The sequence below is a fragment of the Dreissena polymorpha genome, chromosome 8, assembly GCF_020536995.1.
Source record: "Dreissena polymorpha isolate Duluth1 chromosome 8, UMN_Dpol_1.0, whole genome shotgun sequence".
NCBI lineage: Eukaryota > Metazoa > Mollusca > Bivalvia > Myida > Dreissenidae > Dreissena > Dreissena polymorpha.
Genome location: NC_068362.1, coordinates 56,621,327 through 56,765,505, shown reverse-complemented (window position 1 = coordinate 56,765,505; position 144,179 = coordinate 56,621,327). Strand labels below are relative to the sequence as shown.

The 144,179-nt window shown below is 36.6% G+C and overlaps 4 protein-coding genes across 5 annotated transcripts in view; 3 read left to right on the top strand and 1 right to left on the bottom strand.

The window, feature by feature from the left end:
* LOC127841499 (uncharacterized) overlaps window positions 1-41,277 on the bottom strand; it is a 53,774-nt gene extending 12,497 nt beyond the window's left edge. Inside the window, exons 1-6 of the mRNA XM_052370367.1 lie at window positions 41,200-41,277; window positions 26,237-26,538; window positions 22,579-23,810; window positions 18,927-19,099; window positions 1,345-1,431; window positions 339-506 (exon numbers count right to left, since the gene is read on the bottom strand). Of these exons, the coding sequence (XP_052226327.1) occupies window positions 339-506; window positions 1,345-1,431; window positions 18,927-19,099; window positions 22,579-23,810; window positions 26,237-26,437 (1,861 nt within the window). The 5' untranslated portion in view covers window positions 26,438-26,538; window positions 41,200-41,277. The remainder of the gene's footprint in view (window positions 1-338; window positions 507-1,344; window positions 1,432-18,926; window positions 19,100-22,578; window positions 23,811-26,236; window positions 26,539-41,199) is intronic.
* Window positions 41,278-43,914: 2,637 nt separating this feature from the next.
* Window positions 43,915-105,886, top strand: LOC127841759 (kinesin-like protein KIF11). Of its 2 annotated transcripts, none has more exons than XM_052370809.1 (23): window positions 43,915-44,063; window positions 58,852-59,079; window positions 59,651-59,786; window positions 67,210-67,335; window positions 73,727-73,851; window positions 75,452-75,542; window positions 75,817-75,962; window positions 78,419-78,515; window positions 79,426-79,521; window positions 79,887-79,975; window positions 81,432-81,519; window positions 82,343-82,552; window positions 83,611-83,818; window positions 84,335-84,507; window positions 85,509-85,634; window positions 87,874-88,041; window positions 88,327-88,404; window positions 88,799-88,960; window positions 89,798-89,977; window positions 90,636-90,858; window positions 92,893-93,050; window positions 101,405-101,521; window positions 102,177-105,886. In XM_052370809.1, the coding sequence occupies exons 1-23, from the start codon at window positions 43,990-43,992 to the stop codon at window positions 102,324-102,326; spliced, it is 3,249 nt and encodes a 1,082-aa protein (XP_052226769.1). In that variant the 5' UTR covers window positions 43,915-43,989; the 3' UTR covers window positions 102,327-105,886. The 2 variants fall into 2 exon arrangements, with proteins under 2 accessions (XP_052226769.1, XP_052226768.1); XM_052370808.1 differs by having other exon boundaries at window positions 101,381-101,521.
* Window positions 105,887-111,693: 5,807 nt separating this feature from the next.
* Window positions 111,694-113,210, top strand: LOC127841884 (heavy metal-binding protein HIP-like). Its single transcript, XM_052371002.1, has 2 exons — window positions 111,694-111,955; window positions 112,758-113,210. Exons 1-2 carry the CDS (start codon window positions 111,802-111,804, stop codon window positions 113,159-113,161), a joined length of 558 nt encoding a protein of 185 aa, XP_052226962.1. The 5' UTR covers window positions 111,694-111,801; the 3' UTR covers window positions 113,162-113,210.
* Window positions 113,211-126,786: 13,576 nt separating this feature from the next.
* On the top strand, window positions 126,787-128,242 carry LOC127841779 (complement C1q-like protein 4). Its single transcript, XM_052370851.1, has 2 exons — window positions 126,787-127,010; window positions 127,790-128,242. Exons 1-2 carry the CDS (start codon window positions 126,857-126,859, stop codon window positions 128,191-128,193), a joined length of 558 nt encoding a protein of 185 aa, XP_052226811.1. The 5' UTR covers window positions 126,787-126,856; the 3' UTR covers window positions 128,194-128,242.
* Window positions 128,243-144,179: the final 15,937 nt, after the last annotated feature.

Below are 144,179 nucleotides of genomic sequence, written 5' to 3'. Positions count from 1 at the left end.
AACAATATTCAGACTCTGTTGTATTTAAAACTTCTAATAAGTTCCTTAATATGATTCTTGTTCTGGGAAAACTGGGATAAATGAAAGTGCATAAAGGGTCCTCATAGAAAAACCTCAGCAGTCTGCACAGGCTTATCAGGGACAGCACTTTCAGCCTTTGTGGATTTTTCTCATTTAAAGTCTCTTCTACACAAAAATCCAGCCTAAGCAGAAAAAGTTGTCCCTGATTAGCCTGTGCAAACTTCATAGGCTAATCTTGGACATACATTATGAAGATGCATTTAGCCCAGTATTCCCTGAGCCCAGCTCATATGAAGTCTCAGACCCCAAGTACCGACCTCCATGTGACGGCTCTATGGTCTCGGCCAGGTGCTCTCTCAGGAGGTGTAGCGCAGGCTGGAACGTATCCCTCAGCAACATGCCTGTGCGCGTGCTGTAGTCCCCACCAACCAGGGGGCATGGGTAGCACTTGTCTGACCTCTGAGACGCCAGAGCCTCAGACATGCCTGCAAACAAGGGGGTATCAGATTTAATAAAATACTGAAAAATCATTCCTATTCTTGGTACATTAACCCTTTACTACTTTAATATGTATTTTTTACACTTATGTATTCACTTAGAAAGTTTAATTTAATTAAAGACCTTTCTTACAAGATTAAAGTTTTAAAGGCTTCATTTCCAGCCCTTTGATACTGATAAGGAGCAAACAGCATTAAACCTAAACAGACTGGGAGTTACTCGCAGGCTGTTCTGGTTTTATGCTGTTTGCACATAGCCATTTTCACTTTGCCTCTTCCCCAACCTGAGACCCCACTCTACCCCAACCAGTCTTACGGGTACTGAGACCCCACTCTACCACAAACAGTCTTACGGGTACTGAGACCCCACTCTACCCCACCCAGTCTTACAGTTAATGAGACCCCACTTTATCCAGGGTTTTTTTTGGCCCAATTTTATAGCTGAAATTCGGCTATGTTCCCTATCCCAAAAAGTATACTTTTTTCCCAAAATGTTGCAAAAAATCCCAATTTCCAAAAAAAAAAAAATTTTTTTTTTTTTTTTTTTTTTTAGAAAGAAGTGTCTAATGCATATTTTATCTCAATTGTAATTCAATTACATCTAACAAAGTATTATATGATTTTGTTCTTTTAATTGGATTGATTATAAAGAGTTATATCAAATTAAGTATTTCCATAATCAGTGGACTTTTCGTTTGGAATAAAAAGGCTAATGAATTTATTTTCCCAATTTCATGAAAATGTCGACAAAATTCCCAATTCCAAAGCCATGGGCTATCTTCCCAAAAAGTGGAAAAAAACAACTGATATCTCAACCAGCACTTACAGGTATCCCAGGCACCAAATGCTGCTACATGGAGACATTTCTTGGCGGCCATTAACATGGGTGTAACACTGGCCGGTGGAAAGAGATCTGAAACAAATGAGACAGGAGATGCTAATGACAAAGTACTCTAACACCATAGAAATACCAACAATACCGGGTACTTTAGCCAATTATTCACTTGGCTACACAACTTGAATAACTTGGTTATACATGTACAATTTAGAAGGTACAATTATTTGTTTGTAACAGCTTATTAACTGGATAGTTATTTGAACAATAAAACAGGTCAAATTATACTTATATAAACAAAACTTATGCAAAACAGGGAATAAAAGTAAAATTTGAGCATAAAATCATAAACATGTTAAGCTGAAAGAGTTATAATGCATTGAGTTCATTAACAAAATTACATCACACACTTATTAATACAAACCAAGCATAAAACTTATTGTTAAACCAAGTTTGTATGCTTTCTGCAATACATACATATACTTTATTATTAAAAATATATACAGGTTATTCACAAAAAGTTACATGCCATAAGTGAAATATTTCTTTCAACACATCATATACAATTTAGCAAGCTGAAATCACAAGAGCTACGCGGTGAGAGACAGATGCCCCCCAAACAGGGCCTTGACACCCATCACTCAATCCTTCCATGACATAACAAACGGAAACAAATTTAATGCTATATGTCACAGTGCCCTTGACCTTTGAAGTAGTGACCCCTATTTCAAATGAGGCCATCTACTGTCCAATGCCAATGTACATGTTAAGTATCGAGCCAATTGGTCAATTAGTTGACGAGTTATTGATAGGAAACGATTTTCACATGTATTGTGACAGTGACCATGACTTATGATTTAATGACCCCAATTTCAATAAGGGTCACCTACTGGCCAAGGCCAATGCACATAAAAAGTATCAATCCAATTGGTTAATTCATTGACAAGTTATTGATTGGAACAGATGTTCACACTTATTGTGACAGTGACCTTGACCTATAACATAGTGACCCCTATTTCAATAGCCTTCATCTACTGTCCAAGGCCAATGCCCATGTGAAGTATCAAGCCAATTGGTCAATTTGTTTAAGAGACATTGATCAGAAACAATTTTCACACTTATTGTGACATTGTCCTTGACCTTTGACCTAGTGAGCTAAGTTTCAATAGGGCTCATTTACTGTCCAATGCCAATGCATATGTTAAGTATCAAGCCAATCAGTCAATTCAATAAGAGTTATTGATCAGGAACGATTTTCACACTAATTGTGACAGTGACCTTGAACTTTGACCTTGTGACCCAAATTTCAATTTGGGCCATCTACTTTCAAGGCTAATGCACATGTGAAGTATCAAGCAAATCGGTCAATAAGTTGAGGAGTTATTGATCGGAAACTATTTTCACACTTACAATGACATTAACCTTGACCTTTGACCTTGTGAACCTAATTTCAATCAAGGTCATCTACCATCCAAGGCCAATACACATGTAAAGCATCAAGCCAATCAGTCAATTTGTTGATTAGTCATTGATCCGAAACGAACTGGTCTACCAACAGACAGACATCCACCAAAACAAAGTACCCCCTATTCTTCGAAGGGGGACATTTAAGCATTGCAATGTAAAAGCCATGCCAAAAAGGTCATTTAAATTATCTATACTAACACATAGCTGTAAAAGCACACTGCCTCAGTTGGTACCATCAGTAAGTGTTGTACATATTCTAAAAAACCTAAATATATATTCCAGTATATGGCAAGAACAGATCTGTTTGTCTGGCCTTGTCATCCTGCTAATAGCATTAGTACAAATATATTGCACTCACTAAAACATCATTCCCAATAGAAAACACATGTTAACAGCGCTATCTACACCAACTCAAACATAAACACTGCTGACAAACATAAACACTGTTAACACAAGCATCATGACATTTATTGCTGGAATGCAGGTACGCCTAGGGAATGCAGGTATGCCTAGCTAAGGACTACACAAGCTGCTCTGGAAGGACACTTTATACGTCGGCCATTCTCAATTAGAATGAACACCCCCTTAAAATGCTTGTCGCTGCTTATTTTTTCGCAAATGCAATTGGATGGTTATCACTCATTAACATTTTTAGGTAAGACCATACGTATCCTTCATCACAGCACATATACAATAAAAATTCCAATCATCGTTTTTGAAAAAATTATTATAAAATATGTCAAAATGACAGGTTCGCTACTGTCGCCACCCAAATTTTACAATATAAATACAAATCCAGATGCATTAAACACAGTAAACTTGGCTTCTTTTGACACTACATTATCATTTAAACACAGATGTTTCGGAAAATGCGAAATAAGTACGTAATATGATAATTTAAATTTTAATTTCTATGCAATAATATTTGTCGTCGAAGCTGCATACAAAAGGACTTGCGTTAAAAACCTGGCTACATCATCACCTGAAATTCTCTTATTCTTTAAAGTTGAAGTGTTCTAAAGCATGTATTAATACCATATAATGAATAAATAATGTGGGTAAGTATGTATGCTTCCGAAATTTTGAAATTAAATTACTAATTTCACATATTTTTGCGAGACGATTTTAAGTGAAAAGGTTCGCTACCGCGATTAATTTTATTACACACTAAGTTTACGAAATATACATCCGCTAACACCGTGAATGCTGTGGATGGAACCTGTAAGAAAAAAGTTCACCTATTCTAGTAACCTTTCATACGTGTAAAGAACAAGAAAATGTGTTGAAAACAGGTTCGTGACAAAAGGTTCGTGCAGGTGCAGCATTAAATATATTTATTTATCAATCACGCGTGAAACACAGCTTGTACTTTAATGACGTCATGCGGTTATTACATCACCATTCTTTCCAAAATGGTTGCTTCTGTGACACAGCGCATCGTGTAAAAAACACCGGGAAATTTACCAGAAACCTTTGATACGTAGTTGTGATTTATTGTGTGTGTGAAAAAAAATTCAGAGTATTTTATGACATGGCATTGATTAAAGAGGGTGCTGTGTTCAATTGCCATTGCTTTATTTAAGGGATTTCATGTTATATATCCTGAATATGTGTAGTTATATATGAGGGAAGGTTCGTTACATTTAATCACGAACTTTTCTATTAGAGTTTTTCTGTACAACTTATGCTTCACACATAAAATAAAGGTTCAATATCGTCTCTAGTATTGTCTAGTGTATAATATATTTATTTAGAGGGAGAAAAAGTATCTATATTATAATTCGAGATATTATAACGAAGAGGCTGAAGTTTATTGGATAATAAATTCTACAAATGCGATAATTTTGAGGTTTAAAAAAAAACGTATGTCAATATATATTAACAGGGAAACATGTTTTGGTAAAAAATGAATTATTTAAATGAATCAACAAACTTTTATACTTAAAATACGTGCTGAACAAATCTAAACAGCACTTTTTCAAATGAAAGGCTCGTTACCAATGGTCACGAACCTTTCAATGAGAAAAAACGCTCAAATTCACGTTGTTAATAAAAAGAACGGTTTACAAATTATTTATTTTTACATTGTAGGTATACATGATGGCCGAGTCAAGGGCAGAGATTATGCGGGACTACCGCAAGCGAATGAAAGAGGATCCAGCAAGGTATCGGGAATACCTTGCACAGGCAAGGAACAGGAAGAGAAAAAACTATGTTGCTGTAGAAAAGTAAACCAAAAAGGAAAAGGAAAAGCGTAGTGAAAAAAATAAAGAATACCTTAGTCGACATCGGCAGAAGAAGAAACTTGAAAGAGAGTTAGAAACAGCTAGAAGAGACCTTGACCAACCGACACCAGAGTCAAGTGGTTACGACACAGGCCGATCAGAAAGCACACAGCTTGTTGTCGACTTTCAATTTCCAAGTAGAAGAAATGGACCAAGAAGGAGAGTATCAAACGCACTTGCTAAGAAGCAGAAAGAATTACGCAGACTGAAAGCTGAAAATGAAGAAATGCGCTTGAAATACCAGAGAACACTTAGAAGATTACAGAGATATAAAAAAGCAGAGAAAAAAACTGACGAAAGTGATCGAATGTTCTATTCAACAGGAAAATGAAAAGTCACTGAATATAAATAAAACTTTAACACCAAAATAGCAAAACAAAACGTATGATGAAAATGGCAAATTATCCCAAGAACAAAGGTCAAAGGTACACAAGTAACTCCTGTTTAGTTTTGCCGTACAAAATCTAATGAAAACGAAGAAGTGTGGCATAAAGCCAACAGAGAAAGGCTCTCTCAGAACACACACTGGTTCAATTTTGAAGAAGTACGGATTGAAGAAGACTGTTAGCAAGAACACAGGGATTATCTAGAAACTGCTTGAACGGTTTGAGCATACGTGACATAACAAGAAGAAGAGAGACCAGGAAGTATAAGCAGAAAGTCATAGATTTTCTATCACGAGATGATAACTCAAGATCGAACCCTGGGAAGAAAGATAAAGTTAAGACACCTAATGGCCAAGAGCAAACACATACATTGACCGATTACATGAAGATTCTTTATCAAAAGTTTATGAGTGAAAATCCAACTGTAAAACTCTCTCTTTCCTCATTTTGCAAATTACGACCTTCCAGCTTTAAACTTTCGGCATTCATCACACAGAGTTAATGCCTTTGCACTTAACATCAAAATATGTTGTTATCTGCACGTGCTTTGAGGGGTTGTGGACTCAATCTACCTATCAACCCAGAGGAGTTTGTTAAAGATGAAAGGGTGAATCATGTACTTGAAAATGACATTCCAGATTCAATAAAAGTTGGACAGTGGAAGCGTGTCCCTGTGGAAGAGAAAGGTAAAAAGAAAATGATTATGAAGATAGTCGAAAGTGAGTTCAAACGAGAAGATTTCTTGAAATTTGTCAAGGAACAAATGCAGTCGTTCAGTGAACACGTTTACCAAGTGAAGAGACAGTACGAGGAAATAAAGCAGCTGAAAGAAAACCTGAAAGCTACAGATGCCATTCTACACATGGATTTCGCAGAGAACTACACGTGCGAATCGGTCGAAGAGATACAAACAGCGTATTGGAACAAAAGAGGGGTCTCCTTACACTCAATAGTAGTTTATTACAAGGGAGACGAAGACACGCTTTCACATAAAAGTATGGTTATGGTTTCCGATGAGCAGGGACATAATTCGTCAACCATTCTTGCTTTCTTGGACAAAGCAATACCACAAGTGAAAACATCGGATTCATTATTGGACGGATTGTCCGACGAGTCAATACCGGAACAAACCATCTTTGACGCAGTGGAAAGGCATGAAGAGTTATTCGGAGCATCCTGGAATTTCGAATCAGGGCATGGGAAGGGCCCATGTGATGGGTTGGGCGGGCTAACTAAGAGACTTGCTGATGAAGCTGTTAACATGGGAAAAGTCACAATACAGGACCCAGCCGAATTTCATGCCTTGACTCAGTCTACCCATTGCACAATGAAAAACGTTGATTTCATATTTGTATCCAGTGAGGAGTGTACAAGGAAGGCTGAAGAACTTGTCAGAGTTGTGATTAAACCGGTTCCAGGAACGATGAAGCTTCATGCAATAGTAGGTGGACTGGAGCTTACGAATGTGTATGTAGCCAATGTAAGCTGTTATTGCTCACAGTTTAGAACAGGAGACATGTGTGAACATTGGAAGAAAGTGACAATAAGTAGGTGTGAACGAAAAGCGGATGAACCATCTGTTCAAGTACAAGAACCTGATGAGCAGACTACGGCAGCAACCGACCTTGAAAAGGACAGCAACGAACCAAATGGTGAGAAGTCTAAAAGTGATAATGGAAGATTCAATGAGCTGACACAAGTGAACCATCTGTTCAAGTACAAGAACCTGATGAGCAGACTACGGCACCAAACGACCTTGAAATGGACTGCAACGAACCAAATGGTGAGAAGTCGTAAAGTGATAATGGATCGAAGATTCAATGAGCTGACACAAGTGAACCATCTGTTCAAGTTCAAGAACCTGATAAGCAGACTACGGCACCAAATGACCTTGAAATGGACTGCAACGAACCAAAGGGTGAGAAGTCTACAAGTGATAATGTAAGATTCAATGAGCTAGAAACAAGTGAACAAACCTCTACAAAAGATGAAAGTTAAAATATTGATGAGTATAGCAAGGGAGACTTTGTGGCCGCAGTATACTTGAATAAGTGGTATGTTGGTAAAATCGTCGACAGACGAAAGTGAACTAGAAATCAGTTTCATGAAATCTAATTAGTGCATGACTTTTCAGTGGCACGCGTCCAGAGACAAAATATGGTTAAAATGTGAAGACATACGTACTAAGATCGGAAAGCCAAAGCCAACAGGTAGGACCAAGAGAGCGTTCAAGTTTGAAGAACAAGAATTTCAACTAATTCAAACTTTCTTTGACGCCAATAATGGTAGCGTCAAAGCGTAACAAGCCTTTCTTCCGAGATTGTACCAATGGATGCATTGTTTTGTTGGTCTGCTTTGTCAGTCTTTTACAGTAACTGTGTGAATAGTTTGTGTTTGTAAAACAATGATTAAAAATACAGAGTTATAAGTGTTTTGATTTTGTTATATTCGAATTGTTTTAAACGTTGTATATTCTATGTACTGCACTTGTTCATAAGGTTCCAAAATACTATACTCTATAGTCAAAATTTAAGCTAGATGGATTTGACAGTTTGCTGTCTTATAGTACTTTCGTCATTAAATCATCAAAATAGTGACAGTTTAATAACACATTGTAGAGATTACGAGTTTATTTGAACAGTATGTGCGATAAAAGTATGTGCGAGAAAAATATTTGTGAAAGGTTCGTGATTAACAAAAACATATTTTACGCAATTACACCATATTATTTATAATTGTGGGAGTGTACTGGTTCATATAAACATATAATTCTTTATGTACATAATGAAGTTAGTAACATAGTTTCTTCTTGTTTGTGGTTCACTACCAGAGTTAGTTAATATGTTCTAACATTTAGCAATAGCTCACAAATTAAAAAAAAAGACAGGATATTTTCAGAATATTTTTTTCTTCAAATGTGTTTTACAAGTTTGGTTGAATAAAATTGTTAAAAATAATACATATATTTTACATTTCTGTCCATCAGAAACAAGTATAAATCTAAAACAAATAGTTATATTGTTCTTAGAATGTACTAAAAGGTTCGTGATTTTACACATACAATGTCTTACTTAAATTGGTTCCCTGAAGATAAATATTGTAGTACAGTTTTCGCTACTCTTTAAATAACAAGTAATAGAATAAAGTTTGGTGTAGAACAGCATAATATGCGTTTTTATTGTTCCGATATGGGATGATATTGTCTTTAACAAAATTGATTTAATAGTTTGATATTTATATAGTTGTTCGATGATATTTTGCCAAAGATTCAGACCAAGTTTAAACTTTATGAAGCTGACTTATCAGATAAGTTTTTTTTTTAAGTATAAAGTTCAACAACTGTTTTATCCAAAGGAATGTGTTTCAATTTCGTTAAATTTATCATATATTACTGAATGGTGCCTTAAATTGTATGGTAACCATTTTCACGAACATTTTTAGCACTTCTTAGTAACAGTCAGGGTCATCTCGAATTAACAACCATTGCAAGATAACGAGTACACTGATGAAAATTACACAACTCATAAATAAGTCATCTAGGATTCTAAAAACGTCATTCAATTGACAATATAGCATAGTTCATATTTTTTTACTCTTTTCTGTGGGTGTTCATTCTAATTGAGAATGCACGACATGTGCACAGAGGACTGCGATGGCTAATCTGGGACGACACCTTAGGACTAAACTTGATTTTTGCTACGAAGATACTTTCTCTAAAAGAAAAAGAATAAAGTTGCATCCGTGATTAGCCTGTGCAGACTGCACTGACTAATCTGGGACGACACATTACGCACAGGCATTTAGCCCAGTGTTCTCCAGAAAGCGGCTCATTTTACAAACAAAACTGCACACTTAGTTTTCCCACATCAAGCATATGAGCTGGGGACAAGTACAAACAAGTAAAGCATATCATTGCTAGCAGCCTATCTTTTAACTCTGCTGGAACCGAATTTTGAAGGCCTTTGCAAACAGTTTGGATCCAGACGAAACCTCACAGAACGTGGCGTCTCATCAGGATCCAAACTGTTTGCTATTCTGATAGTATTCTTTGAATTTTTTTTAAAGAAAATGCTAATTTAAGAAATTCAGCAGGCAACATTTTAGCAGACGACAAATTTCCCAGCATGCAAAGGGTATGCAATTAGATTAAAAGTAATGAAAAACATACAGAAACTTTAACCATCACTTAAAAATAAAAATATCAGATTTTAAGGTTCACATCATTACATTTATTTATGGCAAAGCAATCTTTAAATTTATACAATTTTGATACATCTACATTTCAAAATTATGCTGAATCATTTACATATATAAATAATGATAACCGTGTAAACAAGCTTGTGATTATGTGCAGTTCAACAAAATTCTGAACAAGAGCTCTGTGAAAAGGGGGTTTAATGCATATGCATAAAGTGTTGTCCCAGATTAGCCTGTCTGCACAAGCTAATCAGGCACGACACTTTCAGCTTTTATTTTTCGTTTACAGAAAGTCTCTTCTTAGTGAAAATCCACTTTAGGCGGAAAGTGTCGTCCCTGATTTGCCTGTGCGGACTACACAGGCTAATGTGGGATGACACTTTATGCACATGCATTAAACCCCCTTTTCAAAGAGCACTGCTCAAATATATTATAAGTATGTTTTTTCCACTAAGCTGTGGATATAATGCCTAATGACTTAAACAGGGTAATGACTTTAGGCTAATAAAAGGTAAAATGAACACATCTGGAGAGAAAATATTTTTCTCACAAATTGGTTGCCATGGTGAATGCATGTCACACAGCATGCATACAAACCTGGTTGGGGGAAGGGCAAGAACATGGGGATACCACAATCAGGAGCTCCATGGTAAACAGGGTAACACGGGGTCGTGCCCCAACCTACAATAATAACATGGGGCTATCCGTGGCTATTAGTTATTAAAGCTTTATGTTCTGTCATAACAAGGGATGACATTATATATATTATATACATTTAAGGAATATGCAAAAACATTAAGTCTCCATTGTGACCTTGACATTGAAGCATGTGTTATGGTTGTTGTGTGTCACATCATCTTGAAATGATGATTATGTGTGCTAATTTATTTTGAAACCCCTTCTGCATGACATGTATTTGGCAGGAAACAAAATGACCCACATCAACACACAAACAAATGGACAGAGGTAGTTAACACTATATGCTATGGCTATAAAAAAATGCACACAATTGTGTGCAAAAGCTGGTTAAACTCCTCTATGCCTGATTGATGCAAAATAAATGTCTGTGATTTGATTGGAAACAGTAAGAAATGTTTACAAATACACAGCATGATTTAGTCAATAATGCTGGTCAAGGATCACTTCTAATTACATGATAGGGGACTTGATGAAAAAACTTCCTTATAAGCACAACTTGATCAATAATGGTGTCAATGTTATTGGAAATACTGGAGGCATTTGATTTTTCAGATTTCTTAACAAATGACTCAATCCAACCAACCATTGAACTCTCCAAGTAGCCTTTGTTAAGTACAGCAAAAATCAATCACCGACATATCAATAGTAGTTTAAGTACACAATCCATGAACAAGAAGCAAATATAAACTGAGGTCAAACTTATTAAAATGTTCTGTAGATCTTAAATCCAAAAATATATTCTATTTGTCATGTAAATATTTTATTAACATACTTGAATGTAAGTATTTTATTAACATACACATCTGCATGAAAAGAAAGTATTTCTCAAGGTGAAGCATTTTTGTTCCACGGGATACTTAGTGATAAAATAAACAAGAGGGCCAAGATGGTCCTAGTTCGCTCACCTGAGAGGAGTCGGTTCATTCAATGTTTATCTAATGCCAAACTTGACCTAGATATTGACCAGACAAACATCCTGGTCAAGTTTCATCATTATTGAATCAAAACTCTGGCGTATGGAGTGTTTTTGTTTCTGTAATATTTAAAATGGTGACCTTTATTTTGAGTTGACCCCCCTTACCAAACATCAAACTTTGCTTACAAAAATAAATATTATGACCAAGATTAATAAAATCTGAAACAAAATTGTGACCTCTAGAGTGTTTACAAGGATTTTGATTAATATAATGAAAATTAGGACAATCTAAGGTAAATAATTATGGCATTCATTATGTGATTTTGCTCATCATCAAACTTGACTGAGAACTTTCAGCAACTTTGATAAAGAATGCTTGAGAAATGTGAATGCTAGAGTGTTTACAAACCAAATGTGGATGGACAGACAGCGGACAAAGACCAATACTAAAACCTCACCTGAGCAATCAGGTGAGCTAAAAAATGTGTTTCACCGATCTGAGCCATTTTCAAACTTGTCCAAGAAATCAATAAAAGCAATGTATTGATTAAGTTTCATGATGATAAGGCAAAATATGTGACTTCTATAGTGTTCAATCACAAGGTTTCTCTCTATTTATAGTCACATAAGGAAAACTGCCCCACCCCCCTGGCAGCCATGTTTTTTGACCGATCGGGACCATTTGCAGACTCATCTGAGATATATATAAAACCAATCTTTTCACCAAGCTTCATGAAGATTGGGCAAAAAATGTGACTTCTAGAGTGTTAACAAGCTTTTTTTACTATATAAATACAAGAAAACTGCCCCCCCCCCCCCCGGCAGCCATGTTATTCAACTGACCGGAACCATTTTCGAACTCAACTCTTGTATCAAGGAAACAAATGGTCTGACCAAATTTCATGAAAATTAGGCCAAAAATGTGACTTCTAGAGTGTTCACATGTTTTCACTATATAAATGTAGAGAAAAATGCCCGCCCACTGGCGGCCATGTTTTTTCAACGATCTGGACCATTTTCGAACTCGTCCAAGAAATCAATAAAACCACGGTTTTGACCAACTTTTATGATGATTGGGCAAAAATTGTGACTTCTAGAGTGTTTACAAGGTTTCTCTATAGCCAAATAAGGAAAACTGCCCCGCCCACTGGCGGCCATGTTTTTAAACGGACTGGAACCTTTTTGAACTCAACCAACATATCATTAAGACAAACATTTTGACAAAGTTACATTGAGATTGGGCATTAAATGTGACTTCTACAGTGTTTACAAGGTTTTTCTTTTTTTGACCTAGTGACCTAGTTTTTGACCCAGCATGACCCAGTTTCGAACTTGATCAAGATATCATTTGGACAAATCTTCTGACCAAGTTTCATGAAGATAGGACAATATGTGGCCCCTAGAGTGTTTACGAACAAATGTGGACGGACGGACGACGGACAAAGACCGGTCACATCAAGCTCACCTGAGCTAAAAAAAATCAATTCTACAAAAGGTAATGAACACATCTAAGCATGTACACTTTGTATCTAAGTTGCAAGAAAACAGCTCATTCTGTTTTTGATCTTTTTAGCAGAGCCACTTTTTTATTTTAAATAATGAGGAATATACATAAAATGTTTAAATGAAATCCAACAAGCCATTCCTGAGAAACTAGCTCACAAAAAAACTTCAACATAGCTTAGATCTTGGGCTTGTGGAATAGCATGCCTTTAAATAAACAGATGAGATAAAAATGCTCACTAAAATTGCATTTAACTATTCCAGTGCTGGAACCGAATTTTGAAGGCCGTTGCAAACAGTTTGGATCCAGATGAGACGCCACAGAATGTGGCGTCTCATCAGGATCCAAACTGTTTGCTTTTCTGATAGTATTCTTTGAAAAAAAAAAAAAGAAAATGCTAACTTGAGAAATTCAGCAGACGACATTTTAGCAGACGACAAATTTCCCAGCATGCAAAGGGTTAAGGGTCTGAATTTCCTATTGGTCTTTTAGAATATTATTTCAAACTTACAGGACAAAATTGTCGGGTACCAGTCGTGCCTTATCACGTCATAAAGACGTTAGATCATTTAATGCTTTAGGAATTCTAGACATAAAGCTTCCTTGTCACACTAATCTCTTTTAATTTGAACATTCTGATTGGATTATACCAGCAAGAGGTGCAAATACTGCCAACATAAATGTGGGTGCTTGTGTTGGGAGAATTTCTTCTGAAGCAAGTTATAAAACTGGAACGACAACACACAATATTGCAAGCAGTGCATGGTGGAATGTAAAAAGCATGCTGATTGGTAAGGAGGTCATGGGAAAAGCATGTAACAGCCTACCTGTTTGGCTAGATTTCAGGCCTGTGTCTGTTTGGAGGAGAACTGGGATTTAAACAAGAGCACCGCCTTGCGGGTGCAGACCGCTCATCCATTTTTCTTTTTAAAGGTGTAGGGCCCTATCTCGATTTAAATCACAAAGGATGGAGGGGTTGAGTGGAGAGGGGTGTATAGTGTGGGGTTGTGGTCATTTATAACATTATCTTCCAAAAATGCAAAAAAAATGATTTTTTTTTTTTGGGGGGGGGGGGGATTCTTGGGTGGGATGGTTGGACGGTATTTCAAAAATAAAATAATAAAAATAAATATTTGTGTTTTTTAACCATGTTTGAAAAAAACAAGAGATGTGTTAGTCAGAAACACAATGACCCCTATTGCACCGCTTACAAATGATTTTTTATTTTATTTTTTTACATTTGACCTTGAAGGATGTCCTTGACCTTGAGCTTCCACCACTCAAAATGTGCAGCTTTATGAGGAGGCCGCTTTGAAATATTATTTTTTTGACCATTGACCTTGAAGGATGACCTTGACCTTGAAGGATGACATTGAACTTTCACCACTCAAAATGTGAAGCTTCATGATAACGCCGCGTTGAAATTATTTATTTTTTGACCTTTGACCTTGAAGGATGACCTTGACCTTGAAGAATGACCTTGACCTTAAACTTCCACCACTCAAAATGTGCAGCTTCATGAGAACGCTGCTTTGATTTTGATTTTTTTTTACCTTGAAGGATGACCTCGACCTTGAACTTCCACCAATCAAAATGTGCAGCTTCATGAGAACGCCACTTTGAAATTGTTTATTTTTATTTTTTACCTTGAAGGATGACCTTGACCTTGAACTTCCACCACTCAAAATGTGAAGCTTCATGAAAACGCCGCTTTGATTAAAAAAAAATATTGTTTGAACTTTGACCTTGAAGGATGACCTTGACCTTAAAGGATGACATTGACCTTGAACCTTCACCACTCAAAATGTGCAGCTTCATGATAACGCTGCTTTGAATTATTTTTTTGACCTTTGACCTTGAAGGATGACCTTGACCTTGAAGAATGACCTTGACCTTGAACTTCAACCACTCAAAATGTGCAGCTCCATGAAAATGCCGCTTTAAATTTTTTAATTTGTTTTTTTACCTTTGACCTTGAAGGATGACCTTGACCTTGAAGGTTGACCTTGAACTTCCACCACTCAAAATGTGCAGCTTCATGAGAACGCCACTTTGAATTAATTTTTTTGACCTTGAAGGATGACCTTGACCTTAACTTCCACCACTCAAAGTGTTCAGCATCATGAGATACACATGCATGACAAATATCAAGTTGCTATCTTCAATATTGAAAAAGTTATGGCCAATGTTAAAGTTTTCAGACGGACAGACACCATAAATTTGACATTTGACCTTGAAGGATGACCTTGACCTAGACCTTTCACCACTCAAAATGTGCAGCTCCATGAGAAATATCAAGTTGCTATATTAAAAAGTGAAAAAGTTATGGCCAATGTTAAAGTTTTTTTTTCAGACGGACAGACAGACTGACTGACATACTGACAGACAGTTCAACTGCAATATACCATCCTACAGGGGGTATAAAATTTTTTATTTTTTTTTGGGGGTGGGGTGGGGGTTGTATAGTGTGAGGGTGTGGTGGTCATTTATTAGATGATCTTTAATTTAAAAAAAAATAATGGGGGGATTGAGGGGGGATTCGGGGGGAGAGGGGGGAATTCGGAGGGGGGGGGGGGGGGGCGTGGGGGATGGTTTGGAGTCAATTGTGGTATGTCAGGTAAAAGTTGTTTTGTCAAAGTATCAATTAAATCTAATCATAAATAAAGAAGTTATGGCAATTTTAGCAAATTTAATAATTTGACCTCGAGAGTCAAGGTCATTCAAAGGTCAAGGTAAAATTCAACTTGCCAGGTACAGTACCCTCATGATAGCATGAAAGTATTTAAAGTTTAAAAGCAATAGCCTTGATGCTCTAAAAGTAAAGTGAATCTAAACACAAAATGTAACCATATATTCAAAGTTACTAAATCAAAAAAGGGCCATAATTCGGTAAAAATGACAACAAGAGTTATGCAACTTGTCCTTTACTGTCCCCTTATGATAGTTTGAGAGTGTTCCAAGTATGAAAGTAATATCTATGATACTTTAGGGATAAAGTGGACCAAAACATAAAACTTAACCAAATTTTCAAGTATAAAGGGCCCATAATTCCGTCAAAATGCCAATCAGAGTTACATAACTTTGCCTGCACAGTCCCCTTACTGTAGTTAGTAAGTGTTGCAAGTATGAAAGCAATGGCTTTGATACTTTAGGAAAAAAGTGGACCTAAACACAAAACTTAACCAAATTTTCAATTTTCTAAGTATAAAAAGGGCACATAATTCTGTCAAAATGCCAGTCAGAGTTACATAACTTTGCCTGCACAGTCCCCTTACGATAGTTAGTAAGTGTTGCAACTATGAAAGCAATGGCTTTGATACTTTTGGAAAAAAATGGGCCTAAACACAAAACTTATCCAAATTTTCAATTTTCTAAGTATAAAAAGGGCACATAATTCTGTCAAAATGCCAGTCAGAGTTACATAACTTTGCCTGCACAGTCCCCTTATGATAGTTAGTAAGTGTTGCAAGTATGAAAGCAATAGCTTTGATACTTAAGGAATAAAATGGACCTAAACACAAAACTTAACCAAAATTTTCAATTTTCTAAGTATAAAAAGGGCACATAATTCTGTCAAAATGCAAGCCAGAATTATCTGACTTTGCCTGCCAAGTCCCCTCATGATAGTAAGTAAGTGTACCCAGTTTGAATGCAATAGCATTGATACTTTATGAGAAAAGTGTACCTAAACGCAAAACTTAACCGGACGCCAACGCCGACGCTGAAGCAGACGCCGACGCCAAGGTGATGACAATAGCTCTTTTTTTTTTCAAAAAATAGATGAGCTAAAAATCGAATGTACAGGAGAACGGAAGTTAATTAGATAGATAAAGGGTTATAATACTTTTAAATGGTAGAGACAATAAAGATCCAGCACAATGAAATACATGTGCACAAAACACTAACAATTTCTACCAAGAGAAAACAAATCTGATAATTTAACCTCACTTGAGTGCATATATTATTGCATACTAAAAATAATTAAAATTCATATAATCTCTAAAGGAATTTCTACTGTGCTTTGAAAATGTGCAGATATACAACAGTTTTTACAATGACCCCAAATCACCAAGCACAAAAATGTTTTTAACTTGCATTTATTAGTATAATTTAACCCGCTCCTCCAAGAAAAAAACATGAAAATATTTATTATTCGAAGACCTTTATTTAAAACTAGCGATGTTGACTTAATGTTATATGTTCCAAACAAAGTGGCAAAGGAGTCATTGTGCATACTTGTACAATGTACGACATTACTTTATCAAATGAGCCTCGTTCAGGCAAAACTGGGCTTAATGCATGTGCATAAAGTGTTGTCATAGATGAGCCTGTGCAGTCTGCACAGGCTAATCAGGGAAAATACTTTCCTCCATTTTGGTATTATTCCTTTACAGAAAGTCTTTGCAAAAATCCAGATTAGCCGGAAAGTATAGTCCCTGATTGCAGACTGCAAAGGCTAATCTGACATTTACCACACATGCATTAAGCCGTGTTATCCCAGATCAAAGCTCATATAATACCATAACAGGGTCTTCCCCAGGCCATTTAAGCGCCCCTTGCCGGGGCGCTTGAATTTCGAAATCAGAGTCCCCGGGGCGCTTGAAATTTTCCGATCAGTGTATTCTTCAGTAGAAGAAAGTGGAGATTGTCCAAAAAAATCAAGGTTTCCCTATCAGTGTATCAATATTCCCTGTTTTCAAAGAGCACTCGGTACCTACTTTCACAAGTAATCGCCATAAACACCACATGGGGTAATGGATAATCCACTGATAAGAGAATAGCATGACGCGCGTATCGATTATTCTAGCCACATAGTACAGAACATTAAAGACGGTTTCGGGCATCATCATCACACCTTTTTACTGTAACCAAGTGTTACCTATGACTCATAATTAATACGAGAAATTAATTGCAAGTGGTAACAATTAATTATTATAGCGAGTAAGTTGTGCAAATTACTCCCGGTCACAATTATGTGATAACAATTTATTTAATTCCAGTACATGTATATTTCAACATATCTTTATAGAACTGATTCACCTCGTTTTTCTGACATTTATTCGACACGTTATGCGCTTTAACAAATTTTCCTTGAATTAATTACGCACACTTGTAAATGTTTCGTCCGATAATCGATAGTTAGAAGACTGATGATGGCAACCGGCCGTGATCCTCGTGGACAACGTGAATTTCATGCATAATTCCGTTAAAACATTTATTCGACTCGTAAAGTGTTTAAACAAATTATCGTTGAATTTATAACACAACGGTTAATATTTGTTGAAATCTCAAATGGGAATAATTAAATTTGTAATCCGAAACCCATTCCCGTAAGTCGATGTTAACGCGTTTTTAATCCGAAACACACTTCCGAATGTAAATGTTACCGCAACGTTAAATATTTTTGCTTCAAATTAGCAGTGCAAATTTATTTTGTGTCGAATCTTTTTCTCAATTAAAAAGAGCGCGAAAATTATGCAGCATGTACAACGTCGCGTCTATTGCATACAAATGGCGTGTATTGAGCGTTTTAACAAGCACACAACAGGTCAGGGGATTGACGCATATTCAGAGGCAATATTTCATCAAATCTATAAATAGTCACTTAAAAAATGGCAAGGTTTGTGTTAAAGAAATAACTGAAAGCTTTTATCGTTAATATTTACCAGAAAGAGATTGATAAAAACGGAATAAACGGGATTATCGGGTAATAAATAGAAACTTGAAAAATAGTAAGTATACAGTAATAGAGTCGGGTTGAAACGGATGTATTGGGGAATCGTTCGAGTCGGGATTTTACTATCTGTGCGGAAAAGGTTTAAAACAATTAAACAATATAAAAAATATATTTTTTTTAATGACTGGGGGATTTTTTTGAAGAGTCATAGCGCACAAAATGACGTCTTTTGACGCTGTTTTTCTTTGAGTTATAACGCACCAAAGAACGTGAATTGACACGTTAAATGAAAAAAAATCAACGTCGGGAGGGGACACCCATCCCGAACCCACCCCCGATCGGCCCCGGGGCGCCTGAACAAAATCCTGGGGAAGGCACTGCATAATATAAATTGCTAAACTGGTTTTCTAGAAATTCACACAAAAGGGGGACAACTCCTCACCCTTGAGGCAGACGTGCTGCATCATGTGTTTCATGATCGCTATGACGATGGTGTTGAGCACTAGGGTGCTCCCAATCTCTGATGAGTACAGAGAGGTCACTCGTGCCCAGCAAGGCTCGTAGAACATCGTGTACAGGTTGGTGCCGAAATGGTTCCAATAGAGGTCCATGTACCTGAATTCAGAAACTGTTGTTTAATTATCCCTCTACCACTTAGATACGTATTTTCACGCATTTGTAGTCCCTTAAAAGTTACATTTAATTAAATAACTTTCTTACTTAATTCAAGTTTTAAAGGTTTCAATTCCAACCCTCAGATACTGATGAGCAGCAAACATCATAAAACCTGAACAGACTGCTAGTTACTTGTTTTCAAAGTTTTTTACAGAAATACAAAAAAGGTTCTTTTTTTTGTTAAAACAATAGCCCTGAAGTACATTTATGTTAAAAACATTAGGTCATACACGTTTTCACATAACCCTTTGCCTATTATAAATGCCATTTGATGTGTTTGAAGTCCTTTGTAATTCAAATCAAATTCAAAATCTTCTTTACTAGACTCAGGTTTAAAGGCTTCATTTTGAACCTTAAAATACTGATGAGCAGCAAACAGCATAAAACCTGAACAGACTGCAAGTGACTCACACTGGCTGTTCTGGTTTAATGCTGGTTGTAAAAGCTATTTTTACTTTGTTACTGATGGGGAAAGGTTTAAAAGCAGTGTAATACACAATCTATGTAGAGTAAAATGTCAAAATATTCAGAACATATTCAAGTTAAGAAACACTTTGGTTTTTAAATGTAATGTTTTTTCATTCTATTGGTCTGCATGTGTATGGATTTTAAGTTTTAATTCTATAATTAAAATAACCTTGGTTATGTCAAAGCAATTAAGAACAAGATAATTTTGACCCCAATATACACACATATGGTATGAAACTGCGTATTGGGGTATCAGGTTACACCATTCATGACCATTGATATATTGTGCACCCTCAGAAACAATCTCCACGCAGAGTTGTTGTTCCTTGCTCTCACATACAACTCTGCATAAGGCTGACAGCACGCCATTTTGTCTACCAAATAGATAAAACCGAACAAACGCATTCAATGTATAATTGAGTGGATATTTAAGATTGCATGCATTAAATTAAGAAATATGACTTTGAAATTTACGATAAATCGTGTCAAAACTTGTGAGTTTTAATGCAACTCTTTGGAACTATTTTATTGCCCATTTACACAGATGGAATCATTCCACGCACTTCACAAATGTAAACAATTGAACATATTTTTTATTGAGTGACGTTAGGTATTGCTTCGACGTATTTATGTATGGTGGTTTCTAAACATAAAAAAAAACACATCAATTTTATAATAATGCATTAAGACTGATATAAGATATCATGTTATGAGATGGTATTCTTTTTAGCAGTGAATGTAATGTAACCGTCGTGCAAGAGATTGTTTAGTATACTGTAACCTCAATGATGAACGCTTGGAATGATCATGACATGAATGAGACGCTTTCATAACAATAGTCCGTTCTGAGCCCAACACAGAGGTGAATGTAATGTAACCGTCGTGCAAGAGATTGCCTCAGAAAGTTGAACTAGTCTCAAGACATTACCATAAATCCCAAATGTCAATTGCAGATACTTATATTGCCATAATAATAGAGTATCAGCAAAACAATTATGAAATAGAATAGACGGAATCAGTTACTGCTTATTCATTTCAATATTGCCAGAAAACAAACAGTAAATACACAAAATGACAACCATAAAGCTGTATATTCAATTAACAGTGTGCAAAAGATAAAACCAAATTGTTATAAATCTTTTTTTTAAACCTTGACACATTGTAGCAATTTATGTTGACATATCGTATTGGTCCTCTGAGACCAACCCTGTTTGTTTATCCAATAACTAGTACACATGTATGTACAATGATATAGGAGTTAAAGTATCATGACATGCAAACACAATGTGACATTCCATTATTGTTAAATCAATACTTTCATAGCCATTTTGCATGTGATTGTGCTATAAAGACTGCTTTTAAATGAGTTAACTTAGCATTTTAAAGAAATGAATCTACTCACATAATACATGTTATCAACATTTTTACATATTTGAGATAAATCAACAGTCCTTCACCTAAAACTCATCTTAAAAATTAGTTTGTTGATCATTACTTGTCAATGTTTCAATGCAATATATATATATATACATGTACACAAATTTCAAATTGAATAACTTCAACTCAAGTCATATTAACATAAAACACATACATTTACATGGATATAATATAGGTATGAAGCTGCTAGAGATCCAATCATAGAGTTTAATCATCATTTTAATTTTTGGTCTATGTTTAAATCAAGACTCATATGTATACTTTACATGTTATCATACTGGTTTGCGAGTACCTTCAGGATGAAATATGTTTTCCTTATGGGATTTTTTATTATTCTTTTTTATTTAAACAGCAAAACTTAAAAGTAAGCATCATGGGTTCTTGCTTGTTGCAAATGTACAGACAGTTCAAGCAAATACTTTTACACTGTTGGGAAGCTGATTTGGGGAGTTTTTTCCACATGTGCACTTAAGTTCATTTCCACAGGAAGTTACAAACATTTTAGACTATCAACATAACAAAATATTATTTTTTTTGCATTTGCATTTTTCTGAATATGTAAAAAGGTCAACAACATATTTCTTACTCTACAGAAGTACTTGCCAACCAGTAGCAGTAATTTTAACCCTTTCCCACTTATAAGCAAAGTGAAAATAGCTATATGTATGTGCAAACAGCATTAAACCAGAATAGCCTGCAAGTAACTTAATTGCAGTCTGTTCAGGTTTCATGCTGTTTGCTGCTTATCAGTATCTAATGTTGGAGATGAAGCCTTAAAAAACTTGAATCTAGCTAATAAGAAAGATCTTACATTAAATTTAACACTCTTAGGGACTTCAAATGGGTGAAAATATGTATCTAAGTGGTAAAGGGTTAAACAGGACAGAAAGAAGAACCCACCTTAAGGTCAGCTGGGATTTTATTGAGCTGTCAGTTAATAGGACAGAAAGATGTACCCACCTTGAGGTCAGCTGGGATTTTATGGAGCTGTCAGTTAATAGGACAGAAAGATGTACCCACCTTGAGGTTAGCTGGGATTTTATTGAGCTGTCAGTACATTGTAAATAGGACAGAAAGATGTACCCACCTTGAGGTCAGCTGGGATTTTATTGAGCTGTCAGTAAATAAGACAGAAAGATGTACCCACCTTGAGGTCAGCTGGGATTTTATTGAGCTGTCAATAAATAGGACAGAAACTGAAAGATGTACCCACCTTGAGTTCAGCTGGGATTTTATTGAGCTGTCAGTAAATAGGACAGAAAGATTTATCCACCTTGAAGTCAGCTGGGATTTTAATGAGCTGTCAGTAAATAGGACAGAAAGATGTACCCACCTTGAGGTCAGCTGGGATTTTATTGAGCTGTCAGTAAATAGGACAGAAAGATGTACCCACCTTGAGATTAGCTGGGATTTTTTTTGAGCTGTAAGTAAATAGGACAGAAAGATGTACCTACCTTGAGTTCAGCTGGGATTTTATTGAGCTATCATTAAATAGGACATAAAGATGTACCCACCTTGAGGTCAGCTGGGATTTTATTGAGCTGTCAGCCGAGTCTCCCCAGGACACAGACTTTCTCATGGAATCCGCCCTCGACAACACTGGGGTTTCTCCCCGAGGGGGTTTATCTGAACCCGAAAAACTTTGGGAACCTTTCACAACCTTCCTGGGTCTACTGTCGTTTCGCCGCAGTAAGTTTGTGGAATTGCACACAACAAGAAGGAAGTTTTCTGCGAAAGCATGCTCTCGACGTCCGAGTTCAACTAATGGAGAGTCCGAGTCGGATAAATCCGGTGCTCGCACACTGCCAATTTTCAAAATGGCCGCACTCAAAGACGTCATGCTGCCAGTGGCGGTATGATAGTCCGACGTCTCACGTTCTAGCTTGTCATTTGCATGACTAGATTCCTCAGTCCATATGTATTCCGGAAGTTTCCCAGAATTTAACAATTTCACAAACTCTGGACTTGTCGTGAAAAATCTGTGAGTCTCGAGAGCGGCGTACTTTGACCGTTCGTTCGCCAAAATTGATAGCACTCTTGTGAATGGCAAAGATTTAACATACTCGCCTAAACTGGCAAATGAATTAGTTGATTCCGCACTAAGCCCGTGCAGCCTGAGCACATTTGGTGATTGTAAGCCATATTTTGAGGTAGGTGAGGGTGATTGTAAGCTGTTTATTATTTTATTTAAATCTTCAAGGCCTCGTGTTACATTCCAAATCATTTCATGCGTGAACGTGTCCACGCTTCCGTGAGCAAACACCTGTAAACCGACAACGACAAACTTTTCCAGCCACCATATTGCAGACTGTATCAACTGGTCTAACACCAATTTTATCCTATCCAACTGAAAGAACAACGCTCCTTGCACTGGCTGTAGCCACCGGTTAGTATGAAGCTTCTGTTTTATACACTTCCAGTCGCCTACCAGCGTCCGTAGGTCCTCACACAGTGCATTGAGACAGAATATCTTACTTTCGGGAATCTCCGTCACACAGTCGTGACTTATATGATAGAAGACTTTGTACTCGTTTTTCACCAGGTGCTGAAGGTCACGTACAAATATGGCGCCAGTTTTCAGTCGGAACAAACAGTCTCTAAGGAGCTCTTTTCTTGCACGCTCCTCTAGGTGGTGTCGGAGATTCACATAGCGCTTGCCGAGTTGTGACGAGTGACGGCAGTGGATGAACCCAGAGGAGACGTTCTCCGATGGCTTGCGAGCTGCATGGTTCCCAGGTTGTAACACCTATGCATGAAGGAAAACATTGAGCCTGCCTATGGGAAAACAGGGCTATATGCTTGGACTTAAAGTGTCATCCCAGATTAGACTTTGCAGTCTGCACAGGCTAATCAGGGACAACACTTTCCGCCAAACTTAATGCCTAAAAACAGACTTCCTTGACACAACAATAAAAGCCAAAAGTCTCGTCCCTGATTAGCCTGTGCAATCTGCACAGGCTAATCTTGGATGACACTTTACACACACCCATTTAGCCCTGTTTTCCCAGAGCAACACTAATTTAAACGTAGATCAATAAAGGTCCGGTCACTTAGCTCAATAAATAAAGTCCAGGGGGCTGTTTCATAAACGATCGTACGACAATTTTAACTTAAGAGAGAAATTTGTAATCTTTATAAGTACAGGAACTAGTTCTCCAAGCTCATCAAATATATACGGCGCTTGAGATGCCAATACAATTAATTAAGTACTGAAAATGTATAATCATATGATATGGACTTTGGCAATTATGCATCTTCCAAAAATGTATCGTATCGTAAATGTGTACTACGATGTTAATTGAAACGGTCCCCAGGACTACAAATCCAAGGATTGTGGGTTCATATCATGAGTGGGGACTGGGGTTAGGTCATGAAATAATTTCTTTGTCCATACTTCCCCTACCTGTAATTCAAGTAGGACAGTTTCCAGAAACTAAAGTATTTGCACTTAGCACTGATAAATCTGCTAATCTAGACTGACTGCTGTGTAAGACTTAACCCTTTGCATGCTGGGAAATTTGTCGTCTGCTAAAATGTTGTCTGCTAAATTTCTAAAATCAGCATTTTCTTTGATTTTTTTCAAAGAATACTATCAGAATAGCAAACAGTTTGGATCCTGATGTGACGCCACGTTCTGTGGCGTCTCATCTGGATCCAAACTGTTTGCAAAGGCCTTCAAAATCCGGTTCCAGCGCTCAAAGGGTTAAAATACAACAAATCCATATAAACAAAACAAATAAATTCTCATAGCAGTATTTCTGCTATCTTATTTCATGTGTTTTGGTGAGGTTTTTGATGGCATTACGCTATTCTGCTAGAAAGAAATTATTGATAAAGTTTATTCTGCTAACATAATTATTAATAAAACAAAACAAGGCATTTTTTATGTTATGTTATTTATAAATAGCCCCCTTTTAGGCTTACACCTAAAATTTGAAAATGTTGATAGTAACGAAGATTAAACTTGCTCTAAATTCCTCAATCAGCATGAACAACCCATGCGAAAGACTTGGGACATCTCCAATAAAATTTGCTGAGGTCCCGTATTATTACTTAAACTGTCAGTTCTTGTGTCAGAAAAAATAAAAACAATATGTAAAACTTAGTTTTGATTAAACAGGAATATGTAAAAAAAATACGGACTGGTTATTTTACTTCGATAGATTGTTTAGCTTTCAAATAAAATGGATTTTACCATCCAGTAGAATTTGCTATCTTTGATGGTGATGTTACAAACTTCTTAGAACCAGTCAAATATTGCACCTTGTTTTGTGACATAGGATACACCTTTTTTTTTTATTGGTTGAATTGAATTTTACTGATTTCAATCCTTGTGATGATCATAAATCAAAAGCGGGGAACAAAATGACCTTTGTCTGTTCCATTTCAAGATTTGATGCGAAAATCAGACGTACAAGCGGCTGTTTAAATTTAGTTGTTATTTTATTGTATTTAGACTTTTTAACCATTAAGATTGTCATCATGATAAAAATACTAGTAAGCAATAAAAGGTTTTTTCTATGGTTTGGTATAAGAACAAGGTCTGGTAAAATCTGGTGAGGTCCGGTAAGTTATCGGACCTGACATGTTCTGTAAGATTTTTTTGCTTTCGCATGGGTTGCAAAAAAAGTCCTAATTTCACAACCATCTATACCAATTCCAATTCAGAGAAAACAAAAAATGTGTTTGTCAGAAACACTATGTCCCCTACTGCGCCGCTTTGAAGCCATATAATTGACCTTTGACCTTGACCTTTCACCACTCAAAATGTGCAGCTCCATGAGATACACATGTATGCCAAATATCAAGTTGCTATCTTCAATATTGCAAAAGTTATGGCAAATGTTAAAGTTTGACGCAAACACACAAACAAACAAACCAAAAGACAGGGCAGAAACAATATGTCCCCTACTATAGTGGTGGGGGACATAAAAATGTGTTTCACCCCTTCTAGTTCTAACCTGAGAAGTCTTTTGAAGACACCATATTTCTCCCAATTTCACAACCATATATACCAATTTGAATTTGGTGAAAAAATGTATAAAATAAACCCATTTTTCCTAATCGGAGACACCTTTAACAGGCACTTTATTGCTCCCAGTTTCACAACCAAATATACAAACTGAATTCAGTACAAAATATGTGTAAAATACGCCCTTTTCTTTTTCTAACCTGAAATGCCTTTCGCAGACACTTGATTGCCTCCTCCCCATCGGTGCTGGTGAAGACACGGGGCTGTCCGGAAAACTCTTCCGGCTCTCTCTCCGACAGGAAGCCCGACATCCCGGTAATCCCGAACCCTCCATTGTCAAACTCCACCGAACTCTTTGTGAAGGCCAGTTGGCCTTGCAGTGGCGGAAATGACATTTCCATTTTCTCAGATAATTTGCATGTGGTCGATCATCAATAGGGTTGGATTAAAACCACTTGTTGTATACCTCTGTATTGTTATTGATTTCTCCTCTTTAATGAACCTAAAATATATAGAAAAGCTCAGATACAAGACTTGTAAAACAGTTTGATAAGGATAAACTTGCAGTCATTTGTGTACTTACATGTATACTGAGTGTTTGCTGTTATTGTTGTGTGTTATATTCAGTGTTTTTGTTGCATATTGTTATTTGTTGAGTGCTAGTGCACATCACTGTGTTGACTTAGATAATTACATTTTCATTTTACCATTTAAATAACAAACCTTGGGCTTAAGTTAACCTAGGAAATACACCGCTTTTAAAATAACATTAGGACTTTTTATGACTAAACTGTCAGCTTTTTTATATGAGCCGTGCTCTGTGAAAAGGGGGTTTAATGCATGTGCGTAAAGTGTCGTCCCAGATTAGCCTGTCGTCCCTGATTAGCCTCTGCACACTGCACAGGCTAATCAGGGACGACACTTTACGCACATGCATCAAAGCCCATTTTCACAGAGCACAGACATTTACATGTATATAAACTGCTTGACAACATAGTATTTTAATATAGCAACAAATATCAAGTCATATTGATAAAAATTTAAATCCATAACACAATCAATCATCTGTAACCATTTACCTGGAATAATAAACAATACATCAGACTCAATTTCCATAAAACATCTTGCCCATCACTTAATAAATAACCTTTCATCCATCCATTGTCCCTGCATGATTCCAACCCAGCAAATATTGATTAACGGCCATTTTCCCTTTACAGGGGAAATAGGTAAGTGCTATAACATCTGATCATAGAAGTCATAGTTGTGTATCTCACCACCAGCAGGCACATGTTTAATAAAATTTCATATCTGAGTACAAGACACACCTTTGGGTGCTGATTTTTTAATACAGCAGGTTTCTTTTATCTTAGCAGCATCGTTCCTCTATCAGTGAAAACCAGAGAGTATATAGTTCTAGGTACTGTACAATCAATTGTATTCGTCTACATGAAATCTTGTGATAATAAAAAAATTACTACTTTTGTTGGCACATGAACATGTGAATTTATGATTTTGATAAAAAAGATGAATTTGGTTGGTCATTTTTATAAGAATTTATGTTCAATTCGAAGATCGGTCTACCAACAAAATGAACAAAAATTAATGTCCCGTAAATATAATGACTTTGCAGTATATTGACTACAAAACATGGGAAAAATAAAAAAAAACAATAATAACACATTCATACATCAATTCCTGTATCAAAAATTTGACAATCATTGTCACATTCATACATCAATTCCTGTATCAAAAGTTTGACAATCATTGTCACATTCATACATCAATTCCTGTTTCAAAAGTTTGACAATCATTGTCACATTCATACATCAATTCCTGTAACAAAAGTTTGACAATCATTGTCACATTCATACATCAATTCCTGTATCAAAAGTTTGACAATCATTGTTTCCCATAAACATTTCTCTGATAATGAATGATAAGCATATTGATAAAATGAGTTAAATGCCGGACAGACGGACAGACAGACAGTCCTACTGCTTTAATGGCATCCTACCTAAGGCATAAAAAAGCCAATATTTTTATTTTGCATTTACACATTTTTATAAAGTTGCTCAATGTTAAGTTAAATTACAATAAAATATGGTTTTAAAATTTATGAGAACTTTTTTGATTTTTACAGAAATTAATGAAACTAGAAATGGCGCGGCAGAGGCCGACGCGTATCCCCAAGCCGAATGTTTGACCTAGGTGTGCCCCAGGGTTGGTAATGGGGCCATGCATAGCTGAGATTGACCGTATTGTCATAAGAGAAGTTCATCATCAATTAGAAGTGAATTGGTGTAGAAATGAAGAAGTTATAGTAAAAGGCAATTTTGGGTGGGTGTGACATATGTGGGCAGGGCGCCCCAGGGTTGGTAATTGTGCCATGCATAGTTGAGATTGACCGTATTGTCATAAGAGAAGTTCAGTATCAATTTGAAGTGAATCGGTGTAGAAATGAAGAAATTATAGTAAAAGGCAATTTGGGGCGGGTGTGGTCTATGTGGGCGGGGCCCCAGGGTTGGTAATGGGGCCATGCATAGTTGAGATTGACCGTATTGTCATAAGAGAGGTTCAGTATCAATTTGAAGTGAATCGGTGTAGAAATGAAGAAATTATAGTAAAAGGCAATTTTGGGTGGGTGTGGTCTATGTGGGCGGGGCGCCCCAGGGTTGGTAATGGGGCCATGCATAGTTGAGATTGACTGTATTGTCATAAGAGAAGTTCAATATCAATTTGAAGTGAATCGGTGTAGAAATGAAGAAATTATAGTAAAGGCAATTTTGGGTGGGTGTGGTCTATGTGGGCGGGGCCCCAGGGTTGGTTATGGGGCCATGCATAGTTGAGATTGACCCTAATGTCATAAGAGAAGTTCAGAATCAATTTGAAGTGAATCCGTGTAGAAATGAAAAAATTATAGTAAATGGAATTTTTTGGTGGGTGTGGCCTATGTGGGCGGGCACCCCAGGGTTGGGATTGGGGCCATGCATAGTTGAGATTGACCCTAATGTCATAACAAAAGTTCAGTATCAATTTGAAGTGAATCCGTGTAGAAATGAAAAAATTATAGTAAATGGAAATTTTTGGTGGGTGTGGCCTATGTGGGCGGGGCGCCCCAGGGTTGGGAATGGGGCCATGCATGGTTGAGATTGACCGTATTGTCATAAGAGAGGTCCAGTATCAATTTGAAGTGAATCGGTGTAGAAATAAAGAAGTAAATGTAAAATAACCTAAAAAATGAGTGATAATTTCTGACGCGGCCCCACCCCAACCGCTATAACTTTTGACCCAGGGGTCAGATCAAAATTCCGAATAGTGCAGGGTCGCACATATGCTCATAGCTACCATGTGTGTAAGTTTCAAGGTTCTAGTGCTTTTAGTGTAGGAGGAGATAGTGGCCAGGACGGACGGACAGACAGACGGACGGACGGCGGAGATAACCACAATATCCCCACCTTTTTTTCAAAAAGCGTGGGGATAATAAATATCATTAACCTGCTTTAAAGATTTACAGAATCCCCCCCCCCCCCCCCCCCCCCAAAACAAAAGCATCACAGATTTGGAGTATTCTGTAAACTAAATTATTTTGAACATCTGGAAATTATAAACATTTTATAACATATTATCCTATCCATCATCAACCAAATAGCGGTAATAAACCTGCGATGATTACCTATATCCATGATGTTTAAATATACTTTTCCAATTAGACTGGGGTCCTTAAACTTCACTTGTCTGAAAATGTTACATGTACAAACCTTTAATTCTTAATTAAATATAATTTACATATAAACAGAAATAACAGCTACCGGTATTTTTAAACACTTTTAAGTGCAATTGGAGTTAGACATAAAGCTTGGAATAAACTGTGTTTTTCAAAATGCATTATTACAAATTGTAACACTTGTACTGATACATTTTAACAAATAATAAGTAATGTAGACACTTGCATTTATAAATGCATCATATAAATTTCTTTTACTTGAAAACTGAATGTTTAATTTAGATTTTTTATACATTCCTCAATACATGAACCCATCATCCATGTGTGCATGGACACAGTTTTAAAATACAGTCTGAATTATGAAAAAACAAGCAAATTTGTTGAATTGATGTCCCCTGCCAATATGTTTCTGGACACAAAAGTATTGTATTTGACACTCAAAAAAGCATTTTTTCATGATACAAAGGGCCATAACTCCGTTATTAACATATGGTGTACAATGCCATTTGGCGTGAATCATCCTGTTATGCATATATATACTCATACCAAGTTTCAATGAAAGCACTTCCAAGATATGGCTCCGGACACACAAAAAAAGCATTTTTTCAAGATACAAAGGGCCATAACTCTTTTATTAACATATGGTGTACAATGCCATTTAGCGTGCATCATCCTCTTATCCATAAACATACTCATACCAAGTTTCAATGAAATCGGCCAAAGCACTTCCAAGATATAGTTCCGGACACACAAAAAAGCATTTTTTCAAGATACAAAGGGCCATAACTCTGTTATTAACTGATGGTGTACAATGCCATTTGGCGTGCATCATCCTCTTATCCATATACATACTCATACCAAGTTTCAATGAAATCTGCCAAAGCGCTTCCAAGATATGGCTCCGATGGACAGACGGACGGAAAGACGGACGGACAACGCCAAAACAATATCCCTCCGCCTATGGCGGGGGATAATAAAATCTTGGCTATTGATAATGAGCAGAGTTAAGGAAAAGTGCTTATTATACTATTGGTATAGACAGAATATTACAACAGAACAATACATCCAGAATTTGCTAATAAACACTTTTTGATGAGAAAATCACCAAAATTATATTCATGTCAAGTTTGATGTCTTATTCTCAATTCACATAATGCAGTGATTTTAATATATTATTGAGAAAGCAAATACAGAACTAGATAATGCCTACAGATATTACCTGTCATATAAAAATGAAATTAATTTGTTACCCAACCAAACTTAAGGCCTTTTATGTAGTTATTCCATGTGTTATAGAAAAATTAATGAAGTCATATTAACTATGATAAAAAGGGGCATATATGTTGATTTTTGTAATGCATTACATAACTTCAGGGTAAAATTGAGAGTGTTTAGGTAATCATGACTATAATTCTGAATGCTTGCTGATGGTCAGAAGTAAATATGTCATTTTTCATAGGAGTGAAAACTTTGTAAATATTTTATGGGACAATACTGCCTCTGCTTGTTATGAATCTACCTATGGCAAATGATTGTTATTTTGAGCCATGTCATGCTAAAATGGGTCTTAGTTGTGCCATATGTGAAGGCCAGTGAATCTTCAGACCAGCCTGCGCATCGCTGCAGTCTTGTTAAAAGATAGCCTGCGCGTTTAAGATATCACAATAACTTGCGTACCTTTACAGCTGTCTGTCTTACACCTCTCTAATAACAAGCATTTTCAAATTCATTGAAAATCTGGCTAATTAACTTAAAAGGCTTAAATTAGGAAAAAAATGGCCTTTCTTTTACAGAATAATGTTAACAATTTTAGCTTCATGGATAGTAAGAAAATATTTTTATATTGTATATTTTTTTATTAGTTTTAAATGCAAACAATTAAATTTCTTTTAAAGGCATTACCTTTTTTAAAATTCCAATGTACAGTTCAATGACCAAATAAGTCCTTTTATACAATTTTTATAAAGAAAATGGTTTGGTTTGTGGTTTATTACATTAAAGTAGATAATTCACACTAAATTTCATAATTTATTCCATGTACTCTTTTTAATTCTGATTTTCTAACAGATATATACCCCAATGACATAAAAACTCCAGGCAACCCACACCTTACTTCATGTCATACCTTTAAATAGCTTTACGTTTTGCTAAATCAGCTAGTCAAGTCTTTTTTTAATTCTTTACTGTGTATCGTTGAATATTGATTAGACGTTTTCAATAAAAGGTTTTCACTATTAATAATGAATATTGACCATATAATTATAGAAGCAAGTTTAATGAAAGGTTGCCATGATATTAGCGTGGGAAGTGTGTTATTTATAAAGGCGTATTCTTATGCTTGAAGGAACGGGTCAGGGCCCTTGAGAGTTGCATTTTTTATGAGGAATTTCTACAAAGGAAAATATTAAAATACGTTCAATTTACTTAAATATTGAATATTTACTTACTTTAAAAAGATATCGTTACTGAAAATAATTACAGGCATTTATATGGTAAGCTACAATTAAACTTTAAGAAATACTTCTGTTTCTGTTTCATCAAACACTTACTATATTTTAGCAACATCATAACAGCTGCATCATGCAAAAATTGCGCAGGCTTGCTGCATATAAAATAAGACCCATTTTCGCATTATGCAGCTCATATTACACATGACAGAAAATTATGTAGTAGGCTTGTTGCAATACAAGAAATGTTGCAATACATAGAATATTAAAGACATCAAATACGATTTCACAAAATTAACACTTACCATAGTCCTGACCATGAATGAATATTTGAACTTAATTACCTTATCAACCGTCTTCATGATCAATATGTTAATACTAAAATCAAACATCTCAATCAATAAATACAAATATAGGGATGAGTTTTCATCCAAATATACACTTAATGTTCGCATACCAAGGCCGTTTAAATTCCAAAACATTGATCAATCCTTTCAAATTGAAACCAAAAATGGCAACTTTTAAATACTGGAATATTGCTCGTTCATAAACATACCTTTCAACATCACAGAACTTCAAATTCATAATTCATTTCAACCAGACATCACTTGAATTTGTTAATTCATTTCGTTAACATTAAATTTCAATGTGATCTTTTTACAGCTTAATTAACTACAGACCAGAGGTTGAACTCATTCTTAAGAACTTGTCTTTCAGTAAATTATTCTATACATTTCAAAATGAATAAATTTATGGCTCTTTCTCATACAGTCTACTTATTTAAAGAGATGTTTTATTTAATTTTGGTCTCAATAATTAAAAGATATTTAATTGCAGTAAAAAAAAAATACTATAAAAAAAATTGTTCAACAAATCTCTCAGTCTTTTACTTTGCTTTAAAGATTGCTCAACAAATCTATCACAGCCTTTAACTTTGCTATTTTGTTTTTCATAATTATAAAAAAACTGTTCAATTTAATGGAAACCTCTTTTACAGTAGTAGATTTTTTTTATAGTATTCTATCAATAATTTACAGCATATGAGATACTGACACCATGAGTACTTTTAATAAATGGACTGTACTTTTGTAAAATTCTCATCTAAGGAAGAAGTTAGCAATCTATGGATTTATAGATTTAGAATCTCCCTGGAATAGTGTTACGAGTGTATTTGAATTATTTATATTTTATCAGAAGTCTACATGATTTCATTAACATATCATTTCTACTAGACAAATACATCTGTGGCAAGTGGGAATATGCATTATTTTAATACTAGACGTATAATATGTAAAAGGGAATTTAGACAGCTAATTTATATTTTATCTAAAATTATATTTTTCTTTTTAAGTATTAATTAAATTAATTTAAGTATAGGTGTTTATTTGTTTTCATTAACTCTCAGTCACGTTATAATTATATCTTTCATTAATTTTTTAATATTGAAATTAAAGTGACATGTGGATATTCACACATGACTTATTCACATCCGTTCGCATGATCTTAAGTGCCTCAGGGCCATATTTCAGGAAAATTGTAAAGTAAAATCTTTAAAAAAAAAATCAGATGACTTATTTTGTATTTAATTGTTCATATTATGTTTTTTTATTAAATTTAACAATAACGTAAGTTGCAGTACAAGTACATAGTCTGTACATCAAGATCTCTAATACTAGACATAAAACAGGCAGTTCTGAATGCTTGGCTAAAACTTTGGCTTCAGTTTCTAAAATTTCTAAAAAGTAGACTTCAGAAATGTTTCAGTGAGGGAGAGCACTATTGTACATAAGTCACATAGTATTCACAAGTTATTTTGAAAACAAAATATCAAATAGTTTATAAACTCAGATAAATCTATGAACATCATAAATCAAAATTTATCAATTATTTTCTTACTGTATCTCTCAATAATAAAATTAATCCAGGTACCATAATTGTGAATCACAACAATGCTATAGCACATATAGTTAACATATGTTTCCAAGCAAGTCATCTGCACCAGCAGGCACCATGTGTGCTGGTAATTGGTAGCAAGTGATGAGAGGTATCATACTTGTTATCCTTGGCAAAGTCACTTAGTCACATAGATCTAAGAACTAGCAAAATAGAAACTGGTTTCTTTGTTAATCATTCCACATTCTCACAGTTACCCGAAATGGTTGTTACGAAGATATTAACCCATTACCACTTAGAAACGTATTTCGACGCATTTGTAGTCTCTTAGAAAGTTAAATTTAATTAAAGACCTTTCCTACTAGATTTAAGTTTTTAAGGTTTCATTTCCAACCCTTAGATACTGATGAGCAGCAAACAGCATAAAACCTGAACAGACTGCGAGTTACTCGCAGGCTGTTCTGGTTTTATGCTGTTTGCACGTAAACATGTTCACTTTGCTTCTGAGTGGGAAGCAATAATATATGTAGCTCTTTGTTGTTTATTCCCTTAACTAAGAATTATCCCAAAACAGTTATACTTTAGTTTGATCTCCCAGTATACTAGATTATGAAACACATGGAACAATGTGGCATTAAAAAATAATATTCTTTTGTGAGACATCATAATGGAATATGTTCATAGAATTAATACTCACATGGAATTGGTGAATCACTCATAGATGTAACAGACAGTGTAACAGATGCATGATCACAACAGGAAAACAAGTTGCATTAAAACATTTTACATCATTTTGAACGCTTAAAACATTTTATATCATTTTGAACGCTCAGTAAAGATTATATAATATCAGAGTTTAGTTGTTATTGTTTTGAACACATTTCCTTGACACAACCGTTCAGACAGGCTTCAATCTCCTCACATACATCCCAATGATAGCAGAACAGGACTTGATATGCAAGAAGCTTAGTTCCTGATTATCTACCAAAAGCATGGATCCTTATCAAAGATGCCAGCCAAGTGCTTTTACTACATCATCAACACAGAGCAGTCTAGCATGTTATTGTTTACACTTGTAATGGATCTCTGCGATGGCATTCCATTGGATATGTTGAATGATTAGCATTAAGAAAAAAACAACTTGCCCACACAGATTAGACAATACCTGATATCTGATATACTCAATACCACCTTCAATGAAAGCAATCAATAATCCCTTTACCACTTAGATACGTAGTTTTACGCACTTGTAGTCCCTCAGAAAGTTAAATTTTATTAAACGCCTTCCTAACTAAATCTAAGTTTTAAAGGTTTCAGTTCCAACCCTTAGACACTGATAAGCAGCAAACAGCAAAAAGCCTGAACAGACTGTGCATGCTGTTCTGGTTTTAAGCTGTTTGCAAAAGCTATTTTCACTTTGCTTCTTATGGGGAAAGGGTTATTGACTTGAAAAAAGTATTCAGAGGCTGTATCACCATGCAGTCTCTGCAGTCCCAAAACCATTCTCCTGGCAAGTCAATAGATTTTGAAAAGTCAAAAGAATGCTAGAAATTTTCAGAGATAAAATGAAATTTCCAGGTGTCAACATTCTGAAATCCAAACTGTAGTTGTTTTTTTTTCTTTGTTCAATAGTCTGCAAACGTTATTTTGAAAAAAGATTAGTAAAATACAATGCAAAACCAGAAATTGTATGATATAAAATATATTTTAGAGTTCGATTTTTGGTAACATTTTTGTCCAATACCGGGTAATGCAAGGCAGATTATTTGCAGGAGTCAATAGTGTGAAAATGTCAAAATGCTAGCATCAAAAAGCAGGATTCCTCTTAAATCAAAATCCCTGGTAAATGCCCTCTTTAAACTAAAGAGGGAGGAACTGTGGGTAAATAATATACCTCGTTCTCTTCCTTTCAATTGTCTTCTCATTGGATTCGTGCTCAATTTAATACATCATTTCGCTGTCATCAAATACTGCACTTGTCCGGATTCTATTCAAGTAGATCGAGCTTTCGCAACTGCTTACTATTTTGCCGTGTAAATGCGATTTAAACAAGAAATGCCCCACAAATATAAAGAAATTGCTTAAATTGTGGTTAAAATGATCATTGTATCGAGTATTTTTTTTTGCATTATAAATCACCAGCACTTAAAACAAATGAGTTTAAAATTCATTTCGGAGCACTGAAAAATACCTGACGGGGTATTGTTCCTCGCTTAAACTTATTTCAAAATGTCACTTAAAAAATTACTTCCCAACTGGGAGCCCCATTTAGAACGCGGTCATACAAAGAGAACAAATCCAATGAGAAAAATCATATGGATGATGCAGATCATTGACCTTAACCTTCACAAATTAAATGTTTTGTAAATATGTATACAAAGACGGTTTTCAGAGGGTTTAATACTAAAATAGTATTTTATTGGTGATATGAAAGTTATACAATTCTAAAAAATACTAGTCATTGGATGCGCATGCGCAAAATACATATGTGAGGGAAACCAATGTACGAGAACATTATAGCATAATGCAGGGCTTTTTTGGGGCTGATTCTATAGCCGAAACTCGTCTATATTCCCAATCGCAAAAAGTATGCTTTTTTTCCATTATTTGCTAAAAAATTCCTAATTGGGAAAAAAACGCTAATGAAATCGACTGTTTCGCTTTATAACAAAGCGTAGTCCAATCCGGTCTTGTACGGGTTTAAGACTATACCTTGATTTGGATAACGTCGGCATTATTCGTGTACACGATATTCTCCGTGTTGTTCAGATGCTTATTGTCCTCTACCAGTTTCAACGGACGGGACTTATTATGCAGGTTGGCTCTCTGTGTGTCCGTCAGTCCGTGAGTTTGTCACACTTTTCTGGATCATGCGATAACTTTTAAAGTTCTAAATATTTTTTTCATGAAACTTGAAACATGGATAGATGGCAATTTGGACACTATGCATGTCATTTCATTTTGTTCCTATGTCAAAAATTCTGGTTGCTATGGCAACAAATAAAATATTAGAAAAAAAAAATCTGACAATGGTGGAGCCGGTAGGGGACATATATTGCTTGGCAATAGTTTTGCTATACATGTATTTGCGATGAAATTCAAGCGTTTCGTGATTCGGCTGAATGGAAACAAAAATGTCGCGCAATTCGAAATATATTACGTGAAAGAGATTCCTATTAAGCAAAAACATGGCGGAAAAACAAAAACTGTTGATTTTTTTTAATTAAGTAAGCGTCATACAAAAAAAACATGATCAAGAAGTACAAGTCTTCTCATCGAAACCTCTTCCATTGTCAATAATAGTAATTTAATAACAAGTGACTCTTTGCATCGTCATCGTTGATTTCTGAAAGCAAAGTGCTGACTGATATTCAACATGTTGATAGCAGTAGTTCTTCAGAAGAAGATGAAGCGCCTCCTAATAAAATGGTGCCGGATGTGACTCAAGACTTTGTGTGAGCTTATTATGTGGAAAACTGTTGATCATAATGGTGTTTGTGGTGTTTGTGATTAAAGATGCTGAACTCATTCATGTAGTTTGAAATCCCGATTTATTTTCCCAATTTCTTGAAAATGCCAATAATATTCCCAATTTCAAAGCCATGGGCTATCTTCCCAAAAAGCTGAAAAAAAGCCCTGTAATACTTATTTAAATTATTTTGATGTTATGGGGAGGAGGTAGTTGCAATTATCTTACTCCCAGTTATTGACCCTCCTGGTCGCTGGCAGTTGCAACTGGTTACAACATTTTCTATGTCAAGTCCCGGCCACCCAAAATCTGGGCAGTACTTTAATTGGTTATATTAGAAACATAAACTATTTTCTGGCATAAATAAACACAAACAGATCATATATATATATACAGTAAAACTGCGATAACTCGAGGCAGCACGGGACCGACATTGATGCTCGAGTAATCGCAGGTTTCGAGTAATCCATGGTATTATTTGTTTTTAATGTCTCGGTTGATAATGCCAAATTCTGAACGCAAACGCTTTATTTACATTTAAGACGGTGCTAGAGAAAGAAAAGGCTTTGTAAAAATCGCTTAAGGTTACAGTATAAAAAACAAAACAATTAAGATGATCGTAAATTCATTTTATTATTTCAACATACACACAAAACATATATATAATCAAAAATATCTCATCAATATTCACTGTACATGTAGAATAATTATTTTTAAAAAGCGCATGAACAAAAACACACACTAAAAACAACATAATCACTACACACTTTGCATTTTATGTACATTAGTCAGACTTGTGTTGCGCAAAGTCAAGGATTGAAGATTGTCGCAACCCATTAGCTTCCCGGAACTGATGCTGGTAATTATTTAATTATCCTTAAAACTATGTAGCTTTGATCTGCTTCTCAAAGGATGACCATTTGCAGTGTTTCTCAAACTACCTTCACACCTAATCGAGCGTCTTTTGTCTGCTTTATTGCGCTGTTTTCACAACTCGAATATTTTTAGCACCGACCAGGCGAGAAAGCGTCCTCGAATAATTGCCAGTTAATTAGGTGTGAAATGCCTTTCAGGGACCGGCACACGACCTCGAGTTATCGAAAATCGCACGTTTGAGTTATCGCGGGTATTTTTATATAGACATTAAAGGAAAATGCTAGGGACTTTTTTTAATGCTCGAGTAATCGCCAGTTTTCGAGAAATCGCCAGCTCGAGTTATTGCAATTCTACTGTATATATATATATATATATATATATATATATATATATATATATATACACAGGGATCATATTATTTTCGGTTTTGTCAGTCCTAGACCGATTGGGGTCATGAAAGACCGATTGAAAATTCCAAACAGTCGGTCCGATTCTGTTTGCTATTAAAATTCCCATGTCATGAAATCGATTACACAGTGTACATACTAAAACACCCTAATGACATTCTTATCTCGATTAGGTGTGATAAACCATTAGCTGCAGTCTCTAAACCGGTCAGGACCGGTTTATTGCACGTCACTCTGACCAAGAATCAAAAACTTGTGAACAGCGGATTAAAGACGCATCCGAAAAGACGCGTCTGAATGCACGCGCTGTAACTAAACAAAACATACCGATACATTTTCCACCAGCGTAATAATCGGGTAATATAATTATGAATGAAAGTTGCGGATCTGATCGACAGAACAGCCGAAAGTTATTTTTATGGGCGGAACTTGATATACATTGAATAAATCTTTAGTAAAACCGTGTTAGAATAAAAATAATTTGTGTACTTTATACTTTGTTGTTGAATAACTCACGACCGGAAAAATAGATGCGTGGTTTCAAACGCTTCACTCTCGTGATAAAATCCCTACGCATCTAAACTATCCACCGTGGGTTATTTGACAACAAATTATTTCTTAATTATTTGGTTTGTTGTTGTCAGTAGCCAACCTATGCACAGACATTTGTTTGGTTCAGTGCATGCTTGTAAGCTATTATCGAGTCGACAACAATTTAAAACATCGGTATAGACTTACACAGATAAATAATATTGACAACGATGAAAAAAGTCTGATAAAACAGCACACGAAACAACAATGAAATACCAAATGATAAAACCAGTTGAGAAATCTCGTTCCGTTTAAAATAAATGCCTAAGGGAATTTTACTTGTACATGTATTATACCACCTTCATGAATGGCAAAATCAATGGTATATATTTTAACGTAATTTGTCATGATTTCGGATATACATTTTCGGATACTTTTCCCCATTTATATCCGGATCGATTGATGTTGCGTGAAAATATGATCCCTGTATATATATATATATATATAACTAATGTGCAAATTAAAACAAATTACGTGATGTGGTGTGCTTGCATAATAATGATATTAATCCAAAGTTTCAAACACGTCAACGGTTCATGAAAATGTGTACGTTTTTGCAATTGAAAAAGCCCAGTATTCCTAACATTCCGAATTAGAAAATACTCTAGTATGGATTATCTCCGGAATCACCCGCGAGATAGAATTCTATCTAATCAACCAATCGTGATACACCAACTTTCTACGCCGGAACCTTTGTAAGATAGATCGAATTGTCAATTTAAAACTTAGACTTTCCGTTTGATAAAGTTTTTTTTATAAACTTTTAGTTTTGAGCATTTATACACAAACAACATGCAAATTGATATGGATGGTAACAGGTATTGTGTTTTTAAGCTTTTTTAGGTTGACTGAATTCGAATTTATTGACAAACTTGATATATATTTTTTTTATATTAAATTATGTTTAATCAATATACTTGGTCATGTAAGGGGAGAAACTTGTGCGGCCAGTCCGGGACTCGAACCAGGGACACCTCGCTTACAGGGCGAGTGCTCTCCCGACTGAGCTAACCTGGTCGCCACACAACTTCTCCCCTTACGTGACCAAGTTCAGACCGTGACACAAGAACGATGAGCTGTACTTATGTACCCTCAAAAGCTCAGAGAATTCAAGAAGAACTTCTAAAATCTAAGTGGAGGCACAAGCAGCAGTATCATAAATTTGCCCCCCCCCCCCTGCCTATTGCTGAAAGATTGTGGAACACTGGACGTGACCTTTTTCATAGAAAACACACATGTTCCCATGCAGTTGCCGACAAAATCCAACTGGATTGGTTAAAAGACAGTAAAAGCAACGATATTACACTACTAACCGATCTCCTGTTCGGCTAATAACTTTAATATTCACTTAAATTCGACTTTCTCGCTACATGTCTGTGTTTTGCTGTCATATTTTGTCGATCGGGGTCCCGGGGAGGGGGGCAAATTTTTGCTGCCTGTGAGTGGAGGAGGATATATCACAGAATGGTAATCTTCCATGATTACACAATGCAGTGCTTCTCATACAATTTTCAGTTTGTTCTGAGTCGTGGTCATTAAAGTGTGATAAAAATCATAACGAAGATTACAATTTAAATTTAGCTTGAATGGGGATTTATAAGTTGTTTTTAACCTATTCTTCAATAAAGTTTAATTCAATAATAATAACAGTGCAAATGATTTGTGGATGTTGTTTATACTAAATATTTTTGTATATGTCAAGCGTGAATGCAATACGCCATGTCACTGTTTACTTTGAAGTGGTTAAACTTACCTTTTGTGGAGAAGTAGTAGAGCTACATATCCATTTGTAGTCATGTTTGCATGTAAACATTTTGTCACGTGATCTCTCGCATGTGAACATACCCTACTATATGAAAGGGCGATATTACAATAAACAAAAAAAGTTAAGTTATAAAGGGCGGAAGCTTTATCACGTGGGGTATGTATGGTTTTATCTGTTTGCACGTGGAAATGATGAAACGCAATATAATTCCAAATGATTTCAATTTCATCATTTTAGATGGGTTCTTACATCAGGATAACATAAAACTAGATCTAGTCTTTAATCATGTATGGCTCATATGAATATTTAAAGCGAGATTGTACGATTTTTATATGTGTTGAATTGTAATATATTGATAAAATATGTTACAATAACACAAAATGGGCAAGAAAAAGTATGCATTGAAGACGAATTTCATAAAATGCAGCAAAGACAAATATACGCACCGAGCCGATTTTGACGAAGATATTTCGTACATAGTTTCCTACGATAACCGAAGCATTCGTCTTTTTAGTAAGTGTTCGTGTGTCGTATGAATAGATATCGTTGCAAAAATTTAAAACGAACCGTTAAACTAAATTTGGATTCACATTGTACATGCATGATCTACATGCTGGCGAATTCGACTGTACAGACATTTTCGATTTCAGAATTAAATATATTGCTTATTTCGCATTTTTCGACACATGTTCTTCTTAACTTTTATTTTAATTTATATTGAAATATATATTTAATAAGTTTTTTTACACATTTTATATAAATTTATATATATTTGACAAAATCATATAATCTCGCTTTAAGAACCACGCATTTTGGCAAATTGCATGTTACGTGCACGTGTATTGGGGACTTTTCTATCGCAACACGTTTCAAGTAAAGATGTTCATTCAAAATTGTAGATGTGGTCTTTTGACTCCATTCCCTACAAGCTAGATAAAATCATTCATCCGTGAATATCGGATACTTTATCCCGTGGGGTAGGTAGCATACAATTTACGGTTGCGCTTCTGAATATTCATATGAGCCATACATTTTTATGTAATTGTATGTTTTCCATGTGTAAGAATCCACCTGAAATGTAGAAGCTGAAATAAGTTTACAATAGTATTTTGCTTCACCATTTCCACGTGCAAAAAGACGAAACTACACATACCGCGCGTCCTAAAGCGTCAAATCGTCACGGATGAATGACTTAATCGTAAGCTTGCTCACAATGTTGTCAAATGATCACATTTTATTTTAAATAAAAATCTAAACTCATTACAGAGATCTTCATGTTTGAAAAGGGTTGCGTTGGAAAAGTCTCCAAGTGTACACTTGGAGACTTTTCTAACGCATCACTTTATTATATCAATATAGCTCCCTTATTTTTAAAAGGATTGTGTTGAAATTTGGAACAAGAATAATTCAACACATATCTGATAATTCCTGAACATTTAATTGAAATTGAAAAAACAACAACATATAAAACTTAACAAATTAAAAACGTTACTTCAAAAGTTAAATTTGCAAACTCGCAGATCTACAACGTAAATTTATAACAATGTGAAAAGTAAACGCATAAACGTACACGTCTTAATAACTGACCGGCCTGCAACATGCAGATTAATTGAGCCGTTGCGCACCTGAATATTCATACGAGCCACATTGTTTTTCTTAAATTAATGTTATGTTTTTCTTGTGTAAAAATTCACATAGAATGATGAAATTGAAATTAACTTGGAATAACATGTACATTTGTATATCATGTTTTACTACTTTTGGTGACTTTTCTAACGAAACAATTTTAAAACTTACATATCTCAGTAAGGAGTTAATATTTTTAACTAAAATTGCACATGTGATTATTTGACTACATTATGTGCAAGCTAACGATTAAATAATTTATCCGCGACGATCTGACGCTTTAAATAGCAAGTGGGGAAGGTAGCCTGCAAAATGCAAAGTGTGCGATTGCGCTCCTCAATATTCATAAAAGCTTTATTGTTTTGGAAATTAATTTTATGTTTTTTCTTGTGTTAGAACCCACCTTTAATAATTAAATTGAAATAAAACTAGAATTATATCGCGTTTCACCATTTCCACGTGCACAAATATGAAACCACACCTACCCCACGTGCTAAAGCGTCCATTCGTCACGGAATATTGATTATATCTTAAGCTTGCATAGAATGTAGTCAAATGATCGCATGTAAAATGTTTAACCAATATCTTTACTCACACCTGAGATATTGAAGTTTGAAAAGTGATGCGTTAGAAAAGTCTCCAAGTGTATATTTATACACCTTTGTGTTTTGGATCTAATTCTGTTTTATGTATAAGGTTCGGAACGTCTTCAAACAACTTAAAATCCTTATTCTTGTAATTGACCATTCCAAAATACTGACCAAAGTTTTAATACTTATATCACATGTGTGTGTCTTCATTAAATACATATGGCTTTATGGATAACTTCTCAATCTATATCTAATTGTTTCCTTTCCCATCTAGTATAAATGTAAAGATTGGAAATGGGTGGAGTATTAATAACTAGGCAAAATTAATATGAATTATTTCAAATATACTAGCGATACTATTTTGTTAATATAATATGACATACTAGATTCCGATACAAACAATGAAAGCCTTTTAGAGGATTGGGGCCCGTTTCTCCATTCGGCCATACCGTCGTATCGAATTCGCGCAATTTCATTGGTGGGATCAAATAGTACTGCGCGAAGTTCGAAAATCACTTCCGCTATACATAATACAGTTGTTTACATTTTGTTTTTGATGTAAATGAAAATGCCGCCATCAAAGGTGAAGGAATCTATTCAAGAAAATCAACATATTCAAGTTGCCGTGAGGCTAAGGTAATACTATTGTTACGCGTTACCACGTTACAGTTACACTCATATCAACATGATCAATATCGCGAAAACATATTTCATTGATGTTAACACTTCCTACATTTGTGTCTTCAAGGAAATTTAAAGAGCTCTTACAGGTTGCTCTTCTTGAATGCTCGGAGATTTTATCATTTTGGGACGACGCCACAAAGGGTAGGAATCGTACTCAGGGCCCTCAATCTGTCAAATCCACGGTCGAAATTCGGCCGCACCCCCCCCCCCCCCCCCCCCCGTGAAAAGTATACTTTTTTGCCCTTTTTGGGGAAAACATTCCCTTTAATTTTTTTTTATAGATAGATGTCTCATGATTACTGTATCTCAATTCTATTTTAATTTAATCTTGTCAAACATACTAAATTATGAAATAAGCAATGAGAATAGTGCAAACATCGTTACATGTACAAATGTAATAATTAGAGAGTAAGTTAAAAATCCCCCAAAAAGGGAAACGCCGCAAAAATTCCCCCTGCTATGGGTAGCGACCCGCTTCCCCTAAAATGGATTGAGGGCCCTGGTACTGGCGCTGCCGATGAAGTAATAGTGCCCCTCGCGTAAGCACCTTGACCTAACACCTCAAAGTTAGGTCTGCATGCCGGCCAGCTTTCGTCCGACCTCTCTTTCTGCGCAACATGTGCAATATACCACAACTAAAGTTTATTCATCTTGATTAAATGTCAATAACCCCCTTTTTATAATCTTAGAATAATAACCCACAATAACCCACAATTGGCAGGGGTTGAAGAATCCACTCGACCGCTTGCATATGCGAGTGAAGTTGACGGTCGGGCGAGTAAAATTTGTTAAATACTCGACCGACCAGGCGAGTGCTGTTTTTCAATTTGAGAAATATAAATTCAGTTCCAGAACTCCTTCCACATTGATACAAATTGCAAATTTTTTTTCGAACGAACAAAAAATACCTTAAGTACACAAAGAAACTGCACTTTCGTTTTGACAATGAAAAATGACCTCACAGGCACAGTAAAAATAATGCTCAAAATCGGCTGCGCTCTTTTCAGCATTATCAGTGCTCTTATCTAATCGATTAAAAGTGAATAAAACTGTTAAATATATTGGTCATTCCGTGAATTTTAATGTAAATATCAATAAAACAATAATACATCACTGGTAAATTATAACACTTCTTATATTTAATTAAAAATAAACAGATTTTTTTTTTTTTTAATAAACAGAATAATTCCGAATTTCGTGATCAGAAGCCTTATGGCAAAATTTACCATATTGTAACCGTTTGTCAATCAAGCGTGTCTTTCAGTAAAAGTTAGTCTGAAATACTAAAATGGAAAAGGGTTCTATTTTAAAATATCTGCAAGGTGGTGGCGACAGCGAACAGAAAGAATTAGAAAGGTCGTCAAAACTAGAAGCGGAAAGAATTGAGAAAAGGAAAGAGGTGCAGAAAACGTAAGGAAAGCAAATATAATCCATCAGATAATGTAGTTAATTTGTTTGCAGTTTAGTGTCACTATGTTTAGTAGGTTTAAAAGGTTCTGGTTGATCATAACTATAAATATAGATATCTATTTTTTAATGCAGGGCGAGTAGATTAAAGTGAAGGGCGAGTGGATTGTCAGGCCTACTCGCCCTGCAGGGCGAGTGGCTCTGGAAAAATTCTTCAACCCCTGATTGATTATGCCTTAGTGCAAATAGGCTTGCTTACAAAATGCAAAGTTATTTATTAAGCATGCTATCAAGACATGATAAACGAAAACAGTTTCAATGAATTGCTAATTATTTTTGTTTTGCCCTTTTGCACAATAATGAAACTATACGCTTTAACCATAAAGCCATAATTAATTGAAATCAATAGCCATAATTTTTGTAAATACAAATCTGCCAAAAAATTCGCCTTCTTTTTCAAAACATGGTCCTGTAACTCCTGTCCTTTTCTTGTCTACACAATGCATGGACAGGAGCACCCATCTCACAACATATTTCCACAAATTTTAACAAATAACATAAGTGCCGACAAAAACATCCTCCTTGCAGCACACATGAAAAGGCCCTCACCCCCACATGGAACTGCATAATCTACAATAGAAAATAAGCCTTTAAAATCTCTTTCACAACAGCTTTGTTTTTCTCTGAAGTGACTTTTAAACTTGAAAACATCACATTGGCTCCCGATCAAACTTTATCTCTCCGGTGTAATCACAGCCTACTTAATCTAATATAAAAATATTGACTTCATGTACATTTTAAAAACTATTTTGCATTAACATTTCATTGAAACTGCTGATCCTTGCATGAATGGTATTGATGAATGTTGTCAGTATAAGAAAAAAAAAATCTTCTTTTTGTCCAAGAACAAATCATACCTATAATTGCTTTAAATTTTATACAGATTAAGTACATTTTGCAGCATAATCACTTCATTGACATCTGGAGGAAAAGACAACTAAAATAAAACAAAAACTATTGTACCCACCCCCACGCTTTACCAATTGAGGCGGTACAACATCTGGTGGTTTGCCAATCTGGCCTCAGCACATCACTCGTGCTGTTACCTTTATCCTTGAGATATGTGCCTAATTTCCACCGCTGGGACCGCTCCCAACGGCGAGAACTAAACAGTCGCCACCCTTCAGAACCACGCCTGAAAGGTCTTCGAGATTCTTCTCCTCGGCTTTCGTCAGAGGCAACTTGGTATCTGGATGCGCCACCCCCTCGGTGGTCACCCGCAGCGACTCCATATCTGGTCGCACACTTCCTGTGGTCTTCCGATGGAACGTCATAACCGGACGCCCTGCACCGACGTTCTCTCGCGGTGATACAACAACCGGACGCACTGTTCTGGCGGTCTGCCGCATGGACATCAGCTGGATCCACATGTTCGGCGGTCGGTTTGGCCCTATCTCCAGTGGCCGGTTTGGCCACCGCTCGCGCTGCCTGGCCCATTGCCCCTCCCTGTGCAACTTCTGCCGCCTCTCGGCTCGCTGCTTCCGCAGTTGACCGCCACCCGTTGTACGCGAAATGCATACACGCACACAGGATCCCCATGGTCTCCTTCAGCGATCTTGCCAATGACCATCCCTGGACCACGGACGAAATCTGGCACAGTTGGCATCACCAACGGAACTGCATCGTGCACGTCCGTGGCATGCTGTGGGCCTCCCCTCTTGAGGTTCAAAACCTGTCCCATCAAAAATAATGGTTGCCTCTGCCATATTAATGATGGCTCAGCCCAGATTTACCAAAATGTCTAACCCGAGAAGCATATCGACATCTTTCGGAGCTACATGCAAATGCTCCCGATACCAGCAGTTACCAATCTTTAAGTCAACTGGGCCTACAACAAAACTCGGCATTGAGGCGTCCCTTCTTGTCATCAACAGCTTGACATCACGCAGCCTGGGAGGTGGCTGCTGGACCATGGCCTCATAGATCCGATCAGAGATAATACTGACCTCTGCTGCCGAATCAACCACTGCGCCAACCATGATATCGCCCACCTTGTACCTTTAAACAAAACTGCGAAACTGAACCTAGCTGGTTTTCATTAACCACTTCTGGTTCGACTCGACTGCTCATCCGTCACAGCTACCACTACGGGCGCTTTCTCCTCATGGTTGGCTAAGGACGTGGTATTTTCAAGACAATTCCGCTGGAAATGTCCCAATCCACAAGACTTAAAGCACGATATGCCCCGCTTCGCCATACTAGGATATTCGCCCCAATTAGACCCATATCTTCCTCGCTTGGATCCCTCAGGGCTGAAATTTGAATGCTGGTATTCACTACGATACCCGCTGTTTCGCCAGTTCCCGTCGCTCCCATCGTAAGCATTTTGGCCGGATCCCCTTTCGTAGGCATGTTGGTTCCGATGCCCACGTGGACCGCCGCGGCTCCAGGTGCCTTCTTGTTAGGGATCCTCGGCCAAACACTCGCCATAGCATCCCTCGTCTCCGCCGAGACGGAACGACTGAATCGTTCGTCCGACGCGGCGAACAGCATCCAGGGTTCCACAAGGGCTTGACAACAGTTCCACGGCACCCTGCAATTGACCAACCACCTGGCTCAACTTGTCGAGCGCCCACCCACTCACCACCTCTGAAATTGGTTCCTCGCCAACAGCGTGAACCCATCTCAAGTCATCCTGCTCATCCATTTGGATAGGGGCACATGCAAATTGAAGGTGATGGAACAATCTAATTTTTTCCATAGCCTCTTCTATAGACTTTGGTTGCTGCATGCTCACCTGCCAGCCTGCTTCACTGTGATGTAGCCCATGGCAAAACTTTGCCACTGCCTGCTCGGTGGCGTATGTTTGGGGAAGATTTGGAAACGCCACCAACAGCGTAAGCACGTGATCTGACCAATCTTCTAGGGACTCGCCTACTTCCTGTTGAGCAACCTGTAAACGGCCCTGCGCAGTGGCGGGGACAGGGGTCTCGCGAGTAGGCGAAGAGGGCGATTTTTTCGCCAAATTAATCTTAACTTCGCACATTAATTTCATGAAGGCAAAGTGACTTCTCCTCCTTTTAATGATTTACTTTGTGTCAGAAATTGACTGATTAAAATTAATTTGATGTGTAGAATTGGACACAAGAGGATTCTCAGCCATAAGTTGCCCCATTTACAGGTCATGCAAAGTTGAACAATCAAAAGAACAGTCTGGAGCTATTACACTTCTTGAAATTGTTAATAGATGATGCCTTGATTAATTGCCTTGTGCTGGCTACCAATAACTATGTTTCAGCAATGTTAAATGGCCCTTTAAAATAATACTAAGGAATGATCAAATGGGAAGATGTAACCTAGAACTGGCAATAAATATGGTGCTCATTTACAGGTCAGATTTGGAATCTCTGCTGTAAAATGAGATTTTAATTGAATTTTAAATTTAAACAAATATTTGTAACAAAATATGAATTTGATTTAATGTTGAATTGCTTAAAATAAACAAGGAAGTAAAAAGATTCTAAACATTACTGGCTTGTTACAATTGAAGTTTATTTGATACACCTGTTCAGGAAAAAAAAAGTACAATCATAATCAACAATTACTAATATAAAAAAAACATGTTGGTTTTATACACTTAACATGTCTTATTGTATAAAACAAGTGAAGAGTTGATTGCAAGTTGAACAGAAACCACTTATCCGTTAAGTTGCTGCAAAATATACGTAAAACTAAGATCTATGATGCAAATGTACCATTTCTCCCAAAGATGTTACCAATTCTCCCTATTTTGGCTTTAGAGAGAAGTGACTTCTCCCTAAATTTTGAGCCTAGCTAGACCCCTGGGGGAGCTCCCTGGCGCCAAAGCGCCCATCCAAACGATGCATTAATTCCTTATAAGGGACATTTTCCCTGCCTTCAGTTAGTTCTGCATAAAAATCTGCAGCTTTGCCCATCAAACATCAAACCAACCCATCGTCGCGCTCAACATCTGACCATTTGTGCAATTTGGCATAGCGCTCAAACTTGCCCCGGAAAACTGGCCAATTGCTACGAAAGTCAAACTGTAAGTTTTTAGCAGGGGTTTTTCTGCCTATTTTGGGAAAAGGAGTCTGACCAAATTGGGAATTTTTATCGACAAAATTGTCCATTTTGGGAATTTTCGAGTCGATGAAACGGTCAATTTAGGAATTTTATCATGCTTAAATAAGTTAGTGGTTTTACAAAAAAAACATATTTTTATTTGTTATTTTGTCTTCAAAAACAAACACTGGTAACAGGTAAGTAAGTCACACAAGTCACAGCATGATTTTTCTTTGCTTTCTGTCTTTTGCATTTGATGGACTTGAACTTGGAGACTGAACAACAACTTTCTTACTAGGCTCCGAAGAAGAATTATCGACCGAGTCGGAAAATGGAACAGCCATGGGTATTTCACTTGCTTGCACTGCTTGTTCGGGGTTACTAGAGGGAGTAGAAGATTCAGCGATTTTCGCAAACATCGACGTTATCGTCGAACATCCTTTTGCATCTCTTTTTTTTTTTTTTTTTGCTGTAGTACTTATCGTTATGGGAAGCCATGTTTGAAAATAAGCGTCTACAGATTTGGACTAGAATGTGTATTGTGCGGCTCTATATACTTGTTATAATGCGGAACAGTTCAAACCTTTTCGCTGTCAATGTTGGCAGATGCATCCGGCAAATACACCTGCGAAAATCTGAGTTGCTAAAGGCTTAATTACGTCGCGGATGAAGGGAAGTCACTCTTTTGATATAAATTATGTTTACTTTTTACGATTTTGAAATTATTTTTTTTTGGAATTGGGAAATATGTAATCAAAATTTGATTGGGAACGGGTCCGTTTGCTTTGGGAATGCCTCCGTTGTCCGGAGGCGCAGACAGTGCAGAAAAACCCCTGTTTAGGTATTTTGGTTATCACATCCCGATTACTCGGAGTAGCAGGATTTTGTGTAGTTGCAGGCGGGAGTGCAACAGGAAGGCTCGGTATTACAGACTGGTTGATGAGCGCCAGAGTAGCTGGCTGATTAGGTATTATCGGTTGGTTGATGGGTACCAACGTAGCAGACTGATTTGGTATGCTAAGTTGGTTAACCAGGGTTCGACACTAAGGCACGTCCGACAGACATTGTCTAGTAAGATCGGTGGTCGGGCTAGTAAAACTGTGGGCTAGCTTGTCCGACTGGTCGTACATACACAATCTATACTGATTCATATAACTATAACTAACCGAAAACCTTTTTCTCTTAACGTGTAAAATAACTATTGTATCCATTATTTACATCAGAACAAAACTAGCGTATATAAATAAACGCGGAGCATTCACATGATTCATCGCTATTTTTAGACGCGAAGGAGAGCTTCCCGCAGAAATGGCTTGTTTCCATTGGTAAAGTTGTCATGAATATTAACACTTTGCATGCTGGGAAATTTGTAGTCTGCTAAAATGTTGTCTGCTGAATTTCTAAAATTAGCATTTTCTTCAATTTTTTTCAAAGAATACTATCAGAATAGCAAACAGTTTGGATCCAGATGAGACGCCACGTTCTGTGGCGTCTCATCTGGATCCAAACTGTTTGCAAAGACCTTCAAAATTTGGTTCCAGCACTGAAATAGTTAATGATTTTCTGCAGTGTCGTAGAACTTTACATCATGTTTTTACGACTTCTATCGAAAACAGGTATCGTCAATGTAAACATTTTGGCGAAGCAGACGAGAGAATGTAATTTAAAGAGTGACTTTGTTCAAGATTGGATATTCTTCCGACAAATAAGTTAATAAAGAAGAATCCAATGGTAAAACTGACACAGATTATGATGGAAAAGGGCATTGGAGCTGTGGTAGCATGGAGCACAGTGGTCAAGGAGGCCAGAATTTGATAACGTTTAATAAATGTCACCTGCTGTACAGGCATCATTTGTTTAACTGGTGATAAACAGTGAAATTACAACAAACAATTTATGTTGTTTATTAGTTTTATTTTATTTTTTACTCTGTGCATCAAAATAACTTTCTTGTGTTCACTAATCATTTTCTGATAAAACCTGATTAAACAGTTACACGACACAATTCTGTTTATTTGCTATGTCATTTATGGTCTAGTAGACATCAGATTCGGGCTAGTACATTTTAAGAGGAGCTGGTCCGATGGTCTGGCTGTAAAAAAGTTAATGTCGAACCCTGTTAACAGGCGCCAGGTTAGCAGGCTGATTGTCTATCAGGGTTGGCATATTGACCGGTCAATTGAGTATTGACCGGGCCGGCGGTCAATACCCGGTTAAAACCGGTCAATACTGGTCATTACTGGTCATTATTGGTCAATACTGGTCGATTGAAAATTGTAGCATTTTAACATGACAAAGGAAGAATTTAAGCTATTCTATATTAAATCAATCATTATTCTGTAATTGATAAACTTTTTTTGAGTTATCTATTGTAAAAAAAATCTTTAAAGCTGTAAAAAAATACTTCTTTATTATTTATGGAAATGGTCTCAAATACATAAGAACTAAGGCAATATCTTTATCTCAGTGTATCACATCTGTTACTGAAGTATTATTACTATTGTAGTTACCATAGATTTCACTAATCTATTGATATATATATATTTGATAAGCTGATGGACAAACAGAACTCTTGTGGTTTCTAGGGTCATAAATGATCTGGCCCCTATGCCTTATTTGGTAATAAAATGCATGCACTGGTATGTCTCTGATAATGACAATGCAGCAAATCTGCCCCTAGGCTATTTCAGTTCACTCAAACAAAATGAGATAACTTGCTATTAATGTTATTAATTTAATAGTTACTTCTAACTTGTCTCCTTTCTATATTAAGAGGGTTTTCATATTTTAAAGTTCAATTGGTCTTCAAATGAATAAGCAATCAAAGTTCTTGATTTTGGCAACAAATAATGTTTACCAATTGTGGGTCTACTCTAGACTCTTCTTTTCAATTATTTCTTTCTTTTAATAATTATTTCTTATTAAGTTTTTATATATCAATGGTAAAATAAAATATTTTTTCACTATTTTGTTAAAGAAATCCAGGCAAGAATACATGACAAGTAAGGGTTGTGTCAAAGGTGCAATGTAAGACCCTATTATCAGTTTTGGGTGCCCTAACCTGTATAGGTTTGACGACTGTGAAAGACTGTGGAGACAGAGGGGCATGAGGAACAACTAATACACAGTGATTGACAGGTTCTTGTTGAATCAAGCACATAATTTTCTGAGCATTCATAATTCGTTAGAATTGAAAAATTAAATCAATCGACCAGCAAAATCCAATTGACCAACTTGACTCATTTGCAAAATTTTGAGAGATTGACCTACAAATTGCATGAACAGGTATAAAATAGTGGGTTTTAATAGCTTAAGACATTATTGGCAACATGTCTGTTTAATTTATATTATCAATATTGTTTAATTAAGCATGGAATATAAATCAAAATTGGGGGTAATGTTCAATCGACCAGTATTGACCAGTAATGACCACTTTGGGAGTATTGACCGGGGCGGTTTTAACCGGTAAAAACCGCCGGTTAAAACCAGGGGCGGTTGATTGGTGCCAACCCTGTTGTCTATGCTAGGTTGGTTCATAGGCGCCAACGTAGCAGGCTGACTATGCATGTTAGGTTGGTAAATGAGTACCTGGTTAGCATGCTAATTTTGTACAGGTGGGAACCAAAGTAGCAGGTTGATTGTACATGCTAGGTTGGTTGATGGGTGCCTGGGGTTATGTAAACAGGGGCAATGGCTCCCTCATTCTCATCTGAAGCTCTTCCCAGCAAGCCGTGATATCGCCTCCAAGTCAGATATCTGGGAAGCAAGCTCGGCCTTACCTCGATCCTGAGTGTCAGGCCAGGGCTCGCGCTGTCGTTCGCCATTTGAGCCATTTGCGAAAATATTGAGAATTTGGCTCAAGAAAATTCTGATTTGCGAAAATGCTAAAATTTTGAACATTTCATTGAAAATTTCCGCCATTTAAATCCAGACTGGTTTTCTATTGTTTTTTCTTTGTTTCGTTGAAAGTGTTCGCAAATTAAACAATAAACGAAAACCGGTCTGCACCAGAACATGAGACATCGCTTGACCTTGTTGTTATTGAAGCGCACGTGGTATCTGACCAATCAACATTGAGTTCGCTCACGCATACTATTGGGTCATTCATGTGCAGACACAGTTACTATTGTCGTCTGCCAACAACATAGCGGCCGATGGCAAATGTCGTATTTAAATAAATCGTATACAAATGACAAGAAGCGCAACAATTAATAATTTCTAATCTGATTACTTTACACCTTTCTACCGACTATCGATCTGAATTAAAGGATGATCATTAAAGAATTAGTTCTGTGTTGATGATGTTACAGCTTTCTGCCGATTATCGACGTTATCGTTTGAAATTAAAAGATAATAATTAAGTTGTTTTTTTTACCCTCAAGCTATGCTCATGTAAAGAATAATGTCAATCAAATGGTATATTTATTATGTATTTGCTAGGTTACTGGTTTTCATTTTCTGCAATCAAACGATATGCAAATTTTATTTCAAGTGAAAAGCTTGTACATTTTTTCGGACTATCGTTTTCGGATACATTATTTTTCGCTGAATTAAATTTATTTTTGGAGTTCTTTATAGAAGAAATACAATGACGAATACACATGCGGTAATACGGACGATGTGGTTTATATTATATTTTATTGTATTCACCTGAAATTGCAATTGTTCTATAACGCAGAACACTTTGTAAGGGCTCTAGGTGGGGTGGGGGTCTCTGTCCTTTATTCCTGTTGGGTTCCAGCGGCTTCGGTTTTAAGACCCCCGGCCTAATTTTCAGGATTTTAAATTTGGGACAACTTACTTCACTGTTAAGTTTAATGTATAATTAACTTACCTATGTACTTTGACAAGTACCATTATAATTATTTCTATGTTGAAAACTGCATCTTATATTATATGTGATATGTCCTTGTTGTCATTAAAAGAAATATGAACAAGTTGATAGTATATATTATGATTTAAAAATCACTTTTCGCTCGCTGAAAAACGAAAACTGGTTGGCTCAAAGAAATTTTGGGCCAGCGCTAGCCCTGGTCAGGCCCCTCCTTTTGGACAGGCATACCTACCCCCCCACCTTTCGTGTGAGACTGACTCACCAGTAAACAAACGCCCCATGTCTTCTTCATGGGTTTCTTCCACTTCCTCTAGCATACTTGCAAATAACCTTGGATTAGGACGGAAGTCCAACAACCACATATCCTCTTGATCCAGAGGCCGCTGAATAATTATTCCCAATGAGTCTGGGGACAGGTTCCCATTAATTTTCCTAAAATGTATAATTCCCTTAGCCATTTTTGCCCCTACCCCCGGAATTGATGTTAACACATTGGGAGTGTCAAAATTTACTCATATTAATTGTGGCCCCGGTGAGCGACTCTTGCTGCCCACGCAACTCATCTTTCAAATTGCCACTTTATTTAATAAAAATTAAAATATACTTCAAAAACATAAAATTCTAATCAGCGTAGTAATGGACGACAATTAACATAAAATTGCTCACTAATAAACGATAAATAAAATCGCTACCGCTGTTGTTCCTATAAATAATAAAAAAAACTGCAAATAAAAAACACGTCGCTTTAACTTGACGTTAAGCACCAATTTCCTGGGACCCAGTTTACATTCGCAATAACACTGCTATAAATAGAATTGCCAAGGACAAAACTCTTGCCCGTAAACTTCTATTTCCTCGGACTTTAGTTACCGATACATCAGCAATTTACACTGCTATATACAGCAGTCAACCAAACACGTTTTTCATGAACTGCTGCGCACAGAATACGCGCCAACTAATCACGGGAAAATTGCTAATAAAAAAACACGTGGCCGTCCGTTGATTACAAGGCAATTATTGAATGAAACTGTTACAAACAGCATTGGACAATCACGTTTTTTAAACAAATATTTCGCCAACTAATAACACGGCCGGCAAATGCCAACAATGGAAAAGAAAAACTATGATGCCGTCTGTTTTTTTACATACATCTAAAAATAGACAAAAAATGTCTTCAACTTTATAGAAATAACGTTTTAAAACACACAGAACTTCAAATTTAATTTGATGCGACGGTCCAAAGTAAATTACACGATGCTGATTTATTTGCCAATTTTTTTTATAGAACTAGCCTAACAGTTTAAACACAATTACACAAACCCCATCAGTACTACCATTGTAGTGTTTTCACCCGGTTAGCTATTCGTGGGTTTTACAACAATTATCACAACCGCTAGCAAAGATAATATACTAGACTACTCACATGGGCATCGACTAGAATCCTTGTCAGGGTGGCACCAGACGTCCTCGTTGTCTTCAAGGAAACTCGTCGGCTTCACGCGTCTGGTACACTCATCAACAACACGCGTCGGCTCGTCAGGTACACTCATCGGCTACGGCTTGTCCACGTCACGGAATGGCACTTTACTTCTGGGAATGGCCTTCCAGGGAAATACGTGTCATTGACACAATCACAAGCAAACACTTACAACTCACAGACTCACAGTCACAGACTCACTTATATCTTCAGATTCTTCTGGGAATGGCTCTCCAGGGAAATACTTGTTATTGACACACTCACAGGCAAACATACACAGTTACATATACAATACAATACAATATAACATATACAAGCTCACAGTTACTCATAAACAAGTTCACACAGGGACATAGACACATCTACTCACCTCAACGTCCTGTGCACAAGAGACCGTACTATCTCGTGCTGCCCAGCATGCACTATACCAATTTGTTGCTAGTTCCCAATCACAAGGTATGTGCGCGTTTCGTAGGCCGGGCACCGGCACAACAATACAAACAGCTCAGAGTTATTCTTGATAAAACGGTGATTTTCCCCCCAAAATAGCGTCCTTTTTACATAGCAGAAAACCCCTGTCTTCACACGGAGCGTATATTGACAGGAGTTGAATCGAGTATTTGACCCTTACTGTAATTAATTCAATTTTATGCAAAAACTAATCATCCGATTTCATTGATTTATACGTTATCTTGTTGCTTATTAATTCCTCTTTTATAAAAATATAACTTTTAGTATATTTCCGTTGTTATTAATGGATTTATAGCGAGTTTAACACAAGAATTAAACATTTTATGTTTTACCCCCGTGCGTTTAACCTTGTCGATATTTTGTCACGTGACCTGTAGCTATCGATAAGCGTACATCAAAGCGTCATGGGGACACATTTTGATGTACCCACTAGCGTCTTTTTAACCAGGTTTTCCGAAGGAAAAAACTGGTTATTAGATTGGCGAATGCGGGCGGGCTGGCGGGCGGGCGGAACAAGCTTGTCCGGGCCATAACTATGTCGTTCATTGTCAGATTTTAAAATCATTTGGCACATTTGTTTACCATCATTGGACGGTGTGTCGCGCGAAATAATTACGTCGATATCTCCAAGGTCAAGGTCACGCTTTGAGTTCAAAAGTCAAAAATGGCCATAAATGAGCTTGTCCTGGCCATAACTATGTCATTCATTGTGAGATTTTGAAATCATTTGGCACATTTGTTCACCATCATGGGACGGTGTGTCGCACGAAAGAATCACGTCAATATCTCCAATGTCAAGGTCGCCACGACTAAAAATAGATTTTTTTAAAAAACAAACTTACAAAGGGGGTTAATTTTGTTTGTTCATTTCAAAAGTTCAGTTTGAGTTTTCTCCCTTTATCAGATTTTTTTTCACAATGAAAACCTGGTTTTGTGACAATTTTGTCCCTTTTTTCTAATTTTACTTTTACTTCTTGGACGATTTTGACAAATTACAGGCTTTTTCCGCTCCATTTTGGGAATACGCCACACTGGAATTTTGGGAATTTCGCGTCGTGAAAACCCCCCTTTTTTTTGGGGGGGGGGAATTGGGAATTTTTTTTTCAATTGGAAAAAAACAACCCAGATTTGCATTGGGAATGGGGCCGAATTTCGGACCCGTGGCATAGGGCGGAAAAAGCCTGAATTATATATCATTGAAAAGCCTACGTTTTGTAGTTTTCCGATATATAAATATATATGAAGTTTTTATTCTAATTTGGGCAGCCCGGCGAGTTATAACTTTAACTTTTGCAAATATACCGTTTTAGAATCTATATTTACGGTAAATGGTCGTATTTTATACATATTCATAGCGTTTATATTTGGAGTTCAGTTTTAAAACTACATCTTGCTTAGGAGAATAGAATTCTGTATACGATAGAAAAAAAGGTTTTAAAAATGAAAGTAAATAAGGAATGAATTTGTACGAAAGTAGCGCGCGTTCATAACGCTCCGAATATTTGGAGATTTAGAATCTAGGTTGACATGTTCGTACTTTATACCAATTTATAGCGTTTGTACTTGGAGTTCAGTTTTAGAAATTACATCTTGCTAAGGAGAATAGAATTCTGTATACGATAGAAAAAAATGGTTTTAAAAATGGAACTTAAAAGTAAGTAAGGAATGAAAGGTCCAAAGTAATTTAAATACCATGGTGCCGATTTATTTGCCAAAAAATTTTATAGAACTAGCCTAACCGTTAAAACACAATTACACAAACCCCATCAGTACTACCATTGTAGTGTTTTCACCTGGTTAACTAATCGTGGGTTTTTAAACAATTATCACAACTGCTAGCAAAGATAATATACTAAACTACTCACATGGGCATCAACTAGAATCCTTGTCAGGGTGGCACCAGACGTCCTCATCGTCTTCGAGGGAACTCGTCGGCTTCACGCGTCGGGTACACTCGTCAACAACACGCGTCGACTCTTCAGGTACCCTCGTCGGCTACAGCTCGTCCATGTCACGGAATGGCACTTTACCTCTGGGAATGGACTTCCAGGGAAATACGTGTCATTGATGCAATCACAGACAAACACTTACAACTCACAGACTCACATTCACAGTCACAGACTCACTTATATCTTCTGGGAATGGCTCTCCAGGAAAATACTTGTTATTGACACACTCACAGGCTAACATACACAGTTACATATACAATACAATATAACATATACAAGCTCACAGTTACTCATAAACAAGTTCACACAGGGACATAGACACATAGAAATAACCTCGGCGCTTCGATGTACGCTAATCGATAGCTACCGGTCACGTGACAAAGTATCGACAAGCTATTTGCTGATACGGTCCCGTTTCATATCCGTCTCATCTAGAGTCCGTGGTCTACAAACTGCTCTGAGCTTGCTAAATTAAATAAGTTCATGTACTGTAACATGTTGATGTTTTCATATTTACAGGCCTATAAACAGTGCAGAGAGAAAACAGGGTTCCTATTCTGTTGTGGAAGCAAACTCTGAAAAAAAGGAGGTGAATGTAAAGGAAAGATTGGGCATCAACCCAACAACGAAAACCTTTAACTATGACCATGTCTTCACCCAAGATGTCAAACAGACGGATGTCTACAAGAGCATTGTCAGTCCCATCATTAAAGAGGTCCTTGATGGCTACAACTGCACCATTTTTGCGTAAGTTGTAAATAAATATAGACTCTAATGTTTGCGATTTATGATTTATAAATTCTTAGAATTATTGTTTCAATGATTCTTGTTTAATTTTTTTTTCCCACCAATTTGGGAATGCGGCCGGACCTTAATGAATTGGAAAAATACCATTGTTCTAAATAAAATTGGTTCATTTTAGTGTTTGCTAACAAATGCTACAAAATTGAGAATCATTGTTTTTCTTATTATATTTACTAAGGTTTAAAACATAATGAACTTGATGTTTTATTTCATTACTTTTTTGGAATATTTTTGTGTGGAAACCTTTAAGAGGGAATTTTATCTTTTCATTTGGGGACAATATATACAGTGTCGGATCCCCAAATTTGACCAAAGAAAACCCACATTAGTGTAAATGTCAGAAAATCATTCTGACGGTCAATTACATGTACTTATAGAAACTTCTGAATATTGCAAATGTCTAATTTGGCTCATTTATCATAAAATATCTCATCAGATGGGCTGCACAACATTGCTCCATATTTTGAAGAAAGACACTGTTTGCTTGACCCTAGATGTGTTTGCTACTATTCAGGTATGGACAGACTGGGACAGGCAAGACATTTACAATGGAGGGTGAGAGGTCACCAGATCCCAACCTTACATGGGAGAATGACCCACTGACCGGCATCATACCCCGCTCACTGGCAAACATATTTGATCAACTCCAGGTAAGGATTAACTGTTGTTGTTTTTTTTGAAGAAATTGCAATGAAGCTTGCTGTTCTTGTTAATGACAATTTGTGCACCGGCCTTTTAATTACATAAGATGTATCTCACAATGTAATAAAATCATATCACTTTTTTATTTAACTTCTTTAGATAATATAATTTGTTATAATGACATCAAATCCTCATCTGAAAAAACAAACACATGGATGTTGTACACTGTATCTAGCGTGGTTTTTGTCATATACCCACAGCTGACAATTTTTTGTTAACAAGGCCACAACTTTTTAATTTATTGGTTTACAATTTTTTTTTTGGAAAATGGTCCATCAGCCGGTCGAATTTTTTTTTTTAAATTCATTGAATAGAAAAAAAGAAAGAAACCCTATGACCCCAGAAATTTAATTTTAAAAAAAGCCATATTTGAAAGTGTGCATTTAAAGCGGCCATTTGCAATATCCGACTGGTTTATGTTATATGCGTTTTGATAATCGAGTACGATGTCCAATATTATTAGAGAACAAAATTTTTTCTCTTATGGGATTACTGCCCCATAGATGAAAAACAAAACAATGGGCACTTACAAATTTGAATGGGCACTTTGCAAAAATGAATGGGCAATTCTCAAGATTTATTTCGGGTAAAAATTCAACAGACAATAGCAAAATCAGCATCAGTAAATTGTCGACCCCATCAAATTTATTTTTGAGTCTGTGACGCAATTATTACTATATTGTTTAACATTTTAATAATATTAAACAAACCCGATATTATAATTGATAACAAAAGTATTACCTTGCAATTTGATAATTAGTATAAATAATCCAATAAAACACTGCCATTATTTAAGATATATGTGTTTAGGAATTATGTAAACACGGGCGTCCTCCATAGTTAGGAACTGTACAGAAAGTTTGTAAATCGGAATATCTCGGAAAATCATTGATGAATGCAGCGTTCTAGATAAGCTGCGTATCAGCGTAATATACGCATTAGAAATATCAAGATACGCTCAATTGATCATTTCCGTGCGTACATTTAAGCAAGCCAATCTGGACTTATGCAAATGATGTTAATTCTCTGCAAACAACGTAAACAAAAAATATTTTCCATGGCTCACAGTGGTGGAAGCCTTTAAACCAAGGACAGTTAAAAAACAACAAACACTCTAAGAAACCTACTACTATGACGGAATACACATAGTTAATGGTTTATTGTGTTTAACATGATTTAAGTAGTGTGTCAGTACCCCGGTTATTGTTTTACTTTTAGCAAATAACCCTTCAAGCTAGGCAAAATTTTACCATTTACCCACATGCTTTGAAAAGTGGGGGTATTAACCCCAATGGGTCAAAAATTATCTATAACGCTGTAAATGTATCCGTAGATTCAATGCTTAGGGCCGAGTAATTTCAGCAAAGCGGAACTCAACTTGCGTAAAACACTTGCTCAATTAACCGTTAAACTCCACCTCCGTTCTTCGCAAAAGATTCGAAGGTGGGGCTATGCAGGTGCTATTATTAAATTGGGCGATTGTCTTTGAGTAACAAACACATAATTGGTTCGGCATGTTGATTGCTAGACAAAGAAAGCCAATTTTGTCGGCGAGAAATTTGTCACTTTATTGCTTCAGACAGGAAGCGACTTCCCTTTGATGACGTCAAACTGTCAATTCACAGTTTTCACACAGACTGCAAATTTTCTGAAGACTTTAACTGACTCTTTGTTTACAATTCCAGAAAAAAACACATTACATTAAACTTTGGATTAAATTATCAAACAAAATAAAGCAAAAGCGGAAAATATTATTAAATTATTCGCGTCAGTTTAAATAAGACGTTTTGCGTTGTAAATCAACGAGTCTTCATGACAACAACTTTAACAAACATTACTGCGACGACGCAGGGATCGATCTACCTCGATTTTTTTTCATGAACGATCTCATAAGTCGAGTAAGAGCAAACAAATAATTTGTGTAAGAGAAGTTTACCTTATATAAGATTTATGCAACAGGCATCGCATTGCGTTATGGTGCGCATCGAATGATGCGTAGTTTTTTGTTTTAATGGGAGAAGAACGCACTGCGCACCTTTATCCCGATCAATTTGTACTTGCTTGATTTTATTCGCAACCTTACTCAAACCGGATCTTTTTTTTCTCTCGTTTTGCCCCTTTTCAGTGTGGTCGGGAATAAAATATTAAAAAAAAAGACGATTTTCTGATTTTTTTCCCCCATTTTCCAAAAATTAGGGACGGGCAATCCTTAAAAATTCTTTTGTTTGGCATAACCCTACCGACCCACTAAAATCGGCCCGACTGAATTTTGTTGTTGTCACTTTCCAAATAAATTTTTTTTTTTGCTCGCTGAAAATTCTTTCTGTTTATTTTGCCTTTCCGCTTTTTATCCTTTCCAGTTATTTGCGTCATTTAATTCAATGCTCTTTCAAGGATATCTAGAATAGCAATGAACAAAACGCGTACCGGTATTTATTTGAGTCGCCTATTTATTTGACATATGCATATGCGATTAATTAGACTTTAAATACAATTAAACAGCTCATGTTTTTCTCGTATCCCTTTAATTAAATTACGCTGCTGTCTTTCAGGATAGTTTGGGAGAAAAAAAACCTGATTAATTATCACCGTTCAATTTAATTCGGCAGAGATGTGTAATATTATTGCCATATAACTACAGTACACTCCATGCGTTCCTTAATTTCCCTCCATACGCCGCGTGCAGTAACGCAGAGGGAGATAAAGAAAATTTCACGATACGCAGCGTTTGCATGATTTTGGGCGCCACATTGAACAATCGGCAAAATTGATAAGCCGACGCAGCGGCCCTCGGGTTGGCAACACGGGGAAACTTCGTGTTTTACGAGATAACGATCAATTTAACTTTGTTTACTTCCTGATTTTCAAATTAAATTACATTTACATGTATTACAAGTACCTGTATATATATATTTATTTATATATATATATAATATACCACTAAAAAAAAAACAACTAAGATAGATCGATCCCCACGTGGTTGTAGAAGTAGTTGTATAGAAAACTCGTTGATTTACGACAAACAAAACGTCGTCTTTTAACTGATACTTACCAATTAATATAATCACAGTTTGCAACATTGTTTTTATTTTGATAATTTAATCCAAAGTTTTCATGTAAGCAGGTGTTTTTTCTATATTGAACATGTAAACAAATGACCAAGGACCCTAAAAGTCTCGCAAATCTGTGTGAATTGACAGTTTGACGTTATCAAAGGAAAGCCGCTTCCTGTCTGAAGGCATAACTTGCTCAAGTAAACACGTTCAACAAATGCATAAGGAATGGTTTAAATTGTCGGAACAAAATCGATTCTCTGCTCACTAATGCATTTATTTTCTCTTTGTACGTAGGTTATTCAATTGATTGCTAAAAGAAGGTGGTAACTATTGAGTTGATAGTTGCATTAAATATTCACAGTTGTATTCTAATTGCATCGACATTCAAAACAATGTTTACCAGTAATTATGGACCAAATCGGCAGAGTGACATTCACACATTTTAATCCCTTATGTCAAAACACCGCAGACAGCAGTCTACACAATTGGTCAGTAGACAAGCTTTGCAAGTTTTTATAACGTCAAACACTTAATCCAGTTCCGCCCAGATGTCTTCTTTAATCAGTTTACAGTACAATTACTGTTTAAATAATTACTCTACTAAAATACCGTAACAATAAAGATTCAGCGTGTTCGATTTGAAATTATTTTGGAGGAAATATCAACTTATTTGCGATATAATTTTGTTAAAAAATACCAAAGAAACTTTTAACCGAAATCAACAGAATTAAGTGTTCTCTGCGCTACAAAGTTTGCATAAAAAAATCAATACACGCACGCTTTGCAGGAGTATACCTTGACCTTGTACATTGCAGCATAATTTTCACGCGCTTTTGTCGGGAAATATACATGATGACTGTATATTGGAAGCATTTGTAAATGTGTTAACATTTAAAAACGTAGTGTGTTTCGGATAACTAATTATTATTCTCATTTGGAAATTTTACGGAACATTTAGTTTAGTTTAAACCTATTTATTTTAGCTCGAATGCATCGAAAGCCCAAGGCTTATATAAACGCTCTCGAGTCCGTTTCCGGACATTTATCCTTGTGTTATAATATATGTGTTATGATTTAAATAATAATTTGTCAAAACGCTTGACATGTCGTATATTTATTCATATTGTAGACGTATCTGTGAATTAAAAACATAATTTTTATACGTATTAATTTTCTTTTCAATTATCTTTATTTTTATACAGTATTTAAACAATTTTTAATAACAATGTTTTTATTTTTAGCATGCCCAGTAGCACACTGCTAACGCAGTGTTGCGCGGCGGTCGCTGATAAGAACGGAAATTGTCTGCATTTTCCAACTAGGCTAAAGTAATACACGCCGCGGGCATTAGCGAACTCGGCGGAACGCCACGTTTTACCTCGCTTTCAAACTCTGCGTAAACACTCGCTAGCAGGAAAATAAACGCGGAGTGAGCGCGTTTTTGGGGGAAAACGAGTGGAGTGTACTGTAATTATTTAATTATCACTCTTTTATTCAGATCAGTAAATATTCAGAAGAAAGATGAAAAGTTGTCAGCTTAGAAATATTTATTGACGGGTATTGTCAGGTTTTTGTTTCATTTGTTTATCTCTAGCGACCAGCCGCTATTTTGAAGGCAGACTGCGATATTAAATGTGTATTCAAATTATACAACATCTGCGCATAAATGACCCAATATTATCCGATTGCTCCACCCTTTCTCACGTTTCATTCGACAACTTCATGCCATGTGAAAGCAAGCTCAATGTTGATTGGCCAGCTACCATGTGCACATCAATAAAAATAAGACCAGGTCAAGCGATTTCTTATCGGGTACAGACCGGGTTTGGTTAATTGTTCGAATTGCAAACACTTTCATTGAAACAAAGAGACAAATATACAGAACCAGTCCGGATCAAAATGGCGGATGTTTTCAATGAAATTTTACTAGATTTTCGAATTTTCGCAATTTAGAATTTTATGAGCTAAATTCTCAATATTTGTATGTCCCCCACTATAGTAGTGGGGGACATATTGTTTTTGTCCTGTCTGTTGGTTGGTTGGTCTGTTGATTGGTTGGTTGGTCTGTTGGTTGGTTGGTCTGTTGGTTGGTTTGCGCCAACTTTAACATTTGCAATAACTTTTGCAATATTGAAGATAGCAACTTGATATTTGGCATGCATATGTATCTCATGGAGCTGCACATATTGAGTGGTGAAAGGTCAAGGTCATCCTTCAAGGTCAAAGGTCAAATATATGGGTCAAAATCGCTCATTTAATGTACACTTTTGCAGTATTTCAATATTCAAGATAGCAACTTGATATTTGGCATGCATGTGTATCTCATGGAGCTGCACATTTTGAGTGGTGAAAGGTCAAGGTCAGAGGGCAAAATTATGTGGACAAAATCGCTCATTTTATGAGTACTTTTGCAATATTGAAGATAGCAACTTGATATTTGGCATGCATGTGTATCTCATGGAGCTGCACATTTTGAATGGTGAAAGGTCAAGGTCAATTTCATCCTTCAAGGTCAAATATATGGGTCAAAATTGCTCATGTAATGTCACTGCTGCAATATTGAAGCTAGCAATTTTATATTTGAAATGCATGTGTATCTCATGGAGCTGCACATTTTGAGTGGTGAAAGGTCAAGGTCATCCTTCAAGGTCAAACGTCATATAGGGGGACATTGTGTTTCACAAACACATCTTGTTGCAAAAGGCGCAGATGGCTCAAATGGCGAACGACAGCACGAGCATTGCAAAACTATTTTTTTCTCTTTGTTTCCATGAACGTTTTGAAGCGCATATGGTAGCTGGCCAATCAACATTGAGTTTGCTATGGGGTAATATTGGATAATTCATGCGCAGATAATGGAATACAGAGTTAAAATTGTCGTCTGCCTGCAATATAATGGCCGATGGCAAAAGTCGTATAAAAAATAAGCAAATAAAAATAAGCGTAACACTCAATAAATTATTTTTAAGCCGATCACTTTATAACTTTCTACCGTCTATCGATCTGAATTAAAGGATGATGATTAAATAATTAGTTTCATGTCGAAGATGTTACACCTTTCTGTTCTTGATTGAAATTAAAATGTTATAATTACTTTGTTGTTTTTTACTCACAAACTATGCTATTGTAAAGTTATATGTCAACCAAATAGTATATTAATTACGTATTTGCTAGGTTACTTGTTTCCATTTTCTGTAGTCAAAAGATATGCACATTTTCATGTGCAAAATGCGTACAATTTTTCGGACTCTCGTTTTGGGATAAAGTATTTTTTGTCGATTATATTATATTTTTGATGTTCTTTATACAAAAAATAGACTTACGAATACATGTGCGGTGATAGGGACGGTGCAGACAAATATTTACCAATTTCCTTTCATGAGGCAGAAGACTTGGAGCTTTATTTGATAATTACCTTTCAGTTTGGTATATGTCGGAGTTCAATTTCAGAAAAAAAAATACAAAAAAAAAAAAACCTACCTACCTACCCACCCCAAATTTACCTGGGTCGGGATATGCCAAACAAACAATTTTTTAAGGATGGCCTCAGCGGTTTTGAAAACCAAGAAATATAAAAGTCGTGGCCCAAAGAAAATCTCTGTGGCCTGAAGGTGTTTCTATCACGATTGAATCATTAGCTTGGCGTTTTCGGAGAAACCCCGAGGTATTGTCATAGCCAGGTCGCCGTCCGCGTCGTGCTTAAACCTTAACATTTTGTTAAGGTTTTGAACACTGCCTCTAAAATCAAATTGCTTCCACCTACAACTTTGAAACTCAATATGTAGATGCACCTTGATGAGTTCTACACACCACACCCATTTTTGGGTCACTAGGTCAAAGGTCAAGGTCACAGTGACCTTTTAAAAAATCTGACAAGCTTTCGTTTATCATGCTCCCCCAAAATTTATTTTGGGAGGGGGCATATAATCGCCGCTTCATCTGTCCATGTGTGTGTCTGTCTGTCCGTCCGTGCACATTTTTTGTCTGGGCTATTTCTCAGCAACTAATGACCGGAATTCAATGAAACTTTATGGGAAGCTTCACTACCAAGAGGAGATGTGCATATTATCAGCGGGTTCTGGTCGGATGATTTTTCACAGAGTTATGGCCCTTTGAAATTTTCTATAAAAAAATTCTTGTCCCCCGAACTACTGTGCCCTCAAGACGTTTCCTTTAATCTGAATATATAGTGCAATATTGTGACAAAAAAAACCTCCGACGAATTCTTGTTCAAACGTGCACCAGCTGCCGAGCGTGGCACCCGTTATGCGGTGCTCTTGTTATATTGTATGTTTAAAGCTAGTTGTGTGTTCAGTCACAGGAGGTGGAGTTCTCTGTGCGTGTCTCGTTCCTGGAGCTGTACAATGAGGAGTTGTTTGACCTGCTGGGATCCTCAGTGGACCCGCTACGGCTCAAGATCTACGAGGACAGCACTAGAAAGGTAGGCAGGGCTTTTAAAAGTTAATGGATATGGTATCCACCTAGCAACTTGGAGGTCGACGGTTCAATCTCTACAGTAGGAACATTCTTTAAATCGCCCCAAAATACACAAAGTACTGGTTTTAGTTCGAGGAAACTCGAGAGTGTTTCAATAAGCCTTTGGATTTTGATGCAATCGAGTTATAATATATAGGTTTAAACTAATCAGGGTTGCGATTCCTCCGAACTGCTGATTTCCTTCCTTGCAGTGCAAAAATCTCTTTCTGGTTTATTCAAGCAAGGTATATAATGACAGTACAAGCATACGAACAACACGGTTATTTCAGGGGTCTCGCGAGTGGGCGAAATGGGCGATTTCTTCGCCAAATTAATCTTAAATTCGCACATTAATTTCATTAAGGCGAAGTGACTTATCCTGACCTCCTTTCAATGATTTACTTTGTGCAAGACATTGACTGATTAAAATCAATTTGAAGTGGAAAATTGACACAGGAGGATTCTCAGCCATAAGTTGCCCTATTTGCAGGTCATGCAAAGTTGAACATTCAAAAGAACAGTCTGGAGCTATTACACTTATCAAAATTGCCTTGATTAGGGTAAAGTGATCGTGAGTCGGACAGGATCTGAAGTCGGACGTTTTTGGACCCGTTTTTCTGTCGATTTTCGACAGTTCAGCATGTAAACAAGTGTACATTAACCGAAATAAATATTTAAACCAATCAAATAAGTTGTTTGTCTGTTGTGGCGTTCTTTCCAGCATTCCTGAAGTTCATTTCTAAAAATACCATCACGGGCGCGAATTTCAAAATTGACAATGCAAAAGAAGAATGTTTTGTTTGCATTTGAAACAGTTTAACAGTGTTGACATCTGTTTGAGCAATTTACATCATTGTTTAAGCTGTAGATTTATGATCATTTTGTAAACTAAATTAAAGTTTAATCGTAGTTTCTTTGAATTGATCAACAAATTTCCCCACCGACAACATGAACCATTTTAGATATTGAGTCGGACAGCAAAACAACGCAATTTGATATTGAGTCGGACACTGTCAGACTCATGGTCAGTTTTGAATAAACAATGTTTAATCTATATTTACATATGAAAGTTTACAGATAGGTCTCAAATACAGAAATAAGCCTATTTTATTACGTGTTTACGTGGAACTTAATGCAAATGTTGACAAAAGTCCAATAGCTCTTATATGTTCCATTCATCAAACAGTTTACTCGGTCTGTGCTAGATTTTTCTAATTTATTTATGCAAAGTTTGTGTTTTTTACTACTTTTGTTTAAAAGTTTATTTCCAGCACAAAATGAGCACGTCAACCAAATTCTTACACATTGCGCTTCCCGAAATTCGTCGATATCTAACGATGTTAATTCATACAAAAATATCATGTGAGAAATTGGGCTACGTTGGTAATAATAGGATTTTACCACTATTTTACACTGTTTGCACTTTGTAGTTAATAGTTTGTGCTGTCGTATTTCACTGTTTAATTAATAGAATGAAGAAAGTGATAATCCGCAAGTTTTGTGTTGTCGGTATGCACCATACAGGTGCGAAGCAGCTAGAAGTCGGTCCATTGCATTATTGTCGTCATGAACCTGGTAACAGGAAGGACTGTTATGCGATTGCAGTTTATGGAGACTCACACCTGCACCAGCGCCGATAGTATCTACGGCGTGAAGATGTCCTAATGCTCAAAACTGTATTGAATTTTGCAAATGGTCGTATTACCTTCGGGCCAAAATGTCCCCAGAAAAGTTTTCAAAGCTGCGCGTGCCGATGCAAAATTGCAGTATCGGATTCCGTTGCTGCGAAACAGATGCAGACTCCATAGCTGAGCCTGAGATATAAGAGTTCATACATATAAAATTTATTAACATTCTGTGAAATATGACAGTGCAGCTACAGTTGACAGTTTCTTATTTTCAATGTTTTATTTATTATGTTTGTTTATATTTGCCAATAAATAAAAAAAATGTATTTAAAACGCTTCGGCTAAATTTTTGATATTTCAGTGGCTCCATATAATCGGGATGTCTGTTCGCCGCGATGAATATAATGTTCCCAAATCGTCTTTGCCTGATAGGGTGACTGGTAAAGCACGGCGCTACCTGGGGTAAAAAGCCTCAAATGTCCTCGACTGATGAAAAGGATCTTATTGAGGCCGCCACTTCATAAGCGGCCAGGGGTCTTGGGTTTAGTAAAGGCACCATTTTTAGGTACATGGGGATTTTTGCCGATTAGAAAGGCGCATCGTTTAAGCGTGGCAGACCTTCGGATATGTGGTGGATATTGATAAAGCTCAAAGCTCGGAACCCTGAATTCTCCTTGCGAAGCCCTCAGGTAACTGCAGCTAACAGGCAGACGGTCATAACGCGTAATGCACCAAAAGAAAAAAAAAGTCGCGTACACACATGTTTGAGTGGTTTTGGTTTTGTAACTGGATTACTCATAAATACGAATTAGAAATTATGCTGTACATTGTATTTGTCTTTAGCTTGAAAAATGAATCTTCAATCGTCAACGTGTTTTCGATACCCGATGGGCTTCATAGACGTTCATGTCCACACACGCTAACACACGTAGTGCATTTAGCAAGGCATCGTAACTATATAGTTGCCCAATATTAACCTGATACTCGTGAATAGTGTGAAAATAAATTTAGCAAAACCTCCCTGGTCTAGTATGGCAATCACCAATCGAACTTGTATGCACCGGGAGCGAAGTCGAACCCGGGTTGCCGAGCTTAGAAGCGCGTGTAGCAACCACTGGTCGATAACGCAAGTATATAAGTAATTTTTCATCATATAATTAAAATTAATTCATTTCAATATAAACCAAATATTGAAAAACATTAATAGAACAAATATTTTTTGCATTATTGACTTAAAATAGTATTAAACCATATAATACATGGTCATTTACTCTTGACATCTCTCACTGTCCGATTCAATATCAAAACTGCCCGACTCACAATCGAACTGGAGTAGCTGTATTCAACTACATATATAGGCGAAATCTAAACTGTTTTGCCTGCAAAAACGGTTGAAATGTGTAGCGGGAATAATATGCTGGGTACCAGTATGAAGAAACCGTCCTGACAGTTCTAAATATAGACAATCCCAGAAATCGATTTTTCTTTCCGGATTACCCGCCCCTGAATACCCGCGCGCGCCTCCAAAACGGTACTGAAGAAATAAACATGGACCTATATATTTGTGTATAGGTCCCTACGCAAAACAAGGAAGCGAAACGGGTTTATCAAATATATTTGAGGATTTAAAGAGTTTCTGTTATCGATCTGACAACCAGAAAATAGTTCGTGTTTTTTTATTAATATAAATTACGTAATTAGTAGAAATAAGGTTCATCTGCATACGTTTAAGAGTAATAACACACAGCATGGACATGGACCTATTTGTGTAGGTCCCTGGCATGAATAAGGTCTTGATTGTCATTTAACATGTTAATTAAAGGTGACGCGTGATATCTTATCTAAATTTCGGTATCAACACATGTGCAGACATGTGGTGTCACGGGCAAACCCATAAACGCTTTTAATCCACACTTGGAACATCGCCTCCCATTGAGCGAATTCGTTCGCTCCTTTATCGCTGATGTTTTTTTCAAGAGATGTATGTTGCTGTCATTTATAATCCATAATTAAAGAAAAATAAATCACTTATTTCGTGCGTGTTTTTATTTTTTAAGCGTAAATTTAGACCGTTTTACGAACATTTAATAAAGACATACGTTTAGGAAATCTAGAGAACGCAATTGGAACTATTTAAGTTTATTTAAGGCTCATTATTTTTCATGTTGAACATTTTAATCGTGAATTAAGATGTTATTAAGAAAATTTAATAATATTTCAGGCAACATGTAAAACGTTATTTAAATAATAATATAAGAAAGTTGTAGACAAATGCTGATATGTCCTTTTCAATAAAAAAGTATGACATATCCTGACATCTTACACAGTTTTGCAAGCGAATAACTCCGATACTTGTTCATTTAAATCACAAAATTCATTTCCGGCTAGTTATTTTTGTATTAGATTGAGAGCGATTTTTAAATAAAAGATTGCTAAAAACCACTTTAGTTTTAGACTAAACTTGATACATTATTTTAATTAAAAAAAATCTCTACCTGAAAATCTTACAGAGTTTCGATAACAAAGATTTACGAAACAATTTTAGAATCACAAACTTCATTTCGGCTATAGATTTGTATATTACCTTTAAAATGACACTTACAGGGAAAATATTAATAGCGAAATGGTAACTGTTTAGACAAACAAAGAGATGTATTATTCAATTAAAGAAGTCGTCCTAAGTCTTTAATCTTACAACGTTTCTTAATGAATATCTCCGGAAAGTATAGAAAGTACGACATTTAATAAGAAATAATATAGGCTTAAACAAAGGCAGATATCAATTTAATTGTCTACATCGATCTTTAATCTATCTAATTAATATCAAAGATCTATCCAAACAATATGGTCTGAATGGATGCTTCCAATCTTTATATATTGATAGATCTTTGTTAATATCTTCGGCACTATTTACGCTAAAATCACAACGTTTACTTCACACTTTAGATATTTCTATACCTTTATAATTATGCTTGAAAAATTTTATTCCATAAAAATAATTAAATTTTATACAAAGGCATTATGCTGAAAGGTATGCTTAAAAATGCCAACTCGGCCTTAAACATTACGTGTTGTCACTGAATATTGTTGCAGAGACACATATTTTTATGAATCTTTCGTGTAATTTTTTAATTTAAATTATATTGATTTACGATGTGATACATATCGACACTTGGTTTCATGTTTCACTTGTTTTCATTCCTAATGTGCGAAGTCATAAAGTACTGTTTATTGGAATAAAGCGGGTGTACACTATGATAACGTTGTAATCTTCAATTCTTCAGTACCGTTTTCAATCGCGGGTTACGTAATAGCCAATATGGCGGCGCCCATGTTATCGATTCTGGGATTGTCTATAGCTCAAATCATTCGAAACGGAAAACACTGTCCGACTCACGATCACTTTACCCTAATTGCCTTGTGCTGGCTACAGGCTACCAATAACTATGATTCAGCAAAGTTAAATGGCCCATTAAAACAATACTCAAGAATGATCAAATGGGAAGAGGTAACCTAGCATTGGCAATACATATAAAGCTCGTTTACAGGTCTTATTTGTTATCTCTGCTGTAAAATGAGATTTTAAATGAATTTTTAATTTGCTTAAAATTTACAAGGAAGTAAAAAGATTCTGAACATTTCTGGTTTTGAAGTTTTAATTGATACACCTGTACAAGAAAAAATAAATGTTAAAAGTACCATCATAATTTACAATCAATGACAAAGAAGAAAAATGTAGGTTTTATACACATGTCTTATCTAATTATAAATGAAATGCAGACTTTTGAAATCTACCATCCATTTCAGTCTCTATTATAGAAATTATTTCAGCAGTAATGAGGCTTACCAGTTATTACATAAATAGCATGTGAATTAAGCGTTTAATAATTTAATTAAACTCAGTTTAATACACCAATATGAATAACACAACATTAACACTTAAGTGTGTGTGTTTGTATTTGTAAATATTGTCCTCAAAAGTGCAAAATGAGAGTTGTTTCTGATTAATGATAATTGACATGGTGTAATGAGGGGTATAACATAAGTGAAGAGTTGATTGAACGCTGAACAGAAACCATTTTATTTTTTAGTTGCCTCACTTGTCCCTAATTTTAGCTGAAGGAGAACTCACTTTTCCTTCAAATTTGAACCTAGGCTGAGTCCTGAATCTATCTTTTGAAGCAAAATATACGCAAAACTAAGATCTATGATGCAAATGTACCATTTGCCCAAAAGATATCACCACTTCTCCCTATTTTGGCTTTAGGGAGAAATGACTTTTCCCTAAGTTTTGAGCCTAGCTAGACCCCTGTTATTTATGTCGCATTAAAGTTAAACATAGCTAGTTTAATATGTAGTATTAAAGCAGAGTGTTTTATAATTGTGACCCCAAAACAGTTTAAAGTCATAATGATTCTACTGCACAGTTACATAGACATATCTATCATATGTGTGCTGTTTAAATATGTGGAACCATATAGATTTAATACGCATATGGTTATATGGTCTTTTAAGGCCGCAAATTTGCAATTTTATCTCATGATTTTTACCAATGTAACAGAAAGTTTTCCTTGTTGCAATTTATGTTGCACACTAAATTCCAAGCTGAACGCACAAAAAGAAAAGAAAAATCTCGATTTTTTTTTGTTGAAATAGGAAAATATGAAGTGTCTAAACATTTGACATTATAAAACCCATATTCATGGATTCTTTTGTATGATTATGCAGGGCTCTGTGATCATCCAAGGTCTGGAAGAGATCATTGTGAAGAGCAAGGACGAGGTGTACGAGATACTGGAGAGGGGCGCCTCTAGGAGACAGACTGCTGCCACCCTGCTCAATGCTTTCTCAAGGTAACTGTTGGGTTTTGTCTGTCCGTCTAGAACACCTTTGTATCCAGATAAATACGTTGGAACTTCTTGTGCTGATTTCATTGAAACTTGGCATGAGTGTTGGTATGGATATGAGGATGATTTCTGTCAAATGCAGTCACAATCTATTTGCGAAAAATGTAGTTATGGCCCTTTTTGTCCTGAAAATAAGCACACTTTTGCGTCTGGAGCTACAACTATGAACTGCAGGTGATGTTGAAACTTGGTATGAGTGATGCACTTCAAACTGCAACACAAACCATTTGTCAATAACAGTACCGTAGTTTAAGTTTTCGAACACTCTAAATTTGTTGACACCCCCTTTTTTAGCCACAATAGTTATTGTCCCCACCGGTGAAATGGGAGGGGACTTATGGTTTGCGCTCTGTCAGTCTGTCTGTCCGTCACACTTTTTTTGATTCTACACAGGGGACAAAAATTCCACTCGTCCGCTTGTATTGACTAGTGAAATACTGAAAGGACTAGTGAATTTCCCTAAAGCTCTCGTCCTACAGGACGAGTGAAAAAAGCTGATGTTAAAATATGTGTTTTCTGACCAGTAAGACTCTTTTTCATTCAATAAAATAATTTTCTTAAAGCATTTCTATTCCGAAAGTAGAACGCAAATGAACCGGAAATAGTATTGATTTTTAAAGAATTATTAACCTGAAAGTACGGTTTTTAACCAGTCTGAAAAATGTCTGATAAACGAGCATTCTTTAAAGGGGGCCGGGGCGATGTTCGAACGTCCGAAACAAAAAGCATGCGAGCATTAGAAAAAAAGGAAATTACAGCAGTCGGTGTACGATAAGACCAAACATTCGCAAACTATCCAAAATGCGTGGTTTCATGAATATTCGTGGGGCCTTTGAAATCTTTATTTCACACATATTTGAAGGACGAGTGCATGTGTTTGCAGGACGAGTGAAAATTTTAATGCACCCGTCCTGCAGGACGAGTGCAGTTTGGAAATATTTTTGTCCCCTGCTGCGATAACTTTAAAAGTTCTTCATATTTTTTCATGAAACGTAAAATATGGAAAGATGGCAATATGGAGATTATGCACATCATTTCATTTTGTTCTTATGTCAATAATTATGGTTGCTATGGCAACAAATATATATAAAAAATCTGACAATGGTGGAGTTTCACAGGTAGGGGACCATATAGCTTGGCAATCTCTTGTTTATCTTGGCTCTTAAAATTTGGACAAACAGGTTTTCCGCCATAATTAATGACTATGAATTTATGACAGTATATACTACAGCACTAATTTTAACCAATTTTCGCACTGTATTCGGTTATCTGATGACACTTTGATTAAGGGTTTTTACAACCAGATAAATGTCATAAAATGTAGCAGATGAATGGCAGAGTGCAAGTAACAGTAACACTTGTGTTTATATTCTGTTTGCTCTGCGTTTTCCATTCAAACCAGTGTATTCAAAGTGTGTTTGCTCTGTGTTTCAGTTGCTCACAATCTGTGTTTTCCATTCATACTGTGTTTATTGGTGATGTTTTTTCTCTGTGTTTTCCATTCAAACCAGTGTATTCATACCATGGTGTTTGCTCTGTGTTTCAGTCGCTCCCACTCTGTGTTCACAGTCACCATACACACCAAGGAGAATACCATGGAGGGAGAAGAGCTCTTGAAAACTGGCAAATTACACTTGGTGTGCATACCTTGTTTAGTCCACATTTCCCAAATGTCAAATATGTAATTGCTGTCTAGCAAGATATGCAAGATACTTCTTTCATGCTTTCAGTGGTCCTCACATTTCTGAGTTTTTTGCTGACAAAGTGCAGTCTATAAAAATGTTTTGATTTTGTTGAGCGACTAACTACTACCTTCCGTAAGCAATTAAATAGAAACTTCAAATATGTCTTCACACAGAAAAGTAGATATGCAAGAGGCTTTTTGCTCATTAGTATTGCACTGGTTTCCAGGTTGATTTGGCCGGTTCCGAGAACATTGGTCGGTCTGGTGCGGTTGACAAGCGAGCGCGTGAGGCGGGCAACATCAATCAGAGTCTTCTAACCCTGGGAAGGGTGATCACGGCCCTGGTGGAACACGCACCCCACATACCTTACAGGTGACATTATATACTACCCTTCAACAAACAACATTATAACCTGCAGCAGGGCTCCGGCTGGGTTGAAATTTTCTGTAGCCAATTTTAACTCGTTATGTCTGACTACCTATTACTTTGGATATTTTAAGGGTGATTATAAAAGAAACCTTTTAACCAAATGAAATTTCTTGAGCCACATTCTCTTATTTTTAGCCATTGGATAATTTGGCAAATGGCAGAGCATGCCCTGACCTGCATGAATTTTCAATTAATGTGTGACTGTGTGCTATTGCAATTGTTATATCTGGTTTCCAAATTGCTTTAGTTTTCCTCAATTTATATTTGATTTTTAGCGAGGCTGTTTTCGGAGAGAACCTGAGCTATTGTCATAGCCAGCTCGTCGTCCGCTGTCCGCCGTAAGCGTCGTGCTAAAACCTTAACATTGGCCATAACTTTTTAAATATTGAAGATATTTGATATTTGGCATGCATGTGTATCTCATGGAACTGCACATTTTGAGTGGTAAAATTTCAAGATGAACATCATCCTTCAAGGTCTAGGGTCGAAAAAACAAAGTCAAGGGAAGTAATAAGCTTTAAATGGACATAGTTATCTGACCTGCCCACGTATATATTTTTGTTAAATAAATCAAAGCAGCGCAGTAGGTGTCAGGGTTCGCACAGGGCTTGAAAAGTGCTTGAAAATGAGTCCTAGGCTTGAAAAGCCCTTGAACAAAGGTTGGCCTTGAAAAAGTGCTTGAAAAGTGCTTATTTCATGTAAAAAAGCCTTGAAAATGTTTATTTCTGTTCAAAATTACTTTTATCATCGCTTTAATTATTAACTTAAATCGTTCTTAAGGGAAATATTATGAAAATTTATCATAAATTCCTTCGCGCAAAAAGTTGAGTACAAAATATAAGCTTCGTACACTATTGAGTACGAAATGTTATGTGTACACGTCACAGATTATGTGTACTACGTCAGAGGTTCTTCGTTGTGATCAATTTTCGCGAGTGAAAACGCAAATATTAAACATACCAACTTGATATTTACCAAGCATGTGTATCTCGTGGATTTGCTCATTTTGAGTGGTGAAAAGCCAAGGTCAAGGTCATCCTTCAAGGTCAAAGGTCAAATATCATTTTATTTTTTCCCTAAAACTTAAACCTTCGTGTAAGTTGTATCATAACTTTTTTAATATTGAACACAGCAACTTAATATTTGGCATGCACGTGTATCTCATGGAGCTGCACATTTTGAGTGGTGAAAGGTCAAGGTTTTCCTTCAAGGTCAAAGGATTAAAAAAAGGGCGCATTAGGGGGCATTGTGTTTCTGACAAACACATCTCTTGTTGATTTTGTAAACTCTTTATAATGACGTAATTAAAAAAAAACATGGACACTATCATTCAGATAGTAGAATTTCATAACCATCACGAGGATAAACCTTATATGTAATGTCCAAAATCCACATTTGCGCATATGCAAATTCCATACACAGAATGTCACTTTCTGGTTTATTCAGAGATTACAACATATTCTGACAGGACACAAGATGTTATAGTGAAAGGATTCATATTTTTCGTTTGTGCATGACACATAAAGTAAACCTAAAAGTATGGATGTTTATTTAATAAGTGTATGTGATTCATGCATATATTTACCTGAATAGAAACATACATGCCATTGAAATGGTGGTATTATTTGCTTTAAGACAACCAGGTTTTTTTTCATTCAAAATATGGTCCGGTAATCTGCCCCATTCCCAATGGAAAAAAGTATATATTTTTCCCAAATGGGAGCTGAATGTTCCCAATGGAAGGTTTCCAAAAAAAAAATTATTTTTTTTTAAGATCTCAATATTTTGTTTATCTCCTCCCATCCATATACAGGTGTTTTTTCCTTCTTTGTGACCTGCCGAAAAACGTCCCTTTCCCCTCGGATCCCCCCCCCCCAAAAAAAAAAACAACAACAATCACTTTAAATACATAAGTTAACCTGATCCAGTGTAGAAAATGGAACATATTGCACAATTTAATTATCTGTTGCCTTTAATTTGTTTTAAAAACAGTGAAATATGTTAAATTGATTATTTAAGACTTTTCTTATTTTCCCCAAAATCCGGCGTTTTGCGTGATTTTTTCCCCCAAAATCCGGCAATTTGCGCTTTTTTTTCCCCTCAAAAACGGCCAAGACCTTTCCCCAAAATCAGATAAAAAACCCTGATATAAGTTTAACCTTAGTGAACATTATACTGAAATCACTTTTATTCTCAATTTTGAAGCATTTTTTAGCAAAAAACAATAATTTCTCAATTTTAGTCAAAACGACACAAATTTACCCAATCCAAAGGGACCCGGCCCCATTCCCAAAATGATGGGGAAAAAAACACTGACAACCTTAGCTGCAATTAGATTTCTTTATCAAGGATTGTACAGATTGCATTTTGTTTTACACAAATTCTGTTGATAATTTCAGAGAGAGTAAGTTGACAAGGATTCTCCAGGATTCCCTTGGTGGGAGGACAAAGACCTCCATCATCGCTACTATATCTCCTGCCTCAGTCAATCTCGAGGTAAGACTCCATGCGTATATTGTATACAAGATGAATTCCGTTCCTTTTAACACCTTTCACGTTTGTCTGCGTCATTCTTCAAAATATATTGTGTGTGAAATAAAAAAAATTGTATTGTGTGGTTTAGCAACAATATTGAGCTCTGTCACTCTTATGCAAATTTTATGAAAGGCCGATGAACAAATTTTAAATTGATGAAATTTGTGTAAATTTCTCCATTATTGACACGTATAAGCTAGTTTTGATAATGGAAATGGTACAGTTGAAAATTTTATTGAACTGTTTCAAATCTAAAGAAGGCATGCGAAGATTGGAGAACTAATTGCAGTTATAACTACTGATTCAAACTGGAATCTCTGTGACACAGAAAAACGTGTGTATTGATCACCATGCTCTGAGAAAATTGGCTTAATGCACATGCGTTAATTGTCATCCTAGATAAGCCTGTGCAGTCTGTACAGGCTAAACTGGGATGACACTTTTCGCTTAGAGACAGGATTTTGGCTAAGGAGACGCTTTCTTTAAATGAAAAATACAATACAAGCGGAAAGTGTCGTGTTTGATAAGCCTGGGCTGGACTACACAGGCTAATCAAGGACGACAGTTAATGCACATATATATTGCCCGGTTTTCCCGTAACATTGCTCATATCACTATGCACTAACATCCAACTTTGGTCGTATGCAGCAATCATTGTCAGTGGTAATCAATGTGGATAAACAAGGCCATTCAGTTATTTATTTGTTTTGTTTATTGGAGGGAAAAATTTGGATGAAGAGTGGGTCTAGCAAGACTAGGTCACTTGTGGTGTTTGTTCAGTAATGTTTTTCTTGTGGTTAACTCTGGGTCTTAAACATTATAATAATGCATTTATGAATTTTAACACGATTGTGAATGATTACAATTGTAGGAGACATTGAGCACATTGGACTATGCATACAGAGCCAAGAACATCACCAACAGACCGGAGGTGAATCAGAAGCTTACCAAGAGGACGCTTATCAAGGTAAAGTAGAGTTCAAAGGGAAGGTCCATGCAGTGCTCAGTTTAAACCTATTCATTTTAGCTCCATGGCTTCGAAAGCATACAACTTTTTTGAAACACTCTTGAGTCCTTTTCCTGGGACTAGAACCAGTGCTTGGTGGAAAAAAAGAAGGAACAAATTGCTGGAGGTAAACACTAGATGACATGTTTTGTATAGCATCAATACAGCTTGCTACAAAGCTTTTGATACTTGCTTGAATGTTATATGTCAGCACACAACATACATGTATCCATAGCAGCTGTCCTCATTTTGTATCAGCTGTCCTCATTCTGCATGAAGCCAAGTATTTCCACAAGGGATCTCATATTGGCACTGTGTGTTTGCAGGAGTATACAGAGGAGATTGACAAGCTTCGTCGAGACCTGCAGGCAGCCAGGGAGAAGAATGGCTTCTTTATAGCAGAGGAAAATTACAAGTAGGAATCGGCTGATATTACCTCGGCTTTCTCTTTAAAATGGCTCTCTCTGATTTCATGATATCTTTGTTTCACTTACTTGAAATAGTTTCTTCTGAGCTTTGATTTCTCTTTTTTTTTTTAAATGACAAAAGTTTTACAAATAGTTATAAATTTTACTAGAGCCGTTTACATTGATTTGACTGGTGGAGGTTAAAGGGGGCTGATAAAGGGCTAGATGTCCTCTTAAAAAATATTTAAACGTTAAACAGGGTGGGGCATAAAAATAGATTGGGGGGGGGGGGGCTTCTATTCTTCTTTATCTGTGTCTTTTCTTTAAAAGTGAAGATTTTGGGGAATTTCTTTCGGATCTTTTATTGAGTAGAAAAACTGTGAATGTAAAGCAAATATTAAAAAAGCTGTAAAGGAAAAGATGCAATATTGGCTCAATTGTAGAAGTACTATACTAATTTTTTGTTTCTATTCACATTTTATATGTACACCATTTAACGTGTAGATAAGGCACTTAGTTATAATATATATTTCTCCTAATTAATTGATGTCTTAGTTTCTTGAAGACTGTTACTGGCAAGACATCCAAAAACTAAAATAATAACTTGTAACTAATATGAACCTCGATCTGGGAAAACGGGGCTTAATGGATGTGTTTGAAATGTTGTCCCAGATGAGACTGTGCAGGAAGCACGGGGCTTAATGGATGTGTTTGAAATGTTGTCCCAGATGAGACTGTGCAGGAAGCACGGGGCTTAATGGATGTGTTTGAAATGTTGTCCCAGATGAGACTGTGCAGGAAGAACGGGGCTTAATGGATGTGTTTGAAATGTTGTCCCAGATGAGACTGTGCAGGAAGCACGGGTCTTAATGGATGTGTTTGAAATGTTGTCCCAGATGAGACTGTGCAGGAAGCACGGGGCTTAATGGATGTGTTTGAAATGTTGTCCCAGATGAGACTGTGCAGGAAGCACGGGGCTTTATGGATGTGTTTGAAATGTTGTCCCAGATGAGACTGTGCAGGAAGCACGGGGCTTAATGGATGTGTTTGAAATGTTGTCCCAGATGAGACTGTGCAGGAAGCACGGGGCTTAATGGATGTGTTTGAAATGTTGTCCCAGATGAGACTGTGCAGGAAGCACGGGGCTAAATGGATGTGTTTGAAATGTTGTCCCAGATGAGACTGTGCAGGAAGCATGGGGCTTAATGGATGTGTTTGAAATGTTGTTCCAGATGAGACTGTGCAGGAAGCAAAGGCTAATCAAGTACGACAGTTTTCAGCTTGAATTGTATTCTTTGTTTAAAGGCATAATCTCTTCTTAGCAAAAATCCACAGAACGCTGTGAGTGTCGTCCCTGAGGGCCTTTGTGGGCTGCACGAGCTTATAAGAGACAACACTTTACCACATGCAATAAGCCCTTTTCACAGTTCACGGCTCACTTTTATGTCTTGCCCATATTTTCAGTGCCATGCAGATCAAACTGACTACTCAAGATGATGAAATAGCTGAGCTGACTACCCGCATAGAAGTGATGACAGAGGAATTGCACAAGGTACTCTGAAACTGACTGTTTTCACGATTTTTTAAATGGATCCAGGGCTCTTGGGGTTCGGCACAATCATCTCCTTCTGTCTAAGATTGGAACATTGGTGTGCTATGCTAACAAATAGATTAAGATTTAGAATAAAAGAGTTTTCAATATTATAATTACTAAGGTTCAACCTTAGTAGCTGAATAGGGAAAGGAACTAAATGTTGCGATTTAAAAACAAAACCAAAAACCTTTAATTGGAAATTAAAGGCAGTCATTTGGGAATAAAGAATTCCTTTGAGAAAAGGGATTGGGAAAAACACACTGAGTACTGATTGTAACTTCGTCTATGCTGCTGTCCAGACGGGATAAAATATTATGATAAATTCCCTATTCACTTAACCATTTCGTCCCAAAATGTATAATTAACAAGACATAACAGGGATTTCAATAGCTTTTGAAAACCATGAGTCAAATGACCATGTTCTTGAAATTTTCAGGGGTCAAATGAATTTTTCAGACATCAAAATACTGAAATCTAGATTTTTTTGTTTCTGGATATTTGTTGATTGCTCTAAAAATATTGCTTTGTATAACCTTTAGTATATCTTGCTTAACTAAGAAACAACATTTTGTATATTAAAAATAAATTTTATGTTAGTTTCTTGTTAAAATTTGCATCAACATGATGCAAGGACAAAAAATTGGAGGAGCTAAAAGTGACAAAAAAGCAAAATGGTTACATCAAAAAGCAGGATTCTTCTTCAACTGAAATCTCTGACATAACATAAAACTATTTCCGCCTTAAATCAATTTTAAATAAGCAATATTTACGTTTTTATTAGATCACAGAGCTGTTCTCAGACACCAAAGACAAACTGGAGGAGACCTCAGAGAAGCTGACGCACACGCAGGACAGGCTGGTGAGGACCAGGACGACCTTGAAGGACACCAAGGTCACGCTGAAGGTCACAGAGCTAGAGCTGGACGGTCACAGACACCTTGCGAAGGAGTTGACACAGTCGGAGGGAGACCTCTTTGATACAGCTAGCTCAGTGAGTCATGCATGGGGATTGTGGGTTGTAGTTTAATTTTGTTTAAAACTATTTATTAGTCTCCTACCGGTTTCACCGGAGGGGACTTATGGTTTGCGCTCTGTGTGTCCGTCAGTCTGTCACACTTTTCTGGATCCTGTGATAACTTAAAATATTCTGGTTGCTTTGGCAACAAATAGACTAGAAATATTGCTGAAAATGGTGGTTTTCTGGATCCTGCGATAACTTTAAAAGTTATTAATATTTTTTAATGAAACTTGTTACATGGATAGATGGCAATATGGACATTATGCACGTCATTTTATTTTGTTCCTGCGTCAAAAATTCTGGTTGCTATGGCAACAAATAACAAAAATGTTCTGACAATGGTGGAGCCGGTAGAGGACTTTTATTGCTTAGCAATAGTCTTGTTTAAACTAATTTGCCTTTCGCGGAAAGCCAAAACAAATGTATTCATTTTTTTAAAGCTTATGCCGAGTAATTACGATTGCAAATTATTGATTTTGAACATGCGTGAACCACATGTTCAATATCAGTGCATTGGCTTGTGCACTTAACCGTTAACTCCGCCTTCGTTCCCATCATTCTCATCAAATCATTCAAAAGGCGGAGCTTTGCATGTGCTATTATGCGATTGGTTCAGCATGTTAAGTGAGACAAAGGAAGCAAATTCTATCGGTGAGAAAGTGTTGTTTTATGGCTTCTTGACAGGAAGCGGCTTTCCTTTGATAAGTCAAACTAAAGAAAAATCAGCAATCAAGTTTGGCCCCAAACGATCAACAGATTTTCAAATTTTACCAACAAGTTGTCGCAAAATCCAATATTTGGTCATCAAAATGCTAGGAAATCAGTGGTAGCTGGTCGCGTAAGACAATAGTCACTTAATACAATATCAAAATAGAGTGAAAATGCTTGGGGCAATTGAAAGTGGTCGCATTAGACAAAGTTCGCTTAATTTAAGTGGTCGTTTCCACAAGATTGACTGTAGATACTTAACTCACATGCATTAAGCACTTATCTCCTTTCGCGCTGCTCATACGGCCCTCTGTTTACTGCAGTTGCTGCAGACGGTGGACCGTGCCACGTCAGACGTTAGCGGCCTGCACGACAAGGTGGCCCGACTCAAGAGTGTGGAGGCCCACAACAAGGTCACCTTGACCCAGTATGAGGAGACCTACACCAGTAGTGTGGTCGACATGGAGACCTACTTGCGCCAGTATGCAGAGGAGCAGGCACGGACATACGCGCAACACACCGACCACATTGGTGAGAACCAGGTTTTTGTTATCCTGTAACGATGTTGTACTGGAACTCAGTGTTTTTGTTTTTTCTGGTCAAATTTGTGGCCAAAATTTGTCTCAATTCCCAATCTTATAAAGTTTATTTTTTTTACCAAATGACTAAATGAAGGTTTCAAAGAAACATTCAGTTAATTTATCCAAGTCTATGATTTGAATCTTAGCAAATAAAATGTTACAAACACTTGTATTTTTAATTTCAAAACATTTGTTACAAACAGGTACCATTTTCCTATTTAATTTAAAGTGACACAATTTTTTCCCATTGCATATGGACGACCAGCTTTTCAGTGCTAATGAGAAGTTAGTACACTTCTTCATTTATGAGTTGGTACAATTCCATGCTTCAAACATAAGGATTATTTTATTATCCTTTACTGAATTGAATGGAAAGGCTCACCAGATATCATTGAATGGCATGGGCCATAATGTGTTTAGGATTTCTGTATATGACCTTGTGAGTGACTTTCCTCTCTCCTTGCAGCCAGTAAGATCACGCGGAACAAGGACCACGTGGCACGTCTGACGGACCAGATGAGAGAGCTGCAGTCTTGTCTGCGTGACCATGTGTCGGCCGTCACGCAGAGTGCAGTCGACGGCTGTGAGCAGAACACAGCCTGGGTGGAAAGCGTCAGCATCGGGGCACAACAGCTTCAGGTTAGTGGTGTTAAGTGTGTGAAATGAAAGATGATTTATAAGTCTTCGAATTGTTTTAAATGTGAAAATGGCTTTATGCCACCAGCATAAAACCAGAACAGCCTGCGATTTATTTTCAGGCTTTTCATGTTATATGCTGTTTGCTGCCCATCCGTATCTAAGGTTTGGAAATTAAGGTTTTACAAGTGGAATCTTGTGATAAAGGTCTTTAAATTAGTTGATTTATCCAAGGGACTACAAACAGGTCAAAATAATTATCTGAATGTTAAACGTCAATCCATGGTTTTCCCTAGAGAAAACAACAGAGGATGTGACATCACTTTTGGGTGGGATTGGGTGAGGTGTCCCTTGCATACGGGACTAGAAAAGTTTGCATTTTAGGGGCCTTGAAGTGGGTATATAAGATGATAAGTGTTCAACATGCTCTTTTCTCCATCTTAAAACGGCACATAAATATGAACGAGTTATTAACTTAAGTTTTGTAAAATATATTAATATACATGTTACTTGAAGAAAAAATTTCACACTTTAGTAAATAACAAATGAACAAAAAGTATAATATAATTAAAAAAAGAAGATGTGCTTTATATTCCAACAAGCAAAGTGGCACTCCTGATGCAGGAAAATAATAGATACCGAGTATATCAGTTTAATTTCAAATAATCAACCGTACAAATCAGAAAAATTATAAAGCCTTTGTTAAGCATGTGTAGAACATTTTGAAAATCATGTTATTCTTACATTGCATTCAAAATACATCATGACTTTCAAATGCGTAAGTGGTGCAGTGGTAGCCAATGCCTTTTACAGCCAGAGGTCCTGTGTTCGAACGTAGGTGGGCAAAGTGTTCATGCTGTCACTTTAATAGGGGGCATATCCATATATAGACTTGTCCTAGATACGACAATATTAAGATATCACTGATGTAAATTACAGTATAAGTACTGCATTTATCAAGGTTTAAATGGTAAAAGATAACGCATTGTTGATGATGTCTCCAGGAAGGGGAGAATTCCCGCCACAAGGATATAGAGAGGGTACTGGCTGATAAGCTGCAGGGTGCAATGTCAGAGATGGCAGCTATTGGGGCGTCCCTGGGACAGATCATGCAGATTTTGGAGAGCCAGGTAGGGAGGATAATAGCCGAATATTGTTAAGTTTGGAGAGCCAGGTATGGGGGATTATAGCCGATTATTGATCAGTTTGGAGAGTTAGGAAGGGGGGATAATAGCCGGATATTTTTATCCTTGGGAAGTCAGGTACGGGGGATAATAGCCAGATATTACTAAGTTCGGAGAGCCAGGTAAGGTGGATAATAGCAGGATCTTGATAATTTTGGAGAGCCAGATATAGGGGATAATAGCAGGATATTGTTAATGTTGGCGAGCCAGGTAGATGAGCTTATAGCCAGATATTGTAATGCTTGTAGAGCCAGGTAGAGGGGATAATAGCAGGATATTGTTAAATTTGGAGAGCCAGGTAGACGGGATAATAGCAGGATATTGTTAAATTTGGAGAGCCAGGTAGAGAGGATAATAGCCGGATATTGTTAAGTTTGGAGAGCCTGGTAGAGGGGATAATAGCCGGATATTGTTAAGTTTGGACAGCCAGGTAGAGGGGATGATAGCCGGATATTGTTAAGTTTGGAGAGCCAGGTAAAGGGGATAATAGCCGGATATTGTTAAGTTTGGAGAGCCAAGTATAAAGGGGGATAACAGCCAGATTTTATCAAGTTTGTAGAGCCAGGTATGGGGGATAAAAGCCGTATATTGTTAAGTTTTGAGAGCCAGGTAGACGGGATAATAGCCATATATTATTAAGTTTTGAGAGCCAGGTATGGGGAATTATAGCCGGATATTGTTAAGTTTGGAGAGCCAGGTAGAGGGGATAATAGCCATATATTGTTTGGAGAGCCAGGTATGGGAAATTAAAGCGGATATTGTTAAGTTTGGGTAGCCAGGTATGGGGGATAATAGCCGGATATTGATAAGTTTGGAGAGCCAGGTAAGGGAGATAATAGCCAAATATTGTTAAGTTTGGAGAGCCAGGTAAGGGGATAATAGCCAAATATTGTTAAGTTTGGAGAGCCAGGTAAGGGGGATAATAGCCAAATATTGTTAAGTTTGGAGAGCCAGGTAAGGGGATAATAGCCAAATATTGTTAAGTTTGGAGAGCCAGGTAAGGGGATAATAGCCAGATATTGTTAAGTTTGGAGAGCCAGGTAAGGGGATAATAGCCAGATATTGTTAAGTTTGGAGAGCCAGGTAAGGGGATAATAGCCAAATATTGTTACGTTTGGAGAGCCAGGTAAGGGGATAATAGCCAGATATTGTTAAGTTTGGAGAGCCAGGTAAGGGGATAATAGCCAGATATTGTAAAGTTTGGAGAGCCAGGTAAGGGGGATAATTGCAGGATATTGTTAACCCTTTCGTACTCAAAAGCAATGTGCAATGGCTTAATGCAACCAACATAAAACCAGAACAGCCCGTGAGTAACTCACAGGCTGATCTGGTCTTATTTTGATGCTGCCTTTCAGTATCTTAGGGGTGGAAATTAAGCCTTTAAAGCTTATATTCTATTAAGAAAGGTAATATATTTCTTTTGATTTTCTGAAAGACTACAAATTGGTCGAAATGTGTATCTGAGAGGTAAAGGGTTAAAGCTAATTTGTAATATTGTTACTCTGAACAGTGGGTCTTTGTTACTCAGAAAATTCAAAAGTTGGAAAAAAAGCTCTGAGTGAATATTAATGAATCTGTGACTTTCATATCTGCTTCAGGTAATAAACTGAAACTTACCATGTCTGATTGGTCTATATGATTTGTAAGGTGAGGGACCAAAGCACAAAACTGGGACAAAGGTGTATGAATATGCTGTAGTTCTTTCCTTAGAGGACTCATATGAAAGAAAGTAATTCGATGTTATACAAATTGCATTGGTAGAGATTCGATCCCCAGCAAGGCAACATTCTCAGGATCTTTCCAAACACACCAAGTACTTTTCTTACTAGGAAACAGACTTGAGAATGTCTCACTAAGCCGCTTTCTTTTAATACAATTAATCTAAAATAAATAGATTTGAGCTGCAGTCTGGGAAAATGGGACCTAATGCTTGTGCGTAAAGAGCCTACCAGATTAGCCTGTGCAGTCAGCATAGGCTAATCAAACACGACACTTTCCGCTTTTATGGATTTTTTTTTCAAGCAAGTCTTTTATAAACAAAAATCCAAACTAGACATAATGTGTCATCTCTGATTAGCTTGTGAGGACTGCACAGGCTACATTGTGACACACATGCATTAAGCCCTTTATTTCCAGAGCATGGCTCATTAAAACTTATCCCATGTTTGTCTCTTGCTGCCTTCAGAGGGAGGCTGAGGAGGTGCGACAGCATGCGTGGGCTGAGAGGCTAACACAGAGCCTGTGTCATCTTGTCTCCAGCGTGCAGGAGCACACCCGCCAACAGGGGCAGCTGATCGGGGACCTGCATGTCACCATAGAAACACTAACTCAAGCGTACAACAGCAGGCATAAGGTGGGTTGGTAGGTGTTGGTGGTTGTGGGGCGGTTATTTATTTAATAAATAATGCATTGATGAATTCCTTTGTAATATTTGTATTATCTATAATTTTAAATATCTGAAAATGTGTGTCATGATTTATCTACGAATTTTGAAATAATTATGTACTTTGTGCATTTTGAAATAATAATGGGCTCTTTGCATGTAAGGCGCCGAGTTTGTTTTAATCAAATGACAAATTGTTTTGGACATTTTGTATCTGATGCTTTGAAATTAACTGACAGAGTTTCTTTGTGACAGTGTATACAAGATAGGCTACAGGAGCTGGTGCAGATGACCACAGACAACCAGGCAGTCGTCTCACAAATCTCACAACAGGTAGGATGGGCTAAAAGTTTGTGTATCCAATTCTAGTACAGGCACTGGTGTCAATCCCAATGTAGCGAGAAAACATGTTGAGCATTCCATTTTCCTATTTTAAATCTAGAACTACCAATGATAAGATCTCTTCTTTACTGTGTAAAAATCAGATTTAAGAATGTTAATTCCTTAAAATAAATATTTAAAAAAAAATTGGTGAAAGCATTCACATTGAGTATATACTTTAGACATTTTTATAAATACTTTGATCTGGCATTTTCATTTGAAAAATAAATAAATAATATTCTAGTCAGTCATTGGTAGAAAATCATTGGAACAGAGTCCTCAGCGTAGCCATTTATATAAATATTGATCCGGCAAGATCATTTTCAACAAACGATTGATATTGTAGTCGGTGAGTGTAACCAGTCACATGAGAAACGAGATAAAGGGTCACCTGGCTGGCATGCAGCAGTTAAGGGACACGGTCGAGGCAGAGAACCAGACGGAGGTGGCTGATATAGTGCAGCTAAAGACAAACCACTGCACAGCCACTAGTGGGCACATACAGCAGGTGTGTTCTTTATCGGGACTTTCCTTAGCTTATGTTTACTAAGATCATTAGTTGAATGTCAGTGACAATTTGTGATGAGATGTTTGTATTTTCAATGTTTTCCCTTTACAAATGGTTGATATAATAAACATAATCCCAGCTGTCACAGAAACTTTTGAAATGAAATGAATATAGAAACTTTCCATATGAGACACGTGCTGCGAAAATGGGTCTTATGTGATATGCAGCCACAATAGCTCCAGACCAGCATGTGCATATTTAGTCTGTCTGGTCAGGAGCTACCCTGCCTGCTATAAAGACTTGCTAAGTTTATGGTCTCAAAAGCTGGCAGAGTAGTTCCTGACTAGACTGGGCATGCGCAGTCTGATAAGCGCAGTCTGATAGGGATTTATACAAGCTGCATATGGCATAAGACCCTTTTTTTGCATGACACAGCTTATGATTTCCCAGGCTTTGTGCAGGTTGATCCCCTTCCCATTATGTCTTAAGATCACTATCATTCACAATTTCAAAGTTTTTAATTAATTTTATTTTTTTTATTGCTTATTGAAAACAAAGATACAGTCTAGATAACAACACAGGGTTGCTATGTGTGTATAATAGTAAAATACCATCTTTAGAAAATTTGACTGGGTTAGTTAATAGGGACAAGGCACACTCATTTGAAAGATTTTCTTACCAACACCAGTTATCTGATCTTAAGAAAATTGCAGTGGAGTTTTTCTTTACATACCTATGGTAAATATTCTATGTATACAATGGAAATGAAACAAATAAATAATTGTCCTGATATGGATACAAAAAGAAATTACTAACTCTCTGTCATTGTCATTCTAGGTCCAGACCACATCGAAGAATGCCCACGCCCTGTGCAGCGCAGTGCACTCGGATGTCCAGGAGAGGGTTTCCAAGTCCAGGGCAGCCCTGGAGAAGTATTCACAGGAAACAGCCACCACCTGCACCCAGCAGATCACCACCTTCAACACACAGCTAAACACGCACCATTCAAAGACAGATGTGAGTGCAATGATTACCATCCATGTTTTACCCAGCACCTGTTTTATAACATGAGAGTCATATCTTTTCTTCAAATTACCTTGTTTCATTGTCAGTTTTATGCTGTGGACATAGGTTGCCATGGCATTATTATGAATCAAAAAACATACATGGTGCTGCTGAGAAGAGACCAGTCTACTGAAATTGTGTAATTAATAAATCGAGGTTATTTCCTAGTCTCTCTCTGGTATTTAAAGTTTTTATATGCCAATCAAAATAAGCAAATATCATTTTGACCAACTTATTAGTTAGGAAAGTGTAAAGTGGGGGGGGACTAAAAAGAGAAATTGCACCTCCTTGCTTTTTTGTTGTAGATCTCTACCTAGTTAATATATGTGCCGCGTTCTGAAAAAACTGGGCAAAATGCGTGTGCGTAAAGTGTAGTCCCATATTAGCCTGTGCAATCCGCACAGGCTAATCAGGGATGACACTTTCAGCTTTTATGACATTTTTTGTTTGAATGAAGTCTCTTCTTAGCAAAAATGGAAATAAGGCAGAAAGTGTTGTCCCTGATAAGCCTGTGCGGACTGCACAGGCAAATCTGAGACGACACTTTAGGCAGATGCATTATGCCCACTTTCCTCAGAAAGGGGCTCATGTTATGTTATTCCAACGTCAGGCACTGGAGACGTCCATGCAGCTGCAGTGTGACCGGCTTGTGGACACCCTTGACAAACAGGGGGCGGCCTTCGACGAGGAGGTGGACCGGGAGAAGACAACTGTGTCCAGCCTGCGCGACCGCACCCTGGGGTTCTCCAGCGACCTCCTGGCCAGGCTCGAGGATAACAAGGAGCAGATGAGGCGCTACATCAGGCAGGAGATAAGCGAGGATAAGCCCACTGGTAGGTTGAAGGCAGTCAAAGTTGTTGTTGTTTCCAACAAAGTTTATAATACATGTCCAAAAGATTAACTGCTGTGTTTTGAAGAAATTCTATATGAAGTCTACCTTCGCATAAATTCCGTAGAAATAGTCCAATTCTTTACGGAAACATCAAATAACAATTGGCTCTAGTATTTCATCAATGAAATCAGACTGGGGTCTTCAGCCAGAGCTCCAGATAAGGGTCGTATTTTCGTAATTATGAATTATTTTTAAGTCCGTTACGTATTTATTTTAAAATCTTGTCGTACCATTAAAAGTTACAAAATCAAGTTACAAATATTTTTTTTACATCGGTTCGTATCGATTTTTATTGAGTTCTTTTCGCGTATTAAAGATCTTTTCGGTGCTTATATAAAATTGTTATCGGGTTTGTTTAACAAAGCGCATTTTTTTCCAATAAAAGCGGCGTGTACAGTCTATCTGTCAAAAAACGATGGCGGCGCCCAGAGAGCGTCCTAAAAAACTGCAAAGCGTGCAAAAACACGCTTTTAACATATTGTACGCAAAGTGAGCCGAAGTTGAATGTTAAATAAGACATTATAGAAAAGATCTTATACGATGTTGTATGTTTAGTTGCCGAAACAGTCGGAAAAGCTTAAAAAAAACGCGACACAACGGGTCCAAACTTAAACAAAAAACATTGAACGATTGGAAGGGACAATTCCCGTGGCCAATTGTTGAAAAGATTGTAGGGGAGACCGTTTTAATTGTGAAATATGTAAAAATTCATCGAAGGCATGCAATCTAAGCACAGTTTGGGCATATGAAGGTATTTGAAAAATAAAATTGTATAATACTGAATAGACACTGTTGAACTCGTTTAAATTAAGTTGCTAGTATGTTTATTTTGATTTTTTTGATAATAACCATTATTATTTATTTTAAGGTCATTTAGAAAATTTAAGAATTATTTTCCAAAACTTAGTAGTAACTTTAAGAATAAAATTTCAGAGTTAAGAATTATTTTTGAAAATCTGGTAGTAACGTTAAGAATTTCACAAAACCTTATCTGGAGCTCTGCTTTAGCTTTAGACGGAAGTCCCCTTATACAGTCACTGTGAACACTAATGGCACATTTGTTTGGTTGGTAGTACACATTTAGTTTTTGCGGTTGGCGTATCTAACAATAAGCATATACAAAGAGGATAATAGATTGACAGAAATTGAAAATTGTAATATTATAAAAAATTCTAAAATACTATTATACAGGAGCTTCTGGGGGCCTCTGGCACCCAGCCAAGGTGTCACCCTGGTTGTATAACCTTCCTTACTTTAAGCCATGATTATACGACTGCTTACAAATTCACATTCAAATACATGCGCACCACATCAAAAGTTATCTATGTAATAAAGGTCAATGACATACATATTATTGAGCGTAGTGAAGAGGAAATTAAGAGGAAAATGCCTCTGCTTTTAATATGCAGATATGAGAAGGGCTTTAACATTATACATAGGATTAAATGCTTATTCATTCATGATGTTTCGCTTTATAGATGGGTTTTTTTCAGGGCAGTTACAGTTTGAGGAATTAAAGACTGGCAGGTGATTTGTTTGCTAACATTTTGAATGACATATAAGAGAAGCAATTGAAATGTTCCGAGGCGTTTCAAAGTGACTCTTGAATACTGTACCTTGGTTCCTTTCTAGCAGTGTTAACATAAGGGACCTTGCATGATATTCACGAGAATGGCATGCAAAATTTAATTTATTGCCGACTGTTCAGATTTGTATAGCTGAAGCCAAACATTCAAAAGAGGACAAATATGAAATGTCAGCAAATTATGGATGTAAAAACATACTTTAATGAATTTCCTGATAAACATTATTACACATTTCTAAAATCCAAATTTTAGCACTGGACCCATAACAAAAACAGCGATGCAAACTGCTAGGCCAAAAGAAATTGTTTAACTGGACCACTACTCAAAGCTGTGAAATTACTTGCTGAGCCTAACGAGGTTGTTTTAGTTATGTATGTTGCCATTTGCAGGACTGACGCCAGTGAGAAGTGACTACCCGCACAAGCGTAACATCCGCCGTATCAGCGACCAACAGAAACTGCTCGAGAGGTTCAGAGCAGAGAACCCTGTGAGTGATATACAGGAGGAACCAGACTCGGACACAGAGCTGGAGAATATGGACACAGCAGTGAGTTTGGCCCTATTCCCCAAGGACAAAAAGCATATCACAAATCATGCAGGATTTCATAAAAATTCTGGATGGAAAGTTTCCAAAAATTAATTTGCGCAAATAAATCTCAACATTTAGTTCATCTCCCATCCAGTTCCGTATGTTGAACCTTAGTTATTGTAATATTGAAAACACTTTTATTCTCAATTTTTAATTATTTGTTAGCAAACAAACAATAACACTAATTTCCCAATTTTAATCAAACAATTTAATGTTTCCCAATCCGAATGGAATCTACCCAATGCACAAAAGTATTAAAAACCCTGGCATGTTTGAAGTATGAAGTAGTTTTGTGAGTGTTATAAGCAAAAAACCAGAAACCTCACAACTGCACATTTTGGATACAGATCAGTATTTATTGATGCAGGTATTTAACATCAGATTGATAAAGGCAGATCAAGTCCTGGCATTTTTTGCACCTTAACACTGTAGATTTACTGGAAACCAGGTGTTCTGTGTGACAGTTTATCCTATCAATATTTTGCAGTCACACATAACATTACATTATTAACAGTCTTCTTTTAACTCCTTTTTTTTATGTCCACCACCACTATAGTGGGGGACATATTGATTTTGCCCTGTCTGTTGGTTTGTTGCTTTGTTTGTTTGCGCAAACTTTTACATTTGCCATAACTTTTGCAATATTGAGGATAGCAACTTCATATTTGGCATACATGTGTATCTCATGGAGCTGCACATTTTGAGTTTTGAAAGGTCAAGGTCATCCTTCAAGGTCAAAGGTCAAACATATGGGTCAAAATCTCTCATTTAATATACACTTTTGCAATATTGAAGATAGCAACTTGATATTTGGCATGCATGTGTATCTCAGGGCTTTTTTTCCTGACTTTGTGAAGCGGCCCTGGCCCCGTCACTTTGTAAAAAAAATGAGTCGCGAACTTTTCAAAATTGTGAAAAAAATGATTTGCAAACTTTTCAAAATTGTGAAAAATTGAGTTGCAAACTATTCAAAATTGTGAATAATTGAGTCGCAAACTTCTTACAATTGTGAAAAACCGAGTCGTGAAATTGTTAAAATTGTGAAAAACGGCCAATTTTGTAAAAATTCACGGCCCTGTTAGGTTTGTAAATTGTCCCTATCAAAATTGTGAAATGTCCTTCCCAGGCCACTTGCAAAGAAGGAAAAGAAGCCCTGTATCTCATGGAGCTGCACATTTTGAGTGGTGAAAGGTCAAGATCAAGGTCATCCTTCAAGGTCCAAGGTCAAATATATGGGGACATAGTGTTTCACAAACACATCTTGTTTACTATTATTTTGGTAGCTTGTGTATTTTCTTCTCATAATTGTATCTAACAAATCAGAAATCCAATCATTTTACTATACATTTTCATTCCTCATGTTTCACCCTTCAAAAACCATACTTTAAATTTGTATTTCACATTCTGAAAGAAATCTTAAATTGTGGTTTCAGAAACAAGGAAATTAATATGATTAGAATCATTTTCTTAGAATTAAGAATATTAGCCATTCTCAAGGAAAATTGGGCATAACAACACTTTCCGTCTAGACCGTATTTTGTTTAGAAAATATTACCTTTAGATTAAAAATTCATAAAACCGTGAAGTGTTGTCCTTTATTTGCCTGCACAGGCTAATCTGGAACTATACTTTGAGCACATGTTTTAATGTCATAAATACTGACCTGTTATCGTATGCTTATACTTTCCAAGGGGAAATAACTCATCCGGAATTTTAACTGGGAATCCGCCACCTCAATATCGTAATACAGGCCAGGTTAAACATAGTGCAATGCAACCTAGCCAAAAATCGGTAACCAACCCTCAATATTCTTTCCGGATCAACCAGGTGTATACGTGTCTTTTACGGCTCTGAATTAAAATATTGTTTTTCACTTGGTTGATTGGGGTTTTGAATAGATAAATTGTGTTATTTATCTTTTTATTTCTCATTCGGATTAATTTGTGTGGATTTAATGGATTTTGTTTCATTTGTAAAAGGTAAGCCATGCTTGTTTTTATCGAACAATGGTTTATTTCTACCATGCTGGGTGTTTTCAGGCGCGAACGACCACGTGCAAAACGTGCTCTTCTAATACATTGCTAGAACGTGCAAAGCAGGTTCTTCTAATGTGTTACGAGATCGTGCAAAGCGTGTTCTTCTATTGACAGATTGTTTATCATTTGCCATTGTGTGCAATAATGATTTTAACGTTCCGTATGACAATCTAATTGATCGTCATTTTATTTTTCATCTGTTTTGAATTAAACTTTTGTTTAATTTATGATCTACGGCAGTATTATTATAATTTTCATTATGGTCAAATAATGATTTTATGTGCCGTATGATAATCTGGTCTGTGACCAGTTTATGGTTAAATATGCTTTGCTCTTGTTTTTCATATATTCGACTACATGATGGTCGCAGAAACAAGAGTGGATAAATACCCGGTGACTTCGCAGATCATGGATGATAGTTGCAGTATCAGTCACCGGGTATCGGGCACGATCGCGACCGTACTATGCTAAGTCTCTTAGACAGTCGGTCAACATCAGACCATATGGCGACACCCGTCAGCCGGTCTTTGCCCGATGGCATTGGTCAAGGACATCGACCAATGCCGGACCATTTGGCATCCGCCATACGGTCATTATCCGGTGACAACACTGGTCATGATATGACCGGTACGTCACCGGGGACGTTGATCACGGACCATTGATCGACGTCTGACCGGCCGGTCCGGTCACCGGTCATGTCACCGGTCCGGTCCGGTCATTGATCACCGGTCCGGTCACCGGTCATGTCACCGGTCCGGTCCGGTCAACGGTCATGTCACTGGTCCGGTCATTGATCACCGGTCACCGGTCATGTCACCGGTCCGGTCCGGTCACCGGTCCGGTCACTGGTCATGTCACCGGTCCGGTCACCGGTCCGGTCATTGATCACCGGTCCGGTCACCGGTCATGTCACCGGTCCGGTCACCGGTCCGGTCATTGATCACCGGTCATGTCACCGGTCCGGTCATGTCAAGGGTCCGGTCCGGTCACCGGTCCGGTCATTGATCACCGCTCCGGTCACCGGTCAACAGTCATCAGTTAGGCCTGCCACCGATAACACCAGTCACCGGTCAAGAAGAAGAACTCGGTCTTCTTCATTGAATTATTCTCCTATTCTTCGTTGAATACATCGTCTTCATCAAGGATTAGACATCGGACACGCTCTTCTTCGTCGAGCAGTTCTCATCGTCGCGGCTCTCGTAAGCGATCACGTCGTCACTCACGGAGACGTTATTCTAGAAGATCTAGGTCTCATCGCAGCCGATCCACATCTCGGCCGATCCAGATCTCGACATCGCAGGAAACGAGGACGTCGTCAACCTTCACGTAGACATCAGCGGACTGCATTGAGCACCACTGGATAGTTATCGAACATACCTCTCGGCGTTCTCGGCGTTGATACGCTCGTAAGCGATCATGTCAATGCTCACGGAGACAATATTGTAGAAGACAATATTTCCAGCGTAGCCGAACAATATTTCGGCATCGAAGTTATATGGATGTCGCCACTTCTCACGTAGGCGTTAATGAACCTACTGGTCATATCGACGTTCTCCATTTTATTCCTTTAGGAATATCATGTCTCCATTCCACGTGTGATGGTTCTTCTTATGGCATCCACACATGTTGCAGTCACCGAGCCGTAGTTGTATACGAACACTAGTTCGTTTAACATTCAGGCTTCGGGATAAGCTGTTCTTCTCTCCACTACGACTACAAGGACAAGTATGCCTATTAATACTGATAATCTACCGTTGTTTTTTCCGGTTAACATTATCAGATGACTTCGTGGATGGTCATTCTTCTGCACCAGATATTTCCATTCTGACGCAGTTATATTATACCGGTCCCGATCACCGGACATCGGTCACCATTCATCGGTCATATCACCGATCACTGATCACCGGTCAGAATAAGTGATGTCTCATCGCCATCGGATTGGATTTTTTTGGCATGATCTTCTTTTCCGAGCAGTGCTTGACATTGATAACAGACCATATGGATTCCACCATTTTTCGGTCTTTAACTGGTAACGTCACCGGTCATATTATGACTGGTCCGTTCACCGGGCTACAGTTACCGGTCATTGACCGGTCCGGTTCGGTCACCACTTACCAATTACCGGTATTCCACTGTGTTTTCATCGGTCAATTTTTAGTATCACGGGTATCGTCTACATTACATAGTTGTATACCCCTGGCTATGATTGTATTGAATACTTTATTTTATGGATTCAACAATCTACATGACTTTTTGTGTTTTTCAATACTGATGTTCTACTGGCGACGGTTACCAAATCATGCTATATCTGTTATTTGTACTTCTATCTCAACCGGCTACATGCAGACTACTGGTCTTGCAGATAGATCGGCTGAAGTGGGCTCGGAGACTAGCATTGAGGTCGAACATTACTATTTGACCTCTATTAATTTATGTTCGAGACCCGAAGGATGAATTGTTTTAACCGCCTTTACCTGTCGGCTACAGACTTTGCAGTCAGTGTCACGGAACAGTTGGGACACATTAATGACGCTAGCAGGATTAGCAAGACGACATTTGTATCGACTTCTGCTTTTCTATTGCTCCTACGGCAGTGCATATTTTCAAGCTACTGGAATCAACAAGAGTTCTGATACCTAGGATTGCCTATCAGATTGACCGCATAGCGGCTACAGTCTTGTAGATGGCTTAGGACCTATTGAACTCAGATCTTAGATCCTAGGATCTGGAGGGACCTCATCTTAAAGTTATTCTTCTATTACACTTCTGGCCATAACAGGCCGTCTTCCTATAACTGGTCGTATTCCTTTCGGAATTCGTCCCGGTTAGAAGTCTTGAAGTAAATGGATTAATCAAGTCAGAATTTAAGACTTCCATGCATTCTACCGGCAAGCGTGGACCCGCTTAAGGTTACCACTAGGGTTTTCACCTTTTTCTGCCATCACACCTCCGATTCCGGAGGTACCACTATCAATCATATTTACGTACTTCGTAATCGATGACTTCGCGACCTGTATTAACCAGGATTTTAAAGGCGCCTGTTATTGGTTCAAGAAGAGGCTATATTCTGTAGATAGGTCATAAACTTATAAGTGTTAAACACTGTCCTATTCTACCAATTTTCAAGTGTGTTTGGAGTAGGAAAGTTCGGCTTGCCGTGGTTTCTTTGCCCACCCATCCTTGACAAATGGTTCCGGTCACCGGTCGGTATTTACCGGTCCGGTCACCGGTCCTTCTGCTGAGACGTCTTTTCTTACGTCCGTTTCAGCTTTATTTTTTAGATAATTGTATTAATCTCGGGATTATTTAATGACACAGATTTCCATCTTTTTGTCATTATTTACCACTATTCAGTGGTGTCTAGACTAGAAGATTATCTTGGCAAGAATATAGTTTATTCTACCACAACCTTCCTTACATCTTATACAGATGTGAGCAGATAAGGTTATGGACGATCACATAGAACAACGTATCTTGATTTTCTCAATTATGTGGTATCCTAACGAATATCACCTGCACATCTACATCTTGAAAAGCGAAAATTCTTTTTAGCTGTTTTTCATTTACAACACATTTTCACGATTCCTTTGTGATGGTTTCAACTATCACACATCGGTCGTGGTTTACTTACAGACACGGAGGTGATCATATTATCACTCCTTGTAACTGGAAATCAGGAACTTATTCGTTCTTTGCAAGAACAACACATTTTCTCTATCGTCTTTCTCATACCAGTTCGTCTCAACGCCCTGTTGGACGTTTTGTCCTGCAGTTCTTTCTTTCGAATTATTTTTCCGTTGGGTTCAATAATGTAATTGCGCATGCGCGGCAGTGAAGTTGCAGACGAGTTGCATGGTGTACTTAGTATATCAAAGAATGTTGTTTATCATCAAACGCTAGTTATTAGCGTTATGCGATCGTATATCGCAGTGTATACCGGTATGCTGAACAACGTCAACAATGCAGACTTTGCAGTTCACAGAAATCGATCCAGCAGGGTGTGCGATTGTTATACATTTGTCCATTGACATAAACTGGAATATCTTGCCTTCTTGGTGAGTTTTTGCAATAACTGAGTTTTTGCCATAATTTCATGAAATATACTTAATGAACCATGGGATTATGGTTCTACGACCTTTTAAGTCTCCTGTACAATTATTTTCAGGAAACTTCTTCACAGGTCAAATATCATATCTCACTGAGACATATTTTTACTGATCCAAACATGTGCCACTTCATGTCTGGCCATTAATAACTTTTAGTTATCTCTACAGAAGAACGTTTTTCTGTTAGAGTTTCAATCCTTGTTACTTGTGCAAGGATAATTCCATCAGAACTGTATAAAGGTTCTATGGAAATTCATTTTTTACTGGGTAATTGAGAGCATAGTTATTACCTTAATCACTCTGCTAGATACATAGAGGTTTTTCTCATCTTTTTCTTGATGATAAGAAATTTGTTCTTTTCTTCATCAAAGGATAGAGATTATGCTTTCGTATACCTTGTTTTGTGTAAGTCATCGCAACTCTGTGCTGTCTTACCTATTTTGGAACTGATCCAAACTATGGAACGTCAACACTATGTTTTTCGTTCCTTTACCTTCTTAAGCGGTTTTGACTTGTGTACCATGTTGGGATGCTTAATGAGCTCCCTATGAACCTTTTTCATCAGGCTTATTAACAGTTCCAATATAATTTTAAGACGGTTTTCCTTCTTATTATGGCTTTTACCATACGGAGAAGTGAAATTCATGCTTTTTCTGTTGAATACGACCAATTCCAGTTGGATCTACTGTCGTTTTCACTTTGTTGTGTCAGCCAGGATTCCTTGCTTAATATCAAGTCCTCTATATGGCTTCTACCTTCAAGTTTCCAAGTTTTCTTAAACTGGTAGTCATGAAGATGAGGATAAACTTCTTTGGGCAATCAGGGCTTTGAAGTTCTATCTCAGCAGTGTTAGTCAGAAGTCCATTCGAGGTTCTCAAAGACACTCTTCTTTTCCCCAAAAAAGGGGGGGGGATGTGTCTGCGGCTTCTATTTCTCGGGGTTAGACCTCGACTAAGGAAAGTTAATCTTATCCTATCTAAGGATTCATTCCTTTTTAGGATCTGACCGCATGAATTAAGAGCTCTGTCTGTTTTGTGGGCATATATTAATCACACCCCACTTTTTGACGTGCTCTAAGCTGTTTCCTGGAGGAATCCGACCACCTTGTCATCTTTTTATCTTCGTTTTCTGAAGTGCCAACAATACAATTTGTATACGTTTGGGCTTGTTGTGGTTTCACTAACGGTAGTGTCTTCTTTACGACATAGACATATTACTCTGTCCGAGAAGTCATAATTAATACCGTTTTAACGAAGATTACTTGATATCATTAGCTGATAACCCTGTTTATGGGTTCTACTGTGTTGGGAAAATATATACGAACCTTCCCACCGCAGCTGCAAAATCAGCATACGATAACAGGTCAGTATTTATGACATTAAAACAAATTTTTTAAATAAAATTCATTTTAATTATTAAATACTTACCTGTTATCGGTAAGTCCCACCTCCCACCCCGCATTTCGATTAATATTTTTGTATATATATTGAAAGAATATTGAGGGTTGGTTACCGATTTTTGGCTAGGTTGCATTGCACTATGTTTAACCTGGCCTGTATTACGGTATTGGGGTGGCGGATTCCCAGTTAAAATTCCGGATGAGTTATTTCCCCTTGGAAAGTATAAGCATACGATAACAGGTAAGTATTTAATAATTAAAATGAATTTTATTTAAAAAATTTGTTTTAAGCCTGGTTTACCCAGAATGCAGCTGATATATTTATCCCTCTCAAGCTATGGTGTGTGGAATAAGTAATATGTGTCAAATCTACTCAACGTTAGTACGTAAAATAATATGAATACAGAATTAGCTTTGGTGAACTCTAACATCCTTTACATGTATGTGATTATAGAGAACGAAAATTGTATTCCCCACTAGTTATTCTTTTTTGTGAAAGTAACTGTTTACACATTTCTAATTTGGCCCATGCTTTGTCTCCATGCATTTAATTCTAATAATATCTTTAGCACCTGGAAAAAAACATTTCAGTAAATTGTATAATTGTGCCTTCTGCCATGTCACATTGTCCGTTAATTATGTTAGTTCGAAATCTGCATGTATGAAATGTCCTGTTCATTTGTCATTCATTTGTCTCATACCTCACCCGTTCATTCCATCCTCATCACCGTCATGGTCGCCATCTAGAAGAAATGCTCAATCGTCATTCAGGGCCCAGACAACGAACAACTGGATGTGAGTGACAAGAGTGACACGGTCAGTGTTAAGTCTTCCACCTCCGGGTACTCCGAGATCTCCGGTCTGTCGGCCGTCAGTGGAGTCAGCAAGGTGAGACTGGCCGCGTTGTGTTTAACCCTTTCCCCCCATAAAAGCAAAGTGAAAATGGCTTTTGTAACCAGCATAAAACCAGAACAGCCTGCAGTAACTCGCTTGGAATTTATTTTGGAAATAAAGCCTTTAAAACTTGAATTTAGTACGAAAGGTATTTTATTAAATGTTACTTTATTATGGACCACAAATGCGTCAAAAAACAAATCTATGTGGAGGGGGTTCACTTGAAAAGACTTCCTCTGGGAAAACAGGAATTTTCATTTTGTATTAGATTAAAAAATTCACTATCAACGTAAGTTTGTTGTTAGATCTGTCATAAGACAGAATCCAGAGCCTTATTTTTGGAAAACTGGGCTAAATTCATGTGCATAAAGTGTTATCCTAATTTAGCCTGTGCAGCCTGCCCAGGCTAATCGGGGACAGCACTTTCTGATTTTATTGTATAATTTGTTTTAAGGAAGTCTCTTCATTATGAATATCCAGTCTTTTGTTGAAAGTATGCTTTGTTTTTTTTAAAACAAACATACACTTTTTGAATGCCGGGCACATATGTTTAATCGCCATGACTGACGCTTTACTTATTTACTCCTTATAAATTACTTTTAAATACAGAAAATAACTAAATTAATTAGTATTTAAATCATTCTTGTAGAGGTCCAACCTCGAGTGCAAAGAGAACGATCGTCAAGGCCGACCAATCGGAAACAAAAAACAAAAGAAGAACTTCATCAATGTCACGCCACGCAAGACTCGCCTACCCCTGCGTCAGGCCAACGAACAGAAGATTGAGGAAGAAAGCTAGAGGATCCTCTGTGTGGGGATTGTGTTCTTATTTCATATTTTAATTGTGTTCTTAACTATAACATCAGATTTTTATGCCCTCCCTTTATGGGATGCATTAAGTATTGCTATTGTCCCTGCGTATGCCGTATGTATGTCTGTAAGGCTCGACATTTGTGTTTTCAAATCTTCTACTCTTAAAGTATTGGGTGGATCTGCTTCAATTTCATAGTTGATTGTGCTTAACATGATGATGATCGTAAAAAAAGATTTGGGCTTCATAAATCTTGGAAGAATTTTGGTTCTTTGTTTTTCCACTTTAAAAGATATAATCCAAAATGTGTGTATTTTCATCTCCTTATAAAATTATGGATTTCTCACTGTAAATTTTCACTATAAATTGTGTACGTGAAGATAAAGATTGGAACTTTGTCTGTGATGAGTTTTGGAAGAATTATGACCCTTTCTCTGCATGTCAACAAGGCAATAATTTGTTCCTAAAATGTTGTATTTCCATCTCTACTTTTACTTCTGGTTGAATGTTTATCAAACGTTCAAAGTTAAATGACCAGAATCTATATATGATTTTAGAGAAAGGATTTGGGCCTGCTTGGGGTTTTGGCTGAATTATGGCCTTATTTATTGTCTTTTTCCACTATAGAATATAATACAGTCTCAACATTTTGTGTTTAAACTCCTGATGATTTGCTTGGCAGATTTCCCTACAATTTTTGCACTGAATAACCTTAATATGTAGATGATTGTAAAGATAGGAAGTTAGGCTTCAAGACGTTTTAGCAGAACTATGGCTTTTTGTCCAACATAGATTATGCTGTGGATTTGGGCATTGGGGCATTAGTCTTAGTGACACATTCTTGTGTCTAAGATATTTGTAAGTTGAAGTTAATGAATCAGTTGGTCAGCCATGATTGGAAAACGTGGATAACTTCATACATTGAATGTTTGCAGAAATAGGGTGAAATTGCAGAAGATTGAAGTTCATTTCATTTAAAAACCTAATATTTATGTGACAATACCTTTCTTCATAAACATGCTGTTGTAAGTTATTATGTCCCCCACCACTATAGTGGGGGACATATTGTTTTTGCCCTGTCTGTTGGTTTGTTGGTTGGTTTGTTTTGGCAAACTTTAACATTTGCCATAACTATTGCAATATTGAAGATAGCAACTTCATATTTGGCATGCATGTGTATCTCATGGAGCTGCACATTTTGAGTGGTGAGAAGTTAAGATCATCCTTCAAGGTCAAATATATGGGTCAAAATTGCTCATTTAATGTACACTTGCAATATTGAAGATAGCAACTTGATATTTGGCATGCATGTGTATCTCATGGAGCTGCACATTTTGAGTGGTGAAAGGTCAAGGTCATTCTTCAAGGTCAAAGGTCAAATATATGGGGACATAGTGTTTCACAAACACGTCGCTTGTTATTGATGTTTCAATGTCTTAATGGAAAAACAGGGCTGATTTTTTTTACCGTACGTGTGTTTTTATCAGTAAGTTTCTGTATATATTTATATGAATGTACACACATATTATTTTTATAATTAATATACATGTTTTTTGGCCGAGAGGGAGTAGTTAATGTGTAAATCATTGCAAAAGCATGTATCAAACTCGAATACTGTTTCATAGTTATTGTATATCTCTCTTTGACAAATCATACTGCATAAACAAAAGTTTTAACAAATTGATAATGCGTAGTAGACATTTCGCTGAATACATCTTTGGCAGTTTTGTTATGCATGGATGTTGCTTATGTTTGTATGGAGTATATTGAAATTGGCAAATATTAGCTCATTGCTTACTTTAACATGGACTCATATTTATTCGCAGTATATTTATATGCCCAGAGTAAATGTAATTGAACATGATGAATACTGTGTATTTTTCACTATATGTTCTGTATTTTATGTTAGATTAACATGCATAGTCTATTGAAGTTTTCATCTTCTCTCCTCTATTACTATTTGTATGTCTGTGCTCTAAAGAATCAGTGGTTGAAGAAAAATATTGTCTACCAATTTCTTTCTCGAAATAAAATGTAACACAGTAGTATGTTTGTATCGCCTATTTTTTCAATAGTACAACAACAAGTATTTTTGCAATAAGTAACCAGTAGCACTCTAAAGTTTCAAATACTTTATAACCTGTGTTATGCCAAAAAGGGCCTCATGCAATGTGCGACCAGTGTATTTCCAGACCAGCCTGCGCATTCACACAGTCTGGTCAGGCGCTACCTTGTGCACTATGAGACCATGAAACCTTTTGTCACTTTATAGTAGACAGGTTTTACCTTGCCTCACAGATGCATTATGAACAGAAAGTGCTTCAGAATAGTGTACCCTGTACGCAGTCAGAATATGATAACCTTTTTAAAGTGTGGACAGGTAATTGTAATCATCCTCTGGCTGTTTAGTTTTGAACTGATCGGTGATGATTGTATTAATTTTTTCTAGACGGACTATGTTCGTGTGTTTGTCTTCTTCCACTTCCAGCTTTGCCATTTCCGTGTTGTACTTAGTGAGAGAGGATCCAATGGAGTACTTTTCTGACCTATGTACTTGATGTTTCGAAGTACTGCTGTGATGCGAGACAGTTTGTTGGGCGTTGACAAAAATGACAATGAAATATCCATGAGCTTCAAAAAAGAATACATGAATTGCAATAACTATAGAACGAGCGAAATTGCTCTCCTGACACAGACAACCCTTTTAACCCTTTGCATGCTGGGAATTTGTCGTCTGCTGAATTTCTAAAATCAGCATTTTCTTCGATTTTTTTCAAAGAATACTAAAAGAATAGCAAACAGTTTGGATCCAGATGAGACGCCACAGAACGTGGCGTCTCATCTGGATCCAAACTGTTTGCAAAGGCCTTCAAAATTCGGTTCCAGCACTGATATAGTTAATCGATAATTTGGAAAATACCTGTATTATTAACAGTCCGGTAGCTTTTGAAATCTTCACTTTCAAAAGTCTGCGTGGCTCAGTAGAAGTGGTATTGGAATAGAGTCCCTGGTTCGATTCACAAATATTGCAAACTTTTTATTCAAACTTTTTCTTGCCCTGATAAACTATTACACATATTTTAGTTTAGTCTGTAAATATCTTAAATTCAATTAATTAAAATATATGCCAATTTTCGCTTGTGGAAGTCACGTTTTTAGCGGTTCAAATATTTTATTTAAAGCGCACGCGAGCTTTGCTTTTTATTTTAAAACAATCACATGGTGATGTTTGCGACTTTGAATGAATTACAATTAATTGTATAGTAATAGCTTGGGAGAAGTTGAAACTTTTCTAGGCAGAGATCAGTACCTATCGGAGATCACACGAAGTTTCATATAGGCTACATTGGTAATTTCGTCGTCATTCTTTGTCATTGGCTTAATTGGAAAAATGTATACTTTTAGAGGCATTGACTTTCAACATTCCACAAGTCAATCACATTCTTCATCTTTAATCTTTAACACAAATGGAAATATACGTTTTAATATGAAAAGCATTAGCATTGGTATTTATGTTCAATTTTCTGAAAATAAATAAATTTCGCCAGTGTAAGGTTTTTGTGCAGTCATTCTTTCCAGCGCGTGTTACACCGCATACAATGTACTCATCTCAGCCTCCTCGTGAGTGTATCACGGTCCGTTCCACGATAATACTGGTACACGGTCCGTACCACGATAATACTGGTACACTGTCCGTACCACGATAAAACTGGTACACGGTCCGTACCACGATAATACTGGTACACAGTCCGTACCACGATAATACTGGTACACGGTCCGTACCACAATAATACTGGTACACAGTCCGTAACACGATAACACTGGTACACGGTCCGTAACACGATAATACTGGTACACAGTCCTTACCACGATAATACTGGTACACGGTCCGTACCACGATAATACTGGTACACAGTCCGTAACACGATAACACTGGTACACGGTCCGTACCACAATAATACTGGTACACAGTCCGTACCACGGTAACACTGGTACACGGTCCGTAACACGATAACACTGGTACACAGTCCGTACCACGATAATACTGGTACACAGTCCGTACCACAATAATACTGGTACACAGTCCGTACCACGATAACACTGGTACACAGTCCGTACCACGATAATACTGGTACACAGTCCGTACCACGTTAACACTGGTACACGGTCCGTACTACGATAATACTGGTACACGGTCCGTACCGCGATAACCATGGTACATGGTCCGTACCACGATAACACTGGTACACGGTCCGTACCACGATAACACTGATACACGGTCCGTACCACGATAACACTGGTATACGGTCCGTACCACGATAACACTGGTACACGGTCCGTACCACGATGACACTGGTACACGGTCCGTACCACGATAACCATGGTACACAGTCCGTACCACGATAACACTGGTACATGGTCCGTACCACGGTAACACTGGTACACGGTCCGTAACACGATAACACTGGTACACAGTCCGTACCACAATAATACTGGTACACAGTCCGTACCACGATAACACTGGTACACAGTCCGTACCACGATAATACTGGTACACAGTCCGTACCACGTTAACACTGGTACACGGTCCGTACTACGATAATACTGGTACACGGTCCGTACCGCGATAACCATGGTACATGGTCCGTACCACGATAACACTGGTGCACGGTCCGTACCACGATAACACTGATACACGGTCCGTACCACGATAACACTGGTATACGGTCCGTACCACGATAACACTGGTACACGGTCCGTACGACGATTACACTGATACACGGTCCGTACCAGAAAAACACGGGTACACGGTCCTTTCCATGATAACACGGGTACACGGTCCGTACCATGATAGCCACAATAACACTGGTACACGGTCCGTATCACAATAACAATGATACACGGCCCGTACCACGATAACACTGGTACACGGTCCGTACCACGACTACCACGATAGCATTGGTACACAGTCCGTACCACGATAACACTGCTACACGGTCCATACCACGATAACACTGGTACACGGTCCGTACCACAATAACACTGGTACACGGTCCCAACCATGATAACACTGGTACACGGTTTGTACCACGATAACATTTGATACACGGTCCATACCACGATAACACTGGTACACAGTCCATACCATGATAACACTGGTATACAATCCGTACCACGAAAATACGATAACATGGTCTGTACCACGATAACACTGGTACACGATCCGTACCACGATAACACTGGTACACGGTCCGTACCACGATAACACTGATACACGGTCCGTACCACGATAACACTGGTATACGGTCCGTACCACGATAACACTGGTACACGGTCCGTACCACGATAACACTGGTTCATGGTCCGTACCACGATAACAATTTTACACTGTCCGTACCACGATAACACTGGTTCACGGCACGTACCACGATAACACTGATACAAGGTCCGTACCACGATAACACTGGTACACGGTTTGTGCCACCATAACCACGATAACACTGGTACACGGTCCGTACCACGATAACACGGCTACATGGTCCGTACCACCATAACCACGATAACACGGCTACACGGTCCGTACCACCATAACAATGGTAAGACCAAGCAGTGTACAGACCGCGCAGAAAGAAGGTCAATTATGAATCTGTTGACGATGATGGCAAATGAATGCAAATGCTGTGTTTATGCGCTACTTTGAAACCGCAACACAATACAAATTATGACCGCCTGATGATGAACATAATTCAATATTTTCAATATCGAACATAATGGTGTTTATATAAGAACGCGTAGGTACTATCGGGGTTGCGATAAGCTAACAGCTTGTTCAGGCAAATTATATACTATTTCTTTGCACAATGAATACGAATAAAATTATTTAGTCAATATTGTGTTTTGTTTTTGAAAATGGTTGTCATACGCTTAAGCATATTTTTTTCCCTTCAAATAATACGGCTCAGAGGATTAAATACTGTAAATTGCACATCAAACTGTGTCAGCATACTCGTAGTTTGGCGATCTAGGCTTTTTTGTCCTTGACTTTTTGTGTCATCCAATATTTGTGTATGATCATGAACATCTTGCTGTGAAACATATCGCTCTACTGAGTAAACTTGGCAATGACCTGCATTCTAATGAACATAGGCAACTATAAGATGATTTCAATTATCGTGAAACCCATTCTAGTACATGATGCCCTGTCGGTTTCTATCTCTAACACCACTATCTATTGAACTACATGTATATGTAAATGGAAAGAAAGACGCGTATGTAAGTTTGGGATAATTTAGGCAGGAAACCATATAACTTTTAGCATCAGAAATTGTACGTTAAAGTAAACTGTTGGTTTGGGTTTTTAAATAATAATATCATACGAACATTATCATTCCCTTAACCGGTCTGGTTACTTGGGTTGGGGGTTGAAATGAGGAACGAAGACACAGAGCTCCTCCAACAGTTGGGTGACGTCTCCAAACCAATCCAGCTTTCGCCGTTTGACTGTCGCAAGAAAGGGCTCTTGTGGGCAAACGCATATTTCTGTCATGTTCCGGACACACTTGTTGGTCTTGTGTTCTTTGTAGGAAATGCGGAGCAGTCTTCGGAGACACGTGTGTCCAAGGGCCTCTATTCTGCGTTCTGTGTCTGCGTGAAGAGTCAAAGATGCGCAACTGGACAGTAGGATGGAGAGACTACAAGGAACTTGTAGAGCCTGTACTTTGTGAAGATGCGGTAGTGGTATCATCCGTGGACAGGGTTGCCCCAGTGTTCTTGATGCTGGTCACTTCTTCCAGCTTTTCGCCGTTCATGGTGATGTCTGCACTGGTGTTTTACATGCTGCTCGGCATGATCTTTGACTTCTCCGCGCTGACCTTCATCCCGCATTTCGTCATCCGCTTCTGGTCTGGGATCGTTCTGAAGGAGACTGGGGTCTGGTGCAAACGGGTATTTATAGAAATTGCTCCAGTTTTCAGTTCATCTATTCAGGACAGCATCACTCTTGGTTTGGAGGTTTCCTTCATCGAATGCTCTAATACTGGCATTGGTCTTACAAGTCTTCATGAGGGTCTAAGGATGATGTAGACCTTTTTACTGCTATCTGAGGTCATCTCTTTGGCAATGCTCATACAAACACATTACAATACATTCCATAATCGAAATCTGGTGACATACCCGTAGCCAGGGGGGGGGTGCATTGGGTGCATTCGCACCCAATCTTTTTTGTCGAGTAAAAAAAAGTACTATAAGTTGCAGCCAACTTTATTCTACGCAAAAACAGTTATTTCTCTTTTACCCGGAATGTAGTGAGTCTTCGTATTTAAGCGTTACAATAATGTTGAATTCGATAGGCTACCGACAGGTCACCATGAAATTACTTTCTCGATGAAGTCATTTCCAAGATAGCTCCACACACAGAACTTACCACTATGTTTTATTATGTCAAACTTGACACTTGAAAATATGTCATACTCTTAAACAGGTGTTAAAATGAATTTAAAACGTTATAACATATGATCAGGTGGACGTTAACGTTTAATGTTCATTAACTGTGACGGATCTTAAGCATAATGGGCAAATAAGTCCATATTTTTGTTTAGGACTTTGAGGCCATAAGGCCAGTTTGTGGTTATAGGGTTTTTATGAAGCCTTATTTGTTATATGTTTCTGAAATTCGTTTACAAATAGATAAATTATTGGTTAAAAATAGTTTTAAAATAATAAAAGTAACCAGTTATACCATGTTGATTTCTGTTAAGTATTGATGCAGATTAGAGAAGACCAAGTTTTGTTAATCAGTGTTTGTTGTACAATGCACTATTGGCAAGTTTAGAGCAATGCTAGGCCTCTGGTACTATCAATAGTAGCAGACAAACAATTGTTTTGAAAAAAAGTAAAACATTTCCTTTTAATTTGCTTTATTTAAGAATGGTAGAATTTTGGAATGGTAAAAGACACCAATTTTATCAAGATTCCAATAAATAATGATACTGTTCTTATTGTTGATTTTACATTCTATAAATTTGTTATTGCATATGTAAACAAAGTGTGTGCGCGCATACTAGTGTCGGGTTAAACAACGTATAAAATAATGTATTTCCGTGACTGATCAGAAAAGGTGGTTATTGAAAAACGGTAGTGGGGAATTCATGTATGTTATATTCATGTCCATCCGCCACTGAGTTTGGTCAATGAAAGTGAAATTTCATATAAAAATGCTCTATAACTTCAGTCTCTTAACTCTAAAAACAGATAAAAAGTCACCAGAATGCAGGATTTTAAGTTTTATTTTGAAAATTTTCTAGGGAAAATTCGCACTCCCCTTTTAAAAACCCTGCCTACGGGCCTGTAGGTGGATTTGAATCTATATGTGAATGCCGGCGTGGATGTTATGCAAAGTGTTAATCGAACCAATGTTATTCAAAGAGGTCCCTGTAAGTCCTCTGAACTTTATGGTGACGCCGACTTATCAATTTAAGTATTTTGCGATGTTGAATATTCAGCGAATGTTTCATTTTAAGTGTTTACTGTGAACTCATTTGAATAATTGAAATAAAATTGTACGTGCTAATATCTGCGTCATTGATTTCATTGCTGTCAAAATTTGACTGCTGCCTAACTTACAACCATTTTATTTAGGTGTATGTCTGCGTTTGGTTAGCAGTGCTGTTCAGTCTAGATCGTCAGAGAAAATAGATAAAAACGTGACAATTATTCATGTTCTAGAAACAATAGCGAAGCAACTAATTCTACAGATTCGGACCCGAACCTTTAGCTAAATTACCAAGAACAATATTGTATTTACTATTTTAAAACTCAAGGCTAAGTAACTGAAGTAGCAAGTCGATGTCAATGTAAATAAAACAGTGGTTTTTGATACGCATTTGAATAAATTTTATGTAACGAATCGGAACTACAAACTTTTGTAATACCACATACAGAAAACAGCGTTCGAGTTAATTATAAATTTTGATCTGGATTAAAATTGGCCTTTGCTTGAATCGCGATTGGCCCATGCATTTGTATGGCATGCTGCAGACATCATGAAAAGTTAAATAATAAAACCCCAGGGGAAATCTACCATTGTTGACCAGTTTAGTTTTGTAAAACACTAGGGGACATTAACTGTAAAAAAATCATCATACTCCACTTATTTTTAATAATACATATTTGCCATACATTTAGTTCCACGCCATCCCCTTGTGTTAGATTTTTAATTATCACAATAAACATCAAAACCATGTGGTGCAGTGGTGCAAACAGTTTTCTTATATGTCTGTATTGAAAATTTAAAGTCTACACGCTTAGGATAGTACGTCAATACGTGCAATATGTCCTATTTTGATGCCATTTTAGATAAGGCATCTAATGATACCGGCTAGTGGAACACACTACATATATAGCCATTGCCATCTAATAGAAAGACATTGATAATAATCAGGAAAAAGCTAATTTACAGAACACCATGCTTCAATTAATTATGTTGTTTGCTTTTGGTCTGATATTGGCCTCCGCTGAAGCCAATCAATCTCGATTTGTTAATGAATTAGACCTTCCAGAAATCTTACAACGACTGGATACTCTGACGAACAGATTTAATGATCTTGAAGCCAAATACAGTAAGTGTTCGTGTTTATCTGTTTTGTTTGCTTATTTGTTTTAAGCAGTTTTCACAAAAAATATCTGATCATTTGTACTTATACCTTCATTTAAAGGGATCTTTTCACGCTTTGGTAAATTGACAAAATTGAAAAAAGTTGTTTCAGATTCGCAAATTTTCGTTTTAGTTATGATATTTGTGAGGAAACAGTAATACTGAACATTTACCATGGTCTAATATAGCCATTATATGCATCTTTTGACGATTTTAAAACCTAAAAATTATAAAGCGTTGCAACGCGAAACGATTGAATAATTTGGAGAGTTCTGTTTTTGTCGTTTAATTTTTGTGAAACTACGAAGATTGCTTATTTAAGGTATAAAATACGTAGGTATATGTACTCGGCGGAATAGCTCAGTAGGCTTATGCGTTTTTACTTCAGGACTCTGGCAGGACTCCAGGGGTCACTGGTTCGAAACCTGGTCCGGGCAATGATCTTTTCCTTTTTTTAATTTTATTCTTGATTTTTTACTGGAGATTTTACGATCCAATGTTTACATTTATCGATATAAAGCATTTAATGAATAAGTCAAAAAATGCCAAAATCTGTGAAAAGGCCCCTTTAATAGTTAGATATGTTTCTTGTGCATTTAAAAACTTGGCCGCCATTAGGCGGGATAGGCTTCCTTTGGTGGCTATAATAAAACCTGTTGGACATGTTAGAAGTCATCATTTTAACTCACTCAAACTTGCTTTAAACACGTGTGTTTGCATGATTTTCGGGCTGAGTTTTATAATAGTTTATGATATTTCCTTTGTAGATCATGGTCCGATTGCCTTCAAAGCTAGTCTGACCCGTGCTGTCAGTCCCGGACCAAATCAGCGCATCATTTTTGATGACGTGAAGCTGAACCTTGGAAATGCCTACAATCAACATCTGGGTGGATTCGTCGCACCGTTGAACGGTACCTACTTGTTTTCTGTGTACGTATGCTCGGCCGGTGCTCATTACATCGCACTAGATCTACTTAGGAACAGTGAAATAATTGGTAAAGTACAGGCGGGTGATGCTACTTATACGGCTTGCTCCTCCGAAACAACCATTGCCAAACTGAACGCTGGGGACGCAGTGTTTGTGCAGCACCATGGGGGCAGTGGTGACCTGGTCCACGTGCAAGAAGATATCCTCAACAGTTTTACTGGCTCACTCTTACAAGTAGTTTAATATCACCGTTTGTGGAATGCTTACGATTGTAATAAACAAAAACAAACTTTTCAAGGGCTTATTCGTATATCGTCGCAAGACGCGTGACTTTATTTTAGTTTAAGATACGCTTAGTTACCGTGCAAATGTTTTATGGAATCGGCATATTTTTCAAATGCTAATGACAGCAAATTGCTTACCGAGTATATCTTTCAACAAGGCTACTTGTAATTATTGTAGTTACAAACATATTGAAGACTTTGCAACTAAACCTTGAATTTATATTTCGTAAGCGGATATCCACTAAAAACTCAAATGCTAGTTTTAATAAAAAATCATAAAACCAACAAAACATACCTCCAAATAACAAAAGCGCAAAAGTCTGATTGTAGTGTGAGCACCCTGTAACTATTACTTTCACCATTCGAAATTAAGGGTCTGTCATGTATTCTTGTATAAAGCAACTATATGCTACGTTCACACTATAACTATTGGCAACATAGATGCAATTGTGGTCTACAATCTGAAGTATCGGTAATCTTGACGATCCTACCAGGTATTAATCCTACGCTCCCACTGTCATACGATCCAACACAAGTGACTCGGCCATGCCTTACCGATCGTGGTTATTTTCTAAGATTTCAGGATCAGATACGATATTATATCCGTGCCCGTAAGATTTTCTCCGCTGATGTACCCCCCTATTGCAATCTTTTCAGGATACGAAAATTATAGGTGCCACAATTTGACACGGTCTTATCTCAAGTTTAGATGCAATTAGGTGAGGTGTATTAAATTATTCCGCGATTGGGTGTCGATTTGCCAAAATTAGTTTCCTCGAAATCAGGTGGGGTGTATTAAATAATCCGCGATTCGGTCTCGATTTGCCAAAATAAGTTCCCCAAATAAGAACGTTATTGTACGATGTGATATGTTTCCATCAATCCGCTCCATTGCGATAAAATAGGACAAGGGTTGCGATATATTTTGTATGTTACGACATAATCGATTGTATTTACGATGAGAGCAACGACTGGGCCTGAATGGTATAAATACAGTCTGATTAAAAATCGATTTCATTAATTCTTACGATCGAAAAAGATCGAAACAGAACGCGAGGTTTTCCTTGCCTATGATCGACAGCGTTGACCACGATGTCGAAGTACGAATAGATGGCAATAATTTACGATACATTAATCCTGATTAACAATTTGCTGCAGTTGAAAGTGTTAACCGTATACTTATTTTCTTTGAACATTTACACAATGTCAATATTTAATACGACTAACAATATTGAATTTAAGCATTGACAATAACAGATATTTAAATATCATTACGATAATTCCATGACTAAAAACACAACGATTAAAACTGGCGCCAACCGCGATATAAGTTATTGTTTATTGAGATGTTCCTGTCCTTCAGTGTTTAATTGCAACATAGAATTGACTAAAAACGTTATGCCATGGCACAGCATGAAGAAAGTATAAACACCGGCACAAAGTAAATGCTTCGTTGTTCTTGAAGAGATTTTAGCGTTTTGCTTTCTTTAATACAGAAGCCGCAAACAGGTCCGTTTTCGATATTTTGCGAAATCTAACAAACCTGATCTTTTTGTGCTGATAAAAAGTTTCGAATAAGAGCATAGCTAAACATATTAATATATATTTACATGAAACCTTCTTATCACTGATTAGCAATACTCAATGTAAGACACCTTTGCAAATACATAAGCTTTCGTTTTATATAAACGTATTTACAATATTGGCATGCATCAGAACATATATCTGACAAAAACGAAGCTTAGAAAAGTCCAAACTTACGGAATAGTTTTTCATTTACAAACAGATTAAAAACAGAACGTGCATATACTTTTACAAGTCAAAATTACATCAGTTTTAATAACACTCATCAAAACTATAGTCTTTCTTAAACAATAATTATTTGTTTCACGTGATAAAGTTACTAATAATGATCTTAATAATATGTATGTAGCTGCTTTATCTTTGAGTAAGTTTTATTTTTTATATTCTGGTACAATACATATCTTCAAAATATATCGCCAGGTAACGCTCCTTGCCCGGCTTACATAGCAGGTAAATATCTTTAAAGGAAACACTTTTGTAACGCTACTCGATAGCGAAGTGGTGAGCACAATTTCATTTATTTTGTCCGGCGTTGATTTTTTCGCGGATTATTAATTGTAATTGCCTGTCAAAAATTAGAAAGACTGAGGTTCTTTCAGGTACTCAGGTTTAAATACACTGAACACGTTCTCACCACAATTGAATATACACACATAATGCAGTTCAGAAACATAATCAGGCGAAACATATTTGTCCTCCAGTGTTTCCTTACTTTAAATCACCAAAACAACACACGAGCAGACAAACAATACAACATTTAATAGATAAGTATGATTAAAGCTGCAGTCACCGAATTGACAAATAAGTTAGCGAATTAGTAAATTGTTACTTTGTTAATTGTCGGACTTTTCGATGATAACAAATAACTTATTAAAAAAGGTTCAAGCAAGCGACAACAACATATTTCAACAGTTTCATGTTAAGGATCGTTTTTTACACACCTCAGAATTGGACATGGGGCCCTTGCTTATCTGTAAACATGGTTGTGCCAATTGCTAATTGATTTCATTTTACAAAACTTGTATTGATTGTATATTGTAAATAATAAAATACAACGTCTATAAAGTAACAACGTACATATTAACTGGCTATATTTAAAATACTTCAGTTCGGTGCTGCCTGCTCATAAAACAGTCAGCAATCACCAACATGTAATCCACCTATTTCATGTCATTACTTATTCCATCGCGAACAATGAATTGTATGAGTGCCGTATAAAGATGCTAGAAAGCTACCAGGAATACCCACGATTCATTTGTACATCGTCTTAAATAATACCCTGATTTGGACCAGGGCTTAAAATCTCGGTCAGATGAGTCTGCAATGGATTAACAAACCTAAATTACTGATAACTGTCTTCAATTGTTATACATGTGTATTATTTCTTATCACAACACACATATTTATAATCTATCTACACATAGTGTGTTTGTGTTTTAAAAACGTCTTTAATACGCGTTAGCAGGATGTTTGTCCTTCAAACTATACAACTCAAAACTATAAAATCGGAAAACTCCACATGGCATTTCTTTTTTTCTGCATTACTTAATGTAGTTTTAATTTATTGTTATTCACTTGTCTTTATAAAAGGTCAAGAAAATCTTGCTTCGCAACAAATCGTTATGGTACGCTGATTGTGACAGAAACCAGAACACTCGCAATGACTAGCGCTGCAATGAACAACGCATAAGATTAAAGGGTTTCGATGTATCGTGTCGTTGATATGCCGGTTCTCATCTCGAATGTGCTGTATCTCTTGGAACTCATGTTTAAAACTAGCGAACTGAACAGAGCAACTTTCACGACAAATCTCGTTTTTGGTATTTTTTGCATTTTTAATTTTCGATACACACACCTTGATAAGATACATCAAACGTTCTTTTAGGCGGAAAACTAATGCTCGCTCTGCACAATTGTGACCAATCATATTCCCGACATCACTTGTTAAATGTTCGCTGACGATATGGCTAATTGCGCGGAAACAAAACAAAAAAATACAAGAACAGATTCATTTAATTTAGTTATTCTGTCAAACCACAGAGGTGGAAGTAAATCTCAATAAAACATAGATAATTGTATTTCGCAATCGTGGAATATTAAAAAGCACCGTACGTTGGTATTTTCGCGGCAAATAAGTCAAAACAATACCAGTATACAAGTAAATGGATCTTATTTTTTACAGATTCATTAGCATGGAAAATGGCACTTAATAAGCTAGCTGTGCAAGCACAAAATGTCTTATTCTCAATGAATAACTTTCAAAAGCCAGTTGGTTACTTTCATCCTCTCGAAATGTTCAAAATGTTTGATACCATGATCAAACCCACTCTTTGTCACGCATCCCAAATATAGGGATATGAGTACGTACAAGCAATCGAAACTGTTCACATCACTTTTTGTAAAAATATCTTCGATAACACTGGTACACGGTCCGTACCACGATAACACTGGTACACGGTTTGTACCACGAAAACACTGGTACACTGGTACACGGTCTGTACCACGATAACACTGGTACACGGTCCGTACAACGATAACACAGGTACACGGTCCGTACCACGATACCACTGGTACACGGTCCGTACCACGATACCACTGGTACATGGTCCGTACCACGATAACACAGGTACACGGTCCGTACCACGATAACACTGGTACACGATCCGTACCACGATAACACTGGTACACGGTCTGTACCACGATAATGCAGGTACACGGTCCGTACCACGATAACACTGGTACACGGTTCGTACCACGATAATACTGGTACACGGTCTGTACCACGACAACACTGGAACACGGTCCGTACCGCGATAACACTGGTACACGGTCCGTACCACGATAACACAGGTACACGGTCCGTACAAAGATACCACTGGTACACGGTCTGTACCACGATAACAAAGGTACACGGTCCGTACCACGATAATACTGGTACACGGTCTGTACCACGATAACACTGGAACACGGTCCGTACCATTATAACACTGGAACACGGTCTGTACCACGATAACACTGGTACACGGTCCGTACCACGATAACACTGGTACACGGTCTGTACCACGATAACACAGGTACACGGTCCGTACAAAGATACCACTGGTACACGACCTGTACCACGATAACAAAGGTACACGGCCCGTTCCACGATAACACTGGTACACGGTCCGTACCACGATAATACTCGTACACGGTCTGTACCACGATAACACTGGTACACGGTCCGTACCACGATAACACTGGTACACGGTCCGTACCACGATAACACTGGTACACGGTCCGTTCCACGATAACACTGGTACAAGATCCGTACCACGATTACACTGGTACACGGTCCGTACCACGATAACACTGGTACACGCCCTGTACCACTATAACACTGGTAAGACCAAGCCTAGTACAGACCGCGAAAGGTGGAAAATTATGCATCTGTTGACCTTGACGGAAAATGAATGTGAATGCTGTGTTTGTGCGCTACTTTGACACCGCAACACAGTACAAATTATGACCACCTGATGATGAACATAATTCAATATTTTCAATATCGAACATAATGGTGTTTATATTAGAAATATCATTACGTAGAAAGCGTAAGTACTATCGGGGCTGCGATATGGTAACGGCTTGTTCAGGCAAATTATATACTATTTCTTTGCACATTGATTACGAATAATATTATGTATACGTCGAGATTTCGTTTTTGAACACGGTTATCATACGCTTAAGCATATTTGTTTCCCTTCAAATAATACGGCTCAGATGATTAAATACTGTAAACTGCACATCAAATTGTGTCAGCATACTCGTAGTTTGGCGATCTCGCCTTTGTTTGTCGTTGATTTTTCGTGTCATCCAGTATTTTTGCATAATCATGAACATTATGCAACATATCGCTCTACTGCGTAAACTATGCAATGACCTGCATTCTAATGAATATTACGACTGTAATGTAATTTTAATTATCGTGACGCCCATTCTAGTACATGATGCCATGTCGGTTCCTATCTCTAATACCACTATCTATTAAAATATATGTAAACGAAAAGAAAGACGCATAATAATATACGTTTGAGATAATTTAGGCAGGAAACCATATAACTTTTAGCATCAGAAATTGTACGTTAATGTAAACTGTTGGTTTGGGGTTTTAAATAATAATGTCATACGAAAATTATCATTCCCTTTGTCATTAGGTAACCTAACTCTCTGTGTCGTCGTTCCTCATTCCCCACCCCCAACCTGGTTGGGGGTATGGAATGAGGAACGACGACACAGAGATGCTCCAACAGTCGGGTGACTTGTCCAAACCAATCCAGCTTTCGCCGTTTGACTGTCGCAAAGAAGGGATCTCGTGGGCAAACAAGTATTTCTGTCATGTTCCGGACGCACTCGTTGATCTTGTGTTCTTTGTAGGAGATGCGGAGCAGTCTTCGGAGACACGTGTGTCCAAGGGCCTCTATTCTGCGTTCTGTGTCTGCGTGAAGCGTCAAAGATTCGCAACTGGACAGTAGGAAGAAGAGACTACGAGGGTTTTGTAGAGCCTTTACTTTGCGAAGAAGCGGTAGTGGTATCATATGTGGACAGGGTTGCCCCAATGTACTTGAAACTTGAAGCTGGTCACTTCTTCCAGCTTCTCGCCGTTCATGGTGATGTCTGCACTGGTGTTCTTCATGCTGGTCAGCATGATCTTTGACTTCTCCGCGCTGACCTTCATCCCGTATTTCGTCGTCCGCTTCTGTTCTGGGATCGTTCTGAAGGAGAATGGGGTCTGGTTAAAACGGGTATTAATAGAGATCGCTCCAGTTTTCAGTCCATCAGTTCAGGACAGCATCACTCTCGGCTTGGAGGTTTCCTTCATGGAATGCTCTAATACTGGCATTGGTCTTACAAGTCTTCATGAGGGTCTAAGGATGATGTAGACCTTTTTACTGCTATCTGAGGTCATCTCTTTGGCAATGTTCATACAAACACATTACCATACATTCCATAAATTGAAAACACTATTTGTGGACCCAACAACTACACATTGATATTGAAATGGCATTTATTGACGATCGAAATCTGCTGGATTTGAATCTAGATGTAAATGCCAGCTTGGATGTTATGCAAATTGTTAATCGAACCAAAGTTATTTCAAAGAGGTCCCTGTAAGTTCTCAGAGCTTTATGATGACGTCATCTTATCAATTTAAGTATTTTGCGATGTTGATTGTTGAGCGTATGTTTCATTTTTAGTGTTAAATGTGAACTCATTTAAATAATTGAAATAAAATTGTACGAGCTCATGTCTGCGTCATTGATGTCACAATTGGACCTCTGCCTAACTAACAACCATTTTATTTAGATTTTTGTCTGTGTTTGTAAAGCAGTGCTCTTCAGTGTAGATCGTCAGAGAAAAAAGATAACAACGTGACAATTATTCATGTTCTAGAAACAATAGCGAAGCAACTAATTCGACAGATTCGGACCAGAACCTTTTGCTAAATTAACAAGAACAATATTTTATTTACTATTATAAAACTCAAGGCTAAGTAACTTAAGTAGCAAGTCAATGCAAATGTAAATATAACAGTGGTTTTTGGTACGCATTTGAATAACTTTTATGTAACTCATGGGAACTACCAACTTTTGTAATACGACATACATAGTCATTCCCATTCACAAGAACGCCGTACAATGCGAGATAAACATTTAAGACACATTGAATTTAAGAAAACAACGTTCGAGTTAATTATACATTTTGATTTGGAGTAAAATTGGCCTTTGCTTGAATCGCGATTGGCATATGCATTTATTTAGAATGCTGCAGACATCATAAACAGTTAAGTAATTAATAAAACCCCAGTGGAAATCCGCCATTGTTGACAAGTTTAGTTGGGTATAACACTCACGGACTGATACTGTTAATACGGATCAGGGACCTATACAAACATTTGTTTATATAGGTCCCTGTACGGATGTATAAACTGTAACGAAATCATTCTACTCCACTTATTTTTAATCATACATATTTGCCACACATTTAGTTCCACGCCCTCTCCTTGTGTTAAGTTTTTTTAATAATCACTATTAACATCAAAACCATGTGGTTCAGTGGTGCAAACAATTTTCTTACATGGCTGTATTGAAAATTTAAAGTCTATACGCTTAAGATAATACTTCAACACGTGCAATATGTCCTATTTTGATGCCCTTTTAGATAAGGCATCTAATGATACCGGCAAGTGGAACACACACTATATATAGCCATTGCCATCTACTAGAAGACATTGATAATAATCAGGGAAAGGCTAATTTACAAAACACCATGCTACAATAAATTACGTTTTTTGCTTTTGGTCTGTTATTGGCCTCCGCTGAAGCCAATCGATCTCGATTTGTAAATGAATTAGACCTTCCAGAAATCATATAACGACTGGATGCTCTGACGAACAGATTTAATGATCTTGAAGCCAAATACAGTAAGTGTTCGTTTTTATCTATTTTGTTTGCTTATTTGTTTTTAAAGCAATTTTCACAAAAAATTATCTGATCATTTGTACTTATACCTTCTCTTAATAGTTAGATATGTTTCTTGTGCATTTAAAAACTTGGCCGCCATTAGGCGGGGTAGGCTTCCTTTGGTGGCTATATTAAAACCCGTTGGACATGTTAGAAGTCATCATTTTTACTCACTCAAACTTGCTTTAAACACGTGTGTTTGCATGATTTTCGGGCTGAGTTTTATAATAGTTTCTAATATTTTTTTTGTAGATCATGGTCCGATTGCCTTCAAAGCTAGTCTGACCCGTGCTGTCAGTCCCGATAATACAATCTTTAAAACCAACAATACAGTTTACGTTTTGCACAAAGAATGAAATACATACTACAAAATAACAATAGCGATTAAAAAGACTAATATTTATTAGTGTAAGCAGCAAGATGTGGGTTTTCAACTTATTCCGCTATTGGTTGTTGATTTGCCACGATAAGTTTTCCGAATTAGAATGATCTTTTTCGATATTATACGTTGCCATACGTTTATCCAGAATCAATCTGCTTCGTGAAGATACAACACGCGTATGGTTGTAAAATATTGACCATATATAATCGATTGTATTTAGGACGAGGGCCGCGAATGGACCCTAATAATATAAATACATTCCGATTTACATTCGACTAATTAATGGAAGTACGCATAAGTACTAATTGATAAGTTTTGCCTAAATTAATTACGATACAATGATCACGACTTACAGTTTACCGCAATTGAAAGTGTTAATCGTGGACTGAATTTCAAAAATGTACACGATAGTCACTACTGACAAGATTGACTTTAAGAACTGATAATAAGCGATCTGATGATATCATAACGACAAGTCCACGATTAACACAACGATTTAAATCTGGCGCGAACCGTGATAGCGAGAACACTGCTTTACAATGTTGTGATCGCAAGAAAAAACGTCGGTTTCTATAACGATATGTTGCGATCTTAAGAATAAACAAATTCGTAAGTAGAGATTCAGCAAGGAACAAAAAAGAAAAGAGAACGTGCACAAATGAAAGTATATGCGTGGAATGCATAACCGTATTTATGGATCGGTAATCTTTATCTTAAATTTGGAGCGCTTTTGCCCGTGCTTTCTATTGGGTCCGCGCATGCGATCGTAAATGTTCGGATATCGTCGCGGGAGATTCACATGGAATAGATTGTCACACACAAAATACTACCGAGAATTGTGTATCTAGTTAAAACTATGTTACCAGACCACATATATTGTTGAAATTTTACTACAAGGAACACTGACCTATTATGGTTTAACTTTATTCTACGAAATATTTAACGAAACATTCGTTGATTTTGAGTGTTAGTTGGGCTTTAATAATGATGAGTTGATGTACTTCGGAATGATATTTGCAAAATTTCATTATTGTCATGGGTGGATGTGGGTGTAAGTGTGTGTGAGCCTTTTTGAGATTTGAGTGTGGTTAAACATTGAATAACCTTCTCATGATAAGAAAGTCCAAATTACAATTTTGCACTGTGCAACCGCGTTTGATTCAGCTAACTCAATATAAACGACACTGTATAAGAACGGATAAAAAGGTCGTTAATCACTGGCTCAACCTTTATTAAGAGATGCTTTAATAAACGAGCCAATTATACTTAGAGACGTAGATAACAGAGATAGGAAGCTTTGTTCTTGCGATATATCCCGGCTTTCCGAGTTCTCACACGTTACGGGATTTCACGAGACCTGAAGAAAATTAAGACGACGCCATTTCGAATCCGAAGCGGGTAAAAGCAACAAACTAAAGAGTGAATTTAGAGCGAGTGCCTTGTTGACATAGACTGAATATGTTATTTTTCAATTGCTAAGTTTTGTTTTCACCAGACCAGGTCAGTAACCAAGCGACATCATTGGAGGTTACCGTAAGAATCGTTACAAACATTACTGCATTTTTACGCTATTCTCGGAAGCGACACGTTTTGCTCCAAAGTCAGTAAACTTGTGACAAATAAAACGAAGAAAATATGCTCTGGTTATTATTAAATTTGACATTTTTATTAAAGTGCTGATTCAGTTTAATGGCTGCCCACATTTTATAGTGATATTCTTTTAGATAATAAAATTACACAAGATTTTATTTACTCCATTTTGGCGATGCATTTGATTTTACATTTAAACTCTTCATAGTTGTAGCGAATAATACTTTCAATAAAAACTATGGATCACATCATATGTGGTATCATTTTAAAGTGCAGATTTAGTTTTATGACTCCCTATATATTAATTGTGATATTTCTTTAAAAAATGAAGTTGTGCAGGTTTTAATTTTCCCCTATTTTTCACATACTTGCTTTTAGCAATTTTGGTTTTCCATAAAAAACATGCATATTTCGGGTGACATAAGCTAAAAAAGGGTGCGTTGCATCATATCATTACTGATATTTTTTAAAAGTGATAATTGTAAATTATTTAGTACCACATTTTCTTTGTGACATTCCTTTGCATAAGAAGATCACACCAACATTTGTTAACCCCATTTTGTGGGTGCATGCTTTAATCCAAAATTTGTTTCCCTCCAAACTCTTAGTAGATGTAGCAAATAAAACTGAAAACACGTACTAAGGATCATATCATCAATGGTATCATTTAAAAGTGCAGACTGAGTTTTACGGCTGCCCATACTTTCATTTTGATATTCCTTTAAATAATGAAATAATGCAATTTTTAATTTATCCAGTTAATTTCATTGAAAAACCTTTTATATTTATGTGGCAATACCTTCTTCATATACTTGCTTGTGTGCGTTATTATTGATGTTTCCATGTCTTAATGGCATAACAAGGCTGATTTTGTTTTTGACCTGGGGCGTAGCACCAAGGCCATAGCAATTATACCAATTTCTGAGCCTATCCGAATTGGCTGGCTGCCCAAAACCGATTTCCCAAAACTCCGATTTACCACTTAATTCGTGCGCAATAAAAGTAGTTCTTCGTAGATTTCAATAACCCGCCTTGTCAATACAGAACATCACTATATAACATGACAGAGTCATAAAAAGTGTAAAAAATATTATTGAAACCAAATTGTCAAGCATTGACTACGACATAGTTTTTATTGTTTACATATTCATGCGAGAATAAGTACCTAACTTGACGGTCTAGGCCGAAAAGATACGAGTTTTTACGGAGAAAGTAAGAAGAATTTTTTTCTGAGACATTTTTTGAAGACATCACAATGTGCAAAATTTTGCATCCATTTTCGCTTAAAGATGTCGTTTTTACATTGAATTATATAGGGAAACTATTTAGTATATTGTTACCTGTAGAAGAACCTCTACCAGATCTTTAGAGTTGAACAAAAGGTTATCGTTCCCACCACCAGTATCGTGTAGTCCTCCACCGTCTGTGTACACTGTAGTATATAAACAAATATTATCTTTTCTTGCAATAGTATTGATAATACTGTCAACTGTTCTTTGTCTCCTGGACTTTATATTGCTTTACATATTGAACATTGACACATGTAGAGAATATAGCAGTCTTCTTGAGTGATATTCAATTAACTCAAGTCTACGAGGTCTGACACCTTCCAAGTAAGTATTGTAATCTAATAGGGCTCTAACTTTATCATGTGGTGTTTGCTCGTTAATATGCTTATTTGTCCGCAGTTCATATGATGTCGCGACTTTCTGAAGTATTGTTACTCTTATAGTTTGTAACATACCACACTGCAGTATATATTGAAATTCTGTTCAAGGCTGTTGGAAATGGCCTCCCCTTTTGAAGTGTTGTTATTAAGATCATGCGTGTGTATCTTCGGTTCAATCTTGTGTTTTTCAGAATGCTGTTGTGTTCAAGTTTTTGATAAATTCAAATAGAGCAATTCCGTCCTTTTTCGACACTCGTTTAATTCCGACACCTTTGATATTTTTACCGATGTTAATAAAATTTTCGGGGGCTTTAAAGATACTGACCTTCAGATTGCGTAGATGAAAAAATTAAAGTAAATTTTAGATTAATTATTCCGACTTTTTTGTTATGATCGTTAAGAAGACATCAACATTTTGTTAATGGCATATTTTTTTACATGTACACTGTATTTGGCAGTAAAAGAGCGTGGATCCGTTTACATTTACATCAGTTTAGTCACTAAACTTCTTTCCAAGCACACTCAATCTAGCCCCAGGCCTTCAGCGCCTACAGAGCTTTGATTACCATGTGTGTTTTTATCGGTACGTTTCTGTATATATTTAAATGAATGTACACACATAATATTTTTATAATTAATATAAATGTTTTGGGGCTGAGAGGGAGTGGTTTCTGCGTCAATCATTGCAAAAGCATGCATCAAACTCGAATACTGTTTTATAATTATTGTATATCTCTCTTTGACAAATCATTCTACATAAACGAAAATTTAAAAAATGATATAGCTTGGTCAGACATTTTGCTGAATACATCTTTGGCAGTTTTGTTATGCATGGACATTGCTTATGTAACTTATGTTCGTATGGACTTAATTGAAATTTGCAAATATTAGCTAATTGCTTACATTAACATGGACTTAGATTCGCAGTATATTTATATGACCAGTGTACATGGGATTGAACATGATGAATACTGTGTATTTTTCACTTTATGTTCTGTATTTTATGTGAGATAAGCTTGTATAGTCTAATGAAGTTTTCATCTTCTCTCTTCTATTACTATTTGTATGTCTGTGCTTTTAATAGTCAGTAGTTAAAGAAAAATAATGTCTACCAATTTCTTGGTTAAAACAGTTACTGGCAGACTGTTCTAGTTTTATGCTGTATGAACATAGCAATTTTCATGTTGCTTCTAAGGGTTAAACATTTAGGGATGGTACGCATTTGGATGAGATTCCAAAAACGCTTGGTGTCTATGAACTGTTCTAACAATACCACCTAAATAGCTATTCTCGTTTGATAGATCATGATGAAATATTGAGTTTAACATCGAAGACACTCAATTAAAAAATGTAAAAAAAAGTATGTTCTACTTAATTGCATATTTGATGTTGCACTGCAATTGTCCGCCGTATTAGACACCAAATTGCGATTTGCATAGGCATACATTTTTCATGCTGTAGACATTCTTAACATACATAAATCATTTTAAACACCAGCAGAAATCCGCGATTGTTGAAACAGGTTAGTGTTGTATAACAGTCAGTGACGTGGGATCTTTTAACGGCACAGACACACCCTTATCCAATTAAAAAATAAAATAACACATGATCAGATAATAATTTGACCAAGTTCGATAATCTTTGTCCTTCATTTAACTTTCTTTTTCTATGCCATCCCCTTGTGTTAAGTTTTAGATAACATCAACGCTATTTTGTGCAAACTGTTTCGTATATTGCTGTATTGACAATCGGAAGTCTACACGCTCACGATAATGTGCCAACAAGTGTAGTATTTGACATTTTCTTGCCCTTTTAGATAAGACATTGGAACTACCAGCAAATGGAACATAATACATATATTGCCATTGTTATCTTCAAGAATGGCATTGATGTCTGAGATTGTCGTCAGGGGAACAATTACAGAACATTATGCTACAATTAATTACGTTGTTTGCTTTTGGTCTGATATTGGCCTCCGCTGAAGCCAATCAATCTCGATTTGTGAATGAATTAGACCTTCCAGAAATCGCACAACGACTGGATGCTCTGACGAATAGATTCAATGATCTTGAAGCCAAATGCAGTAAGTTTTCGTTTTTATTTTGTCAACTCTTGTTTACGTTAGAGGCAACTTGCTTCGTCCAATCTTTGTAAAACCAGATGAGAACGTTTGTCCCAAATATATATCGGCCGTGTTTGAAACCGGGTCAAAAACTAGGTCACTACTTCAAATTAAAACACAAACAATCTAGAGACCACATTTATTGCCAAATTTCATCAAAGTTGGTCATTTGTCTCAAAAATATCTTTGCCAAGTTTGGAGGTGGGGTCAAACTTGGGTCACTCTCAAAATAGAGAACAAGCTTGTGAACACTCAGGAAGCCTCATGATTGCCAAATTCTTCAAGAATCTTGGCTAGAACATTGTCCCAATTATATATTTAGCCTTATTTGAAAAGCGGTTAGTGCGAAACACTACTAGGTTTCTAGGTCAAATTAAAAACATAATCTGAACACATTCAAAGTTTAATTTGTTTGCAATCCTCTCGAAACTTTCTCTGATTTTTGTTCTGAGGATTTCTCTGACGAGTTAAATATGTTTCCTGTCCATTGAAAAACTAAGCTTCTTTGATGCCGGGTAGGTTCGGACTGAGTTCAACATTATTGTGGTTAGCTTTAAAAATGGCTAACGCTTGGTGCATTTTCCCAATATATCTCTTGTGAAACATTCGAACACTGTCTGCTAAAACTGTTTAGTTCCTTGGGATTGTAGGTCTTCGGCGTTTTACCTTGTGCGTTTTATGTTAATTAAGTGTTGCCGTATATATATATTTTATAATAGTTTCTGATATTTACTTTGTAGACCACCCTCCAGTTGCCTTCAAAGCTAGTCTGACCCGTGCTGTCAGTCCCGGACCAAATCAGCGCATCATTTTTGATGACGTGAAGCTGAACCTTGGAAATGCCTACAATCAACATCTGGGTGGATTCGTCGCACCGTTGAACGGTACCTACTTGTTTTCCGTGTACGTATGCTCGGCCGGTGGTCATTACATCGCACTAGATCTACTAAGGAACAGTGAAATAATTGGTAAAGTACAGGCGGGTGATGCAACTTATACGGCTTGCTCCTCCGAAACAACCGTCGCCAAACTGAACGCTGGGGACGCAGTGTTTGTGCAGCACCATGGGGGCAGTGGTGACCTGGTCCATGTGCAAGCAGATATCCTCAACAGTTTTACTGGGTCACTCTTACAAGTAGTTTAATAGCACCGTTTGTGGAATGCTTGCGATTGTAATAAACAAAGACAAAATTGTCCAGGGTTTATTCGTATATCGTCGCAAAACGCATGGCTTCATTTTAATTAAAGATACGCTTAGTTACCGAGCTAAATTCAGAATGATAGCAGTTTTTTTAATTCTTTCAACAAGGCTACTTGTTGGTGTTGCTGTCCCAAATATATTGAACATTTTGCCACTTAACATTGAATTTTAACATTTTAAGTCGTAAACGCATATCCACTAAAACTCAAATGCTAACTTCGATAATACAATCTTTAAAACCAACAAATCTTTTAACGTTTTGCACACATAATGAAATACATACTCCAAAATAACAATAGCGATTATAAAAACTAATAGTTATTAGTGTTAGCACCAAGATGTGGGTGTTTCAAATTATGCCCCGATTGGGTGTTGATTCGCCACGATAAGTTTTTCCGAAGTAGAATGATCTTTTACGATGTTATACGTTACCATATGTTTATGCAGAATCAATCTGCTTCGTGAAGATACAACACGAGTATGGTTGTAAAATATTGACCATATATAATCGATTGTATTCAGGACGAGAGCCACGAATGGACCCTAAAATTATAAATACATTCCGATTTACATTCGACTAATTAATGGAAGTACGCATAAGTACTAATTGATAAGTTTTGCCGAAATTAATTACGATACAATGATCACGACTAGCAGTTGACCGCATTTGAAAGTGTTAATCGTAGACTGAACTCAACGATTTTAATCGAAGTCGATAACCTGTCGGGTTGTGTATATATAATTCGGCTTTTTGCTTTTTTGCGCGCATACTATCAATTAATTTATGAATGATATCGCAACTGCAACTATCGAAACACAACTTAATAAACTTAATTAAGATCGACCTTACCTTAATGACATCGTTAATCCAATGGTTATAACAATAAGTTGATAAGTTTGATCCGATGTTTATAACAAAAGCGTTGAAACGATATGCACCTGTCGTCCACTTCTATTCTTCCATGTTTTTATCGAAACTTAGTTTAAACCACACTATTTTATTGTATTCCTATCGAAATGTACATTTATGCATGATAAACACACACTCCGAAAAACGTTCTGCATTCTTTCGTTTTAAACAAATAGTTTAATGTTAAAAAACACCACGTCCGACATGTCCTTAAATTCCAGAGAGTTTAAATAAAACTATTGTGTTTCGTCACAGAAATGACGTCACACGATGTACTACGTAATATATTTCGTAATATGGGGGTTTCCTATTTTCGGTGCGCGTAATGTGACGTCCTTTAATGGGTCTCGTGGCCTGTGCTATTTCGCATCACACTCGAGGCCCCGCCTCTCGTGTGATACGTCATCACACAAGCCACTCGACTGATTACAAACTCTTGGAACATTTGACTAGCGTAATATTCCGTATGTATTAAAACACATTTCTGTAATATTATGTATTTTAATAAATGTTTATGATATAAATATTTAAAATCTCGGCATCGTATATAACGTCCATATTTTCCGAAAAACATATTCTTGGTCGTACCTGAAATAAAAAATTAGACAGATTGAAAAAAAGCTTAATGTGATATTACGACTCGTTCAATTCACCGCGATTTTTCATCAACCTTTCTTATCGAGACTACACATATTCTACATACATGTACATTTATTTTAAACAGTGATTTACAAGTTCATGAATCGGAGCGAAGTTTTGTATGTTTTACTTAATGATATGCATATTAATATGATTGTGATAAATATCAATTTACATATTATAAGTAAATAAATAGTGATCATCATGTTAAGATTACTTCGTAAACGTTGTTTACATAAGTATCGAAATTAACTTGTTATAAACTAGGCACAGGTATACAAATAGTCGCTCGCCAGCATGACAAATGATCTTTTTGCATGACTATGATAATAAAATATCACTGAATCGAATACTTACTGCCGATGTCTAGAATTCACACATGTATTCTAAGCAAAACATGTCACAGAAGAAACAGGAAAACACTAGAATAGTCTGAGATCAAATTACATGCAACAATTTTTAATGAAATTGGTGGCGAGCTATATATTACACGAGGGAGCAAGCATTTTCAAAATGCTAACAAATACAAATCTGTTAATAAAAACAACAAGTGAAAGATTCAGAAACAATTTAAACAAAACATGAAGCATGCAACGCAATCTATACTCACGCTCGATGTAAGGCGCGTCAAATGATTCTGTGAACAGGGTAAATATAATATAAAAGAGTTATCAAATGATTATTTTCATGTGAATAATTAAATACACATGAGAAATATAAATGTACATGTTTATTCAAATGAACCTGTAATAAACCGCAGAATACTGAGGCCGCGGGGGTCCACCGTGATCGAAGTGGTCCACCGTGAGATTTATTGCCCGATAACGCCCGCGCTCGAGTTCTCATCAACATATTTGATCGAGCCTGTCACCGCGATTTTCCACGGAGAAAAAAAAACAGTGAATAAACGCGGCAATACATTTTTATTTTCGCAAATATCTTTATCTATTGGCTATTATTAGAAATATGTATGTAACATGTAGCACGTATACTACGACAATTGGTGCAAGCATTTATATATGCTTAGACATCGATGTAAACAACATATATATGCTACGAATAATTTATATAACATGCGGTAACACATAGGAAAGATACCATTACAAAATTAAAAGTAATTATGAGACACGGATCAAGCGTCATTTATTGTAATTACATCTTGGTTACCGAAACGCTAAACAAAAAATATATAAAAGACAAAGTGTTCTTAATATCAGACTGAACACTTAAAAGAACAGATTTTTTTAATGAAACGATTGATACTATATAAAATTATTATGAATACAATATTTGGAATAATAATTAATATTAAAAGATAAACATATCAAGGGAAAACTTTGTTTTACATTGAAAGAAACCCGAAACCTTTAATACAAAATCAAACGCGCTGCCGATGGTCCATACATGTTTTGGAACTAAACAGCATATTATAAACACTATTTGTTAGTTACTGACTTAGAATAATAACAGATAACCTTTTTGATCAGTATTCCATTTACAGCATGCACCTTTCCCCATAAACCGTGTAACTAATTTGCTGCAATCCACTTAAGGATGTATGCATAATTGGCAAAAACATATGTGATCATATGCGATCGAAACGTATATATAAATCATTTGAAGTAACAAAAACACAGTGTTGTTGCATTTTAAATCGACCTTCGTCTTCAAATAAAGGAGGATTTAAATCGTAGTTGAATCTTAAAATAGTTACCAGTTAGCGGGTTAACGTGACATTTCTGCGGCTGTGCTCAATGAACGTGTCTGCACGAAGGCTTATTCGTATCAACTGTATTAGTTAGCATGTTAATTTGAATATTTTGCAGATATTGTCAAGAAATTAGTTTTAACGGAGGCTTATGCGTATTCGAATTTTTATTAGTAAACGGGTTTATGTGAATATGTTGCTGGTATGCTCTAGAAATGTGTATCAATGGACATTCACGATTGACCTCGGGGGTTAAGAATCCTTTACAACGAGTATATTTGCAAATTATTGTCTATATTGATTTATTAGATTATTGCAGATCTCATTCGGACTCCTCGGACAATGACATTGCGAACTTTGAATCATTTAATCAAGATTTTTTTGCTAATAAAACGTGTCCGTTCTGTAAAAAAAATACCCTTTTTAATTTTTGACATTTAAATTGTCGGACAAAATTAGAATTCGAGTCCCATGCACGAATTCGGTCGTATAAATATTATTTCTAAATTGAATTTAATATTGTAATGAATAAGTGACTAACCTAACCACATCCTAAACGACTTTACGACTGCATGTATGTGCAGACCTGAAGGTAATTGCTGATGAAATCAGACAGGTTTAACTATGTTTAAACCGCTAAAACGAGAAATAACTGGTTTGGAAAAGACACTTTCGTGTGTGTTTCTAAACTGTGTACCATTGACTGAAATCAACGTCCAATAAGATCACACACATAATTTATAGACACTCTAAATGTGCAATGTGCATGATGTTTTGTACACTTATGTTTGATGTTTTTATTACACCAGATTTAATTTGGTTTTCTCCAAAGTTATTGATATACAAAAACAACAACTCATTAAGCGCTGAATGTTACGATCAAATGATAAACAAATCCTGTTAGGGCACCTATATATATATGCACGTATTCATAAGAAGAAATCAAGTTGATACATGTGTCGTTAAAGTTATTGCTAGGTGAGTTAAATTTTACAGCTAAAGTAAATATTCGTTTGATAAATTTATGTCTGAAAACCATCGTTAAAACTATATTTATTGTATTTTAAAACGAAAATTATTAAACATTTACACTGCTTATGTTTTGTGTTATTTTTTCACATAATTCGGATTTGTTATCATCATAACCAGAACGATGTCGTCTGTCCGGATATAGAGAATACTAGGTTAGCGTTGAATACAGAGAAGTTAATGTTGCGAGGCTTAGAACGCCGGAAGGTGCTTTCGGTGTTCGAGCCGAGCAACATAAACTTCTCTGTATTCAACGCTAATCCTAGTATTCTATTTATCCCATTTGATTTTTTCAACGTGACATTTAACATAAATATATCTAATAACCTTAACAATAATCTTAATTCAGTCATAAAAGCGCTTAAAATCTAACAAATGTAACATGCGTAGTGATATACATGTATTTGTTCTGGTACGCAAAATAGTCTTTAAAAAATTCACACACAAACTGTAAAACAAGTAAAAATATCACCATATGCCTCGAGTCAATTTTACGCAGTATGTGAATTTTAACACATTACGACCGCGAAAAGAAGATTTTACTTTACTAGATCTATAATTCATTTTATTTTCGAAAGAAAATGATCAAAATCCATTATGGCGGCGATCGCTCCTGACAAAATGCTGTCGATGTCAACATACATGTACACCATCGACGACCTAGTTCTGGCTACCATAACTTTAAATGTCGCTTTTTATGATTTATGACTGGCGCGAATTTGTACAGGTCTTTATAAAATGTACGCTGAAGTTTCTTTAGCTATCGACGACCTTGACAATTTTGACGAGTAAACAGGCAATTGCAGCGACTGACACTTTATTTGACTTAATATACAGGGCAATACGTTTTCCGACTTCGGACGACGAATTTAAGGACGCGCAGAACGTGTTTTTTATATAATGTCATGGGTATGCCTTGTGTGATCCGATGCATCAATGGCGCCCATGTTAAAATCATTTCCCCCAGAACAGGGAACGACAAAAGTACAAACAAAAATCAAAACACATAAGAACTAGTATCTTACCTTTAATTATCCTTTAAAATCCATCTAATAATCCATTTAACTCAATAATTGACGATTTTGCATCTAGGGTCTTTAATTATTTATTTTTGCATAGTTAAATAAAGACCCTTATGCCATTCTATCACTTTATTCAAATGAGTTTATGAACTCAATAAACTTTCTTCTTCGTCACACGCTACACCATGTACTCAACATCACTGCTGTTCAAATGAACCGGAGCAGTTTATCTAATAATATCCGTTGGTAAACTCGTTTGCATTTGCAGATTTCTGCATACAAACATTATTATGTTTAAACTTGCACAATGTTTTATTTATCTATGGTAAATACCCTTATTGTACGAGAAAATAATCTAATATATAAATACACAAAGAATGGAAAACATTCCAGTTCACATCAGATAAATGAGTAGAAAATACCCGTGTACAAAATGGGACGTTCCCAATTCCAGTGTGGAGCTATTTTTTACATCTTATACTTTACACAGCTATATGCCTAACGTGAATTAAATAGGAAAGCAAACATAGCAGATTATTCATGAATTGTGCGATATGTGTATGGCTTGTTGTACATTCTTAATTTTTAAGTTAAATGTCAAAAGTATATGCATTGGTTATAAACAATGCACATTACAAGAAAATAAGGAAAATGGGATCAATTGACAATTCAGATATGTCGACATACAGTACATGTAGAAAACATGTGAAATAAGTCGCGTTTATAATAAATCGTCAAAAAAATGGGGAAAATGACGCAATAAGTATGTCATTTTATGACGCCATCAATCAGCTGATTCATTATACGGATGGCAAAAAATTATGTCATATGACTAGATTTGAAGGTTAAAGGTCGTATAATTTTGAAGCTTAAGTTTTGTCGACTTTGTTTCTTATTAAAAATCATTCAGTGGTAAAGTAAATATAAATAAAAAATAACAGAACAAAAATCGTGTAATTTTATATTTTATTTCAACATTTCTTTTGGTGAATATGTCATATATATATATTTCTGCAAAATATGCGCATTTTCTTCAAATGGGTGGCCTTAAAATTCGATCAATGAACCAAACAATATCGACCTAATTTTAGCGCATATCGCATGACGTCATTTGAAAAGTAGTCCGTGTACGCGACAGGTATATTCCACAGTGTTGAATACAAGCAAGTATATTCCACAACGTGTTATACCGTCAATGTCGCGCTGAAAATGGGATAAATTGGTTGTCCTCATGGCTGTGTGCATCCTCGCAGGGAGTTTAGTGCAGCAGGCAGAAGGTATGCCATTTCAATGACATGTGTCTTAATGTTTAGTTTTCTTTTTTATATCGGTATTATTATAACAAATTGTTATTTTGGACAAATTAAAATTAATTCGATCTATTGCAGTCTAAATATTGTACTGAAAGAGGCAATTTAACGATATAACTATAGACCGAATGCGATTAAAAAATGTTTTTTTCTCTCGGTCCCTTCATTAATTTACCAATTAAAATATGTCGCAATATTACGAATATATGCGCAACTGTGACTTTTCACACCCTATCGAAAAGATATTTATTCTTGACGCAATACAAATAAATACAAATCATTATGTAGGTTTTATTTATTCACAGTTATAAATGCAACAAAAACAAATCATGTTTCGCATTAGTTGAGTTGTATTAGTCTATAAATATTATTGTTTAATTATCAAGAACAAATACTTAGACAATAACATAAGGTAGGGCTTGGCCGAACGTCTTAAATTGACCAACTGCCTTTGGCCCAAGGTCCGTTATAAGGCTAGCGCCGATTATAGAAGTCCGGTCTACGTCTGACGTATCTTATCGTTTATCATACAAATTATTATTTTTATTTTTTTAATTTACTTCCAAACCAGCTTTCGGAACTTGTATTTTCATTCCAATAATAAGCAATTTATGAAGGCGCTCTAGTTAGGTGATTTCTTTGCCAAAACACAACCAATTTGAGATAGACTCTCGTGATTTTCGGGAAAACGGTCTGGTTGAAGTGGTTGATCTACATTGTAACAGTTAAATATTACACTAATAAATCAGACTCGACACAATTTAAAAAATATTTATGACTGTATATTACCCGTACATACTTGGAAACTTCATTCGGAATGAAATAAATCGCTTTGACCAGTAATTTGATGTCGTACATCGTTTTCTGTCATAATGATTAGCTTGCAATACATGTTTTGTTTTAAAAGTATGGCGGTTAAAAATAAGATTAATGGATAGGAGAAACGGAATAGAAGTGCATATTGTTAGATTTACATTGTACGAAACATACAAATTAAGTTGACATTGACGTAAGTGTGTCGTATATTAAATTGTGTTTGATGACTCCCTTTCAAGATCTGTCTCTGCTTCAATTAATCCATGTATGCATAGTTTCTTGTCTACAGTTTCAGTTTTTTTCAGTATTTTCATTTGTCCAATTGTATTTACGTGTTTTTTTCGAATTGCTTAGTGATATGGCTTAATTTTATGTTCTGTCGACGTCGCACAATCGGATTCTTAAATTCTTAACAAATATAGAAAAATCGACAGCGACTACCAATACAATATCGGCCGATCTGGAACGGTGTAATGACACGCATTCGGCGTCATTTTTTTAATGTTCCACTGTGTTCCACGGTGTATCGCGGTGACGAAAGTAGTTTCCACGCTAGGCTGAATCACGGTGATGCCTTGCAGAAATCGCACTAGACGTAGTGTATGGTGTGTTGATTCACACTAACAAACTATGCAATTTGCAAACGCGTTTGATGCCACCAAACTCAATATATACGACAATGTATAAGAACGGATAACACAGTCGTTAATCACTTGTTCAACCTCTATTAAGAGATGCATTAATAAACGAGCCAATTATACTCCCGAGATGTTTTCATTAACCGGAAGTTTGTTAACACGATGTATTATTCTTGAGGTCGAGAAGATTCATTTGAATAAACATATAACGGCTACCCACTGTTCATGATCTGATGAAAATGACTATTCCAAAACACTATTTACTGTCTATTCATGTCAATCTAGTCAATTAATATTTCTGTGTGTTTTTGGCATTATTTTGATGCATGTTACATAAATTAAAAAGTGTTATTTCTTATGGTGAACGTACAAGTAATCAAACGTTGAATCCTGTAAAAGTTTGCACCTCAGCCCTGCTTGTATATGAACATTGAAAGTTATATAGATCTTAATAGTCTGTGCTGCTCAAAGTGTCACGTTTAGTAATTGACATGACGCCTTATCAGTGATCGCTCCGCCCACTTAATCACGTGGCTCAGCGGGAAGAAAACCTAGACAAACTAACACCAAAATGGCTTCTTTGCCTATAGACTGCATATAGATTTACGCGATATTACGGATGATTTTATGGACTTGTTTAACCCCATATTACACTTGTTAAGGGGTTGATGCCATTTAGTTATTCTGCAAATGCAAAAAAATATACGATTATACGAGAACACCAGCTATTTATAACGGGTAAAACGGTACATTAAACACGCCATCAAACGCTTGCGCGCTTACCGAAATCGAACCCGTTATCACGTGTAATGGTGGTATTTGCAATAATTAAACACTCCACCGGTATTTACCCGTGTTATTAACAAAATTATTACCGAAATATTCCCCCCTACCCGTGTATTTGACACGAAATAGCGCTTTATTACTGGGAATTCGGTGAAGTTTTACGCGCTTTCTGACGCCGGGTGGGTGCCTCAATCCCACATGTTATTGCGTATAAAAGTGATATTAATCATATTAAACATTACTTATGGGACATTTATCAATCACTATAATTTAAAGCGCAAAAACAACACAGTAAGTTTGGACATTGTCTGATATAAAATTAGCGTTGTACGAAATTGAATACGGTCAGGCTATTATAAATTAATAAGGCTACCAATATCAGACGCTCGCGCAGGTACCGACTTCCCCGAAGTTACCGCATTTATTGGTTAACTAATATCAGTAATAATAACTCTTTTACAATAGAATTTATCGATACGTCTTTACTAAAATAATAACAAAATGGTTTTCACTTGTTTCTGACACACACAGAAACGCGATTTTTAACGGGGATTTCGTAAAGTTACACGAATTGGGTACCAAAATTCTCGATTATTTTACATGCATACGATACATTATACATACTTAATTATTGCTTATATGACATTTCAAGTTTGTGAAATAAATTGATGTTTTATAAAGGGGATCTCGGTAATTCTTGAAGCTTCCACTCGCTCTTGTCAAGACCGCATTGCCGCGTTGGAAATGGTATAAATTTAATTCATCTAACTTAACTTTCTGGATACCAAATGTCAGAGTTGCATTAACCCTTTTTACACCGTTTTTGCCATATTTCATTTCCGTTTTTTAATCCGAACAAAATAAACGAAACTCGTTTAAAAAATGAGATCTAGGCATTCGAGCTCCTAGTGTGGATTAAAAGCGTTTATTGGTGACACCACATGACTGCAAATGTGTAGATACCGTTAATAAGATAATATATCACATGTCACCTTCAAATGACATGTATGATGTCAATTAAGTGCATTACTATCAGAGTAATAAAACACATCATGACGAACATATTGTAATTGTCGTTGACAATGTTGATGTTCAGTTGTTCGTGGGAACGACCGCATGCCTTTATCCATCTCTTACACTTCTCAAGATCTTTTTTCGGCTTTGGAAACGAAATAAATTCAATGTCACCAACTAATCTGTCAGGATATCGATTGTCCAAGTTACATAATCCCCATTGACACCGTTTAACCATTTTTAATCGTTTTTAAAGAGGAAAACAAAAGAAACTCGTTGGAATAAAAGTGAACCTAAACATGAAGCTTGTCTAGAAAATGGTTGACAGGTCGTCGCTAACGAGTGCGCCCGATTAATCGATCGCTGATTGGTGGATCAATTCTAGTAGGCGGAGCAATCATAGATAAGGCGTCATGTCAATTCTCTTTACTTTGCTATTTAATTTCTAGTTTAAGAAACATACCATTGTAGATCTCGTGCATTAACAGTTATTTTAATATTTGTTTCTCTTTATTTGTTGTTGTTTCTAACCGACTCACTGTCACATGTACCAACACATGTACTAACGATAATTGGGTCATTGTCGACCTGAAATGGCCCACAAGTAACCCGGGGGTGACTAGAATCGTCTTGAAGTCACCCCAGGGTGACATGAATCGGCTTCTAGTCACCCACGGGTGACTTGTGGCCATTTCAGGTCGACAATGACCCAATGATCTGTACTAACAGATGTACAAAGCAAACATATTTTCAACAAGTTGTTATGTGTCCAGATTTTTTATGGGAATCCATAATCTGTTGATATAAAAAATGCATTTAATTGTTTCTAAAGCAAAATTGTGGGTTTAAATAATCTTTGTGTGATTTCAGGTTCAGTGCTGGTGGAAAAACACGAGTTCCTGATCCAGAGCAGCTTTAAAGGCGAGCCTTTATGATACATGTCATTATCAATGTGACATCTGTCTTAAAAAACAGATTGAGAATAAATTGTGTTTAAAAAGCTTCAAAACATGTATTTACACATTTTTGTGTCAAGACTTATTGAAATAGCTTACAGAAATAATAGTAACCAATATTATTGTTGTAAATGGGAACATCCTTATAGTGTAAGCAAACACACCTTTCTATATGGAGAGGAAATCCAGGTTCAAATCCTGGTGGGAATCCCATATAATCAGCAACTCACATATTGTTCATATTGATTATACAAGCAGTATTTGGTGTAGTCATAGTGTGTGGTATTTAGTATGCAAATACAATTTTAATTATTTTTTGATAATTACACAAACATACGAAGTAATTTTGTTTTGTTTTACTTCATGTCATGTATCATAAGTATAAGGCACCATAATTAGCTTCACAAAATATCAGATGTCAAAAACAAAGGCCCATAATTATGCACCGACATTTTATCATAATCATAAAACTTTTACTTTGAAAAGAAAAGGGTTCATCTTTGTTTCTACTACAGAATCAAATAAAAATGTAATTTTTCTTACTATATTCTTAAGTCAGGATATACGCCGAATATCTTTTTTAAAGATTTTTCTAGTTTTATACCTTCCGGCTTAACCTAGGAGGTAAGAGATTTTCGAGTATTTTTGCCTCTACAAAAAGAGGTGGCTCCAATAATTTGAGGTCGTGGGATAAGCCGGATTCACGCGTGGGTACATATTAATAGTTTTATCTATCTATCTATCTAATTAAGTGAAACAACCGTCACAAAACTTTTATATTTAGGGATGGGCCGAATATCCGAATATTCGAATATTCGAAAATCGGCCGCATATTCGAATCCAAAATTCATATTCGAATATTCTATTTTTATGCAAAGATACTTCCAGAAAAGTTATAAATACATTAACAAAGTCGCAGTTTTGGTTTTTATTTTAAGTAATTGCTTTGATAACAGCTTCCATCAATGAACGAGATGATAATTGGGAGACGAGACGGTAAAAGGAGAGGGACCAATCGTCGATTTACTATCAATTCATAGCTATGCAGTATGTACAAACTTTTTTCTGAAAATCAGTCGAAAATAAAAGTAAATTTATCTAAAACATTTACGTATATTGATAAACATTAAAAATTGTTTTTTGACAAGTTTTTTAACCTCAGCGGTCAATTGTATAAACAATGGTTAATATTAACTTTAGTAACTTGATTAACGCAGTTATATACATGGTTATGTTACCGCAAGATAATTGTATTTGTATAAACGATGGTAACTTCATTGTAACCTAACCATTGGTATTTTTTAACTTACCATAGTAAAATTACCAACAATGCAACCATGAAAATGACGTCATTTTCGCGCAATTTGTCAGACGAACATTGTCTAATATGGCCTATAACTCTGTCACAAAAGAAATAAGCGAAAAACGGGCTAAACCCTTAAGTGACCCAGAGGTGGACGTTTTAAGAACTTAATGAAAAAAATCTTCATAAACTCAAAGCAAACCAAAGCGGCCACTCGTTACTTATAAGTAATGGACACCATGCTCCTTGTTGTCAGAAACTTGGAACAATACATTATCTAAAGCCACATTAGCACTCAAAATCAACGAATATTTCGTAAAATATTTCATAAAATAAAGTTAACCCATACAAAATAATTGTTCCTTAAAGCAATAGCCAAAACGTGAACGCTAGATGTGGTCTGTGAACATTGATTTAACAAGATACATTGCTATCAGACCACATCTAGCGTTGAAATTATGGCTATTATATACGGAACACTGATTTTGTATGGGTTAACTTTATTGTACGAAATAATTAACGAAATATTCGTTGATTTTGAGTGTTAATGGGGCTTTAAAAGGATCTTTCTGGTTATGATGTCTACCCATTGAATCGCAAAACTCATTTATTGATCGGGATGATATAATTATTGTGGTAAGTCTACATTAGCGACACGGTAATTCACATGGACCGAAGTAGGATGCAACGAAGCAATACAACGAAACGAACACATCATTTAAAAAATATGTTGTCACAAGATATATTATCGAATCCCGAGTGAATACAGTTTCGTGCTTTTGTACATAATTTCACGAAATTTATGATCGAATCCCGGCTGTATAAAGTTTGAAGTAATACATGTGTGCGTTTTGCAACACTGCGTGTTGCAAGATAGAATCTATATTTGAAATATGAAATGAGTAAAATACACATAAAATAATTCTTTGGAACGAAATCACTTGCATTGAGTATCAAATTAATTGAAGTTTGTATATAAATAGCTAATATGTATTTAATGTTCATGCCATTAAGCACTTAATATTGGGGACTTAAAATGATAACTTCATTCGTTTCAAGGTACCGAATTAATATACGTAACATCACTAATATTATGTTTCAAATAAGCTTTATTTAATTTAATTCTTACGTAGTTGATAAGTCTACTTATTGCTTTGTTCACTTAGCTTACTGTACCTTAAACATATTGAAGAGTACAAAAAACAGAACATTGTTTAAGCTTTTAAAATGCTGATTTTTTCTCGCGATTGTTTAACCTTCAATCTTAAATGCCGTCTAATAGAGCTGTCTACGCCTAACATACCGGTAATGTTGCACTCGAGAAGTAGAAGTTGGTTGTCAACAGGGGGCAATAAAGGGATTAGCGAAGGTAAATTTTAGCCAGACAGAGCTTGAATAGCGAATTTTATTGTGAATTTTTAGAACGTATTAACGAATATCTGGACAAATTGTCTCATATCGGGCGCCGGAACAATCATCAAACTGGCGGGACTGTCCCGTCGAGATCGGGCATGCATGTTTTAACTCCGTTATCCATATAGCAAATCAATGATTATCTAATCAGAATTTAGTTTCTCAAATCTAAACCAATTAAATAATTCTTAAATGGTTCTTTATTCCAGAAAAAAAAGCGAAACCAAAAGCACAAATGTAATCGATGGAAAGTAATCCAGATCAATTATAAGTATTGAAATAAATTAGAATTACGGTACTTATGGTGTTTTCCTGAAATATCTTACATCTAATGAAACTAAACAGTATTTACTAGAGTTGCGACACCTTAAGGGTTTCGCGGGATGGAATGAGTGGGAACTAAAAAAATGTGGGTTCGAAAATATTGGGTAAGAAAATGCGGGAACACACATTTTTGGTACTAAACAAATGTGGGTACGAAAACTTTGGTTACGAAAAAAAATGTGGGTACGAAAATTGTGGGTACAATGGGTCAATGTTAAGGTTTTAGCATGGCGGACGCCAGAAGGCGAAAAGACATGACACATACGATGAGCTGGCTATGAGAATACCTCAGGTATTCTCCGAAAACAGCCGAGCTCATATGCATAAGTCAGTGAGTAATACTCATTAAAAGCTAGGCACGGCGTATAAAATCAGAACCACTGGGCCGAATCTGCTGAAACTTGGCCGCATTATAGATTATGGTCCAAACAAGCTACAGAATGTGCGCTTTTGGACCTGACAGCGTAAAACATTAACCAATAATGAACAGCACAAAATGGGTCATTTTGAACAAAAAAATGTAAACTTTAAGTGGCATTTAATGACTTTTAGACATCAGAAAGTTTCAAATTTTTGATATTCTGCACACTTCGACTTGTTTTTTTTTTTAAATTTAGAAACAGTTATGCTTGGGATGTCTATAAACCCTGTTATTGAATGTCAAATTTGGCAAAAAATTACAATACAATCCCAAAAATGGTTAAGCAGCAATTCCCCTTTAACATTATTCCTTATATTTAATTGAATTCTTTAAATAGATAACTGTGTATATTTAATCATAATGGGCTCTGTATATCACACATGATAGGCCACTGCTGGGGCTTGAACCCAGAACTCATCTCACATTGTAAGATGCGTTTTTCAATTAAACTACAATGACTGTATCGTGTGAAGTGGAGCCAACATACACCCACATAAGTGAAAAAATCATTCCGTCCATATATTTGTCGTGGGTGTTTTCTGACACATGTTGCATAACTGTTTGCAACAAAAGATGTATACATAGATACATAAATGGGGGAAAAAAACGTCTTTTTTAATTTTTGTTTCACATATAAACATTTCCTAGCAATGATTAATAATTATATCATGTTGAAATCATTTATAGACCAAATATTACTGAAACTGCAAAAAAGTATAAGATGGATAGATATAATGTATCATTCTATCTAGTACAATGAACAAATGTTCTTCCGATGCCATTTTCACTAAGGTATTGGTATTGAATCCTGATGTACTACTAAAAATGTATGTCGGTTAGCAATAATAATTCAACAAATCCTCATATTCAAGCTGGGTCATCACTAAGTGGAATTATTTGTGGACATATAACAGAAAAATGCATTTCATGCCTCTATATTGCTTTAACAGGAATCCCAGCTTTTTGTATGAACAAAATTCCCTGATTTTTCCCTGATGGAAAATAAAACTTCCAGGATCATGATTTTGACCTATTTCTTGTTTTAGACACCCTGAATAAATAGCAGTTGCAGACATAACTAAGCTACACGTATACTACAAAGTCACGATAGATATGCAGAGGAAATGATTTGCTGTTTAAATTGTATGGACTTCTCGACACAAGTCGGGAAAGTCTGACCAAACAAAATTCCCTGATTTTTCCCTGATTTCACAAACTTTCCAAATTCCCTGACTGGAAAAAAAGAGTCTTTTTCCAGTTTTCCCTGATTTCCAGGTTGGCTGGGAACCATGTTTAACTTTGATAAAATGTTCTTTAGATGCCATGTGTATTAATTTATATGTCTTTTTGTCTGAGATATTAATGAAAATGCCTGTGGGTATGTGGCGAATACTAGTATTAAAAAAATCTGCAACTTGATATATGGTGTTAACACGGTAAAATTGTATGAGCCCAAATTATAATAGATGAATGCGTATTATGCTTCTATGCTTATACTATGAGGACATGTTCATACAATGCCATTTTTATTAATATAGATGCCAAATTTAATGAAACAGACTTGAAAATGTGTGTTGCCAGATACCAAGTAAGAAAAAAATCAGCATTTTTATGTAGGGCTTTCACACAGTAAAATTGTT

What these genes read in the sequence shown, in the direction of transcription:
- LOC127841884 (XM_052371002.1), top strand. Translation starts at nt 111,802, where the DNA reads ATGCTTCAATTAATTATGTTGTTTGCTTTTGGTCTGATATTGGCCTCC. An exon ending in TGATCTTGAAGCCAAATACA is followed by an intron (nt 111,956 to 112,757) that starts GTAAGTGTTCGT and finishes TTTCCTTTGTAG; the next exon opens with ATCATGGTCCGATTGCCTTC.
- LOC127841759 (XM_052370808.1), top strand. Translation starts at nt 43,990, where the DNA reads ATGAAAATGCCGCCATCAAAGGTGAAGGAATCTATTCAAGAAAATCAA. An exon ending in TGCAGATTTTGGAGAGCCAG is followed by an intron (nt 85,635 to 87,873) that starts GTAGGGAGGATA and finishes TGCTGCCTTCAG; the next exon opens with AGGGAGGCTGAGGAGGTGCG. An exon ending in CGTACAACAGCAGGCATAAG is followed by an intron (nt 88,042 to 88,326) that starts GTGGGTTGGTAG and finishes TCTTTGTGACAG; the next exon opens with TGTATACAAGATAGGCTACA.
- LOC127841779 (XM_052370851.1), top strand. Translation starts at nt 126,857, where the DNA reads ATGCTACAATTAATTACGTTGTTTGCTTTTGGTCTGATATTGGCCTCC. An exon ending in TGATCTTGAAGCCAAATGCA is followed by an intron (nt 127,011 to 127,789) that starts GTAAGTTTTCGT and finishes TTTACTTTGTAG; the next exon opens with ACCACCCTCCAGTTGCCTTC.